The sequence below is a fragment of the Glycine soja genome, chromosome 20, assembly GCF_004193775.1.
Source record: "Glycine soja cultivar W05 chromosome 20, ASM419377v2, whole genome shotgun sequence".
In the NCBI taxonomy this organism is placed as follows: Eukaryota; Viridiplantae; Streptophyta; class Magnoliopsida; order Fabales; family Fabaceae; genus Glycine; species Glycine soja.
In genome coordinates, this window is record NC_041021.1 from 39,687,300 (window position 1) to 39,813,049 (window position 125,750).

Sequence of the window (125,750 nt, forward strand, 5' to 3'; positions counted from 1 at the left end):
GTTTCATGCTAATGATCTAATTTTCCTCATGCAGTAGACAATGATAAAAACACTGATCCCAAAGCTCAGGCCTTGAAGACAGCTATGGCTGTTAAATCAGGTGGCCAAGTGTTTAAGAAAAAAGCTAAACAGACTAGGACATTACTGTGACATCAGTTACATGTCACCGACCAAAGACATTGCTGTAAATTTTGAAACTGTTTGGGATATTGCACGTGTGATTCTGAAACTGTTTTTGACTGATATTGCCGTAAATTTCGGCATTTGAGAAAAAAAAATTGTTGCAGCAACTGTTTGTTGATTCTGAAATATTGTTGATATTGGTGTAAATTCTTAAACTGTGTTGTGGCTTGTTTGTTTTATGTGATAATGAGGTTTGAGAAAAAAATATTGAATCAAAGAAATTTGCCAATACATGCCAAAAGCAATTGCAAATGCAATATATCTGGGTAAGATCATGGTTTAATAACCACCATGTTAGTAAATACGTAAATGGCAGGGACTAGAACACACTAAATTTGTTTTGTCCAAGGATTAAATCTCATAAGTTTTATGTATAGGGTCAAAATACTAAAATACATTCTAATCAGGTTGAAAGACAAAGACGTTTATCAGTAAGTTGTTTATAAATGAGATCAATTTTCTTTGAGCAAGCACTAAGGTTTGAGTTTGTTGATGAAAAAAATGTTAAAAGAATAAATCTTAATAAAAGTGATTATTCAAATTTTCATGTGAATTAATCACTCACAAAATTAATAAATACTGTATTTTGCTCCTATATATAATATGTTAACCCAAAACATCCAGAGACTAGCTAAAACTTGTAACTAAACCTTGTGTAAACTAAAATTTAACTTTTTGAACTTCTTTTTAAATCTTTTCTGCCCAAGGAGAATTCAAGCTACGCATGCATTTAACAGCAGCAGTCACAACTGCCCGGTAAATATTAGAATTGAGTGAGAACAATTGGGGTCACGAAAGCTGAGATTATTGAAAATTAAGGCACCAGTCAAACTCTTGAAGATTTCAATTTTTGCATTCATTCATTAAGATATCCCTCGGGAAGGAAGCATGAAAGATATTGAGAAAAACCATGTGTATATTATCTCATTGAAACTGAAGCTGCAGTTAAATGCATTGGAAAATTTTCCTCGTCAGTGTCGTCACATGCATGAGTTCAAGTATTCCGTTGGAAATAACGGGAGAATTTTAACTACTACTATTGAACAGAGCTTTACTATTTCTCTTCTATAAATAGCGAACAAACTAAGATTGTTTTGACATCCGTTTCTCAAAATTAATTTCCTATCTAGTACTAGTATTTCAGTAACTTTTGTAAGTGTCTGTTGTGATTATTTGAAACATGGGTGGAAACCGCGGTAGCAGTGGTGGTGGGAAAGGTGGCGGTGGAGGAAATTCTAGCAAAGGCGGTGGCGGTGGCGGTGGAGGAAATTCTAGCAAAGGCGGTGGCGGTGGTGGTGGTGGTGGTTCAGGGGGATATATGAAAGCCCCTGGTGGTGATGGAGCTTACATTTCAAGGGGAACATTTGAAAACAACCCTCAGGGGTATTTCAGTGGCTTGCATGCTGGAGAAAAGGGCAACAAGTAGTGCCATTAATTTGCATTGTTCTAGTGTTTTAAGCTGCATGTTCTCATAATTATGTAACTCTCGATCGTGTTTATCTATGTCACTATATATCAATATATATAAATAAATGCAGCTATTATATATTGTTATGAATTACTATAGTCTGTGTTTTCTCTCCTTGTCAAAGACATCATTTTCGAAGATATATTATTCTTATATATTTTTAATTTTCTGACTTTCTTTACTTGAAAAAGACGTATTAAATCTTTATTGATTTAAGGGAAGTTATGTAAACACATTTTAAGAAATTGAAGTTCTCTTTGCAGTTTGCATCTAATTCTTTGTTAACAAAATTAAACATGCATGAGATCTTACTTAATCAAAACTAAACCCTTAATCACAAATCATATATTATTTGTTTATGATTTACTAGTAAATATTGATAATACAATACAATAATAGTTAGTTAATATTAAAAAAGAAGTATCATTTTCAGTTATAACAAGATCGTACTTATAATTTTTAATTTCTATAATTGTCAATGAGTATTTTGGTACAATTTTTAAATAAATTCATATCACTGTAAATAAATTGATTATTAATATATGTAAAATAATATCGAGTTCTGTTAAATCCACGAGTTATTAAAATTAACGAGTCTATTTCATGTGAGAAAGCTTAATATATATAAAACATTTTTTTAAATAAATACATATCACTGGAAAAGATATGAAGCTGGCTTAAGCTTTTGCCTCTAGTAATTAGCCTAAGCTACATTTATTAGCTTAACTTAGTTTGTGTTTTCATTTCCTTTTTGCTTTCATGTTGATTAATTAAATGACTGAGTTGAGTTTTATATTAAAAGTATGTTATTAAGTAGATTTTCTTAAAAGTGGTTTAAATTTAAAACAAAAATTAAAAGTTTAATTAAGTATAATTATAAATATACACTCATTTTCTCTTTCTTATACTAATTCTATTTTATTTTCTATCTTCCATCAATACATTGGATCCCTCCTTTTTTTTTCGTGGGCAACATCGGATCTTTTATTAATCACTTTAAAAGAAGAAATAATGAATTTATTTAGTTTAATTAGAGGCGTTAAATTTGTCCATGCATGATTTATTCATTTATTTATAATTACTCCTAAAGTCACGAGACTCTTCTTTCTCTTAATATATTTTTCACCTTGTTAATTAATGTATCTCCATTTAAATAATGTCTTTTTGCATTCCATAGGAAGAGACAAAGTGCGAATAAGAAAGGCATTTTAAATTTATAAAAAAAAAGGCATTTTAATGATTTTTTCCTATTTTCATCCAAAGAAATTAATTTACAACATTTATTATTACTAATTAGAAAAAATGTTTGAGTATTTAAGTATATTTGTATAATGAAAAAATTAATATTCTAAATAGATAATTAAGAGGGATTCTTAATAAACTTCCTAAAATGTTCCATTCAGAAAATTAAGGGAATAAACTGAGTAGGGTATATAAGGATTATTAGAAAAATATGTTAACATTCAGTTTCAAGGAAATATAGAGTTATCAGACAAGAAATTTGACATGAGACCCAATAAAAAAACTCAGCATATATTAAAGTGATACTAAAATACGTAGTACAATATCTTCATGATAAAGTTATTTAATATTATCATGAATTTTGATTGGCATGTGCCTAACTATATATAAACATTGTGCATGATACATTAATTGCTTGGATCTCACACACACACACACACATAAAGTTTGAAATAAATAAAAAATCAATGTTTTTTTGTTGAAAAATTTAGGAGATTATATTCCACTTCAAGACCGAAAAAGCCTGGGATTAAAACACCATCCCGTCCCCCTCAATTTTTTAACACAAAAAAAAGGCATTGATTATTTTTTGAATCAATGTATTTTAAATGGTGAATCAGTGATCTACTAACAGTATAATATAATTTATACTATATAATCATAAATTATTATTTATATTACTTTTTAAATATTTATATAAATGGTTTACATTTGTAAATAAAAATTCTCTTAATTATTAAATAAAAATTATAAATATATTTTATATTTTTAAGATAAAAATATATATTTTATTTATTTATAACTTTCTCTTGAGAAAATTATTCTTAAAAATATTTTGAGAGTATATATTATTAGTTCTTTAATTTGAAACAAACTAGTACTCCGTTACATATATACATTCAACAACTTCGGTCATTTATGCATGCTTAGTTTATATCCCTTGGGAAGCATGAAAGATAGTATTGAGAAAACCATGCGTATAGGTCATTTCAAATATTGAAACTGAAAGCTACAGTTAAATGCATATTTGAAAATTTTCCTGGTCACATGCATGCATGAATTCAAGCATTCGTTGGGAACAAAAGAAGAATTTTAATTAATTCTATCATAATTAAGAGTAAGAAATTTACCTGTAAACATTAATTACTATGTACAGAGAGCTTTACCATTTCTCTTCTGTAAATAGCGAACCAACTAAAATTATTTTCACATCCAATTCTTAAAAAATTCCTATAATCAGTTACTGTGGAGCAATTTCCTGTTGTAATAATTTGAAACAATGAGTGATAAAGGCGGTAACAATGGTGGTGGTAAAGGTGATAATGATAATGGTGGTAAAGGTGGCAGAAGCAGCAGCGATGTTAGCGGTAAAAGTGGTGGTGGCGGTGGTTCTGGGGGATATATGAAAGCCCCTGGTGGTGATGGAGGTTACATTTCAAGGGGAACATTTGAGAGCAACCCTGAGGGATACTTCAGTGGTCTGCATGGTGTGGAAAAAGGAAACAAGTAGTGTACTTTAATCGATCTAGTGGTTAAGCTGTTCTCATAAATATGTAACTCACGTGTTGGTTATCTGCTTCGATATTATACTTATCCTATAAATAAAAGCACGTGTTTCTCCACTTTGTTTTGTTTTGTGTGTGTTTATACCAATACCATAATTAAGAAAAAAAAATAACTATTATATACTACTATTTTTCTAAATTAATTTTGTTATCCCTTCGGCTAAGACATCATTTTCCAAGATATTATTATTATATTTTTATTTTTTTGACACTCTTTATATGTGAAAGACAGTTATTAAATCTTTTTTATTCAAAATCAAGTTTGGTAAACACACTCAAAGAAGTGAGATTGTCTTAATTACTAACATCTACAGTACTAACTTCTTTGTATTTACCCAATTGAACATGAGGATGTTCCTTAAGCAAAACTAAGCCACTAATCACAAACATATTTTTATGACTTATTACACTTACTTTTATATCGTATGGCAAATATATATATTTTATCGATGCAATATGAGTATTAAAAAATATTTTATTAATTTTAATCTTATTCTTTCATTAGGAGATCTAAACTTAAAGGTTGATCTTGGTGAAAAATGAAGGAAAAAGGAAGAAAAAAAGTTGAAGATGATTCGATTTCCTCCATCGGACAATTCAAATCACAAACATTTATTGATGAAAAAGAAAATTCTTACTCAATCCATTTTTGAATTTGTTCCTATTGTCAGATCATTGGGAGTCTAAACAATTTAACGGTTCATATTTTTTAGAGATTAATTTTATTTTTTTAAATTAGCAAAAAATATTTTTTAATACATTAATCTAAAAATTATTTCATTCAACTATTGATTTTGAACTATGTAAAAACCTCAGCTTATTTTAACTTTTTCTGTTCTTTTCTTGTTAATGCTTTTGAAAAAATCATCGAGAATCATTGTATCAAATATAGTATAATCTACCCTCAAATCCAAATAATCTATAAGCTATTTGACTGGATATATATGGTTTTAATAGTTATCATGTGCACATATACACATAAAGGAGGGACAGAAAATTGCAACGCATGCCAAACCTATAATCTCATTCTCAGCAGATTCTGATATCATAGAATCTCGATCTCTTGTATCATGTAACTCTGCTTATAATTCCATTCCACCCACGTGTATGCATTAGCCTCTCTCTCTTTCTCACTTTTTGAATGCTTATACTCAGTTATTAAAACAAAAAAATTATTCATATGCTGTGTATTTGGCTTGATAGGATTGGTTTACGCCTGTCTGCCAGCTAAGGTAGGTACATGTCATTTTTTACTTATGAGTTATCAACAATTTGCAAAGCATTTCTTTATTGCGGTATAATAACCCATCAAGGTTGTAATTATAAGTGCGCATCCTTTGCCCTAATTAGACCTTAATCACCAGTATGGCGGCGACTAATTAATTTAGAAATATAAAATAGTTTGATGTTCCCTTAGAGCCTTTAATTGAATTTTAAGTTTCATAAAACAAATTGTATTTCTTAAGTTACTTCTACGTACAATTAAACAACGGTTGTAAAACTTGATTTCTTAGAGAGAAGTGTGAGAAGGCAGGTAAATTTTAGAAAATTTATTATTTACTCAAACAACTGCTGCTTAATTATGGGAAAGGTGAGCTAGCTAGCTTGTATTTGAAGATATTAACGACAAAAATAACTGGGTTATTCTTAAAAAGGAAAAATACAACAAAAGTCAGGCCTAGAGTGGAGAACTACTTATATATTATTCGTGGTTCAGACCATGCGAAACAAGAGTATAACTTTTTTAGAACATCTCAAATTGTATCAAGTTTTGGGCTTAACTTCAAACCACATATCGACTATTCGGATAATTTTTTTAATAAATGTTTATATATTGGAAAAAAAAATAGGCTTAGTCTCTAGAGTTTGATGATTATGTAATTTTCGTCTAATCTCAACAAATTTTATTACACATTAGGTCCCGCATGTTTAAAAAAAATAGCAAATTTAACCATCATTAATCTATTATCAATTTTTTTAACAAAAATTGTTAACATGACATATTAGTGATGATTAGAGCTAATGAAATGAAAAAAATTGTCCTTATCCACTAGATCAAGTGTGATATATGGATTGGATGGGATCATTCTATATTCTATATGAGTTTTATTTTTTTAAGTCCATCCAAGCCTACTAATGGCATATCGGTCTTATTAATTTACATTAACAATTAGACATCAACTAATGATAGATTAAAATTGTTAAATTTTTAAAAAGTGAAAGATTAAATGTGTAATAAAAAATTTAATAGACAAAATACTACAATCATAAAATTTTAGGAATCAAAAATAAATTTAAACAAAACAAAAAAGAAGGTAAAATTATATATATTAATTTTGATATAAAGTAAAATTAATTTATGTACCTTATAAGATTTTTAAAGAAATTAAATGAAAACAACTTTTATAAAAATTAAATGCATAAATTGATTTGAGGTTATGTGAAAATCTTAACTTTCTTTTTCTTAAAAATATATTTACGAAGAAAGTTATCAAATCATTGTATCAACTCTAGGTTATCAATTTAAATTCTTATTGTATATTCTACCCTTGAATCCAAATAATCTAGAAGCTATTGACGAGATATATGGTTCTTAGAGATATCATAATATCATATGCATACAAGGAGGGACAGAAGGAAGATGCTAAGAGAACAAAAGATAAAGACAAGCCCAATTACACCGCATGACAAACCTATAATCTCTGCAGATTGTGATATCATAGAATCTCTCTTGTACTTATGGTCATAACTATGCTTATAATTCCACCCTCGTGTATGTATGAGACTCTCTCTCTTTCTCACTTGTTGAATTCTTTCCCTTAGGATGCTCAGGTTTGCATCAACAATGTTTGCTCGCTTCCCTGCCAAAACAATAATCCATCCGAGAAAATTAGTCAAAAAGTATAATAATTATTGTAACAACCATGTTTTTGGATAGTGAGAAGGCTAAAACCAGAAAGATAAGAATATTTGTTGAGAAAAAAAAAAGTTAATTAGAGGATTGTCTTGTGCAAGAAAGTCAAGAAATTAAGCTATTCCTCAGTACATTAAAGTCATCTTCTAGTGCACACTTATTGTTCTTAATATCCATTAGACTATATATTACCATTGTCATGATCACTAAAGCTTTGGAATCTTATTTTGGGGTATTTGATGCTGTTATGCCTGCAAAAAGCTTGGTTTAAGGTGCAGAAAGATGATAGAGAGCAAGCCATGATGTCGAATGGTGTTTCTCTTTTGATTTATAAAGGGTCATCTGCTACCTGCCTCGAAAAAAAACCTGATTAGCACTAATATTTAGTAGTGAATGTAGCCACATTGAATATTAATTTATATGAACATGTATGATTCTCTTTCAGCTACCAGCATGACGTGCCTTTGATTAAAGATTATAATAAGAAATCAAGAAGGAAAAGAAGAAAGTAGTAGGACATGTGTATTGTTTGGAGGACTTACACTTGGCAACCCTGTTGACCCATGTTATATTACAGCCTAAGATCTTGCACAGAAACAGATCACTGAGATGATGATGAGATCTGATATAGTATCACATGATCAAGAGTATTAATGTGTTTGATGCGTGCTACATGTCAATGCTGCTTTTGTTTAGGTAATGCAAAAAATATATAATAACATGCATGTGTGTAGGGCTAATTATTTTATTTGTCATGTCATCTGAGTTTAAAATTTAAATTATAATTTGAAACTTTGATTCATTAGCACTTTATTCTCAAGTTTTTCTTTCACTTGAAAAATGAATTAAGTTATTGTTTATTGTAAGAAAAATAAACAAAATTTAAACATCACTTATTAAATTTTCAACGGTTAATTATTCCATCATTACTGTCTAATCATCCATGCATTACCACCATTAATGTGCCTAATCCTTTTCTCTTTAAGTCTTGACTCAAGAATAATTTCATATTTTCACATATGAAGCCTTTTTTTTCATAGAGTATTTGTATTTTTTAGCTAAGATAGATAATTTTGTCAGAATCCGATAAAATTATTATCAATAATAAAAAATAGTCCTAGTGTTCCACTTTGCCATCTATTTTTAAAAAATGTACTGAATGTTAGATATAACTCTAGTTACACTCACACTGGTATAATTTTTTTTATCGTTGTTACACTCATACAATGAAGAAGATACACGCAGACACAAACCTACAACCAGTTTTGAATATGTTATTTATTTATTTATTACTTGTATTTAATGCAACGCAGACACAAACATAATGAAGAAGATACGCGCAGACACCAATACGATCGAGTTTATTTGAGTGCTACTTCTCTACTTTGTGAACGTGTCCAAATTAATTATCATGTACAAGTTCGAAAGTAAAGTCCACATAATTACTCAATTTATGAAATGTTAATTATAATCATATAAATATAATAATTTAACTTGTATTGCTCCCTTTCTTATAATATAGACAAAGGAGTCGGACAAAAATTTGAAAACATTTTATTTAAATTTTTACTAGTTATACGAAAATAGTGTCTAAATTGTACATAAAAAATATTAAAAATGTTTAATTGAGAGAATGAGAAAAGTGAAAGTCTCATTCTTAAAACTCTAACTTATATTACAAGAGTAACTTTAGCTAATTTTCTAATTTTTTTTTTAACTTATCAATTATTTTAATCAAACACAATGTTTGGGAATTATGTCATCCAAATGATCAACTTTTCTTTTGAGCCTAGTTTTCAATTTATGTTAATTAATTATTTTTTTAGATAACGCTTACTGGGTGCTATTTAAATAGCCTAGCTGGCTACCATGCAATCGTTGCCCGTAATCGTGGCAATTAATAGAGTTGGCCATGGCATCAAAATTTTCCATTAGAGATACGAAGTTAAAATTGGAAAATTTGCACTGGTGACACGAACCACTAACCATGCCGATGCCATTAGAGCAAGGCACAATCCTCCTATAAGATTCAGTTTAAGTCTGATTAGTTGGCACAACACAAGAGCACCTAGAGTCACCAAAATGTCCATCTCAGGTAGATTCCTTGACAAATTCACAATCGTATCTTATCCTTTAATGTATCAAAGTGGTAGGGACTTAATCATGGAAACAGAAGAAAAAGGCAAAAGGAAAATAAAGATAAAAGAACCCTTGTTATTTTCAAATGATTATGTAAAAGGTGACAAAAACATATATCTTAGTTAAATATTCTTTGCTTTTTTCCCCCTCCACTTAAGCTAATTAGGCTGAACGACACGTATACCACCATTAATGGAACTTTTTTCTTCATATCAACAAATGTAACTAAACGAGTAAACCAATATTAAATCGATAAAATATAAAATGTTTATACTTTGATTAATAATTGTTTCATAAACAGACAGTTATTAAAACAGATAAATTAGAAAGATTTGAGACGAAATGATGAGAAGGCTAATTTCTGGTGCTGGTTATTTTATCACTCGACTATATCAAAGTGGTACTTAGCAATATGTTTCTTCAGTATATAAAAGACTTATAGGGAAAACAGTTCTGTACCTCAAAATAAAAGGCAATTTCTATTTACACCTCTATTCTTACTAAGTACACCCCATACCCCTCTCTATCTCTCAGTTACCCATTATAACCTTTTTCTTAAAGAAATACACCCTTTACTTTTCATAAATATATTTTTGAAATTACATATATTTATTTTGAAAATGTATCTCTAAAACTAAGATTCATAATTCTAGAGATATACTTCCGAAATAGATATATATTTTTCAATAAAATATCACGTAAGAATTAAAATGATTAATAAAAAAAATGATAAACATTTATTTTATACTCATATTTGTTACTCTTATTTTTATCCTATCATTATGTTCTTTAAATCCTATCTAAAATCTTAATTTCACTTATCTTTATTATTTTTTAAACTCAAATTTAAACTATCTTCATCATATATTCATTATATAATACTATATTTTTATTATTATTATACAATATTTTATATTTTCTTTCATGTAACAATTCATTTTAAGGTACATTCATCACTAACTTCATGTGACACTAAACCATTGATGTAGACTTGAATTAGAAAATGAATGAACACACTTAAAGGAAAGATACCATTGTTAAAAGCTTTGCTTTGTAATTAAGGTATATAATATATAAAATTAGTGATAAACATATCTTAAAAACGCAATGTGATATAAAGAAAAACACAAAATATTATATAACAATGATGAAAATACAATATATGATATAGATAGTTTAAAATTAGGATTTAAAAAAAATAGATGAAAATAAGATTTTAAATAAAACGTAAAGAACATGAATGATAAGATTAAATGTAACTTCACAGATACATTTCCAAAAGGCAAAAGAGGTGTACTTGTTTAACAAAAAGGGTATAATGGGTAATTGAAGGCAAAAAGAGAATACATTGGTGTACTTAAAAAAATGAGGGTGTAAAGAGCAAGAGTTAAATAAAATACGCGGCTCACACCATTTCATCATTTGTTTTTTCCTGCTCCCTGTCACCATTTTCTTTGGCATTCATATGAGAAAACTGAATCAAAAAAGCATGGCCGGATTTTAAATACATTACGATATTAAACCATTAAATAATCTGGGGGGAGGATAAACTTCAAAATTTTGTTTCCTCCGAGTTGCAAAAGTGGCATATAAACAACGTGAAAAAAGCCTAGCTCTAAGGAAATCCATAGTCTTGCCTTTAGTCGGGCATCAAAGATGCTAGAAATGTAACTATTGATCAATAAATTCTGTGTGGCTCGGGGCACCCTTGCCTTAACCCTCCGGAAACAAAATTACGGAGGAAAAGAAGCATCATTTTCAGATGAATGTAACAATACTCTACCAATTTCAAATATGTTTTTTGATAATATTACACCAGAGGTGTGTCCTAACAGTCGAGTATGATACAGAATCCAAACCTACGATGTGCATAGGAGGAAGATACAGATGTTAAATCTACTATATTGATACGGATCGGATACATATGCTATATCTACGACTCAGGCCACACTGAAACGGTCTTTGATATACAGAACTACGCATCTGAAACCATCTTATATTACAGAACTACACATGGGAGGATCAGAAGTCTTCATATGCTAACTAATCGAGGTAGAAGCGACTCATATATCCATGTCAGCAAATATCTCTTCATCGTACTCATTGTGTATATCATCAATAAGCAGTCCGTCAGCAATCAAGTTACTGCCACAAATAGCATCGTGCTAGGGATGAATATAGATGCAACCAAGAAGTAGATTAAGAAAAAGAGATTATGAAATTTCCAACTCACCTAAAACAACTGAATCGAAAAGATACAATCCGCTTAAGCTTTCTATTGTAAAACAAGAAATTAAAGGACCATCTGTAGCAAATAGAAAAGACAGTTATTGGAATAACCTATAATAGGAAAAATGATGTTCATAACAATTTTAACTTTTATGTTTATGTGATAAAGATAACTTTACATTGTTCCTCCACTCTCTAGTAATGGATCTGCTTCAAAATCAGGGACATAACCGTAAATATCACAATCCACTAACTTCACCACCTGCACCACAAGGTATCACAGAAGTGCATCTTGATATCTCTAATATAATTCACATTTTAAGGAAACCATACCTCATCAAGGGCCTTGAACAAGGTGTCCAGCAAAGAAGCACCCCCAACAGTTTCAGCCCATTCCTGCATAGACAAGTCAGCCAAAACCTTGGTTAAGAAACTCGCTGCAGGAAAACTGATCATTATTATCAAGTAACATATACTAATTTTTGGCAACAAAAGAGCCACAGACAGAATGAGATATGTAGAATATCGTTTCACATTACTGTCAATGTCAAACATCTCAATTACTCTCAATATGTTTTCATTGTAGGGGGATACATTATGCCTTTTTCAATCCGTGAGAATCTTAAGATACCTGGTGATGGAGAAGTTCTACTTCTACTATAGTCTGAGTAGTAAACCACTCAGGTAAGAACATAACATGTGCAACAGCATAACCATATATAAGATGTTGGATTTGAAGAAAAATTTATAAAATTAAATGTGGACAGTTACAACTTACAAAAACTCCAGAGTGTTTGAGAGTATGTTTGAAATTCTCCTAAGGATAATCTCTTAAAATTCGTTCCATATGTCAACATTTGTTTCCTGATTTGATTAAGATTAGGAATCTAGTATTAATAAGAATAAGGATTATCTTTTTTATGTGCCTTATTGTGTATCAAACACACCCTTAGTTGTGGTCTCCACATTTCGTTATAATTCATGCTTTGTTTCCTTATTTAATTTAATTAGAAATTTAGGATTAAGTGTCTAGAAATAATATAAATAGGGTTCGGTCAGTGTTTGTATTTTATTTCACTTTCTATATACAATATCATAATAATATTATTCAGAGTCTTTTTCTCTTTCTTCTCCTTCCCTACCTAAACCCTACAAGTAATGTTAGAAATTGAAAATGCATGAGACTATTAAGTCCAATCATGCCTGGGAATCATACCAAATATGGGACTCCGAAGTAGTTAATACCAACAAATTATATACCCAAATAATCTTATGCCAAGACATCCAAGATGCCTATGAGATTTCAGCATATCAAACACCTAAGGGGCAAATGGATAATGCAAACAATAAAAAAAATTCTTAAAACAAGACATAGACAATAGTAGCACCTTGGAAGCTTCATGCATGTAGGTATCAAAAATCTGCTTAAAGCTGTCCCGTGATTCCTCTGTGAAAAACTGGTGAGCCTTAACTGCACTAAAAACCATTACACGTGTATGGTATTATAGGGAAAAAAAACATAAGCATATTCCAGCATAATCACAAAGTTAAAGCAAAACTGTTCAAACACTTAAATGACAAGAAAACTTGGGAAATGGAGAGACTTGAACTCTCAGCTTCTAGAGCAACAGTTTTCTGAACTGTCTGTCAAGCCTTTTTGACAACACTCCCAACACAACAAAAAAAGGATTATATAGTGGGTTGCCATGTCGCCAACAAAGCTGACAGTAGCATTACCCATAATCCTCCTTTTTTATAATATTATAATATAGATAATAATAGAGAAATATCTATGATGCAACATAAGATACTGAGGTACCTGAAGTCATAATCGGGATACATGTGATACAGGGTTAGAACCAGGTAAACCAATGTCTTTCGGCTGGAATGAAAGAACAAAAAAATGAAAACATTTAAAAGAGACTTCAGGGCTGATTTTCACTTTCCTGAACCTATCTAGATAGTAAAGGCCACCTGGTTCTGGTTAAGAAGGTTTGATCTGGTGAGGAGGAATCAGTGTCGGATGATTTCCCAAGATAATCAAGAATCTGAAATTGAAAAGGTTCAAATAATAATTAATCAATTGGAGGGCTTATTCCATGATCAAGTATAGAAAAGTTTAAATAAATAAATTGTGGCTTCGTGCATCAATTGTTTTTTTCTTTTCACATGATGCGTGTGATATTTTCTGGCAATTAACGGATGTGAGAAGGGAACTTTTGCTTAACTAGGAAGACATGTTATTAGAACAAAAAGAAAAAAAAAAGTCTAAAAGATTGTGAATTAATTATATACTTAATTCTACTTCTAAAATACAAAAAAAAAGCTTGTAGAGCAAAGTTTACAGTGAAGTGAGAGATGCAATATATATTTGCATCAATCTACCTCTGTCTCCAAACTGATGGAGAGTTTTTTATCCGATCCAGCATGTTTGCCTATAGAAAGAAAAAAAAAAAGACACTAGAATTTGTTAATTACTACCCCAACCAAAACCAACATAAAAAAAAAAAAAAAGCAATTCACTTGTTCCTCCTTACAACTATAAGCTTCAAGGCATCCTTTGATAGTACGTTCTCCCAGATTCAAATTACCCAAGAAATCATTAAGCCTGAAAACGTTTTTACGAGACTATCATATACCCAAATTATTCAACATAATTCAATTCAACTTCGCTTGAAATTAAAAATACCGATCTAAAGCAGAACACTCCAGGAACTTCATGACAAATTGATCCGACGATTCCAATTTGACCGATTAGAATTGCAGCGAAAACCCTTGTTTCCCGTCAAAGCGACTCTCCCTACAAGATTATAGCGCTATCAGAAATTGCGAACAGTCCGAAACAATTCAAGACGTTCAAGCATTGGCTATACGTGAAAGAGCGTCACAAAAACCATTAAATTCGTACAACGGGTCAAAGTCAAAATTAGGAATCCAAAGCATGTTAAAAAGAAAGAAAATCCGAACAGGAATGGGAACAAGACAGAAAAAGGAAAGTACCGGAGACAGATATGACGAAAAATTGTTTGGTATGATGACGATTAGGAAAGATCATCAGCGAAATTGGGATTTTAGGGTTTGAAAATTTTCTGGCGATAAAGAAAGGGTTTCGAAGCGGTGAAATTCGAATATTCGATTTTTGATTTGAGATTTTGAGATGTGGATGAGATTGAAATTGAGGTTGGTGGACGTTCGAGAATAAAATCTTGAGGTAGGCATGATGTTAGCTGAGACTTTAGAGAAGTAGCAGTAAATGGGCCAACATGGGGAAAGCCCAGCCCAATTCATCGGATGATCATAAGTCCAACAAATGGACTTTTAGGCGTGGACCACTTCATATAGGGCAACCCCCCAGCGGCAACTAGCCTATCTAAACCAATCATGATTCTTTTTAATTTAATTAAAATACACTTAGAGTAAAGAATTTTTATATGGTTAAATTATTCTATAGGTCATAAACAAAAAAATTCTACCTTCACAAAAAAGAAAAACAAAAAAACTCTATGGGTCCTTAAACTATTTAAAATCTTTTTATTAGGTCCTTGAGTTATTATTTTTATCAATTGATTCTTTAAATTTCTATTTGTTTTTCTTAATGAAAATCAAAATCCATTATAAATATTGAACTGAGGTAGGGGCCAAAATTATTGACGGAGGAACTAAAATTACATAATTAGAATATTTGAAGGACCTAATTCACACTAATGAAATTTAGGAGGCCAAAATTCTATAATTAAAATAACTAATAAACTAAAAATGTCATTAAGCTTAACCATTTCAATACAATTTGCCTCAAATTTGATTGTAAGTTCGAAATAGTATTAAAATTCTTAAAGTCAGTTCTAGGATTGTAATTCTGTAATAAATGGTGGAGAAGGTGTTAGAAGGCAAACTAGTCAAATGTTTAATCTAGACGTTACAAAATATAGTTAATATCGGAGGGTTCTTACACCAAATACACAATTATACATACATAACTATGGCACTCCATAACATAAAAGATGCTTACGCCAATACACTTAATGATGAGTCGAATAAAAACTAAAGAGGAAAATGGTTATTTTACTAAATAATCAACAAATAAAAGGTAAATTTTAAGAATCTTTCAACGAGTTATAAAAGAAATAGGGAAAGGAAAGGAAATCAAATGTGCAATCTATTTGTCACAATTGTTCTTTCTTAGTTGAGGGTATGTTTGGATGGAAGTTTTTCTATAAACACCTTTATAAAAAAATAAGAATAAAAAAATAAAATGAGTTTTTTTATAGGCTAAAATTAGTTAACAAAGTTTTTTATTAGTTAATTTGTAAAAATCAGTTTATATAGTTTGTTTAAAAGATGAAAAGATATCTATAAATTGATTAATGGAAAGTTAATTTCAGCTAATTAAAAAGTTAATTTCATTTTTTTACTTATTTTTTTCTTTTAGAAGTGTTTTTAGATAATGTTGGACACCCAATTGAAGAAAAATGATAAGGAAATATTTGATAGATGATATGTTTGTTCACACTCAAAAAACATGATTTATGAGAAAATCAATTTTAGAAATTATGATTTGTGTGAACGAATAAAATACTTTTAATTGATCTTAATATGTTTTATGAGAATTAAAAATTTATATAAAATACGTGACTAAAACTTTTTATTTCACTCGAAAAAGTTGTATTCTCGATCTTTTTCTTGAAAGTATTTTTGGGAAAAAGTAAACTAAAATTGATTATCAGAAATCATAATTTTTGACAATCTTTTCTTATTAATTACATACTAAACATAATAATCATAATTTTTCACATTAAAATTCTTAAGAAATTAAAAACTTTTTGCCTACCCAACACTAAATAGTTTTGTTTAAATTTTGAAGGAGTGGGGGAGTGAAACAATGTTGTGCACACAAGAGAAGAGTTAATAATAAGGAAAGTTTTATTTAAGCAAAAACAAAGTTCTTACTACTACCCTTATTCAACATCTTATCTCATCTAACTCAATTTTTATTTTATTGGAGAGCAGAAGATTGTGTAAGGAGAGTTTTTGATAACTTAGACGTCTTGGTTATGTATTTTTAATGTAAAAAAATATTATTAATTAATATTAAAACTTATTATATATGTTGATTTATGGTCGGATGAATATTATCTGAATTGAAAGAATTTTTTAAGTAAAAAATATTTTAAAATATCAAAGTATATCTTGTCTTTTTTTTTTTTGAGAAAGTATATTGTCCTGTACTTAGATTGAAAAATTGAAGAGGAATAATTATATTTTCTATTCAAAGAAGAGCTAGGTATAATTAAAAATCAATACTTTTTTACTCTTCGAAGCTTCAAGAAAAATAATAATAAAATATTTATTATAGAATGACGTTAACATTTTTATATTTTAATTAAGTTTATATTATTATTTTTTAAAAATATTTGATGTTTGATGGGGAAAAAAAAAAAAAACATAGGCGACAGAGGAAAGAGGGAGTGATTCAAGGTTTGGTGTCGAGAGATGTGTTTCCGCCATCTCCGATCCGAAGCAAAGCTTATGCAAACGTAATTCTCACCCTTTTCTGGTTCACCTTTCCCTTCCCAACAACACCCATCAAATCCAATCTCATATGCACACACAGCTACTTGCAGTTTCAACTAAACCCCTCTATCTCTCCCAATAAACTAAAGAAAAAAAGAAAACTGTAAGTAACAGATCCATTTCTCTCTCCACCTCACTTTCAAAAATCTCGCTTCTCTTCAATTTTCGGCCAATATCCTTCAAAACCCTAATCCTCTATCCCCTTTGATCCGCCCCGTTTTCCATTTCTGGGATGATGTATTTACATTTGGGTCTCTTTCTGTGCATTCTTTCTGTGTGCTGCTCTGCTACTTTGTCGTCTTCTTCCTTCGCGTCGCGCCGTTCGATCCTTCGAGAGGTTAGCGACAATGGCAAAAGTGGTGGCGATCATCCCGATTATGCCGTTGAGCTGAACGCCACGAATTTCGATGCCGTTCTTAAAGAGACCCCTGCTACTTTCGCCGTCGTTGAATTCTTTGCCCATTGGTTAGTTCTAATGATTTCTGCAAAGTTGTTGTATTTTATGTGTTTCGAGTCGTCGAATTGTTTGAACTCTCTTCCGGGTGTTATAAAGTTCGGGTTTTTATTGATTTTACTTAGAGGGTAGTTTTTATTTATTTAGTTTTTTGTTTTGGGTGATTTGACGAAAGATGGAATGCCCTTTGATCTGCAAATTGGATCTGCAGTAATAGTAGTGAGACCAGTTAAGGTAAGTGGAGCTGTAGGGAAAAACAGTCAGGGGAGCTAATGGTTTGTTTTTGCAATTGATGCTATGAGCAGTAAAGGGTTAAAAAAAGCATAATACAGTGTGTGGTATAGTATCAAGACTTCACTTGAAAATGGCATTTTTTTGTTCCATTCACTTTGTTTCTTCCTCTTTCACACCTCTGCTAGTTAATTTGAATAAACTTCTTAACAAGCACTTGTAGGAGAAGAAATGGCAATAAAATAAAGTATGGGATTATTTCTCTGAAATTAAATTAATCTATGCACCTCAACTTTTTCAGAAACTTTCTCCATTAATTTTTCTATAGGTATGTGTTAACTTAAGACAGCTCGGTTTCTTGCCTTAGGAAAATCTTAATGGTAGGGCTGTCATGAATGAAGCCTGGTTATGATGAAATAGTTACAAAGTCTAAAATATGACAGATTGACAGAAAAGGACGCTCTGCGAAACCTGCATAGAATTTTTTTAATTGATCAAATACATTATGTTTTTATGTTTGCTAAATTACTTATATTCTTGCAGCACTCTTCTGAAGTAATGTTGGCATGATATATTTTGAATAAAGCCATTTTTAATTATAGTTTTAAATATATCTTCTTATAGTCAGATAATTGGATTATTTTAAACATGTGGATTAATTTTTGTTATTTTTTTTATTCCTTCTCATTCATCTTTAAGAATGAAATGAGTATAAGAAATTCTCATTTCTGTTGTGACCCTTTCTTCTCTTTCAGGTGCCCTGCGTGCAGGAATTATAAGGTATTATTTACTAAAATGTATAATTATTTTTTTTGTTTTCAATGAACATTTCAACTCCTCATTACTATCTCACTGAAATTTTAATGCAGCCTCACTACGAAAAGGTTGCTAGATTGTTTAATGGGCCTGATGCAGTGCATCCAGGAATCATATTAATGACAAGGGTAGATTGTGCATCAAAGGTGCGTGCATCTTATCTTAGTTTCTTAATAAGGATAAGGACTTATGGTGAGGTTTAATGCTTATACTTTATACTGAACATGCCCTGATGATTGGTACCTTTCTGTTCAATTTTTTGGCAGCACAGATAAATACTAAGCTATGTGATAAGTTTTCTGTTGGTCATTATCCTATGCTTTTTTGGGGCCCTCCTTCAAAATTTGTTGGTGCTGGTTGGGAACCTAAACAAGAGAAAAGTGATATGCGTGTGATTGATGATGCACGCACAGCTGATCGGTTGCTTAATTGGATCAACAAGCAATTAGGCAGGTATGAGGTATAAAATTCATTGTTGATACATTTATGAAATGGTAGGTGAATATTTTATTTAAACCAGATGATGTATATGTATATGTATATGTATTCGGGTTATCAACATTGTAGGCACATAATGGACTAAAACTAGGCAATAGGTACTATGGAAAAATTAAAGTTCCAAGTGCAATAGTCTAGAATTATGAGGAAGCATTTCAGTTGCCTCTTATGAAACCTGAAAATTGCCATCATATATTTTTGCTTAAATCTGATGGAAATTGTGTGCAACTTATAATGTTCATATGTTGCAGTTCATTTGGCCTGGATGATCAGAAATTTCAAAATGAGCTTCTTTCATCCAATGTATCAGACCCCGGACAGGTCCTTTTCTTCACATCCCCACATATTTGATTTCCTTTCATTTTATATTTGAAGGTACTGACATATATGGTATGCATGACTTGGATAGATTGCAAGAGCTATCTATGATGTCGAAGAGGCAACTTCTACAGCTTTTGACATTATCCTAGAGCACAAGGTAGATTATTTATTTTCCCTGACTTGTCTTTGGTGATCATTGTTTTGGATGATAGTACAAATACTTTCTGTTTGGCAGATGATAAAACCAGGAACTCGTGCTTCACTTATAAAGTTTCTTCAGCTTTTAGCAGCCCATCATCCTTCTAGGAGGTAAGATCAACTTTTTACTGATTGGTCTGATCCTTTCTTCTCTGCCCTGTATTTAGTGTCATTTTTTTCTGTCGTATGCTTTTTTTTCAGATGCCGGAAGGGTACTGCTGAATTTCTTGTGAGCTTTGATGACTTGTACCCAACAGATTTTTGGTCAACTAATAAGCAGGAAGATGACAAGAGTTCAGTTAGGAACCTAAAGATTTGTGGAAAAGATGTGCCTCGAGGATACTGGGTAGGATCTCAATACTTGTATTAAACATTTCAGACATTTCTGTAATGTACTTCTGTTAGCTTTTGTATTTATACTACCTAATGTCTAACATCTATAATATAGTTAACACTCAAATTTTGTGCACTTTTTTCCGCCTGCTACTGTTATCAGATGAATCTTTGAAAGGTCTATTCTCAGTAACCTGAAGTTATGAATAGTCTATTCTTTTATGGAAGTTCGCACTTTATGTTATAGCTGAATTGTTACTGAGAGTTGGATCTCATATCATTACTTGTTAGTTGTTATGAAACATTTGCAAGCAGACCTCCTATTTTTGTGAAAATAAATAATTTTTAATGTCAATGAACCATTCTATTTTGTATACTTGTGTGTATGTCATGATTTGTCCCCAAGGATTTCCTATGAGAGGTAGGCAATCCTTTGGGTAGTTGTGGGTGGCTGTTGCCACATGCAGAGAACTTTTCCTTCTCTGATTTGCTTTCTATACTTTTTGCATCTTGTGATCAGAGCACTGTTCTCTGAGTATTTCCTCTGTTAATCTAAAGTAAATTAAGTTCCTATCATCATCCGATCCTGGTCAGCACACAGAGAGGGAGAGAGAAGAAGATGAAAGTTTGTCTAAGGTCTCCTAAAAAGAAAAGGAGAGCAGTGAGCCAAAGTAGGTGAAAAATACAACCAAAGTGTCCAATTTCTTTGCATTTCAGTCGCAAAAATTCCCTTGAAAAAATCTTGAGAAGGCCAAAACATTTTCATATCATGTAACAAATGTAAGGGACAAACCTGGAAAACATGGGGTATCCCTCCCCAACTACACCATAGGGCTGCATATGATGCTTTTATGTGGAAAACTTTCACCTTTTTTTTGTGTGTGTAACAAATGTAAGGAAAAACCCTGGAAAATATAGGCATTCATCTCCACATATACTATATAACTGTAAAATGAATGCATATGCTTCTATGTCAAACTTCCCCATCTGTAAGATTCTGTTGTTAACTGCTCATTTCTTGTAAATGAACAAACTGCATTCCAGCTTGGCAATTACCCCCTACAAAGAATCATATAATTGTCGATAATGTAGTCATCTTGTAATCATTAAGAAAAATAAAATTGGCCTAGTTGTATTCTCTTTTTCTAATCTTATGTTGCCTACATTCAATAAAATTTGAATTTTCTTAGTGTGAGAACATTCCTGATTGTTTTTTATTTATTTTGACTTTTCTTTTGCAGATGTTTTGTCGTGGCAGTAAGAATGAAACCAGAGGCTTTAGGTAATACTTTACCTTCCATGTTCTGTCTTGTTCCATATCCAATAAACTCATTCAACTTCCTCATATCAACTACCCTTGTTTTCATTTTAAAATTAAGTTGGTATCCCACTGAGTAGTTTCCCTCCTATCACATACGAATATTCTGATTTGTGACTATTTTTGTATGCAAAGAAATGTGTATATACAAAGGATGAAGACCCACCTAAGTAAACCTTAGATTGTGCATTGACTGCAAATCATTATTGCAAAATGGATTGGACCAGCTGATTCAACCGAAAAACCGGTGAATTTGTCAGGTGTTTTGTCCATTTAATCAAAATTTGTTAATTTGACCAGTCATGAACTTGTTTGAACTGTATATTTTTAATTCAACTAGAACTATTGTTTGTCATATACAATCCCAAGTACCAAGGGGTCTACCTCAATTTGTTGAAGCAGTGTCAGTAAACTCCCTAGTACCTGAGCTCAGTTCCTACTAATCAAAAATTAAAATTAAAATGCCATGTTACGGAGGTCCTTGTATATGATGTTTACTTATGGGTTGATATTCTTTAGCTTCTTATTGATTTTGTTTATCTTATAGGCCATATAATATGGTTATTTCATGCTAATTTAACATTTTACCTAACTTTATTTTTTATGGTTGTGTTGTTTATAACATAATATATTATATAATATTAAAAATATATATAGTTACTGGCCCTGATCAATCTGATTTTAAAACATTTCTACAAACCATCTCCATGACATATCTTAACTGGATACCCTGTCTTATCTCTGTTATTCCAGTTGTGGTTTATGGGTTCTTCTGCATTCACTCTCTGTGAGGATTGATGATGGAGAGAGTCAGTTTACATTTAATGCAATATGTGATTTTGTTCACAACTTCTTCATCTGTGAGGAATGCCGACAACATTTCTACAAGATGTGTTCAAGGTAAGGGAATTGATAATTACTAGTGCCAACATCATTCAAGGTCCTTTTCTTTTGACTCTTCTAATTTTGAATTCAATTTTCAGCGTTTCTAGTCCTTTCAACAAAGCCCGTGACTTTGCTCTCTGGTTGTGGAGTTCCCATAACAAGGTAAACGAAAGATTGATGAAAGAAGAAGCATCCCTAGGCACTGCTGACCCCAAATTCCCAAAGACAATTTGGCCACCGAAGCAGCTTTGCTCTTCCTGTTACCTAAGTGTTGACCAGAGGAACAACAAAATTGAATGGAACCAAGATGAGGTCTTTAAGTTCTTGGCTGATTACTACAGTAAAACACTAGCGTCTCTGTATAAGGACAAGAGTATTGTCGGAAATGACGGAAGTGAAGGAGCTGTTGAAGATTTAATAGTAGCAACTAATGCAATTGTGGTGCCTGTGGGAGCTGCTTTGGCTATTGCTGTTGCTAGCTGTGCTTTTGGAGCACTTGCTTGCTACTGGCGTTCGCAGCAAAAGAGTCGGAAGTATTTTCACCACCTACACTCTTTAAAGAACATTTGATAATTAGGAGGGTAATGAACTCTTTCAAAATTAACTAATGACTGGGTCCTGAAGAATTAAAAGGGGGGGGTAAAAGGAGAGAGAGATTGTGTTCTTGAGCTGTTGAGAGACTCTTCTTATTAATAACTTATTTTTGTTTTGTTTTGTTTGCATAATGTTTCAGGCCTAGAAGAACGTGGAAGTAGGAATTGGAGACAAGTACACTTCAAGGCATGAGGTGCATAGCAGCTTTCATAGGCAACCAATTATTATGGTCTCACTCCAAAGAGCCTTGCCAAAGTTCCTTTTTGAATCTATCCTGAATAGAAAAATGTACAGAATACAATTCTTGATTTGGAGACCATTACTGATCTGTGCTATTTTCTTTCACTTTTTTGGCGTTGAGTTCGCATCTACTATACAGCCTAGGAATTTGGGGGAAAGGAGGACATGGCATGTAACATTTTTGTTTTGTAATTTGGGATTATTTTTTCAATATCAAAGTAACTGTATAAGCTAAAAGATTTTTATTTGATGGGTCTCAATGGTTCGGTTGAGTTTTCTAAAAGATTCATGCGGTTTAATTTAATTAAATTTTATTAGTTCCATCATCCATGCTAGTTATTGAATTACTTCAAATCGGCAACACGTAATGGTCTGTAAATGATTTTTAATAAGACAAAAACTTCGATGCACATATTTAGGTTTTTGTGGCAATATTTTTAAATTGAAATTGAAATTTTATTTCAATAATATGCATAATAAAAAATGCATTATATTTTCAGTATAAGTTACTGAGATGAAACTTCAAATTTAATTAGAAACTAACACCAAAAATACTTGGAAGAATTATAATGTCCTAAATGTCAGCCAATAGCGAATTTTAAAAATATCATACTAAACCCGTTAAATTTTTTTTTTAAGTATAGTCCTATTGAGAAAATAAAAATCAATGGAATTATCATAAGGATTGAAAGAATAAAATATCATTTTGAACTTTGGTTCAACAGTGGCAGTTTTTGGGTGCTGTAACTTGACTTGAGTGGTGGTAGAAGTGGTCATTCCTTTGGCTGGGAGAATCGTATAGTGAAGTGGAGGATAGCAGAATTTGATAACGAATGACTGAAGAGAAAAATGAAAACAGACCAAGGTAACGACAATGACACAGAATAGGGGCACTTAAATGCAACGATGAGGAAGAAATCAAGAGATTACCGAGTGTCTATTGACTATTGACTATTGTCTATATATCAATTGGAGGGTTATTCTAGAGTTGAAAAAAGAGTGAGACATGCAATCATGCATATCTAGACCCTGGATCATGAGTTTCAACTAGTGACTGACAAGGATGCCAAGAGAATATCACTGCATATACAATGTCCCTTTCTATGGCTTTTCATTAATTAATGACCTGGCCATACAAGTAATACGAAACTCAAAAGAAGATAGAAGAAGCATCCTATAGTGAAATTAATGCCCCAAAAGTACCCTACCTAACTTTCATTGCAATATATACAAGTCATCCATTTTTTATATCTACCCATGTAATTTTCTCTATATAAATATAAATTTCTATCTATACATCTGAACAATTTCAATTAGTAAGCAGAAACAGAAATGTAAATGTATAACTTGCTGCTGCCAAGACTTCCCGAAGAGTAGCTACAGCAGAGGGACTTGGTAACACAAGTGTCATGCAATGCTTCTTCTTATGAGAGCTACAACAACTGTTGCACATCTGAATTTCAGTGTTCCCATCCCTTAGCAAACTCGAGGTTCTCAGGGAAGTTGTCCCCATCTAATATACATAAAAAATCAGAAGACAAAGTGCAGCATCTCAAGGCAAGAGCTTTTCATAATTCATTTACTTCAGGTGGCTACTGGCTACTGTATTTTTACAGTACACGTATGACATGAGGCTGAGGCTGAGGCTGCAAATCTGCTTGCTCGCTTTCATCGTCAGACGAACTGGCCGAGGCATTAAGATGCTCCTAACAGTTACAAATGGCCAAGCAAAAATACAAGAGACTTCATTATATGAAATTAGATGATTCATATGATATAGTGAATCTGAATCATGGGAAAGAGAGAAAGGGTTAACCCATTACTTGATGTTGTCTCCGATGCCGCTGGATTAATGCCACTGCTCTAACCATGAAGTATATAGGAAGAACAACTCCCGCAATCCGAAATAACAACAGCTATCAAAGCTCCATTAAATTGATTAAACCTTGGTAAGTAAGAGTACGATCTATGTGCTTGCTAAAATTATAAGTTGAATTATGCAAAACGTACCAAAAAGAGTGGGAAAGAATACTCCTTATTTCCACTGATTACAAGGGGAAGTGTATGTCTTAAAATCAGAAGAACCATGAACTGCACAAAAGCAATGAAGATTTGGAAATTGTCATGACCAGTAGGTGTAAAGGCATAGTGGCATACATGCATAAGAGAAGAGAGGTTACAATGACAGCAATTGAACGACAGCAAATCAAACTTCCAGTAGCAGAGGCTGAATACTGATCATAGTTAGAAGTGGTAAGGTTCTGATCAGTGGGGACCATGCTAACCAAATGAGTACTATTCAAGTCTCTTCTTGAAATCTCCCAATTTCCCCTGAAATCAGTGGGGGCACATTGGAAAATGGAAAGATAAAAACAAGGTTCACAAAATAACCTATGGGGAAAAAATAAGAATATTGCATGGAAGTAACCTAAAACTCATTGGAATACGTCCAAACTGAAATAGTGGTGGAGGAGCAGTATAACCAGGCTTGAATTGCTGAAATTTACAATATAGAAAAATCATCAATTATAAACAATTCAGCTGAAAAACAATATGACAAATATAACGACTACCCAGAGCCGTATAATCATTAATCAGGCTTGAATTGCTGAAATTTACAATATAGGTGAAAAGATAAAATATAAATGATACTCAAAAACCCAAATAATCCAGATGCCACCAGGTATGCAGAAAGAGTATGAGAATTAGGGATGAAGTCAAATTTAAGTTTACCTGGTGGCATATCTCACAGGTGGTGTCTCCCTTCTCATTACACCATCGTTGTATACATCTGCGGTGGGCGTACTGCAAAAAAATCAGTAAAAGCTGTGAAGTAGCGGACACATGTCAGACACGCATTTAAGAAAAACCTTCGACACGATTCTGGACATAGGAACAGCAGACACAACATGATTTTTGTTATTTTCTTTTTAAAATAAAATATTAGATTTTAAATTATAATAATAGATTAAATTTTTTATTATTTCCTCCTCATATCGTTTACACTTCCTATTTTTTTTATAAAAAAATCTTAAAGATAAATCATTGTATTTTAAATTATAATAACAAATTAGAATTTAGATTAAATCAAATTAGAATATCAGTGTTTCGGGCAGAAGATTTATTTGTTTATAGTAATCTTCGTCTTCTTTCAAAAAATTTCTCAAAATATCATCAAGAAGAAATTAAAATGTAGGACATTCCCAAAAATGAGTTTGAATCACTTGATGAGAATGAAATTCCTGAATTTGCTAATTTATCCCTTGATAAACCAGAATTAGAAATTGTGTTTTTCAATGACGATAGAAGGAAGAGAAAAAACTTAGATAGATTAGGATTAACATTTTTTTATTTTTTTTCAATTATGATGATTTATCTTTGTATTTTTTTTTTGTGAGACCCTTTATTAAATATATTAACAAGTTTGTTTTTAGATTATTTTTTAAAGAGACATTTTTTGTCTTGTGAAATTTTCTTTTAAATGATAATGGTGTTACTTAATATAATTTTTTGTCTTGTGTCTTGTTTTAAAATTTAGCTGTATGGTGGTGTTGGTGTCGTGTGTCAGAATTCGTGCTTCATTGAGTAAAAGTGAACAAAGTTTAAGCCTTAACTTTGGCACATAAAATAAAAAATTGATCAAGATATTCGGCAATTACTCCTTAAAAAGTTATATCAAAACAATCAAACACGGCATGTTCTAATCAAAAGATCTTTGTTTCCTGGCATTTCATCAAAATCCTTTGGTTTTATCTTGGGTGGAAGTGGAAGGGAGGTCTTCTATGTGTAGGTTGGTAACTGACAAGTTAAAATGGTAATTGTTCCCACCTCTACAAATGCAACCATATAACTGAACTACAAACACAAATAGTTTTTGTTGTTATAAATAAGAAACCAGTTGAAATCACTAAATTTGTGTCCATCACAACAGAATTGGTTTTCCATTAAATTTTAAAACGCAGATACCATGGATTCATGTTAGAAATAAAACAACACAAATTAAAAGGCTTAATCACTTTTACAAATCACAAATCAAAACATACGATTATGAATATACCAGGGAAAGAACTAACCTTCAAACTACCACAACAAGAGCAGGGTGTCTCCATATTGGAATCTTGATCATCATCATGACATATCCTGCATTCTACCACCTTCCCTAGAAATTTGATATCATCCACTCCCATCTTCATCAAGTTGAGATCAATTTTTGCATCATTCACCGCAGAGGATGCAGCCAGTATTGACCTATTTCTGCTCTCAAGTGCAGCTTCTAATGTGGACTCAGTAAGCAATCGATCAACCAGCAACTCAAAGTGATCCCCCATCTTTAAATACCACAATTCACTACCACACTTCAAGGAAATTCTAGATTCTCTGTCTCTAAACGAACCTCTAGACTAAGTAAATAACCTTCAGAAATTCTGGAAATGAAAGCCACATGCAAGTGAAGAAACAAAAAAAGCATGTTAGCTACATCGAGAAGCATATTTAGAAAAAAGTCAATTTTTCCATTTGGGTGCTCATAAAATTGGCGAATTTTTATCTTCATGCAGATATTCCCAGTTAGCTAGACCCCACATAATGCTTGTTGAAATGGGAGGGGGTCAATATCATAAACACAAAGGTTCAAAAGTGAAACAAACACACACCCCCATCCACAACAACAACATTGTTTTTTAAAAAGCTAATTGATTCTCAGAAACTGTTGCAAACACCCACAAAACTGACAAATTAAAAACTGAATCAATTAATTTCAAAATTCTGTCAGAAAATGAGGAATTTGTATAATTTATAGTGAAAAACAAAGCAACTTAAAAAAAAAAAAGGTACACCCTCAGCAAGTCCAAAGACATTAGAGAGAAAAGGAAGTACCCAGAAAAGGTTAAAGGGGGAAGAGGGGACATACCCAGATGAAAAAAACGGAACAAGAGAACAAAAAGCGAGCACCTTTAGTCACAGAATGACTTAAAAAGAGAAAATAAGCATCGGAATTGAAAAAGAAGGGGTGGAAAGGAAGTGGGAATCTTACAAGAAGGGGATCGCATTTTGTTGAAGCTAAGAAAGGCTTTTTATCTTCCTCTTTTGGAAGTGATGATGATAAAAAAGGTTAGCTTTGTAGAAACTTGAGGGGAATAAGAGGTTTGGGAATGAAGCAAGAGATTGAGTGTGGTTGATGATGTGCAAAGGCAAATACAATGATAGATGCGAATTTCCCTCGTATCGTCTCGTTGTGTTGTGTTTATATATAAGAATGAATGTTGTTGATTGTGAGAGAAGAGGATGGGACCGCCATGGTTGTGGTTGTGCCCATGAATATGATTCAACTCTGTTAAAATGTTAATTGTTATTTAACCTTGCGTTTGCTTCGTCTGTTTTCTACCCCCAAACTCTCTCCTTTGTCCTTTCTCTAACTACCTCGTCCATGGGCTTAGTGTGCCATCAACGTGTCCTAACTGAATAACAATAGTTGTCACAATATATAATCTTCAAAAAATAAACATATTTCTTTTAAAAAAATAGAATAAACAGATATTAATTATTTTTTTGAAATAAAAAATAAAAAGATACTAAATTTAAGTCTAATATTTTTTAAGAGAAAGTAAGATATTTATAGTACTTTTTTCTATGAAAATTGACCACAACAAATAATTTTTATATTATCCTTCAATTATAAATTACCATAGATATAAAAGTGATTGTATATAATATTTATAATATTTATAAAAATTATTTTAAAAATTTTTATTAACAATAAATTTTATAGAATGTCATAACTAAGTTCTATTTTAAATAACTTAAATATGTTCTAATTGACAATAACTATGACTATCGAATTTTGAATCCTTGTAAAAAAATTATTAGTTTTAAATCACTAATATTTTTCTTATTATTATTATTTTTAAATTTTTATCATTATTTCTAGTTAATTGAATGCTCACATATTTTAAAAAATAAAAATATTAATTAAAATAATGAAAATATTTTATATAAATAAGATAATTACATGCAATTTAATTCTATAATTTATTTTTAATTTCAGTATATTATGAACAATTTTTTTGTTAGTTTTAATATTTTTTTATATTTAAATTCACTAATTTAGTCCTAATATTGTATTTTTAAAATATATATGTATATATAATTTATTTAGGCATTTATAAAAAAAATACAATACAATAAATATTTTTTTTCTATTATCGATGTAATGTATTTTAAATAATGTTTTTTAGTCTTTTAACAAACATACATAGTATATACTATATTAGCTATACATTTGCTAAATATAATATTCACTTAACTTTAATAATATTATTAAATATTAAACTTCACGAGATAATATAATATATTTAAAAATATGTGATTTTTAGTATATATTTATGTTCTTACTAGATTTTTGCATAATCTTATTACTATGTTTGTTTATCAGTTTATCTGCTAAGATACCCTTACGACGTTCAAGTTAAAGGTATGTAGATAAGAAACAAGTATTAACAGTATGCTGGAATTGAATTAATTACTTGGAATCCTTTTGACCCTTTATAGCGATGAAATTTGATCCATGCGTATAATTTTTCTACTTAGACAATGTTAATAAGGTAAGATCGAATTTAATCTTACATTATTTTATTTGATAATTTTGTGTTAGATCTTACCTTAATGTTTCATGATTTATCTCAGTTTCACTCAATGCATATGCACTTAAATTTATTAAATAAAAATAATTATCACAAAATATATTTAATACTAAATATACATATAATAAAATATTCAGTAAAAAAAATTATCATGTTATAATTGTTGAAAATATCGTTCATAAAACTTATCTTAAAATAGAAAGACATAAATATATATTAATACATATATAATAAAGTGTTTTCTTACTAAATTGCTTCAATGAATTACAATATTTAGTATATTTTTGAATTATAAACTAATTGAAAATATAATTAATATTAAATTAATCTTAATAAAATGCATATAAAAATGATAGGTAAATTTTAGGGACGACATTTTATGTTTGTTTTCACTCTTCTCTTATCTTTCTCTATGTTAGGCTTGGTAGGAATGGATTCTTCATTCTTTCACTTTCAGCATAAAGAAAACAATTAGCCGCTTCTATTTCGACTTTCGAGGACGAAAAACAGACATTCGTCTTTTTCAATCTTTGGTGAAGTAAAAGCTTTGTACATGAAGCTGGTAGAAGGCATTTATTCGTTCAGGTTTCATCAAAGCGTCACTCTATTGTATTACTATTACTCTATTACCGACACATAACTTCATCCTAATTCTCTTATTATACTTTTAGGAATGTGAGGGGTAATTTGTCTAATTATTTTTCATGATAAAAAAATAAAACTTGTTTTTTAATATATATATGTAGAACTAATGATATTAAATGAAATTGTTTTTTAAATATATATATATATATATATATATATATATATATATATATATATATGTTTAAAGGATTTCCTGGACAGACATGACAATTGCTCTAACATAAAATTGCACAAAAATTTTTTTTTTTTTTTTGGAAACAAAATCTTATTCTTAAGTTTAAGAACACGACAACTTTACTCTAAATAAATAATATGCACTTAAATTTATCATTTTGATAAATTATTCATTTTATCTTTAGTTTGATGATTCTTACATTTTTAATCTTATAGTTTGAAAGTAATTTTTTTAATTTATATTTTAATGTTTTTTTAGTCTATGTAGTTTAAAAGTATTTTTTTAGTCCTTATAATTTGTATTTTAATTTTGTTTTAGTCTCTATAGTTTGAAAATGATATTTTTAGTCCCTATAATTGGTATTTTAATTATCTTTTAATTCTTACTAAAAAAATATAAAAATAATTAACTACAAATTAGTTATAAATTATCAATTTTTTATTACAAATTATCTTATTATAAATTAATTACAAATTATTTGCTAATATTTTTATAGTTAATTGTAATTGATAATATTACTCATATTTTGATGATAAGAACTAAAATAAAATTAAAATATAAAGTATAAGAATTAAAAAGATCACTTTCAAACTATAAGGACTAAAAGAAAATTAAAATATATATTATAAAGACTAAAAAAATCACATTCAAAACGATAAGGACTAAAAAAAATTAAAATATAAATTATAAAAACTATAAAAAAAAACACTTTCAGATTATAAAAGGGACCAACAAAGTAAGAATAGTGAAATTATAAAAATCACATGAGTAATTTAAAGTTTATCAATTTATGTTATCTTTGTTGTGTTTTTATTCTTAGCACATCTTGTGCTAGGCTTAGAATGTTGTTAATAAATCAATTTTGCTTATTTTTATTTAAAAAAAGAAATAAGTTTTGCATATAAAAAAATTATGATAAATTAACTAGTAACTTTTATAATGTATCAATTTTAAAAATCATACTAAAAATAATGTTTAATAAATTGATAATTTTTAGAATGAGACTTTATTAAATTCAAATCATGTAATCATGGCCAGACAAAAATTGAATAGATCAGTTCCAAACAAAAGGAAACTAGACACTTGTTGACACATACGATGCAAGACAATAAATTTCCTTTGACTTACGACTTTTCCATTTTATATATGATTTCCATGATATCATTTTCCTCCATCACCAACCCCATTAAGTAAAAACAATAAAAATGTAAATAATTTTCTCTCATTATAATCATGCTAATATATGTAAAGCTTTATGCTAAAGTGAAAGATAAAGTATCAGTTGTCATATAAGATAAAAGTAAAACATAACACGGTGAAGTATCGTGTCAGTAAATAAATAAAAAAAGGGAAAGTTTGAAGACTGATTCCTTTAAAATATCTTTGAATAAATTTTCTCCCTTTTTTAATTTCCAACTGCACTAATTTTTGCTTATAAAAAAAATGCAACACGTGGCTTAATTTTTAGTTTACTGATGCAGGGAGTTAAACGATATCATAAATACGGCTCATATTGGATTTCCATATAATGTTTTTGTTCCTTTCCTCATCCCCCTTAGTCTTGAGCCTTCCTCTTAAAAGAAAATTCACTTTAAAAAAACATTAAGTCTTAACTTTAAGTTCCATTAAACAACATTAACTGAATATAAGAGGATTTTAATTAGACCATTACATGCAACCCAAGATGCTAATAAATGAAAACATGAGCCTAGTAGTTGAATCAAATGACAGTTAGCGTCATTGATTCTTAAATTCAAGAACTTTACGTCATATTATATATATATATATATATATATATATATATATATATATATATAAGAACGTCATTATAATTAGTAGTATCACAAGAACATAAGCATTAGGTTAACCCACGCCAATTATGATGTTTGACTGGTTAGGTTGGGCAAAGTCGAAGGATGTTGTGGACTTTACTCATGCATAATGTCAATATATCCCATTTAATATATGATCCCAATTCTCACTTTCTCTTGATTTATAAGTATATATATTTTGATTATTCGATCTTGCTCCTGCTCCATTCAAATCATGGATGAGAGGGCTATGTAAATCTTGTGGGTACGAATAATCAATCAGATTCGAATTATTGTGTACGTGCTTATTGCATTATTGTAAGTTAGAGTTAGTAGATTTGTTAATTTGGTTTATAAATTCAAACTTTCCTGTCGACATTATTATTGGAAAAAAAAAACTAAAAATGACTTGTTAAATTTAGAGTTATTCTTTTAAAAGTTGAAATCATTCATGAGCTGCACAAAGCTATCCAATATACTGACTTTTGGACAGATGTAAGCAACAAAAGATGTTGATATTTGCATATCAATATCAATCATGGTAGTTATTTCTTGTTGCTGCAGCCTGCAGCACTGCCTTTTACCTTATTGTGTTCTAAAATGCTTCCTTATAGATGAAACCATAGATAGAACAATCGCTAACGATTATGAATAAGATGAAATCCCCACTCTAGATTATATTTTTGGATTTAATTAGAAAAAAAAGTTGTTTCTCGTAAATTTCACGTACTCTATTTTTGGATTGACAATGGTAAGCCCAATAGCTCTCTCTAGAGGGTCAATCCATTATCTATTTCAGCCCAATGGCCGAACATATCTAAGTCTAACTACTTGGGTGTTGCTAGGTGCACCCAGCATTTTATTAAAATGCCAATTTTGTCCATCCCTTTTTTTTCTTTAAATTGGTCGCGCTATGTGTATTATTTTACGTTTCAAGCTTTGTTTCTTTCATTCTTGTCCGATTTTTGCCGTTCGTGGTGGTTTTTGCAAGTGTTGAAAGAGTTAACGGTTCAGTGAAGGTGAAACTCTTACCGGGTGGTGTTTTTTTTCGACGAAGGTACACATTTTATGACTTTTCTAGGTATCTTGTATTTTAGTATATCTAATTGTAAGATGTAACATACAGAAGAAGTTATTCCATTAGATTTTTACGGAAGAACTTCTTCCATAAGTGTAAAATGCTTCTTACGAAAGAAGATCTTCCATAAAAAGCTTACGGAATAAGTTCTTTCGTAAGTTTTTTACGGAAGACCTTCTTTCGTAACTGTAAAATGCTTCTTACGGAAGAAGGTCTTCCGTAAGCTTCTTAGTTTAATTTTTTTTTTTAGTTTTTGTGTTAAATTTTTTTAGTTTTTGTTTTAGATTTGTGAAAAAATTAATATTTATGAATATTATATAATTGAAGTATAATAATTTGTATTTGTGGATAATTGGTTTAATTATGTATAATAATTTAGATATAATATTAAATAATTTAGGTATAATAATTGTATTTTGTTGTAGTAGTAAAATGTTTAATTAGTTGTTAGTTATAGTTGTATATATTTTAGTTGTTTATTAGGGTGCAAATTTTGTATTTGTTTGAAGTATTTTTTTGTGAAATTAGATGTTTCGTAAAATTTATTATTATTGTATTTTTGTAGTACGTATTGGGTAATTTGTTGTAGAAATTTAAAATTAGTTAGTTATTACAAATTTAATATATGATAAGTCAAAATTGAAATTATTTAGGTCCAAAATTTGTATTTAGTTTAAGTAAATTATTTAGTTATAAATTTTGAATGTAGTTGTATTAGTTGGTAATATATGTATGTAGTTATTATTTAGTCTATTTTTAGTTTTGCTAATATGGTAATTCATATGTAGTTGTAAATTTTGAATGTATTTGTGTATGATGTGTAATTTATTTATTTGTCGTTAAGATGGACGAAGATCAATGGACGTATGACAATACGATGTCCCAAAAAGTTGATATGGATTATGAAAATGAACAAGAATGTGGTGTGAATGAAACACCACATGTTGATTATTCGGATACTTTTAATATTCTCAAGTAATGATGTTCATTAGTTTGAGTTATTTGGTTGAATGTATGTTTTGTATAAAAATTAATATGTCGGAGTTACGTTGTAAGTCTTTCGTATGAGTTCCGTAAGACTCATACGAAAGAACTTCTTCCGTAAGTATAACGTCTTCCGTGTGAGACAAACGGAAGAAGTTATACTTACGGAAGAAGTTTTTCTGTACGTATAACATTACAAATTTTGAAGCCATTAACGGAACAACTTCTCCTAACCTACGTTCTCTAAGAAAAGTCCTCTACCCTAATGTTACAGGCCATTAACGGAGGGGAGGCTGAAACTTACCTCAACAGCGGAGAAGAAGCAAAAAAAACCAGCTCCAAACGGCCACGAACGGAGAAGATGAAGACTCGCGAAGGAGCACGACGGAACAATATGTATGGGGCAAAAATCACCCCGTTTAAGGTACACTCTCCTTTAATTTTCTCAATCTCTTTATTTCTGTTTCCACTAAGTTGAAAATCGAGATTCTGGTTCCACAGCTGCAAATCTTTGAAAGACGAAAAAGTACCACCTAGAACCTACCTTTACATAGCTTCATGCCATTGGTCTTGTGTAGAACAATTTCAAAAGTCAATAACAACTAACAGGACAATCAATAATTTGATTTATGCATTTTAACTGCATTCAAAATTGAAGTTAGACCTATAGAATTTAAATATATAATACTCCGTTAAATTATTTTACACTATAATCAAATCTTATCATAGATAATAAGTTAATTTGTTCTTATAATTCACAGTCACATTAAGAATAATTTCTTATTAGTTAATTATGTAAAAATATTTACACTAAAAATACACACCTATTAAACACTAGAAGATATAAAATACATGATAAAATAATCGGTTGATTCCTAAACTATTTGAGAATTCTCAAGTAGTACGGCCTAAACTATTTTTTATTTGAGTTTCTAAACCGAGAGAGTAGGTCTCAGAATTAGTTTATGACTTTTGAAATTGTTAGAAAATGATAATTTATTTGCCGTTTTTAAAACCTAAGACAGGTTCAATTTTTTAAAAATGACCAAGGACTCAGTTTAAAAACCTACTTAAAATTCTCATATTCAAGAGTTCATTGAGAATTTAACCAAAAATTTAAGATAATATGCAACAAATATGCAAGAAAAAAATCATCACTATTTCCTTTTCTATTCATTTCTTTCATTATTAATTTTTTTAAAAATAAATAAAATAGAGATTAATATTTTCTCTCTCTTAAAAGCTTAATAATAAATCAACAGGTTGTTGGTCCGAATAATCTAGACTCAATCCCATTAAAAAAAATCTAGAATGAAAAAAAAAAATAACTTGAGAGAAGAAATTCTATTAAAGATGATCAATTAAATTTTTTAGTATAATCAGTAAATTAGTGAATAATTCACACAAATATCGTGATTAAACAAAAGTTTAATAATGAAAAAAAAAATCTTATTCCATTAAATATGTAATTTTTTTTATGTTTTAAAAGAAAATTGAGAGTAGTCTCAACAAGAGGTGTCTATTAGCATGGGAGTGTCAAGATCTTTTATTCTCGTTGTTGATAGTAACAGTAGCAAGCCCAAGTACTTAATTGGAAAAAGGCGCGTTTTCAGTCATTTTCAAAGGACACGAATAACGGTCTCTGTAACTACTTGCTCGTACCATCCAATACAAGAACGCCACGTTCAAATCCCGCCAAATCTCGAGAGCTTCATCAATGGCGTCCTCACTCCCGCTCCTCCTCCTCCTCCTCCCCTTCGGCCTCTTCTCTTTCGGCCGCGCTCTTCCTCGCGAAGCCATTTTCGACGCCTCCGACGTTCTCTCCGATTCAGGGTACGTTTCCATGGCACTGACGCTCGAAATTGTTGCCGAAACCCTTCTTGAGCAGTCCCCTTCCGCCACCGTCTTCGCCCCCTCCGACTCTGCCTTCAAGAAATCCGGCCAGCCCTCCCTCGACCTCCTCCGCTTCCACCTCGCCCCGCTCCCTCTCCCTCCGGCGAGCCTCCGTCTCCTCACCGCCGGCTCCAGGATCCGGACGATGCTCCCTGGCCAGACTCTCACCGTCACCACCTCCTCCTCCGACGGCGTAACCTCATTCAACAACATCAAGCTCACCGGATCTCCCATCTACGACGACGGTATTCTCTTAGTCTACGGAATCGATACGTTCTTCGACCCTAACTTTCAGTTTAACATTCAAGGACCTAGTGATAAGTCCGATTCCTCTTGTTCCGCGAAGAACCACACCGCGACTGCCTCCGATTCCTTCGACCAAGCCATCCAAACCCTAAAAACCGGGGGATACTCCGCCGTGGCCTCGTTTCTCGGAATGCAGCTCTCCGGCGTGGCGGACCAGAGCGGGATCACGGTGTTCGCTCCGGCGGACGACATGGTGATGAACCGCATCGGCGATTTCGGCGAGTATCCTTCGTTCTTTCGCCGCCACGTCGTGCCGTGCAGGCTCCTGTGGAACGATCTGGTGGATTTCGGCGACGGATCGGAGCTGCCTACGTTCTTGGAGGGATTCGCAATCAACATCACCAGATCTGACGGCGTTTTGATTCTCAACGGAGTTCGGGTTTTCTTCCCCGACGTGTTCTTCAACGACAGGGTGGTTGTTCACGGCGTTAGTGATGTTCTGGCTGCACAGGACAACGCGCTTCGCATTGATGTTGATGATGAAGAAATCCTGTTTGACCCTTCTGAATTTTGAGGCTATGTAAATTTTTAGTTCTTGTAGATTCGGATTTCGTTTTCCGTGTGTGTGATTTTCGAACAGGGATTTGGTTTATTCACATTATCTTCATGAGATACCGTCTTGTTTTCAACTTCTTTTCTTTTTTCTTATTTACTTCTCTAGTGAATAAAGATTGACCAAATAATTTCAACCGATGCTAGCTAGCAGTTAGGGAGCATTACACTTATTCTATGATGCATATGATCGTATCCTCCTAGTACAATGATTGATTAACTCATCCTAGGGAAATAGGCAATTAGGCAGAATAAGTTCTGGAGATTTTCTCTTATTGGAAGTTGGAACGTATTTGTACAAATTATTCGATTGATATTGTTTTTTAATCAGCCCCTGAAATTACTTTACCATCATTTTTAACGAATCTTTACTTTCTAACATGATATGTTTGACAATAGTAAATTCTTATTCGGATCAACTCAATAGATAGTTAATGAAAAAAAAAACAAAATAAATAAAACTTCTCTTGTAAATTAAAATCAACTTATATATTTCAACTTTAATAACAATTCTCTCATATATAATTTCTTTAAAAATTTAAGTGCACCATGAAAAAATTTGAATTCATTTTACTTCTTATTTTCTTCTTTTTTATATATATATATATATATATATATATATATATATATAAAATATATATTAAAAATTTAAAATGGCTCAAGTTACAAGTGTGGTACCAGTCAAAGAAAATATCTGGGCATGAATCAAAAGCTAAAAACAATTTAAAATGCTCTTTCTTTATATGGAAAAAAGTTGTAGTACACTAGCTTTGGCTATTCTCTTCAAACTCAAAGATGCAGCTTCGCTCCACCTTTGTTTCTTCCCGTAATATAGTAGGGAATTGTAAAACAATAAGGAACTCTACTTTATCAACTATTTTTTTTATTGTACAATCTATATTTCACTATTTGCATTTGACAACGGTAAATTTGTGGTGGTTTCTGGTAAGGATGACTTCTCAAACACTTCCCTCCTTCGGGGGCGGTTTGCATAGAGTATCCAGAGAACAAGGCAGAGTAGAACACCAACTGAAATGAGGCCGAGTCCTACATTGATAATCTTGAGGTAATGGTTTAATGGAGGACAGTAGCTTGAAGTGATTTTTGTAAACGCATCCCTGACAAAATTGCAATTCTGAAGGCTAAGTAAAGGTGGAGTGTAATGTTCTAATGCATAGCTTTCATTCACCGCAGCTACTATCTGCAAGTAAATCTCGGGGGTCACCCTGCCAACTGTGGTGCAAATGCCAGATTCAGATACCTCACATTCATAGTTCTTCCAAACCTGGAAAGTTTAAACAACGGGCTTAATGAGATTGTGTATATTGTTACCAGAAATATACTGGAACATGATACCAAACATTTAGAACAATACAGCAGTAAAACTTAGAGATACTTCTTTTTATCCAATTTCCCTGTGGCAAATACTCAAAATAGTGACAAGTTATCTAATATGTTTCCATTTATAGGCAATGGCCATTTAGTGTAGTACGCATGTCCAGCATGTATGCCGAAACATCAATAATCCTAGGTTTCAAATGCTAGAAGATCATCTCCAACACCAAAAAAATATAAGAAATTTAGAGCCTAACCTCCAGGCTTCATCAAGGTTGGCTGGTTAAATACAATACTTAAACCCTTTTCTAAAAGGGAAGGAAGACCATATTTGCACCCCAATCAACTACCCATTAAAAATTATATACAGAAGTAGATTTTCAGAATAATTTCAAATTTCCATAAGAATATAGAGTATGTATTTTCCTACAAATTATGCAATACACACAAATGTAGTTCATAGCAGTCTAATTTTGCTACTTTAAGCATTCATCGGAGTATTTAAAGATTAAAAGAACTAAGATTTCTCTGCCACAAGCATGCTTGAATTTTTTAATGGAGGACAGGGGCGAAAGAAAGCTAGCAAAAGCCAGCAAGTGGCAAAGCTGAATAACCAAGTGATGAAGAAAATTACCATTGAAGCATTGGCAGAAGAAACTTCTTGATCTGTACATTGACGCTCTTGAAATTGAGAGTCAAAAGGGTAGCATAAAGTCGGCATTCTAGGCCCAGACTGATTGTAAGAGCCAGGACTACCTTGTGTTACATTTATGTTTGCAGTGGCATAGATGAACGTATTGACAACATTTGCAATATTGTTGATCACTTGTTTACTCTGAAAGAGTGTTTTGTTTGTGGTTCTCTGATCAACACATGGGAGGACATTACTTAGTGCAGATTCAGTGTGTGGATTTGCTACCCATTCTCCCATAGCCACACAGGTATCAGAAATTGCGCTGTAATAGAAATAATTTACTCATGTCAGGTTTGGTTGTTATTGTCAGCATTTGAACAGATGGAAACTCCTATAACATAAAAATAATCGGATTTCCTTCTGCTATTATCAGCTCAGGAGATCTTGTAATGGATTATGTTACAACTTTGAATTGAAGGTCAAGGAGAGGGGATCAAATCCAATGAATGCCCAGAGGGAAACAAGAAAGTAAATAGTTCCCACTAATTACCGCTAATAGGTTAAACTGAAATCTATTAGATATAATGGCTTACTTATTAAGAATTATGAATACTCCACAAAGAACGAATGTGGTTGCAACCAGTAACCATCCGGTGATAACAAATCTGCAAAACATTTTAAAAAATCAGATAGAAGAACATAACAAGCAAGCATCCTTCATGTATATATATGGGGGGCATGATAAACAAAGGTAATATCAATAGACCATAAACATAACTTACATGAGGATTGCATGTTGATATCCAAGGACAGACAGGACTGCAAAAAATAAGAGTCAGTTATAACCAAGAGTTCAGGAACATAAGTATAAAATTAGTTAAATTTATTCAAGATTTTATGATCAACCCATACCAAGTCCAACAAGAGCCAGAAGAAGCATCACAGCTGCCACAACATACAGAGCTAGACGCCTACACAATGGACATGGTTTAGCATCATGCATGGATAAAATATCAAGTTCTAGAATGAAGGGCTTTCAGATTTATGATTGCGTACACATCATTGAATACTCTTCGAATTTTAACTGAATTTTCATTTGTCTTCTCGGAAAGTGTGTCTGCTGCAGAATTTAGATCCACATTCAGCTTGTCAATACCATCCATGACATCAGATGGAAGAAGAATCCGGGTGACATTGATAGTTTTTGCAAGGGAGAGATACTCTGTGACATTTCTTAGAGTCTGCACAGTATAATCAGACTGATTGACAAAATAATGGAGGGTATCCAAGGCTTGACCATGGAATTTATCCTGCCCAACAGAAAGGAGGATACATCCAGTCCTGTGAGATTAAGAAAACAGGGATGTTAGTATCCACACTTGAATTCGTGATGAATAAAACTTAGAGCTAGCAGTATACAGAAATTTCACATGTATTGTGCAAAAACCAATTCTCAAAATTTCACAGCAATGGAATGACATTCTTACCAAACTATCGTCCCCATTGGAATTTTTTCACTGAAAAACTATAATAAAACATCCATGGCACATGATTTTGAATTATAAATACAGAAGAATATCTGGTAACCAATCATGAAAAAACTTATTAAAGAACAATGTTTCCATATGTATGACAGAGGGGGAAGAACAAGGGAAATTGTGAGGAAATACAGCATCCCATGAAGAAATTAACAAAGGGAACATGAAAATAGAGTCTTACGCAGCAGCAAAAGTGAATGATATAAGCAGTATAAGACAAATCCTTTGTGAATGATTTGATCCTTTGCCCTTGATGTTAATTCCCCATCCAAAGCATAGATGAATCATGAGCGCCAAGCCAAATGAGATAAACCACAGGACAGCAAGAATGAAACCAGCTGCACCAGTGAATCCAACTGACTGCAGATATAATGGTCAATTGAAGTTAGAAGAGAAGAATCTCCCGAAGGTAGAACAAACAGAATAACTGAACAATAGACTCCAAACTTCAAAGAAACTTAATTTCAAAGAGCCCAAGAAAGCCAGGTGAAATGAAAATTAAAGCTCAAGATAAAAAGCCAGATTAGGTATAGACGTACATCTCCCGCTGATTATTATACTGCAGTGGCCAATGGCCATCATGACTTCAATATGCAAACAATTATAATGGTGGTAAGTGGGCATATAGTAAGGGTGTATTTGGATAAACAATTTAATTATGTGCTTATTTAATCATCTCTTGTTACACGAGAGATTTTGTCATAAATTTGACAAGTTACACCAAGAAACTTGTTGTAATAAGCTAAAAAGAACTCGTAGGAGTCAGTGTTAAAAGTCATTTTCATAAGTCCAAATAAGCTACTTAAAAACTTCCAAATGCTCCCTAAGATTAGGATTAAAGAAAATATCACTTATTCATCCCACCATTTGAGTTTCAAAAGTTGCCTTAGATACCAGATATCAAGTATTATCTGAATTCACTTCAAATTTCCTAATGATACTTAATATAGATAGATATATAAGCAGGTACAGTTGAAATGTTTAGAACAACAGTGTTCTCCATTTCAATCAAATACACCAAAGATCCAGGATGTTCAATAAGAATTATAAGGCAACATGCAATAACTTCATTTCACAATATGGAATTGGCACCGAACATCGAATGAATCATCCATCCATTTTAAAACACGATGGTCAAGGAAGTAACCGTGGCACTTACAGCCCAATAATGCTGATCTGCAATATCCCAACCACCTCGATAACGTCGGAATCCTCGCAGAATGTCAGGCCTATTGGTCTTGTTTGCCGCCAGAATAAGAACATCGTCACCTTTAGGCCCTGGTGCTGGAGCCACTTGTGTGAATTCACTCTTCCATGAACCCAAATTCTCCTCTTCTTCTCCTGCAAAATGGAAACAGTAAAAAAAAGTACTAATTAACCACACTTGCAAGCAAAGCAAAACAAAACAAATGAAACCAAACCCACCCACAACCCAGTATGCAAACACAAGGCATCCCAAATTTCCATTTATCCAATCCTCACAATCAAAAATTGGGGAACCCAACAAGATGAAATGAAGCAAAAGCCGTGACACCAAGTTTTGATCTTTTATTTCAAGTCCTAAACTTTCCACGATCCACACAAAACCCATCACCATATTCAGAAATCACAACGAATGAGAAACACGAACCTATGATAAACTTGACGGGATGCCGAATCGACCCAGTTGGAGAAAAAGCTGAAACCGAGCTCAGAAACAATAAAATCCAAACCCCACTGAAGGAAAAGGCCTTCATTATTGTATGTTTGAAAAAGAAAAAAAAAAGACTAGACAACACAAACTCAGACTGCAAAGTAGGTGCCTCACTTCAACTCAACTCACCCCAGCACCGCCATTTTGGACTCTAAGTCCAACCAAAAAGAAGGAGTCAACAGTACCACAAATCACAACATTCATTGAGACGGTCGGAATCTGTTAACCCTCGTGCTGAGGTTGCATCTAATTAAAGAACTCTGCTTGATTGCTTTGGAGATTTAGCGGAACAAAACACAGAGAAACTATGATTGATGAAGGAAGGGGCAGAGAGTCACATGGGATGGGGTGGTGTGCAGTGTGTACACAACACATTGATGAATGTTGTTGACGTGAGTGTAACCAACAAGGCGGGTGCGGTTTTAATCATTTTAATCAGCGTAAATTATGCTTAGTTCCGTATAATTTGGCTAAAAGCAGTTTCGCCTAACATATTTATAAAATTTCACATTTTTAGTTAAATCCCCCCTCTCTCCTTCATTTTACTCGCCATTACTATTTTTGACAAAATTGTTTGCTTTGTTTTTTTAGTTTAGAATGTAAAAAAAGTACATTAATTATTCCCCCTAAAAATATCCTTTTGCTGAATATATATATATATATATATATATATATATATATATATATATATATATATATATATAAATAGGTTTAGTTATACAATGTCATAGCAAAGACCATCATTACCATTAGATACGTCAATCAATTTGTATAAGATTATTTCAAAAAAAGTTATGATATGCAACTGCATTATAGTCATTAAATTCATATTAATAAGTAGAATTGAATTTACATGTATTTATACTTTGGATCAATTAGAAATCATTTTTATAAAATTTAATAGATTTATTATACATAATAATTTATAATTTTGATTAAAAGACAATATAAAAAGACTTTCACATTGTCAATATGTATATTATTTATTATAATACATATATACTAATATAATTAATTATTTACAAAATGAGAATATTTTATTATAAAAAATGATATAATCAATAGTTTTCTAAAAATATGCATTATGTTAAAGTTGATATAAAGTTAGAAGGAGTGAGAAGTTAAATTAGGAGATGATTCTTGACCCCTTTTATTTTTATTTATTTATAAAGGCAAATAATCCGCTTTCCTAAAATACAACGAGTGAATTTCCTTAACCGACACTCACTAAAGTCACTTGTTTTGGTGGTGGTGGCGCGCACTTGACAGTGACCGATTCGTTCAGCGGACGCGGATTCACTTTTCTTTTTTTCTTTTGTCCATTTCCTAATCTCATAATGTTACAACCCTTACTTTATTTATTTTTCATTTCTAACCTCATTAAATAAAAGCTGTTAGTTGAAGACTTGAAGTGATGTTACTGGAGTATTTGCAAATTACAACTCATCTCCATCCAATGCTTCAAATCTTTCTCATTTTTCTAACATTGAATGATACCCCATCATTCAACACAGGGTAACTATCATTTTGTGTGGGTGTGGTTTAACTATTTTAAGTGCAAATAATAAAACCACAGCTCTGAATGAAAACAGTAGGAGTGCAACATGGCATGGGGCACAATGTAGCTGTCAGTGAACGCAAATGAAACCAACAAACAACCATTATTTCTCCTGAAAAGATTTTTATGCATTTTTTCAATATTTTTTATATCTATTTTTTTCTCAAAAGTATGTTCTGGAGATAATTTTATTGGAAATAGAACCTGATATTAAATGTAAATATTCTTTTAGCGAAAATTCAAATCTTAATTTATGATATTATGAAAACTAACTCTTTTTTCACTATATCCAATCTTGTTGATTTAAAAAAGTAAAAACAAATACTCAGCTTAAAAAGCATAATAAAACATTACCTAATATGATTATTAGGTTTACAGTAGCATGCTGATATGCTTCTTTAGGATTAGTATACTTATTAAGCCCAAACATAATCAATGTAGGATAACAATTAAAAATTTAATAAGAAAACATTATCTACTATGATTAGGTTCACCATATATAGCATCATTCTGTTAAGCTAGTAGCTTAAGATTTGGTGAGAAAAGAATCAGATTAGTTGAAGGTGGGTCCCTGAGAAATATGGCAATGGTAGAAAATTGGCGTGGCTTTCGGCTTTGCGTGTGAGTGAGCCAAGGCACGTGACCACTGACAAAGGGCATGTGGGGCCGTTATGCTTTTTCACATGGGATTCGATGGGCCCATAACCCTACAACAGTATTTCATTTCATTTCAAGCCTTTGTTCATTGGGTTTAAGACTTGAAGAAGAGATAACGATATCCAATTTCCATCATCTTCTCTTTCAGTCGGACATTGCTCGATAAATGGTAGCTTTTTTAGCCTTTAAGTTCCCACTAACAATCTTTTTAGCACACACACTGTTTTATAATTAATTTTTATCTAAAGTTAATAAAATACATGGTGCACAATGTTCAATAACTTTTATGCTCTGACCAGCTTTTCTAGGATTTGTTTAAAAATAAAGGATTCATTGGAAAAGAATGAAAAAAACTTATTGATTGAAAATCTTATTTCTATCTTTAATGTAATAATGTAGGAAAAGATCTTATTTATCATTGTTTAATATTTTTTTAAAATAAAATTATTAATTACTTTCAATATTTATTTTTAAATTTTCACTTTAATTATTTTTACCTTCTATTTTAGAATTTCATTTTTTTAGTGTTAAATTTTTTGTTTAAATTTTAGCAAATTATATTTTGAAATTCATTTTTCAATTTTTTTAAAAATCTATACTATTTTTTCACTTAAATTAAAAATAAGTATGTAATGTATGCAAATTTAAGTATGGTGCATATCAATTTAGTGTAGGAGTGTAATTGGGTCAGGTGGGATTGATCTATTTTAAGACCCAAGTCAATAAAAAATAATAAAACAAAGTTGGGTTGGCCTTGATTTTGGTAAGGGTTATTGCTAAATGCACCTCCTATTTACTAGATGCATCTCTCGTATGTAATTTTGGATTTTTTTCCCTCAAAATCACTCCAGGTCAAAAACTATATATTATGGGAAATATTTAACACTTTTGAAAAATATTTTCTAAAAAGTTTTATAACACTTTTGGAAAATAGTTTTCAAAAAACATTATAATACTTCCAAAAAATAGTTTTAAGTGTTATAACACTTTCGAGAAGTAGTTTTCAAAAGTGTTAAAATTTAAAAACTTTATAAATTTTTGTTTCTAAGCATAACATCAAATTAGACAGTTAATTTTGGAGGATTGGTTTAGTAGTATGGAGTCATAATTCACATGGTAAACTGAGCAATTTTTATTGGTTTCAGACACGGTTCTTGTGTCAAAAAACTATGATCATGTAAAGCAAATAGTGTGAACACAGTTTGAGGTAAAGAAAACCCTGCACTAGTTGCTACAGAGTCACTAGTAGGAAAAAAAAACAGAAAAACCAACGGTTAAGAGCCAGAATAACCCAGAGTATATTGTATGGTTATGCATAAAGTGGTTTTGATATATAAACCGGTTTTAAATTAAACCCAACTTTAAACCGGTTTCAAAAAAGTCCAATCCAATTTTATCCATCCATATCCATTTGAATTGGATACGGATTGATTTTTCAAAATCCAACCCACCCTACAGCTATGCAATATGGGTCGAAAACTTCATTGCTAAGCTATCTAGTAATTCATGTACCTCACAAACACTAAGCACAAACAACGGTCCACGTAAAAGCATCCTTTTAGTAAAAATGAAAAGAAAAAAATTACTAACAGCTCGCTAGAGTCAACTTAATTGATTCACCTTCAGGATTCAAGGAATTTGCTAGCCGCACCTTATCTTCACAGAAATGGATAGTCTTGACGGTCTCCTAGCTTATAAATTTTTTTTTTCTTAAAAAGTTATCATACAGCTGCCACATAATATATCTGTTCTGTTTACACTTTCAAAGATATTCTGCATTGTTATCCAAACAAAATGCATTTTCCTAAACATTTAACATATCATTTCCAAACACATTAACTTTTTCCAACTCAATTCTTTCAAAATTAACTACCAAAACTTAAAATAATTAATTATGTTATCTAATCTGAACACTAATAATAAAAGCAAAACACCAAAGTAATTGTAAAAAAACATAAAGTTTGCATTACTCTCTAAATTATATTATTGTATGCAGTGACAAATCTAGGACCTGAGTCAAGGTGAACAATTTATTTAAAAAAATAATTTATAATTATTTTCATGAAATTAAAGAGGCAGGGATTCAAATATATAAAATTAGGGGGATAAAATATTCACATTCAAGATATTTATAGGTAACTTTTAAAAGTTGAGGGGTTGCATCCTCAAATAAGGGTGGATCCGCCATTGATTGTACGCTAATAATACTTGCAACATCTAGTCTAATTTACATTACTACTTTTGACCAATCCCCATACATCACTTCTTTCTACTCACTCGGGGAATCGAATGAAAGGTATTCAGTGCTCTCAGAACCACTATATGCAGGACACTCAAACAAAATCACAGTACCTCTGTCCATGCCAAAACTCAAGACAACTCTGGATTTGACTTTTTATCCAAACATCATCATATGCAACTTTTTCTTCAACCAGCATTGAATGATCTCTCTGAGATTTATATATCAACACTAGCTGATCATGAGAAGGTGATAGTATCTTGCATGTATTTTGGTAACAAATCACCACATCATCAAGGGTCACTGCTGAGATTCCAAAGTCATCAGCAAATGCTGCTCGTAGATCTTCACAAAGAGCATGTTGAGGATTTAACTCAATAATCAAAAAACTGTTTAGATGGGAAATCATGATTAGCATGAGCAACCAAACTGTCCCACAAGTACTTGTAACACATTAATTGAATCCTTCCATCTCTTTTCTGTGGTTCTGAAGGAACTGCATCTTGGAAACAAGTCTTTATTTCAACCAGTATCGGATTATGATAATTTTCTGCCTTAGGCATCCGAACCTCATCAATCTTTCCCACCATCCATATGCCTTGTGCAAAATCAAAGCTCACAATTGGAAGCTCACGTGTTAATCCTTCAGTGTGCAATTGATTCATGCCATTTATGAAATTAACAAGCTTCGCTGCCATGACTTCTTCAAGGGACTTCACTTTCACTGGCGATAGAACCTCTCGTTGAAGTTGAACGTGTCGATCTATACCAGCTTTGATAGCTTCATTTTTCCTCCTTCCTCCTCTAAAAGAAATATCCGAATCAATTTTCCTTTGGCTGCACCATTCTTCACCAGGCTTAGTTTCATCATTCTTGAATTCTTTGAAGGAAAGAGAAAACTCCATTTGCTTGTCGCACCATTCTGTCTTGGAAACATCAGTGACAGACAAGCCCCTCCTGCTCCTAAACTGGTGTAGCAATTTGCCATAATCTTCTATGTCTGGTTCAGCATACATGAATAACCTTCTCTTGGTTTGAGCTGAATCTAACTGAACGGATATGGCATTTCCCTGCAACTGAGAGGCTGGAGTGTGTGATTGTATTGCAGGGATAGCAGCAGCAGTAACAGGAGAACTAGCTGCAAAAGCTAAAGCAGCTTCAGTCAGTTCAGTGGAAACAATCCCTTCATCACTTCTGATCTCAGTTGGGATGTTGGAGGATGTTCTGGCCATTACCGTCACTAACCCAGCAAGTCTGTGAATTGTGGTTGGAGTGAAGTACTACTTGTGCTTTAGTTCACGTTTTAAGAGTTAGTTCTAGTAATGTGAGACTTGGGAACTCCCGTAATTATAGTAAGTATTGAAACCTTATTGAAAGGGAGCTAGTAAGAATTGGAATTCTTAACCAGCAAGATAGGTAAAATCATTGAAAACAAAAGCATAAAAAAAGTATGGAATCTTAGTACCGAGTTTCAAGGAAAGTAGACAAATAAAAGAAAAGGCATAAAAATTAGAAAAGCAATCCCTGGATGGAGACTTTTAGAAAAGCATTCTAGTGCACAGTTTTGATCAAATATATGCGGTTTATTCATGTGTTGAGTATGCTCAAAACACAGATACATACTTGCACAGAGGTGTCTAAACCAAAAATCAAATGATTAATAGTCAAAGGTCTTATTATCAAAGCAAGTTATCTGAAGACAAAAACTTGTAGATATTACCTCATACAATATACATGAGTCTAAATGGATACATGATTATCTTCAACCATAGCGTTAGTTAGGATAGAAGGGTTGTTTGGAAGAATAAAGGGAAGACCAAAGAAAAGTTAGTATTGGCAGTTAGAGAAGTTAGAGGGGATTATTAGATAAATAAATAGGGAACTGTACGTGTAGAGAGATCATTCAGTTTTAGTATTAGTTTTGGAGAACAGAGCATTAGCACAGTTGTGAACAGAGCAACCCTTACTGAAGGGGAAACCTTCAGAAGGAGAATTCCTCCTATGCTTTTGTTAGTAATTCAATCACCAATAACAGCTGCATTTTAGTCTTTCTCCCTTCTCTGTTTTCTAAGTTACCTCCCCCAAAACATCATATAATCTGTTTATGGGCTCCTACCACATAGTAGAATAAAATTGAATATATAGCACAGAAATAGAAACATTTCATAGTTGTTCTGCAATGTACGTTAGCAGCAAGCCAATATGAGAAACAAGCTTACAGGAATTGAGAAAACACAAACCTGAAGTAATCCCATTCTGTCTTGTATGGAAGTCTGAGAATTTCCCATTTTCCAAAATACTGACCCAAAGATAATTGCCAAGGCAATTAACATCCTTGCTCAAACTTTTTTTGTTGGTGGTGGTGCATCACAGGAAGCCTAGTCAGCCAGAGAATCTTGAATCCATTGAATGAGAAATAAATTTCATTCTCCTTGTGTTGTTTATCAGACTTGGAGGATACAATAATTTAACTCTTAGGGGCAACTTTTCAGTTTTCAATCTGTCTCCAAATAAACCACAACAATAATTTTGGCAACTGCCAGTAGTTTGTCTAACAGCACTAGCTCAAAACAAAATCCACATACTTCAGTAATTGGATAACCATGAATTAATAAGATGCAGTATAATATTATACATTTACACAAAAAGTATATTATGTCACAGGAACTGTATAAATTTAAGAAATCACAGAACAGAGGCCACGTGGTTCCTTAGAATCTTCCAGCAGAAAAGTGGACTAAAAGAAAAAAGACCAGCTCTCAAACCAGTTCAAGTTTGCCTTGGATCCTTTCAATACTTACAAAGAATGTCTGATTTATCTCATTATGGGAGCAACCCGATACTAAAAGCCAAAGCACTAACTAAATTCCATTTTCATCAGACATCATTGCATTACTTTATGGTTGGCACATTAGCCTTTTCAAATAATATGTATTCCAGATTCAAGATATTCATGATGGAATTTTTAATTCATCTACCTATGGCAAATGGAGGAAAACGAATATGTAAGCATTGTTTCTAGTATGGAAAATATCATCGTATGCAAAATAACAACTAGCTTCCATCCTAATGATGTTTCTCTGATAAAATAACAAGTATAATCAATCATTGGAGAATTAGGTCCTGTAAATAGAACTATTGCTAGTTATTAACACAGTTAGTCGGATCAAAATGTGAAGCTATGTATACAGTTCAACTCTTTTTTCATGGGGGGCAAAATCAATGCCATTTGAAAGAACAATGAATGGATAACTACATTTCTCTTTAGCACATTAACCCCAGCAACTGACCACTACACAAGTGACAAGCTATGAAAAAGACAAATAAAACATGAATCCTTGTTAACAAGAGTACCTCCAGTCAGGTAAGATACAGACTTTTAGTATTAATCAGGTTATTTAAGTCTATGCAACTGGCTAAAAACAATTTCTAAATTGAGAATTTGAGAACACATTAACAACAAAAGTGAAAATAGTTGTGCAACTATACAACAACTAAGTGTGTGCTTGTATTTCTCTCGATTTCAACGTAACACCAATCAAGCCCTCCCCTCCTATGTTTCTGACATCGGAAACAGGAGTATAGCAGCTTTCCGAAAACAGCCGAAGTGCCCACTTGGCTATCATGTATCACCCATAACCAATTTCCTCTCACTGTGACATGCGTTCCAATCAAAATGAATTCTACCTAACATTTTGCCAAAAATACATGCAAAAACAATTAACATTTTCTTCAAGATGACACACTTATGAAGCTACATGACTAGCATGATTGGAAATTCATTGAGAATGGAGGAATCAGGTTTGTCGTTTGAGATGTGGAAGCTATTAGCTTGTGAAAATTACATCCGAAACGTGAAACCAAACTTGCTAGACATCAACTGAAACATGCTACAAAACAAATACACTAACCCTGCGCTTGGTACAGTGTTCACAGGGACATGTTTTGCCAAAATGCATCAAATGTCTATAAAAGATTGATTGATGCAGAAGCAACAAATATTTGCTTCAGGCCGACACACATATGAAGCTACATAACACCAATCCAAACACGCTATAAAACAAATCAAATCGGACAATTCAATAACAGCAAATCATAGGGGAAGGCTACGAAAAATTGAATTAGATAGATAAATTCAATATGTTAAAACACAGTCAATTCAACAACATATTGTGCGGACAACCGATTCAGTACCACACAACAGCCATTGCATGAGATCAATACTCATTTCTCCATTTTGCTTTCTGCTTGCTCAAACTAAATCCCCCCGTCCCTAAAACAAAACAAAACTACCGGAGAATTTAGAAACTTTCTCCAACATTTGTATTGAATAACAAAAGGATTTCATCAAAATCCCCCCCACCCCTTTTTCCCCCCTGAATTAAAACCTTTGCTACTAAACCATACAAATGGGTTAGAACTTAGAAGCCCCATGTCAACCTTGACCAATTAACCTACCTTCATTCTCCTAACCACCAAGAACAACTACTTGTTCTTCACCGTCAGCCCTAGCTCCCCTGCAACAATAACAGTGGTAGCCATATCAAGAAACATGCCATGCTCCACAACTCCAGCAAGCTGCAAAATTGCATCACTGGCAGCCTTCAAATCCCCAATACTCCTCTCGAAATACAAATCCACAATAAAGTTCCCATTATCCGTGACATAAGGTTCATCCTTCTCCGCGAAAGTCCTAAGCTTGGCAACGCACCCAGCCTCCTGAAAAAGCTTCTGCAACCTCGCCGCGGTGAACCTCCAACAGAACTGAATAACCTCAACGGGCATGGCCAAGCCGCTACCCCCCAAATAGTTAACGAGCTTGGACTCGTCGACGATGACGATGAACTTCTTGCAGGCGCCCTCGACCATCTTTTCTCGAAGGAGGGAGCCGCCGCGGCCCTTGACGAGGTTGAGGAAGGGATCGACCTCGTCGGCGCCGTCGATGGCGAGATCGACGGTGGGGTGGGAGTCGAGATCGGAGAGGGGGATGCCGAGGGAGAGGGCCTGGTCGTGGGTTTTGGTGGAGGTGGGGATTCCGACGATGTCTTTGAGTTTTCCTTGGCGGAGGAGCTCGCCGATGCGGTCGACGGCGTGCTTGGCAGTGGAGCCGGTGCCGAGGCCGAGGACCATGCCGGACTCGACGTACTCGACGGCCTTGTAGGCGGCGATTTTCTTGAGGTCGTCTTGGGTGAGGATGACGGAGGAGGGGGAGGAGGGGTGGAGGAGGCCGGCGTCCATGGCGGCTTTCTCGGTGGCGATGAAATGGGGGTAGGGAATGGCCATGTTAATGTTAATGGGTGCTGGAAAAAGGTTGAAACTTGCCACGCCCTGAGGTTTAAATTGAATGGAATCAAGACAAGAGAGAAGATAGGGTTAGAGAAGAGGGAATGGGGATTGTTTGGCTGAGAAGGGGGGGTATATATAGAGATGCTTCAAACACTGCGTTTTGTTTGTGTGTTTGAAGGGGAATTTACGTGTTTCGCGCGGTCCTGGCCTGGGAAAGAGACACAGAGTCAGAGAGAGAGAGAGAGAGATTCCACCAACACAACGCCAAGGAAGAAACGCAGCCACCAAAGGCATGCAGGTTCCGACTTTTTTTCTCCACACAAACCTAAAAACATTATAATGTATTTATACAAGTTAACTTGTCACATGTGAATGTGATTCTTCGAAGAAGGAGGGATCAATTTTATTAAAGCTTATTTTTTTATATACTATTACTATTTTAAAAAATAAAAAATAAGTATAGAGATTTATAATAACAGTCGATTAAACTACATTCTCATGGTTAGTATTACTTTTTTTTATCTCTTTTTCTCTCTCTATTTTATATATATACACCTTTTTTATGGGTTAGAGTCATTTATTCTTTTTTATACCAAAACTCATTTATTGTTCTTATATATAAATTTTTTGGGTATGAGAAATATTGTTTTATTGTTTAAAATTGGTTAAGTAACAGTGGCATGTCATTTGTTTCAATGATAAAGAATGTTAAACAATGTTTTTTTAAGGTAAATAATTCGTATAAGTAACTATGGAGCACATAAATTAACTAATGTTAAATTATTTCATTTCATTTTAATTAATGATTTTCATTTCAAGTTTTTATGAAAAAAAAAAAAAGTGTCTCATTCATATGAAGTTGGCTTTTAACAATCATGGTGTAGAACAATACACTTGATTAATTGTTATTTGGCATACTAGTATTATAAAACTGTTGGCACGATTTTAACATGGGCCACGGAATCATTGGAGCACCGGTGCGGTGATCCATTCAATAGCATCCATTGACGGTTGCTAAAAATATACTTTTCAAAAATTTGTGAGGTGCCTACAAGCATCGAGTCCCTGCTCCGCCGCCACCAACCATGGCGGAGCATCACTGTTACTTTTGCTGCCTCCACCAGCCACAAATAAGAAAGGGAGGAGGAGGAGTGGATGAGAAGAAACAACACTTCAACGGAAGCTAAGGGAAACGATACATACATTATATACTTAAAAAGGACTATTTCATAAATAAATTATTATTTTTCAGTCAAAAACGAAAAAAAAAATATTTTCATGATTAGAGATAACAAATAAATAAAACGTATAATTAATATTCCTTGACCACTACTCATCAATCAACAGATTATTATCATGTTAATCCTTATCTTCACCGTAATACTCGCCAATATGTACATTTAATCTATCATTGCAGGTGTATTGTATTTTATTTTCAGTTAAAAAATAAAAACTAAACATCTATATTTATTATTATTATTCTTATTATTTTTAGCACAAAAGTTATATTAATTTTTTTAAAAAAGTTAATAGATTAAAATAATAAGAATTGAAATTTCACCATTAATAAAAAATTTAAATTCTCTCCTCTACACGTTAACCCTTCATTCTCTCTCTCTGTCATTCGAAATTTTATTAATAAGATCTTCACATCATAATAGGAATTAAACCCCGTCCTTTTGAAATATGAATTTATTTTTATGAACTGAATCATGTTTGGTATTATTATTATTATTATTTATTTCCATAAAAAAAAACATTTATCGGCGTCGGTCCAACATAGTTTGTGTTAAATACCGTCCAGTAAAATGTTAAAGTCAAAGAAGAATTTCTTTTCTAAATTCTCCCGTTTTCTGCGTTTGAATGAATGGACCACAGCCTGTGAATAGGAATTGTTTGGACTTTGGACTCGACAGGAATAGGATTATGCTAAATTCCTAGAAAGTTATTTTTAAATTTTATATAACAACGTCTAACTATATGAAATCAAAATTCTTTTTTTGTTATAAATAATAGATAGATGTATTTTTTATGATGAATTGATTGATAATCTTATATTTTTTAAGTATATGATTAAAAAAATTATTTTTGAGCCTGTATATTCAGAAAATTACTAATTGTGAACAAAAATCAATATTAATAGAGTTATGATAAATGCACAATAATTTATATAATATTGTATTTTATTTGTATTTCTTTCTATCTTATCATTTATTATATTTAAAATTCAAATTTTTCTCCTTTTTTTTCTCGTTTACTTATATATTTTGTTATGCAATTTATTATATAAATATCATTTATCATATTAATATTTCAAAAAATTAGTGTTTAATTCTCGGGATATTCAGAATTAAAAAGGATATAAAAAAATTACTTTTATATTTTGGCAATGATGTAGTGATAAACTAGGCGTGAAGCTTGCTTTTCTTACGAATCTTCGCATATCCTTAGTCAACGAATATTTTTCACTTACGCCATATGCCGTCTGTTTCTGTTTTTCAAAAGAAAATATTTTCAATTTTTAAATAAAAAAAATGATTTTATAAAGTTTTGAGTTTTCTATGCATTTTTTCAAAATATCAGTTTATTTAAATTAAAAAGGATACCTGTGATATTAAAAAAAAATTAAATGTATCCAAAGAAGTTTAATCTCCGGTTAGTGTTATAACTTTATTCTTGTAAAAGCTTTTTATTCCTCTCTTTCTCTTTCTCTCTTTTATTTGGAACAGATTCTTTGCATTCTTAGGCTATGGTGGCTAGAGGGAGGTCCAAGGGCACTTTGCTTGTTTCACTTTGATAATGACGTGAGGCGTGCAATTTGGCTCGTTCATTTAAAAGGAGCATTTTTTTTTTATAATATACTTTATTTTTCAGGGCATCTTCTTAGGATTGGTCAATGATTTGGGCCCTCAGCTTTGATCTCATCTTCAGCCAGTGGGGTGTGACAATCCAAATCTTCTTTTATCTGCATTTTCTATTTCACCAAAAATAAGAAGAAAAAAAGAGTTTATCTGCAATCTGCAATCTGCATTTTCTAAGGTGCAGAAATAATCAGGGTTTGATATTTGGCAATTCGGAGTTGGATTGGATGTAAATGCAAAAATAAGATTTTAGTAAGAGACTATAAAGCATACTTTTTTGTGAAAATGTCCTAAGGCCAAACAAACAAGCTAGCCATCTAACATGAGCAGTAATGGCAGCATCCACAGAAAAAGGAATCCGAAGAAAATCAGGTGAAAACAAAAAAACCTAAAGCAGAACTTAACTTATAATTATAATATATATATATATATATATATATATAAACTTAACTAAAGCATCTACGGCAGAATATGCTGGTTTTTTTTACCAAAAGGGATATTTTTAATAGTTATTTTTCAATTGGAGATAAGTTTTAAAAAATTACTTAAAGGGATAAGTCATAATAGTGTTACAATTTTTTTTTAACTAAATTTATAAAATTATTTACGATTTCAGTTAAATTTTATTTTTTTTATGACTTCAAAGTCGTAAGGAACTTTTTTTTTTGTTTTACGACTTCAAAATCATAAAACTTTTTTTTTACGAGGTCGGAAACCACTTTTTTTTAATGTTTAAGGTTTTTTTCTTTTATGGGTTTTTTCTTATTTTTTTAAAAATTATTTAAATGTATAATAAAAATATTAATTTGACTTATTAATAGTATATATTTTTATGGTTTTATTTTATATGTTATTCATTTATTTTATTATTTTATTATTTAAAATATGTTATATATTTTTAATATTATTTTATTTAAATATTTTTATTTGTTTAAAATTTAGATAATATATTAATAAAAATACATGATAAAATTAAAAATAACATAATTAATACATTAATATAAAATGCACAATACAAATGAAAGAAAAACATAAAAAGTACAAGCTATATTAGTCATGTACTTGTTTGTATATACAGTTAGTATGATCATATCCTTCACTTTTATATAATGAGCAATTCTTATACCTATTTGAAATTGGTTCGTCCATCTTATCATGTATTCAAGTAATAGCTGGCCTGATGTCTATCGTCATTTCGAAGGATCAGACATAAAATGTGGATTGAGGTCATGTGTCTTCACTTTCAAGGAAATGAGAGTGATACTGATAAACTTTGAAAATATTTTTCAACTTGTATACAGGATCAACAAAGTCATCACAATTTAAATTCCAAAAAACACACGATGCAATTGCATGCGAGTTAGGTAGTCGAAGTGTCTATAATCACATGACCATTCATTCAATTTGACAATGTGTGTCATTACTCGTTGACCAAATCGCATATTTGCAATTTATTGAACCTCAAACTCCTCTATTTCTCGAGCATACATGCGAACATAATGCGAGATAGCAATGTGTTGATTTTCTTGCATCATAACATATACGTCTTCAAAGTACCTATGTCTTGCATTTATCATATTCATGATTTTGATGCCATTAGTAACAAATGAATCATTTATTTTATTAAATGTTTCATTGACTAAGGGAGTAATTGGTCATACCATTTTCCTTCATTGTAGACTCGAGTCCATTTACTCTTAAGAATTTGATCCAACCAATTTGTTGTTTGTTCATGGTGAAATAGTCCAAGATCTTTTGAATGAAAATTCAGAATACACGCAATAGTATATACGTTAAACTAGACGATATATATCGCGTGAAGGAGCACTATCTACTTAGATTGTAAATCTACTTTACAATTTAAAAAAATTATTAATATTATTATTTGTAACTTTGTAAATTTGAATCATAGTATTATCCTGGTCATCACCAACATCAATCATATGCAGAACCCAATGTACCTCCCGTGCATGTTCTTGGATTTATGTTCCAACATCATCCATCACAAGCATAACATCAATTAGCAACCTTCTCTCATACGCGTCTCAAGGATGTCAACAAAGTTTTCTACAAGTAGAGTTCTCATTATATATGCCTCAACACTCATTTTTAAGTCCCTTCTACCTCAAATGTTTTTATGGCCCCTCACAAATGTCCACCACTTTCAACACTCCACCATCTACGTATAATCTACCACCATAAACTTTTTGTTATCGTCCGTCATTACCTACTCAAATGCATGACATGGGTCATGAAAATGAGGAGGAGGAGGATAACAACAATAACGATGATGATGATGACAATGGGATGATCATGTTCCTCAACAACAACACACAATTACACGTGAGCATCCTAGAACACAAGAGGAGATAGAGGTCGTAGACCAAGAGGATAACAAACACAATAAATCCAACAAGATGAGAGACCGGGACACATATCTAGACGAACTTATTGTGGAATATCATCTCATTATTAGTTTAAAAAAATGTGTAATTTTGATTTAAATGTCATCAATTTTAAAATTAAAGTGTTTCAAATTTTTAGCATCTCCTTTTAATTTTATCATGTAGTTTTATTAATAGATTATCTAAATTTCAAATAAACAAAAACATTTTAATAAAATAATATAAAAAATATAATAACATATTTTAAATAATAAAACATTAAAATAAATTAATAACATATAAAATAAAACCATAAAAAATATTCTATTAATAAGTGAAATAAATATTATTCATTATAAATTTATTTTTTTAAAAAAATTAAACCGTAAAATAATTATAAATCTGAAAAAAAAACTTAAACATTTAAAAAAAGTGATTTACGACTTCAAAGTTATAAACTAAAAAAAAAAAAGATTTTACGACTTCAAAGTTGTAAAACAAAAAAAAAATTCCTTATAACTTTGAAGTCGTAAAAAATAATTAACTGAGTTGTAAAATTACAACTTCAATTAAAAAAAATAGAAAGTCATAACAAGTGTTACGACTTTTAACTGTCCTAACACCTCTTAGGACTTATCTCATTTAAGATAATTTTTTAAAATTTATCCCGATTGAGAAATAACACTTAAAAATATTCCTTTTGGTGAAAAAGCCGAATTTGCCTCCCAGGCGCAGAACTAAAGCATTTTTGTTTATGTGAAGAGGGTATAAGTTATATCAATTTTATGTGATGAATAATTGTAAATAAAACTTAGTTTTTATAAATTCATCAGCAAAATTATAATTATATATTACTATTTTAATTCAAATATATATATATATATATTATCTTCAAAATTTAAATATGCCTAACATACATATGATATATTATTTTAAACTTTTAATATTAACTAAATGTTTTAATTTAATTTCTTACTTTTTTTATCTATCATTTCCAACCATTTTAGTTTTAATTGAAATTTGAATATTTTTTAAAAAAATATTAATAATTAAAAATAATAATGTATCACGACACGAATTATTTATCATAAATCTAAAATGAAAAGTAAACTCTACATTAATAATATAAAATAATTTTATATTATAATTTAATCAAAAATCACTGTTTATGTTAAGTTACTTAACTTTTATAATAACTATTATCTTCATTCTTAATTATAGAGCATAGTTGACTAATTTATGTTTATTCAAAAATTTAGTTAATTTGGTTAGCATTAAACCGGCCTATAATTATAATATTTTTAAAAAATTTATCCTTAAATTGAAAATTTACTCATATTTTTCGATCTCCATGGGAGAGAAATAAAAGAAAAAAAAATTATTGACTATGTCTTACAAATAAGGATGAGAATTAAAAGTCATACTAACTATTATTAGTGATTGAATTATGATATAAAAGTATTTTATTTTACATTATCAATACATATTAATTAAATTCATTTAAAATATAATTTATATGTTAGGAATGTTTTTTATTACTTATTTTAATTATAATTTAATTTATATATTTAATAACATTTATTTATATTAATTATAAATTTTAGTCGTAGAAAATAAATATTTATTTTGTATAATGCACGTGCTAAAATATTAGTATTATATAATTTTAACTATTTTTTAATGCACTATTATTTTTTATTAGTCACCATGATTTTAATCGAAAAATATTTATTACTGTATATGAGCCATTCTGTAGCATATTGTTCTTGCACTAGTTTTAGAGGCTTTTATAGTGATGTCGGTGAATTCATCATAGGCTTTTATAGTCATGTCGGGGCCTGCTCTCCAATAGAAGCCCAACTTCAGAGTTAGAACGGGCTCTAGTTTTGGTCAAACTTAGGCTTTACTCGAGGGTGTTGCTAGGTGCACCAGCGTTATTGCTTGTGCACCCAGAAATTTTATATAATTCCCTAAATATCTCTTGCACTTTTTTCTTCCTTTATAACTTGGTTTTTAATGCTTTTTCATTTACGCTCTGATTTCTTGTTCGCTTTCTTCGTTTGGTATTGGTTTTTCATTGTTGAGAGAGGTGTCGCTTCAAAGGTGAAAGTGTTATGGAGGTTCCTCGGTGGTGGTTGATTTGATTGTTAACGGATGTCAATCGAAGGTACACCGTAAAATCAATGTTTGCATGATATACAGATTACATAATCCGTAAGTTTTATTATGTAATCCGTAAGTTAAATTAAAACAGGATTATCTAATTTGTATAAATCATATGGATTAGATAATTTGTATAAATCATACGGATTACATAGGGTTTAACATGTTGAAATACCTCTTCAGCTGTGTCATCCCTTTGAGGAGCATCCTTAGCAACAGCGACAACTTCCCGTTGCCTACGTGCGGATGTTGCGGGCCTTCGCCGATAGGAAACATCATCTAAATCACAATTATCCTCTCTCCCTAAGACTCTTCCTATAACTCTGCCCAAGGCTCGCCATAAACCTACAGTTCTAACCACAATCGGCAAATTTCCACATACATCAATTTTTTGGTCAAAATTCAAACAATACTTAAATCAATTACAATACAATCATTCCTAAATAAAAAAAAATATTTTATAGTTAAAAGAAAAACAAATTCATTATATTTACAATTAAAATAAATAACTATTTAAAAACATAATACAAAAATAAACAATTTTATTTATTTATCTAATAGACAATAACTATTTACAAACAAATAATAAAATAATATATTTATGTTTCATACAAAAAAACTATTTAAAACAAATACAAAATTAACATATTTACAATTAAAATAAATAAATATTTCAAAACATAATTCAAAATAAACTAATTTTATTTAAAACACAAAAAATACCTATTTTTGAAACAAAATTCAAATTTACATATTTACAATTACAAAAAAAAACAACCATTTCAAATCATAATACAAAATACAATATTTTTTTAACATAAAAAATAACTATTTACAAACAAAAAAGAAAATAATATATTTTTATTTAAAAAAACCATTAAATAAAAAAAACAAAATAATACTTTTTATAGAAAAAAACTTTTACTATTAAACAATATAAATAACTTAAAAACAACATACAAATCATTTAATTCGTATGAGTTATACGGATCAGATGATCCATATGTTGCATAACATTAAACCACAACATCCATTAAAGAAGGAAAATGGAGCTTACCTCGATGGTGGAACTAGAGAATGAAGGTGCAGGTCCTCAATGCCGACAAGGGAAGCAGCCAATGGTGGCGGCGTCGAAAAAGAACCAACAAGAAGACGAAGGCGCAGGGACTAGAAAACAAATGAAGAAGACGAACGCGCAGGGAAGGAGAAGGAAAGGAAGCAACGACGAATGGAATGTGAACAATAACACTATACAAGTACGTTATTTAAAATTTAAGTGAAGGATATTTTCGTTACTTCACTTAAATTGTTGGGTGCACCTAGCAACACCCTTTACTCGAGTAACAATTAATACCAGGGCCCAAAATAATCATACTTTTTTATATCAATAGCCCAAACCAACAAAAAGTGACAAATCACAAATGCAAAAATGTCATGATCTGATATCCAAAACTGACTGCGACGAATGATATTGATGCATGAATTATGGAAAATGCTCACACCACTTTCAATCAGAGAAGCATACTATACATATTCCTCTCATTTTCATCCCGAGCTAAAGTAAGGCCTATCTTAAAATGACCATTAGTTCATGATTGAAAGTATTATACTCCCTTTTATCTGTGTATAAAAAAAACGGTCTTATATGTTACACTTAAATGTAAATAAATTTAACTAATTTTGTTATATTTAATGTTATTATTTTTAATTTTTTTTATTTGAGTTTAATTGTATTTTTAATAATTCAATTTATTTATGATAACATATTCCAATGAAGGATATTTTAAAAATAACCTTATTTTTTAGTTAAGATTAAAAAATCAAATGATATCAACTTACTTTTTTAATTAATATAAAATTAATAATGTGTACTTATATATGAGTCCAAATAAAATACATAATATCTTGAGTATCTTCCAATCAAGTATTCCAGAAGGAATAGGATCTCGAGAGAAGGCATTGTGTTGAGTAATGATACATAAACATTCATTTACTTTAAATACTTCACTAATATTTATTATTTCTTTCTATTTTTGTTTTCTATTTCATCAGCAATCCGTATAGCTCATACAGATTGTCAATCCGTATAGATTTTTTTTTTAAAAAAAAAATTGTTAGTGAAATGTTTTGTTTCTGCCATACGGATGAGCCATACAGATCATCAATCTGTATGGTCCATACAGATTGTCAATCCATATGAGTTTTATTTTTTTTAAAAAAAATATTTCTATTATAAAAAAATAGGAAAAACAAAAAATATTTATATTGATTTTAGTTTGTTTGTTATTGATTTTATGAATGATTTATTTTTTATTCAGTTTATCTAAGAAATGTTAGTAGGATTAGATTATATTAGATTTTTAAAACAAACATTAGATTTGAGAAAGAAAAATTAGATTAGAAACATGAAAATGTTAGTAGAACAAAAATACTAAAAAATTATTTTGTCAAATATATTTCAGAATGTCATGTTCTTGTCCCTCGTCATCACGTTGGACTAACAACGAGGAACTGGAGCAGCTTCTTGCGAATGTGCCCAGTAAGAATTAACATATAGTTACTTGAATGTTAACTCGTTTAATTGCTTGAATGTTTGTTAATTGCTTGAATGTTAATTATGCCAGAATTAACAATTGAAGAGCACATAGAATGGAGGGAAATGACAAACATGATGCAGAATGTCGCGGCTCCACCAAAGATTTTTTTCTAGACTGTTCACGCCAGGGACCAGGTCATGTTCATTTTGATTTAATGAACATATGATTTTTCTGTTATTTTGTGTAACTAACTAATCTTATTTTGTGATATAAATTGTAGATTTTTGGTGAAGTTAGTAAGGTATAAACTATCAGGTGGAAGGACGTACTTGACGGCGTATGACATTTGGTTGACAAAGACGAAAATTATCATAATATTGTCTACAACAAATATTTGGACCAACCAGTCATTGTAGCAGGGTGGACAACACTACGAGATTTTTATAGCTGACCGGAGGTCATCTAGTATCCTTAACTCATTATGGTAAGAGTGCATTTTTTATTACCATATTCAAGACCAGTTGTCTGCCCAGATCATTTCCAAGATGACTCTTTATACCATCAAGTGTCAAGTTCTATCACCTTCAAGGTTTATCTCACTGAGCAGAAAGTTACATGTAGCAGTCTGATAAGCAACTTCATAATTTAGTTGTCAACATTTCTTTATTTTTCAAGTTTTAAATTTCACTACATAAATTGTTGACATAACACTATTCTTAATATCAGGACGTTCCAAGTAACATGTATTATTTTCTTAAAGACAAAGGCTAGACTTATTTGCACTTGGAGAACGTTGCAGAATGTCGGCTTGTGTTCAATCATTGGAGGAAGACACTTAAAATTGGAGTTGGATGAAAACATTTATGCGAAACCTTGTCCTTGAAAGGTGACATGGAAATCATTTTTGAATTCATTGATCCCACCCTTAATTGTGTGCTTTATTGACCATGTTTATAAACATTTTAGGATTTCAAACATTTTAATTACTATGAACATTTTAATTACTTCTGAACAATTTATTTATATAATAGTTGTCTTATAATAATTGTTTTATCATGTGTTGATCTAAATTTGTTGTAACTTATATATAATAGTTTTTTGTAATGTCTAATATTATCCCATTATTTTTTGAAAAAAATTGGTCATGTTTTTGAAATAAATTATTTTTAATTAATGACTAAATTAAATTTTATCATTACTAAATTTAACCAATTAGTAAATTAAAATTAATAATTAAATTTAAGCAATAACTGAATTAAAATTAATCCTTAAAATATTATGTGAATTCATTTGTTTTATCATTGCAAAATTTTTGTTATTTTTGGTTTTTTTTATTAAAAAAAATTGTAATCCGTACGTACGTCAACTTTTTTTTTGACACTCCTTTCATTTTCCGACAACGAAAATCGATTAAAAATCATTGTATACTAAAAAAAAATCACCTACACCATCGGAGATCAAATACGCTTCCAAACCATCCTTAACGAAAACAACTTACACTAAGTTATGGAAAATTTGGAAAAGAAAAATGACGCTGCAGAAATGGAAAAATGTAGCTGCTATTTGTAACCGAAAATACTATAAGGATCTTTTTCGATATTTTGAAAAGTTGCTGGGTGCCCCAACAAAAATATTGGGTGTCCCAAGCAACTCCCTAACAATTAGTAGCCATCTAGTCCCAAAATAATCAAACTTTTTTATATCAGTAGCCCAAACCAATAAGAAGTGACAAATCACAAATGCGAAAATGCCATGATTTGATATCCAAAATTGACTATGATGAATGATATTGATGCATGAAGTATGGAAAATGCTCTCACCACTTTCAACGAGAGAAGCATACTATATATATTCCTCTCACTTTCATCCCAAGCTAAAGTAAGGCTTATCTTAAAATGACCATTAGTTCATGATTGAAAGGATCACACTCCCTTTTATCTGTGTATAAACAAAAAACGATCTTATATGTTAGACTTAAATATAAATAAATTTATTATATTTAATATTATTATTTTTTAAATATTTTTTATTTGATTTTAATTATATTTTTAATGATTCATTTTATTTATGATAACGTATTCCAATAAAGAATATTTTAAAAATAACCTTATTTTTTAGTTAAGATTAAAAAAATCAAATGATATCAATTAACTTTTTTAATTAATATAAAATTAATAATGTGTACTTATATATGAGTCCAAAGAAAATATATAATATCTTAAGTATCTTCCAATCAAGTATTTGGGTTTGAGAAGGAATGAGATCTCCACAAAAAAACATTATGTTGAGTAATGATACATAAACATTCATTTATTTTAAATACTTCACTAATATTTATTATTTCTTTCTATTTTTCTTTTTCTATTACATCATAAATCATATTATATTTATATTTTTTTCTGTTTTTCTATCTCTAAATATCTTATAAGATAATGGATGTCTCTTAAACATTTTCCAATTATATTTAATCAAAGCAATAATATTGGTGAATAAAATTGATCATATGTTCATTACGTCAAGGTCTGACCTAGACATACAAGCAGCTAACCCTAGTTATACTAGGGCACCATCCACCGTTCCAGGTTCTTCATTTTCTGATACAAGAAACTTCTAGAATAATCGAATTCACAACAAGGAAGCGTAATTCCTAAAGAGGGACTAAGTTTAATTTAAGACAGTTAGTCGTAGTCCTTTATCCTAATAGGCTCCCATGTGACTCTTCTGGGCCTGTTTGTTGTTACATCATGGGCTTCTGGGCCTGTTTGGTCAAGTGGTCTATCAATTCATCATGGATATTGTCCTATATCCGAATATTATAATAGATTGTAAAGGATTTTTACGTATATTTCCTAATAAAAAATTATTAATACACATATGCTGTTAAGAGTTTTTATCTATGATTTTTTATTATACTAAAGCAAACTACTTTTTTATTTCATGGTTTTGACCTTGAATTTTATTAGACATGTATTGTAACTTTTAACGGTCAAGCTATGGTGAAATCGCTTAAGTTAGTTTCGGTGGATTTTATAATGTCACATGAGATTTTAGAATTTCAAAAAAATCCCTTTAGTGGTACAATCTTTTTTAAAAGGATTTAATGGTATAACCCCCAAGAACTAATTAAAATGAGTCTTATAATTGCCTCACAATTCTTGAAAAAAAGTTTATTTTTTATTAGGTTATGTTTGGTAAGAAACTTATAAGCTAGTTGAAAGCTTATAAGCAATAAAATTTAACAAAAAGTTTATATACTAGTTGATTTAATTGAAAGTGATTAATAAAATTAATTAATAAATGTCAAATGATGTAGAATGACATATTTAATATTTCTGTAGAGTTGAATTTATTTTTAATAACTTATATTCTTTAAAAGTAGGGTAATGATTTTTAGATTTTGTATTATAAGAAAATAATGAATATTTGGTGATTTTACTCATATTGTTTAAACTCAATTTTTTTTTATTTTTTTCAGAAAATAAAATAAAATGAAATAAAATTAATTAGAGTTATAATTCTTAAAAACATTTTTTCATATTTAAATACTCTATTAATAACATTATTTTAAAACAAAAATTAAAAAGTGCTTTTTCCTTTATAATTTTCTTGATTATTTATATTTCTATTTATACAGAATATATTGGATGTATAAGTGTTTCGCTTGTATAATTATGAAACATGATATAAATAAGACATTTTATTCAAAACTAATCATATATATTTGAAATTTCATTTAAATTGGGTCAGATAATCAATAAAAAATAAAAAAATAGTTGAATAAATAATTATAAAGTTGATATGATTTAAATAATTTATATGCTTGAGGAATAATATGACGATAAGAGTTAATTATCATGTGCATATAAAATTGATAAGATAAGAGAAGTTTTTCAAACAGTAAAAAAAATTTAAAGAGTTCTAAAATTAAATAAAAGGGTAAAACATAGTTTGAAAAAAAAATATAAAATTGAAAAAAAAAGTTAGTAATTTTTAAGCTAATTTATTTTCTATAAACTAGTTTATCATTTTTTATAAGCTACCTCAAGCAACTTATTTTAATAAATTACTTGAGATAGCTGATGAAAAATAAATTACTACGTATATCAAATAAACTTATTTTGATAAAAATAACTTATAAATTATTCAATCACTCTAATAATTCCTTTAGAGATATAATAGTATTTTACAACAAACATGCTATTAAAATTACTTTTAACATGTAAAAATCGTCTTTGTTTGTTCGAATTATTAGAGTTTCATAGCATGTTTGTATATCTTTTAAAATTATGATAATTACTTCCAAATCACAATATTATTATGATTTTTTCAAAACAATTATATTTATTTTATACTTATTATGATTTCATAATTGATTTAGGCTGATCTTTACCATCAGGCCAAACATGTTATTATATACATACATAATCACGCTTTCAATTTCAATTATTACATTTAAAAGATTGACTACCTATCAAATGAATGTCACACAGTTTTTAACATATAACTAACATGAAGATTAACCTAATCGTGAGTTGGTCGTTCATATTGCCATAAAAGTAAGAGAAAAAATACCTCGAAAGATAGAGGAAAAATAAGAAAGGAAGCGAGTAAAAAGACAAGACGTGTGCACAAAAAAGATTCCCTTGATTTCTTAATTCAATCAGTCATAAGTCCAGGCCATGAGACTGTGAGTGAGACTACCTGATAAGTCTTCTGAGACATCAATGGCTATACCACCAACAAAGTTTCCCAACTTGACAAAAAAGTACCCAGCTCTTTTCTTCATTAAAGGGTATCAGCCAAATAAATTTGGGCTTTTAAATTTTTCTTTTCATATTAACTTTTAAAGTCTAATAAATTTGCACATACTATATACTCTGCAGTACCCTTCCATGATGTAACTACTCAATAATGCAGTGAGCGCCACTGCCCACGAAATTAAATAATAATAAAAAAGCTACCCATGAGATTAAAAATAAATTCTGATTTCATGTGTGATTCCATCATGGAACAATAGGTTGTATGAGGCATAGCCGCATAGCTGTAAAAAAGACTCACCTTAAGTGGTGCAAAGAAAAATAATGAGTTTGGTTATTAATTTATAGCTGTTATGGTAAAATAATTAAGAGTATTTTAATAAAAATAATAATTAATACTTGTCACATATTATGAGAAAAAATTATATATTTATTGTATAAAATATTTTTACGTTATCATTTAATAAAAAAATTAGTATTTATAATAAGTTCATTGATTTTATCAAAATTATTCTATCAACTAAAATTTGTGGCAGAATGATCATCATTGAATTATTTTATTTTACACTGTAATATCCGATTATTATTAAACTTATATTCTATTTGCAATCATTTGCTGGGCCAATAAAATCTTGATGCAAATCTGTGATCCATTAATACACTCTAGCATTTTGTTCACATAGCACTTTCTTAACAATATTGATGACGAAAGGGGGTTGAAATTTCACCTTACAAAGAGAAAGGTGGTCCTCTTATTTGCTTCTTTGTAAGTTGCAACTAGCTACGTGACGAGTTGACGAGGCCCTTCTTCTCTAATAATAGTACTTTGCAAACCCAGCCACGAGCCACCTTCTTTCAGCTTAATTTCAGATTATCATTTTTTTTAGCTAGGAGATAACAATTACAGTGTTTTATTTTCTTTTCCTGTTTTTTTTCCCTCTTTTCTCCGGATAACAGGCAAGGAAAAGATAGCAGCGAGGGCACCAGGAGTTGAAACTCTCGATGCAGTTTGTAACGCACAATAACATCTAGTTGCAGCAATACCAATTATTTGTATGTTTGGATGGAGGTTACTAAAATAGATTTCGAATAAAATTGATTTTATAAATTTAATTTTAATTAAAATTAATTTTAAAATGACGTAATTTATGTTTGAATGTTTTAATAAAATTTAATACAAAATTTTAACGTCCAGAATTAGTTTGAAATTTAAAATCAATTTTAAATTCTTCTCTAATATAAAACTAAACATAACAAAATATATTTAAAATTAACTTTAAACTCAAAATCAATTCCTCAGCGTCAAATTAAACACCCACAATATTAAGAATCTCGTGCGGGTGGTGTTGTCAACGGAAAGATGCTTGATAATTTGTATGTATAGATTTCTGTAAGTAATTGCCAACACTCTATCCTTTTATTTTGAAAGTTTTAAATCTAAAAATGAAAATGCAGCTAGCATATATATCACTGATCTAACATCACAATTGAATAAGTTGTAATATCGTATTAATTAAAAATGAAACAGAACTAACTTAATCATAAAACTTAGTTCAAGAAAAAACCTATTTAATACGAAACATCCTATCTCACTGCATAGTGCAGACACTTCCCTAACATACTGCAAATTAGTTACATTAAGAATGTGAACATTGTAATGCTTCAAATAGACACTGATATTTATGAGTTAAATTAAATTAAAATCCACATATATATGCAAACTCATTGACAAAGCTTAAGTAGTATATTAGTGGTATTTATCGTTCCAGTATTCTTCTTATACATATTCTTATGAATAATTAAATCGAGGATATAAAAGTACAATGCATAGTTGGCTAGGGTTACCAAGAAATCATAGGGTCTGAAGAACCCACCCACTAGTATAGCAAAGACCTGGCAGGCAGACTAGTAGTGCAAGGGCAATTAAGACAGCTGTGCAATGCCACAAATAATGCTAAGCCATCCAGCTGTTTGATTAGATATAACCAAGTGTACGATACCAAGAGAGATTTTGTCTTCTTGAATTGAAAAGGCCTCACTTCAACACTATTATCATTCAATGCCTGATCCAAAATCTCCACCTCAGGCTGCTTTTAGATTTGCATGTCCCAAAATATCCCATGCCTTTTGTTATTTAATATTTAAACATCCCCCCCTCCCTTTCCTCGTACTGTCTAAACATGCCTATCCTCCTCCATCTTTCTCCCTTTCAGACACAATTCTAACTCAAAAGCCCTAGCTATCTTTGTTTTCTTTTTAAAAAAAATTGCCCTAGCTATCTATACAGCTTTCTTGTTCAAATAACCTAGACAGGAATTGCTTTCTCCACAAGATATTTATGCCACTAGGGCTAGGTTGCTTGTCGATGGGTGACTATACTATGCCACTATGCTTCATGTGATGGATCAATAATTAAGATCTATATTATACTTCTTCCTTGCTTGTTTGTGTTTGAGTGTTGTAATGCTTCAGATACAAGCATGGCCTACAATAATAGCCTTGCGAAAGATAGTAATTAGTTGTTTCTTGGATAATTAGAGTAGGGTTGTGTTCGAGGATTGGTGGAAGATATGGAAGGGGCTCACTTCAGTCCAGTCCGAGTCGGTGAAAAATGACTGAAACTCAGCTGCTGACTCGTTGGCTCGAGAGTTCACCATTAAGATAGATTGATGTTCGGCACTCACGCCATGTAATTAAGGTGGTGTGCTTCTGATCCAACGATGCGGGAGCTGCATTCAGTCGTGACTGTCACGTCTTGGACTGAAGGGGCCTCTTCGTCTCCTACATCCTTCACTCATACATACTTGCTTTTCTTCAGGATATTGTTTTCTTTTTAATAGCTTAGTTAATGTTATTGTAGTGTACGCAGTTTTTGTGTGAAATTTTCTAACATAGATACTAAGAGCCGAGCTATATATTTACAGAAAAGTTCAATTGATTAATTTTTGCATTGTAGAAGAGCTGAATGTTACATTATCTCCCTATGTGAAATTGAGGTGCACTTATTATATATAGTTTTCCCTTTTTTAATAGTGGTACATTTTACACGAAATAGAAGACTCATCTTGTATACTTATTTGCAGAAAACCTGGGTGGTCCAAAGTTTAAGATTGGAACCTACTATTGTAAAGGAGCAATATCTCCAACGGCTGATGGGAGAAGTGGAGGCAAAGTCGAACTTTCTAGTGCAAGATCTGCTTAATGTAGGACAATGTCAAAGTGGTACTTTTGAGATTCTTCAAACACAAATCCCCAGCTGTTGAACAAGACCTGAATTGAAAGCAGATTGCATCACGAGAATTAATGTCAACCATGTTATAATTCCATACAGATTAAATTAATGTTAGCTATACTCTTTGGGGGTGGTTACTGGTCAGTGTATAATTGCTTGATCGGAAATGTTCAGTGAATCCAATTTGTTTATATATAATTAATTTGTCATTGCTCTACTGAACTCAAGTTGTTGAGTTAACTGCAAACATGAAAATCTAATATGTTTGGTAGCATTTTATTTCTTCTTGTGACTAAAAGAGGTCTAATAAAAGACCATAAGATTGTAGTAGGTGAAGCCTTGACTTCAGTTTTGCTTGCCTGCAAGTAAGTTGAAGGGAACTGCTGAAGGAAACCATCAGTTCTAAGGAGTAGCCAGGAGAAGCAGGAGCTTAACCTCTGCAAGCCCTTTTTTTTTCTTTCTTTGTCTACAATCAATCAAAAGAACTTGATGATTTCTTTGCTTCCTCTTTTTTTTTTTCTCTCATTCAAACATACCATTAATGTGTATCCCTTAGCTTTTTCTGAGACCCATTGATAGCTGTGACCAGCGGTTCACTGCCTGTTTCTCCAATGCGCCCGGTTCTAGGTTGGTTTCGACTTTCGACGGGATAAGATTTTGAAAAAATTTAAATGATTTTTGAGGTAGAGTTTGTACTGTTCACAGTTATTTTAACCTAATTCAATGTGTTATATTTTTTTTCCAAGTCTAAAATTTTCAGAACCTGATATTACTTTTAAAAGGTTAAATCATATTTTGTTCCATTATTTTAAAGATTTTTTTTAATCTTTTAATATAATTATCTTGGATTTTAATCTTTTAAATTAGGTTCTTTTTTTTAAAGGTAACTGTTTTTAATTTGTTTTTGGTGAATTCACTATTTTCAATTTAAACTATTTTTTTACTTATTCAAGAAGTATTTTTTTTCATTAGATTCAATATTTTTATAAAAAATTCAACTGTTATTTCAAATTAAAAAATTTTAAACGTAATAAAAGTCTCGAAAAAAATAAGTCAAATGAAAAAAAAGAAAAAAATATATATAAGATTTCAATTTTTTTTTCTTATTCTCACAATTTCTGTCGTGTTTATGTTTGCTTTTTAGTCGAACATTAATTTGATTTTATAATTTTTATGTAAGTCAATCAAATGATATAAGTTTTATGCTTTGAATCAATTAAAATTAAAAGTGTACTCAAAATTTTCTCAAAATCAAAAACAAATATTTTTCAAATGGATTAATTTGACCTTAAAAAAGGATAAGAAAGCAAAATAAACTTTTAAAGATAAATTACTAAAATGATGATAAAAATAAAATTAAGAATCAAAAGTATCAATTTAACCCAATTATAATATTATTATTTATTTTAAAATAATTTTATATAATATATCTTAATATAAATTATATATAATTTAGTTGATTAAAATATTATTTTAATTTACTAAATATTTTTTAGAAGGGTTAGAAATATTTTTTTTATCACACTTTTTTAAACTTAATATTTTTAATTGATTAAAATTTATTAAAAATTATAAAATTAGAAAAGAGAGAATTATTATGATGTTATGATGTGTGACTCATCAAATTTTATTATTTTAAAAGAATTTGATAGTATTTATGTTGAATATATTGTTTTCAAACACATAACTCTGATAAACTTTTGGTTGAATAAGAAAAATTAATTGTGTCCTAATCATTCGACACTCATCCCTAATTGGGATATTAATATTGGGCAAAGTTCTTTCGTTAAGTAAAATGTCTCTAAATTTCTAATCCGTGACGTGCAACATAAACTTTGCTAAATTGAATTGGGTTTTGTGATCTCTTTCGTTGAGTAGTACCTGTTTGTTCAACGTAAAAATAAATAATTATATGAGAGTTAAAAATTAATTGTTTTTATTAAATTAGCTATAACCTGTACACCTCCAATAAGAACAAGTCGTTGATAGGAACCATCCAATAAAAATAGAGAAAGTCCAACTTATCATGGATTCATTTCATCGTGATATATATATTTATTTTAGGAATAAATTAAGTGATAAATGATAACATAACAGTAAATTGAATAAAAATTACAATATATTATTTTGAGATTTATTAAAGGTATTTACATTTAATGTGAAAAATATGTAATTTTTAATGAAATCATGTATTTAATTTTTTTTTATAAAATATATATTTATATTTTTAAATACTTAAATATAAAAAGGATCCAAATTATTTTTTTATGGGTCCATGAAATAAAATTTTAAGATTGATTCTAATTGATTCTAGTGATATTGGATTTAATAAAGTCTTTGAATTTTAAATCTTATGAATAGAAAAATATGATTAGGTAAAAATAATTCTACTAAAAATAATAATTCAACTAAAGATATGTGGCAGAGGTTCGGCCTTCAAAAAAAACTAACATGCTTATTTTGCAATCTTGTTGAAAAGACCGCTAGGTATAATTAACAGTACAATCAATATCATTATATTTTCTTATATTTGTACACTAATTCTTCGTTATTTTGTAATTATTATCTTTTTGGCTATACAATCTTAAGACTATAATATCTTCTTGTATTTTAAACGTGTTGCAATACTATCTATATAGTTTCAATGTGACATCGTAGTGTCTCTATCGAGAATAATTTTATAGGATTTCATTAATACTTACGCTTTTTTTTTTTTTTAAAGATTATGGAGGGACGGGTGCGGGAAGAAAGAAAAGACTAAAAGAAACTAATCTTCCTTCATTTGGTTGAGATAGTGGAAAGAGGGTCTCCTCCTAAGTTTCATTGTAGTTTTAAGTTTTGTCTATATTTAGCCAGAAAACAAAATATAATAGTGTCTTCTTTTAAAGAAAGAAAAATACATTTTTTTAGGTGGCCGGAATGAAAAAAAATACATGTACTTATATCATATTTCATTCTTTATTAAAGATATTTATATTATTTTACATATATATGATTTTTTCCCCTTTCACTATCTATTCAATCAAACAAGTAATAAGAAAAAAAAATTATTTTACCAAATGATCCAAAAACTAGTTGTCTCACTTCCTACTATTTTTCTTTCTCTTTCACTTTCTTTCCTTAAAAAAATGCCCTAAATATATCTTCCATATAATTTCAATGACCTCATAGTATCTATATTGATATTAGTTTCTCTCTTTAATTGCGTCAAATACTTAAATTCACAGAACACGTTACCACTGAATTCATATGTTATGTTTTTTTTTTAATTCTCTTTCACTATTTTAATTTAAAATTCAGTATGCAAAACTGTTGAGACTTGAGACAAGATTAAAATATTTAATAGATAAATTGTTAAAATTTAATATATGTTGATATAAATATAAAGAAAAAATTTAAACGAAATAATTCGGTTCAAAAATATTTCTCAAAGTAAAGAAACATTCAAATAAATGTACACTAGTGAACACATTAGCTGATGTAAGAGGGTATGATAGAAACACATGTGAGCATAGAGGACTATTGGAGGCAATTTGTTGCGGCGTAGTGCACCACACAAGCTGTTCAGTGATGACAACACCACTCGTAGGAGTTTAATCTATGCATCAAAAAGAGACTATTTTGGGCACCATTATAATGGCAAGTTGGTGGATGAGAGCATGATCCATCTTATTAGAATGCGAATTCGTGAGATTGAGATGGTGGAAATGAAGGGTAAGGCACCTTCGGACTGGACTGACTGGGAGAAGTATTTTGAGAATTATGGTTCGGATGTATGTGAAGCAGTTGGATTGTTGCGAAGAATATTAATGAACCACTAGACCTTCTTTTGCACTGGCCATGGTAGCTTTGGTTATGTTAAGCATGTCCTTGTCAATGTTGCAACTTTTGTTTCATTTAGTAGAATTTGCCAAAGGAATCATATGGTATCTCTAGCTTTTGCATCAATCTGAGATTAATTTGAAGCTATCATTATTATAAAAGGTCTTTTAAAGTTAGTTATTTGATAATTTTTACTAAGCTTTTCAATCTTCTTTAAATTTATTATCATGAAAAATATAAACTTTTCATATGATAATTTTTAAATCGTCTTAAAATTTAATATCTATATCGATTTTTTTAAAAACTGTCTTAAAATTTTTAACTTTTTATTTAAATAATATTAAAAAAATTAATACTGACGGTTTTTTAGAAATGAATGTTATTCAAAAAAATTTAATATTTATTTTGCTTTACGGTTAATCATTTTAAAAACATTACAATTTTGTATTATTGGTCACTTCCACGCAAAGAAAATAACTTTTTAGATATTTGTTAAATGTAGCAAAAGTTGGCAAAGAAAAAAAAAACTCAAAGCTACAAGAAACAATAACCATAGATCAACTAATTTTCTTAATAGATTACACTAAATTCAACTATCATTATAATGAAGTCTTCCTCTCTTTTCCTAGTGGCTAATATACAAAATTCTAGGGCGTTCTGTCTAAAACCCCATTCCCAAAGATTGGTTTATCTAACCTATTTGAACATGGATACAAGATATAATAAAGAATGATCTTCAAGGAAAATTGGAAGCGGGAAGAACTTCGAATATGTTACAGACAGTGCTATTCAGGTATCTGATACTGAAGCAGTCCATCTTGCAAAGGGCGGCTCCACATCTATATTTTATTGAAATTTTCATGCTAATTATAGTTTATTGAAATTTGGTTGATATATAGAATATTTTATTGTTTTAATTAGACATTTCACTTCATTAATAATGTTTGATTGATAATAATTGATTTATCAAAATAAATTTAAATTCAAAATTTATTTAATAAAAGCCATGCTATCATTTTTTTAGGGTAATTAAATCAAACCAGTTTTTTTTTTATCATTCTACTTGTTATTTTTTCTCCTTTTTTTAAATTTTCATTTTTAATTACTTTCCAACAAAAATTATCTAAAGAAAATTTGGTAGAATTATATAAAAAATTAAAAAAATTACCATGAGTATATATTTTGTTTAATTAAATTGTTAAATCTTATGTGAATTTTTATTTTATACCTTAGTTAGTTTATTAATTTTCTAGAAAAAAATTTATAATTACAATAATACACTGTCATGTGATCAAAATAATAATAAAACATTTTATTTATTAATTGTGATATATGTAAAACGTTGAAACTATGCAACTACATGTGTAAAATGTAAAAGCATGCCTGCAAATCATAATAAATATGTTTAATTAATAAGACAAAATTCTACTGTAATTAAATAATTTCACTCAATTTTAATTATCCCAAATCAAACGTATAAAAAAAACAATGAACTAAATCAATTTTTTTTTAAGAAAGACAAAATGGATCATGCAAAATATTAAAGTTAAGAGAATCATGCCTAGAGAACACTCTCAATAATAATAATTTTTTTTATATAAAAATATATTCAAATATTTATTAACATATCTACTAATATAGATTTATTAAAATTTAAACTAAGTAATTAAAAATATATTGAAAAAATTCCAATAATATAAAAAAATTACTCCTATAAAATATAAAATATGAATTTAATATCAAGACACGAAAAACTAAACTATTTTGATTAAATAAGAATGTTAATAATTTTGGAGAGGTAATAAACAATTCCCTTAAATAAATCCGAGGCTCGTTTAATAATATTTTCTTAAAAATCAAATATAGTGCCATATGTATTTCCTTGGGTTTTTATCTTTTCTTTTTTAAATAGCAAGGACATCCTTTTCACTCCCTTGTTTTTCAAAATCGTAGTTTTCCTAATTCGAATAATATATCTAGAATTTAATTATTACAGAACTACCGTTTAAGACATAAATTATATTTGGAGATATAAGATGTAAATCTCATTCCCATAACAAAAATAAACTAATTATAATAACATGTATGGGGCTGATCAGCAATTAATTGCTGATGTATGAGCTGGTATCATCTTGGATCCCCTTGTGATTAATGTAATCAGTTGTTCTAGGGAAAGAAACACCCTTTTTTTTTCTAAGAAAAAATATTAGTCTCTCTCCTTAATTATAGAATTTTAAAAAAAAATTATTTGTTTCTTTTTATAAGATTTTTAAAAAAAATTTAGATGTATTAATTATTTTTTTCTTATATATTTTTATTTAATTATTTGTTTTAAACATTAATGAAAAACAATTAAATGAATAAAAAATAAAGAAAAATAATTTTAAAATGATAATATAATTATTTGATAAATTTAAATGATTAACTAAATTAATTATTCTTAAAAAAAATTAATTGAAAGAATTTTAAAATTAGAAACCGAGATCATAGTAAAATCAAGTGACAATTATCCTTCATCATATCCTTTTTCAAGAATTTTTAATTTCTAATGACTGCATTATTTGGGAATCCGATGACAACATATTCTTCAAGTAAAAGCAACTCATTATATAAAGTGGGTCAAATCATAGCATTTAATTACATGAGTTGTATGGGTCACAAATGTCAAACAATTGCACTACTTATGAATAAACTTATCTATCCCCATCCATCCTCAAATCTAACAGATCAGATAGTGGTTCCAAATTCCAATCAATTAAAATTCTATATGCTCTATGTATAATTCAAAAGAATTGAATGGTTTTTCCAAATACCAAACCAAATTCAAAGCATCTAATGAACAATATTCTAGTCTAGCTAGCCAAGATGAGCCCCAGCCAAAACAACCTTGGCCAATTCAACCAAATGAAACAAAAGCACAGCAGAAGAAGTTGGAACACTGATTGCAACCAAAGCCATGGCCCCAAGAGCCAAACTTGGCCTGGTGTTCATCAATTGGGACTGCAAAACTCCCACTGCTTCACATATGATGGAGTCATACTTGTTATAATAGCGCTTCTCCCAATCCATCCAATCTGAAGGAGGCTCATAGTTCCTCTCTATCATGTTCATCTCATGGATCCTCTTCCTCAGTATTATCATGCTCTCATCCACCAACCTTCCACTGAAGTTCTGATCCGCTGATCCTCTCATGGAAGCCTTAGTTGGAGCAAACGAATTCATTTTCTTGCCATTAGAACATGGCCTAGATGGTGAAAATGGATGGAATAATATTGGTGAGGAATTGAACAAAGAAATGGATTGCATGTTAATTTTTGTGAGTAGGGGAATCGATAATTGAATTGGAAAATTGTCTAGTGTGTTGTTGTTGATTTGGTGATGGGAATGGGAGAGGAATCATGTTATATTTATAGGCATTGGGGGTAGGTTCTTTTTGTTGGGCTTATTAACGGTAGGACCTTACACAAGAAGTTATGCGGCGAAACCGTGTTTATTTTAATGGACAGTTAATACTCTTAGTATCGTAAAAACGCGTTTTTTGCTAGAGTGTGCAGTTGGGTTCGGGGAAGATGCCACATGTCGACTCACAAAAGCGTGACGCGTGTCTGTGGAAAATAGAGTAATCATAAAGTTCCTCGAAATTCTCTCGAGATTAATGGGATTCACGGTCTTTGACTTGCACAGTACTGTAGTATTTTAAAGCACAACTCCATGCGTTCCCAACTACAAGTTGATGTTTAACATATGTTGTGTTTATATATTCACAAGAAATTTGAGTTAGTTTTAATTTTTTTTATTAACCAAAAATAATGTTTTTTAAAAATTGGCTTTGAGTTTTACACAAACTTAATCAATTTTGATCCATTATATTTTATAATTATTTCGCTTTGATGCATTAAGCTTTTAAAGTTTTATTCTAATATTTTATATTTTTTAAATATATTATTTTGATCATATTTTTAATTTTTTATTAAAAACGTTAGTATTTTATTAACCTTTAAAAAATATCAAAATGATATATTTCAAAAATACAAAAGACTAAGACAAATTTTTTAAAATTTAATATACAAAACAAAACAACTGTAAAATATAATTAAGCCTTTTAAAAGTGACATTAAACCTTTTAAAAATAATTAACTTTACATGTTTACCATTAAAAACCTCCATTATCTTTATTTTAATTTTAAAAAATAAGAAACTAAAAAATCATCATCTTTTTCTAACCTCTTTCTAGATCTGAAAAAGTTAAAAAATATAACATCATACGAATCGAATGACATCAACACATAATCTCGCTGGAATTATAGAAAAACCAAAACTTTTCTTACAATTATGCTCTTGGAAATGAAATAAAGGGAGATAGTTATCTTTGACCAAAGACAAAAACATGACTCTAACTCACCAATTAACCCAAATCCAAACAAGAAAGTCACAATGTGATTCTTGGCGAGCAAGACCTCCATTGTTGTGCATGATTGCGTTGGGCAAGTAGAAGATTTTCCATTTGACATCTACAATTGAGTTTGGCTAAGATGAGTAGTGCAAAGAGGGGTTCAACGATGCGTTTCATTGGAAAATTATTTTGACTAGCCTAATTGATCAAATCTTATCTACAATTGGGCATTGTCGGTGGCACAAATGAGAAGATTGTTGTCGTTGGGTGATGGAAATGGGGGTAGGTCAACAATCTTTTTTGGTTGATGACGAAAGACAAAGCGACTGAAGGAGAAAAGTTCCTTACCCATTGTGTCTGAAAACAATTGATGAATGAAATTATTATCATTATTAAATGATCAAATTGAATAATAATAAGAAAAAGAAGAAGAAGAAGAACAACAATCACAGACAACATGAGAGTGAAGGATGTTGTTGTTGTTTGTGGTTTTAGATTCATTTTTTCTTCATTTACTTAGTGATTTTTAATTTTTTGAATAAAAAAGATAATGACGATTTTTAGTTATCACTATATTAACTTAACTATTTTTAAATTTAAAACACTAATAGATACTAAGATTTCTAACAAAAAATTAAATAAATGATCAAAATAATATATTTTAAAAATATAAAGGATCATGATAAAACTTTTAAAACATATGAAAGTAAAACAATTATGGAATATAATGGATCAAAAGTGAGATAATTGAGTAAAAAATTTTAGCCTGTGTTAAAAAAAACGTTTAAAGAGTACTATTAACTCTCACTATTAAAAAAAGTATAAAAGGAGGGCGACGGCATTTTATACTTTTTATATTTATTTTTTAAAAAAGGACGGCATTTTATTATTGTATTGTTAATGTCAACTTTCAGTTTCAGCTTCAGGTACTCTGCATCTTATCTGTGTACTAATTTATTAATTAGTGTGGGTGTGGGTGTTGAGTATGGTTCATGATGATTGATAAAGTTTCCTATTTCCGGAACGGTGAGAATATTAATGGCAAACACCCAGTTACAAAATTTTGGCCCAAGACAAGAATGAATGGGTATGTTTGAGATAGCGGTAAAAATTAGATTATTTTAATAATTAATTATATTATATATATAATTGCTTATAATTAGAATTCATTTTTATTTAGATAAACTTGTTGAAAAATTATTTTTTAGATTAAAAAATAGTTTTTTCTTAGAATTCTTTTTACAAAATTCAACCGATGTCATTAATATCCAACATATTTTATAACCAACATTTTTTCATTGAAAACAACTGAGAAATGAGAGAAAACAATCTTTCCTAAATATGCTCGATGTTCGTTTACATGTGATCCGAGAATCTTCCAATGGACATAAACTCTTCCACCGAGCCTGCATAATTTTGAAGTTTGAATTACTCTGGCCGATATTATTAATTATTATCCATATTGGAGTATGTACGAAGTTCTTGATAAAGAAATATTATCTACGTGAAGTTAAGAAAGTTAATTTTTGTTAAAAAAATATATTTTTAGGAAATTAAATTTAGTTTTACTTGAACTATCTACTTATTGATATTCGTTTGACCATCTACGATCGATGTTGATTTATTTCTCTTATTAAAAAACAAGAAAAAAAATAAAGTTTATAGAAATAATGTCTTTTAACTTTTTTAAATGATAAATAGTTTTTAAATTTCTGTCCAAAAAAGTGGTTTTTAAATTATAAAAATTATTAGACGAGTCATTTAGAAGGCAAAGTTAATCAAAAGTACGCAATATATAGTGTTAACGGAAATATTGTATTTTTGTTGTTTAATTTTTAAGAAAAATAAAAATCTAATTATATTTTTTTACCTTAATAAATTAATTTGATACATTTTATTTCTAACTTTTTTAAAAACTTATGAATTTTATCTTTTGGTGACATCACATGCCGACAAAAATGTAAAAGTTAAAAGTAAATTTTGTTAAAAAAAATGGGGATAAAATCTGTCAATATATAAAAAAGTTAAGAATAAAATTTGTAAAAAAATTCAAATTTAAATGAAAAGTATAATTAAGTCAAAAATAATTTTTTTTCGACTAAGATAGTTTTGTAAACTTTTGAGACACCCCGCTATATTAAAATAACTATTCTTGAATATCTTTTTTTTCCTGTCTGAATGCAGTTATGAATCTCATCTAGGATGGTAAAATATATATATATAAAAGGAGGATCAAATTATAACTATTATATTATTTTTATAGTTTGATATAAAATATAATTTTTATTATTTTTATAGTTTGATATAAAATATGATTTTTATTGATCTAATCATTTAATTGTATTTACATATCATCAAAAAAATTTATGTCAAATTTCATGAATAACAACAATAAGATAAGTTAATGATCCGTATTTTAATATATTTTTAAATGTTTATGTTACTTTAATTTTAATATATATAAATGAAGTAATAAATGATTTTTTATTAATATAAAATTTTATATATATAATATCTGTGAAATGAAATTTTAATTTAAAGATGAATTTTAAGAAAATATTATTCAATTAAAAATTACAATATGATATAATAGTTATCAAGATTACATTGATATAATTTGATCTCTCATTTATATATATATATATGTCAATTTTAATTGGTATACAAATTAAATAGGAGACTTTTTTCTATTTTTTATTTGGAAAATAATTACTTGCGAATTCATAATTTTGATAATCATTTATTACGTTTCTAGAGTATTTTTTCTATCTACAGTTGGTTAAGAAAAAGTAAATTAAACTTCAAAATTTTGTAAATGCATAAACATAAGTTTACACATATCGGAGCAAGTAATTTGAAAAATTGATTTTAATTAGACTAATATCTGCATAACTAAAAAAATGTTTTAAAGTCACACTTCAATGTATAAATAAGTAAAAATCGCATTACCTCATAAGGCAAAATAAATATTTAAGCCATAAAATTACTACTTGAAGTAAAAAAGTTTACGTATAATTGTGTTGTAAATTTTTGTCTATAAAAGACATATATATATATATATATATATATATATATATATATATATATATATATATATATATATATATATATATATATATATTGGGAGATATATTAAATGAGATTGTAAAACTGAGTTAAATTTATAAAATATTTAGTCTTCTCATAAATTTAGATAAAAGTTTTATGTTTAATATATACAAAAAAGTTACGTACATATAAAATAATGAAAATTATATATATATATATATATATATATATATATATATATATATATATATGTATGTATGTATGAATTTGTATGAGAGAGTGAAGAAAATTAATTTCTATCATATAATTATATAAAATTAATCACAGTTAAAAATTATTTAATAATCACGTGAACACTTAAAATATCCCCCTATTTCATCCCAATTTTTTCAACGATTACGTGTTAAGAACATAAAACTTCATTGTAAACTGTTCAACAACAACAAAGAGTATAATAAGTTATGTATGGTGCGAATATAATTTAATTAGGCCAAGTTAACTTTTATCCATATACAAGAGGAAAGATTGAACCTGAAAAAAAAGGGTGGATATATCAGTTTAGGTTCTTGTTAACATTTTATAAAATAAATTTGACCTTATTTAGGTAAATTTTTCCATCTCTATTAATAAGTATTGGTGATATATTTTTAATTAATTAAAAATATAAAAAACTCAAACCAAAATCTTTATCCTATATTTGTTAGAAGAGAAAGTGGAAGGAAAAAAATAGAGAAACAAAATGAATAATGAAATATATTTTTTTGTTTGATTGAAGAGAAAGTAAAGGAAATAGAGAGAATAAAGTTGACCTATAAAAACAGAAGTTTATTTTTTTTTCTTTCCATTTTAAATTTTAAATGGTTTTTTCCTTCTTATTTTTCCTCCACTCAATCAAACGGACCTAAAAAAAAAGTATTACTACAAAACTAAAGTCAGACATGTTGACTTCTGAGTAATTATATGATTATATCCAATCAACATTAATTATCTCCAGTGGACAGGTCATTCGGGTTCAAGGTATTGCAGGAAAATAATTCCTGCAAAATTAAAACGTGTAGAAGAAATTGTCAAGGTGATCAATGCAAGGGCTGATAATTAAAACGAGTATTAGCTAGCTACGTAATATTTGCAAAGGACAATATCACATGCATGCTATTTAGCGAAATTAAATTGAGTTTCTTTATCAAATTAACTATTTCTTTAAATATTTTTTTATTCTTTATAATTTAATATTTTTACTTTTTATTCTTATAAATTTATTTTCTTTAGTCATTATAAATTAATTTATTTTATTTTTCATTCTTATAACGTTTAAAATAATACTTTTTTACTGCTTAAATTATTATCTAAAATATTTTAAGTACTAAAAAAATATTTAAATTTGACTGATAACATTCAAATGTTAAGCTGCGTGCCCAAAGTTTTGAGTTTATTGCACTAGTAGACCTTAATTAATAATTAAGGTGAGCAATTTAAGAATCAAATATGTCTATATAAAATAAATTTAGAAGATCCGCGTGCCAAATTTGTACAATGCAATTATAGCATCTTATTTTTTTAATTCATTTTTAAGATTGAGTATCAATTTTTTTGTCCTTGTAGTGATCTTATTTTAAATCATGATTATTACAAAAATTGTTTCATTACATTACTAATTTAATAGGTATATAATACTACCTTTGGATATTTTTATAAGAAATAGGTTATAATGTAAAATACATTATTACTTACTTGTTTCTTATAAAAAAAATACCGGAGATAGTACCAATTTAACAAAATCCAAATTTTATACCAAATTAGAAAATGCAAATTAAACATAATTTATTTGAGGATTTGGTTAAGGAGAATGCTAGCAAGATACTATTTGTCATGCTTCTGACAACATGCGAAATGATCGTTTAGGGGAATTTTTTTTCTAAATTGTCAAATGAGAATAAATTTTAAATAAATAACCAAAAATAGATAAGTAAGAGGATATCCATGATTTTCAAAGTCGTAAATTATTTTATGACTTTTTTGACTGAAGTCGTAAAAAAATTTACGACTTATTATTTTTTTAATACAATTTTAAAGTCATATTTTTTTTATATTTTTGATAGAGTTTACGAATTCAAAGTCCTATATATTTTGTATTTAATTTTTAATAATTTTGTATATTATTTTATTTAATGTTTTCATACTTTTGCATATAATTTTTTATTTAATATTTTCTATATTTTTATATTATTTTATTTAATATATTTTCTATAAATAAAACTCTAATAAAATGAAGCTAAGGTCGTGACTATATGTATGACTTTAAAGTTGAATTCGTTGGAATGCACTACAATTAAAAAAAATTCTTAACATAAGAAAAAAAAGAAGAAAATATTAACAAAAATAATATAAAAAGGAAAAATAAATAAATAAAACAATATAAAAAAATATTATATAAACAATATATACAAAAATATAAAAATATTAAATAAAACAACATACAAAATATAGAAAATATTAAATAAAGCTAAAACTAAAAATATTAATTTAAATAAAATTATTTATCACTTTGAAGTGGTAGATAATTTATGACTTTTATAAAAAATATATATAAAAAAATTTGCGACTTCAAAGCCGTATTAAGAAAAAAAAAATTATAAAATTATAAAATTTTTTATGACCTCGGTAGAAAAGAAAAAAAAGTAAAAGTTATAAAATGATTTATGACTTTGAATTCAAAAGTCGTGAAATATCCTACTATTTATTATTTTTTGGATATTTATTTAAAATTTATTCCTATTTGATAATTTAGAAATAAATTTAGCCCTAAAAAGATCATGCCGTCTCTCACACCATACTCTTTTAATTTATTGTTAAACAAATTATAAATGTTAGAAAAATACTTGTAGGCATACTCTTTTTTTTGTCAAGCCTTTATTGTGTGAAAATAAATATAAGAACCACTAAAAATTATTTGATCACGAATTGAGAGTTGTTTGGGACACCCAACATTTTTGGAGGGGCACCCAACAACTTACCAAAATGCCGAAAATACCCTTGTGGTATTTTTGATTACAAATAACAGCTACATTTTTTATTTCTGTAGCGTCATTTTTTTTCCTGTAAATTTTTCGTAACTTAGTGTAAGTTGCTTTCGTTAAGGGTGCTTTGAAAGCGTATTTAGTCTCCGGTGGTGTACGTGAATTTTTTAGGAGTATACGGTGATTTTTGGTCGATTTTTGTTGTCGAAAAATGAGACGAGTGCCAAAAAAAGTTGACGTAAGTACAGATTGGCAATCCGTATGACCATACGAATTGTCAATCCGTACGAACGTCAACTTTTTTTTTTATACCGGCCTTTTTTTATACGGATTACAAAAATAAAAAAAAAATTGCAATGATAAAACGAATTAATTCACATAATATTTTAATGATTAATTTTAATTCAGTTATTGCTTAAATTTAGTTATCAATTTTAATTTACTAATTGGTTAAATTTAGCAATGATAAAATTTAATTTAGTCATTAATTAAAAAAAATATTTAAAAAACATGACCAAATTTTTTCAAAAATAATGGGATAATATTAGACATTACAAAAAACTATTATATATAAGTTACAACAAATTTAGAATCAACACATAATAAAACAAAAATTATAAGACAACTATTATATAAATAAACAAATTTAGAATCAACACATGATAAAACAAATATTATAAGACAACTATTATATAAATAAATTATTCAAAAGTAATTTAAATGTTCATAATAATTTAAATGTTCATAGTAATTAAAATGTTCCAAATCCTAAAATGTTTATAAACATAGCCAATAAAGCACACGATTAAGGGTGGGATCAATGAATTCAAAAACGATTTTCATGTCAGCTTTCAAGGACAACGTTTCGCAGAAATGTTTCCATCCAGCTTCAATTTTAAGTGTCTTCCTCCAATGATTGAACACAAGCCGACATTCAGCAACGTTCTCCAAGTGCAAATGAGTCCAGCTTTTGTCTTTAAGAAAATAATACATACTGCTTGGAACGTCCTGATATTAAGAATAGTATTATGTTAGCAATTTATGTAATGAAATTTAAAACTTGAAAAATAAAGAAATGAAATTAGGAAGTTGCTTACCAGACTGCTATAGGAAACTTTATGCTTAGTGAGTTAAACCTTGAAGGTCACATAACCTGACACTTGATGATATAAAGATTGTCATCTTGGGAATGATCTGGACAGACAACTGGTCTTGAATATAGTAAGAAAAAATACACTCTTACCATAATGATGCAAGGATACTAGATGATCTCCGGTTAGCTAGTAAAAATCGTGTAGTGCTGTCCACCCTGCTATAATGACTGGACGGTCCAAATCCTTGTTGTACACAACGTTACGATAATTTTCGTCTTTGTCAACCAAATGTCATACACTGTCCATTACGTCCTTCCACTTGACATCATATACCTTACCAACTTCACCAAAAATCTACATGTCATATCACAAAATAAGATTGGTTAGTTACATGAAATAACAGAAAAATCAAATGTTATTTAAATCAAAATGAACATGACCTAGTCCCTGGCGCTAACAGTCTAAAAAAAGCCTCTGGTGGAGCCGCGACATCCTGCATCATGTTTGCCAATTCCTTCCATTCCCCATGCTCTTCAATTGTTAATTCTTACATGATTAACATTAAGCAATTAACATGCATTCAAGCACAAAACAAAATTAACATTCAAGCAACTATATGCTAATTCTTTTTGGGCACATTCGCAATAAGCTATTCAAGTTCCTCATTCACGTTGGTCCAACGTGATGACGATGCACGAGAACGTGACATTCTAAAATATATTTGACAAAAGAATATTTTATTATTTTTGTTCTACTTTTCCTGTTTCTATTGCCAATCCGTATGACTATTTTACTTAAAATAAAACATTTAAAAAAAAGTCATACGGATTGACAATTCGTATGACTGTTTCAATAAAAGAAAAACATTTTTTAAAAAAGCCATACGGATTGGCAATCCGTATGACTTAAAACAGTTTTAAAAAAAATCCATATACATTTGCTATTTTACTTAAAATAAAACATTAAAAAAAAACCATATGGATTTGCAATCTGTATGACTGTTTCAGTAAAACAAAAACACTTTTCTTTTAAAAAAAAGCTTAAAACAGTTTTAAAAAAAAATCCTTATGGCTATTTCAATAAAAGAAAAACCAGTTTTTAAAAAAAGCCATATGGATGGGCAATCCATACGGCCTTTTCACAAAATAAGCACGGAGCAGACAAAGAGGAAGCATGGCAGGTTGCGACCTCTTCTTTGCTGCCTCCTCTTCATTTCCTTGTCTTGTTCTCCTGTCGAGGTTAGTGAATCTTCTTCCTTCTGTGGTTCTTGTTCTTCCTTACCTGTCATGCTTTGGTTTGCATTACAAGCAGCAATAATGCAAACCAAAGCATGGAAGGTAAGGAAGAACAAGAACCACAGAAGGAAGAAGATTCACTAACCTTGACGGAAGAACAAGACAAGGAAATGAAGAGGAGGCAGCCAAGAAGAGGTCGCAACCAACAGTGGAGAGGCCGCCGAAGAGGAGAGGAGGAGGCAGATGAAATTTTGGAGGAAGAAGACGCATTCTCTCGGAGGAAGAAGAAGACGCATTCTCGAGGTAGGAAGAAGAAGAAATTTCGAAAATGTACAATGACTCGTACGGACGAGTCACCGTGTTGCTTTTATATGAAAGGGTGAAGGACATTTTCCTCCTTTCATCCAGGTTACTGAGTGCCCCAAGCAACTGCCTCACGAATTTGATCAACCTAACAAACTTAGTATAGTTGTACATATTGAGCTCAACACATAGGCTTATAAGCTAGTTCTAGTTGTTATTGAACTTGCATTTTGAGGAGGAAATCAACTTTGATTAAAAAGCTGCGTACAATTACAGTCGTGCATGTTGCCCAACAGTCTAGAAAGATTGACCTTCTCTACAGTTGTAACAAACATGAAGCAAACGGCAGGTAACAATGGCTAAGGACTGATGTTTCTTCTTCTCTGGTAGGAAACTCACCATTCTAGAATACATGTACTTTTTTTATATGTTTGGAGGTGCGATGATAATTACAATATATCATATTTTCTATAAAAAAAAAATATTGATCTAAGTTTTTATTTCTTCTTATTTTTTAAAATAGTTATCATTCCCTAAAAATTACATTTATGAAATTTTAAAAGATTAATTATGTTTTTAATACATAAACTTTATCAAGTTTTTTACTTTTAGTTTCTTGATCAATTTTAATCTGTCAATTCTTTTAGTCTTTATCATTTAATTTTGTTATTAATTTTATTATTATTTAATTACATTTTGCAACGATTAATAATTTATAGATCAGTGCCTGCTTGGGTGTTTAAAACATGTTAAACAATTTTGAGTGATTTTTAACCGTAATAGATTGTTTCTCACCTTTCAATCCATTCCAGGTGGATAACAAACTTGTGTTAAGTTCGAATCACTATTTATGATAAATCTATTAATTTTTATAATAACGATTATCTTTGTTCTTAATTATAGGACATAGTTAATTAATTTATGTTAATTAAAAAAATTAGTTAATTTAAGGAGTATTAAATCTGTCTATAATTATAATATTTTTTTAAATTTATCCTTAATCTTTTAATCCGTTCCGGGTAAGTGGATAACACAAATCAATTTCAAATGTAAAATTAATCTAACAAGCTTGCTTTTAAATGTAAAGTTAAAGACACGCATTCATCTTTCAAAATAAGAGGAAAAGGTACAGTATAACCGTGCATTATTTCTCCTTTTGGAGATTACGAAATCTATTTATTATGGTGTGATTATTATAAGAGCAAAGTTAGGAAAAACATGAAGTTATGGAGCAATCCTCAACGGATATAGCCCATAGGTTGCCATTTTTGCAACTTCAATATCTCAATCGGAGTGCAATTGCGATTAGGGACTAGACGCTCATCTCCGCCGCGAACTTCCTCGTCACAGCACTCCCTGATCCCTCGAGATCAAAACATGTTAATGTAATATATTGTAATCATAATACTTATATCAACAATTTATTATTACTAAACGAATGCTATAGTTATGAATACAATCACAACGTTTATTTTTTTATTCGTTGATAAATGATTTTTTTAATATGAAGAATTGGCTAAAATATGTAAGTATGAAAATATTACAGATTGGTTCCTACAAAATTTTCAGTATATTTTTTTTATAAAATTAAAATGTGTCAATTTTTTAGTTTAAAACAAAATTTGGAGATGGCAGCTTATGTGTATATATATATATATATATATTTTATAGATTGGTTATATACTTGGTCGATGATAAAAATGTAACATTTACATAAGTTATAAATAACGATCCTTCTTGAATTTATTTTTCATTGAGATGACATCTTTATTTAATAAAATTTAAATAAAAAATTGTATAAGAACTAAATACGTGATTCATAAATTAAACGACTAAAATGAAAAAATTAAAAGAAATAAAGGCATTGATAAATTGAGCTTGTGATTTGACATGACATCTTTATTTAATAAAATTTAAATAGAAAATACTATAAGAACAAAATACGTGATTCATAAATTAAACGACTACGATGAAAAAATTAAAAGAAATGAAGACAAGTTGATAAATTGAGCTTGTGATAACAGGCAATCCAAGTCGGTCGACGATGACAAAGTTCACACCTTTTGGACAAGAAACAGCAAAGCTACGTATTAACGTACAACGGTCTGTTTAGTTCAATGGAAAATAAAAGAAAAGGACAAAGAAGAACATCAAAAGAAAACCAGAAATCCCTTATTTGATATGTAATGAAAAAGAAAAAAAATAACTTTCTTTATACCTTAAAATAGACAAATAAAATTATTGCATATATATATTCAAAGTACAAATAGTTTAATCATTATAAATTTTGACAATAATATATGATTAATGATAATAAAATAATTTTATGTTATTCAATTATAAATTGTCACATATGGTTATTAATATTTACAATAAAAAACTTAAAACTTACACTGATATTACATAAAAGTTAAACTCAAAATTTGTACACTTTCAATTGTCCAAAGATAAATCTTTTATATAATTTTCTCATTTGAGTTTTAAAAAATTAAAGTAAAAAAATAAAGAAACAAAAATCTATTTCATTTTAGCCTTATTCGATGTTAGAGAGATTTAAATGTAAAAAGTAAATTATCATTTTTTTTATAAAAAATTTAAGAGGCAATGATAGCACAGACCAAGGCAGAAAAACTTCCGAACTCAAATATCATTTACGTTCACTTCACCCTAAAGAGAGATAAATCATAAATGCAAATACCTCTTTGAACCCATGGGCTAAAGTATGTTAACTAAATTACTCTCCTTTCCTTTTAACTACATTAAACAAAGGATTTTTTTTTATATTTTTTTTTCACTCACCTCTCCTCCCATTAAAATAGCTATTATCCATTTATCTCCTTTAATCCTATCAGTAAAGAGAGATATTTTGACTCCCATATTTTTTTCTTGTCTTAATTTTTTATTCGCAACACAGATTTTTCATTCATTTTCTTCCACCCAAATATCATATTGGGAATTGGGATATAATAATAATAATAACAATTGGGAAGTAATCCCACATCTTACGTAGGAAGAGATAATCCATTAGGCCAATGTAATTCATTACGAAGTTCACAGAAAGGAAACCTGTGACCAACCTCTAGAAAAACCCATCTCAGGGATGATTTCCACATAATCTCATCATTTAATGAAAATAGACACTATAATCAAATGAATCAACATGAGACAGTCCAAGATTATCCACCATGACTGTTTATTATTACATCTAACAATCTGTAATTCGACCAAAAAGCTAACAACCTGTAAGCATAAGCTGATGTTTTCGTTGTCCAATCACATTGTGTTTGTTGTCCTGTTCTATAAGAAACGGTTGTCTCAGTATTTGTTGGTCATCCTTTGCAAAGGTATCTTTCTATTTAGCACCTGTATTAGATAAATCAATAAATAGATGAATATCTTCTTTTTTTTTTGTACAATGCCAGCAATGGGGATCGAACATAAGTCCTCATGCATCTACCCCCAACCACACCACTAGGTCGACCCTAGTGGTTTTAAATAGATGAATATCTGATAAGAACAGCAGTAGGCCCAGCTGATTACAAACCTTCGAGGACAAAAGAGCCAACAAGATCTACTTCAGGTGACTCAAGGGGCTGTTTGGAATCAACTTGACTAACTGGCAGAGCTTCAATTGTCTGATCAACTTGTTCAGAATTGAGCTCAAGTTTTAAATGAGGTTTGTTGTGGTCAATCGGGCTTTCAAGTTGCTGGTATTTGGGCTTGTTTTTCTCGAGGAGAAGATAGGTGGTGCAATACCAAAATAGCAGTATTCTATTTTGTGCTATCACCGTATCCCTAATCCTACTTTTTCCAAAGGAAATACGCTCTAGTGCCTGTAAAAAAAGGGAGGGGAAATACCAAAGTGAGCTGCATCCGCATTCAAGAAAGCACATATATTCTGACAGTGGAAAAGCAGATAGGTATTTTGTATAATTGTGTGATATTATCTATTCTAGAAACAGTTATCCAAGAAGAGACGACAGCGGATCACAAGTTAATTTCAACTTAAACAGAAATTGTTGAATGAGAGCATATTATAAGTCCAGGTTAATATTCTAAAATTACCATTTATATAATGAAGAGAGAATAAAACCATTACTACTCAAGCAACAAATATCTTTCAGTAATATTATAACATACAAGTTGATTCAAAACTGATGGTGATTAGTCTATTCTGTAAGGCCAGCTTATAGGATTGCAGGGTTTTTTTTCCTCCCTCACTTGTGCCCCTTGTCAAAAACCCAAAAGGAACCATTTTTGCCAGCTTGTTTTTCCTTTTTAAGATTTTTTTTTATACTTCATAAAATTTCTCTGAACTTTTGGTGTCCAGTGGTCACAATATATCCCTTTTTTTCCAATTCTATCAAACTTGATATTCCAATTGAAATGAAAAGATTGATGTCTCTACTCTCACCTGTTCTCCAGTTTGAATATCAAATGAATGTTGATGGTCAAATTGAAGACCACTAAATTCATTGATAGAAAGTCCCTGAAAAGCCCTGAAAGTGTGCATAGATCAATTTGTTATTCATTAGTATTAGAGCAAGGGAAACCATAATTAAACTCTGCAAGGATATCAATACAGTTCTGTTTCCTAGTACATGCTATATAGTTGAAGTTAACTCCTCTTGCTCACTCATAAATCAGAACTGTGCTTACCATCTAATCAGAGAAACATTAGGAATCCAGCGGAAGATGATTGGAGTATTCTCAGGATTGACATAGTAGCCTCCAAATACAATAAAAACTGTCATGAGAGAGGGGCCTACTGCCATTGCTGCTTCAGTGGTTGGAACCATAGCACCAACAGTAAGACCCATAGCAGATGCAGCAAAAGATTCCATAGTGACAATGCCACAGAATTTCCCAAATCTAGAATGTCAAATTAATAAGTCAATTATAAGAGATGGGAAGAATTAACAGGAATAAAGCTCTCAAGAGAATAAAGGCAGAAAGGAGGAGAGAGAAGAGATGGTGACATAAGGGATAGATTCCATAAGATCAAAGGAAAATATTTAATGTTATTTTTTATCTACAGAATATTCATTGGTCACCACCTATGTATGTATACCCCTACAGCCTTTGGGATTGGCCAATATAAATAATCCTCAGAAATGAAACAATGACAATAATGGATTGTGAAGGACGTTTAGAAAATCATGCATATTTCTCGGTCCTCATCATATAAAGAATTACAGAAAATTTCAATCAACTACTACCCCAACAAAAAGTTAAATATGAAAGAAAATTGCAATTTGATTCAAACTATAGCACCTTTGCAAAGTAGGATGCAGACGTGCCATTGGATACAAAACAGCACCAAACATTAATGGAAATGCTGCTCCAATGGGGATCTCAGCCAACAATTTTGAGAACAGATAGGGGCCTGAGGAGTATGAGCCTTTAGCACGTTCTCTATCTACAATTGCCCATTCCTTTGGAAACACACCAACAGTCTTTGTGAGAGCAGCCATAGCTGTGTTTATTGCAGTAACCTGTGAGGCTCACCATGTAATTAAGGAAAGCAAACTTAGCCAAGTGAATTTGTCATTTTGATAACATCACAAGATTTGGGTTTAAAGCTTTTCAAAGCGATTGTCAAGACAATTACACAATAAAAGATGAAACTCAAATAGTCAAGTGTACTAGATTTTGGATAACACTATCCCTGCACAATTAATTGGTTGTCCCCATAAGATTTTTATTTTATGTCAATAAGCAAAAATCTCACTATTATTTTAGGAATTTGACCTTACAAAATCAACTAAAGTACTAAACTAATAAGACAAATAAATAAAATAGGTGGTGATGAGTGAACATTTTATGACAGAAAAATCAAATTAGATAGTTTCCATTCTCCTTGGAACTTATTTGTCTACATCATGAAAAAATGATCAATCATGAAAACATGATTAGTGTATAATTACTATCTTCTTATGCTCAATTTTTTGTGTCTAACTATTTGATACTAATAAAGTAATAATTAACCCCTCAAGTATCTAATCATATAATAATTGGATAACATAGGATCACTAGCATAGCATTCTAGTGCACAGTTTTGATCAGATATATGTGGTTTATTCACGTGAGCAGAAGGTGTCTATACCAAAAATCAAAGGATTAATAGTCAAAGGTCTAATTATCAAAGCAAGTTGTCTGAAGACAAAAACTTGTAGATATTACCTCAGAAGATCATTCTAATATGCATAATTAATTCCACAACAGCCAATATACATGAATTTAAATGTATACATGATTTTCTTCAACATTAGTGTTAGATAGGATAGGAGGTTTGCTTGGAAGTTGGAAGAATAAAGGGATGACAAAGGAAAAGTTAGTATTCACCGTTAGAGGGGATTATTAGATAAATAAATAGGGAAATGTAAGTGTAGAGAGATCATTCAGTTTTATTAGTTTTGGAGAACAGAGCATTAGCACAGCTGTGAACAGGACAACCCTTAGTGAAGGAAAAACCTTCAGAAGGAGAAATCCTCCTATTTTATGTTTGTATTTCAATCACCAATAACAAAAGCATTCTTTTCCTCCCTTCTCTGTTTTCTAAGTTACCTCTCAGAAAAATCATATTCTGTTTATGGGTTACAACCACGTAGTAGAATAAAATTGAATATGTAGAATAGAAACATTTCATAGTTGTTCTGCAGTGTTAGCAGCAAGCCAATATGAGAAACAAGCATGCAGGAATCAAGAACATCACAAACCTGAAGTAATCCCATTCTGTCTTGTATTGAAGTCTGAGAATTTCCCATTCTCCAAAATACTGACCCAAAGATAATTGCCGACGCAATTGACATCCTTGCCCGAACTTTGTTTGTTGGTGCATCACGGGAAGCCTAGTTAGCCAGACAATCACCAATCCAATGAATGAGAAATAAGTTTTCTCCTAATACTGGGTATAAGAAATACATGATCCTTTATTATCTTCCAAAACTACATATAATATCTAGTGATCAGAATAAAAAATTAAAGATAACAGGTGATTATGTTGAGTCTGTAATGTAATATGGAGAAAATAAATATTTAACTGCACAACATACAAGATGTGAAAACAATAAATAGCAATCCACTTTTGTGATTATATCTTGCCAAATGACTTAAGGAAACCTCATAGTCTTAAGATACTTAAAATTTGTTCAAGAAGGAAAACTTTATATGGGTCCTATCATGCAATTTATCCAAATCCTTCCATCCTATGAGCAGACAATCAACAAATTAAAAAAGGCAGACCTGCATCCATGCTCTTTTAAGGAGCAACCAAAATTGCTTCCACCAAACTCCTTTCTTCTTTACTACAGCCCTCTGGCTGATTTTTTTTCTACTGTTCGACAGATCATTTATAGTAATTGGAGTTGCATATATAACTGCAGATTGTCTTTGTGAGAATGACTCAACAAGACCATCAATCCTTTTTTGAGAGGTATAGACACTATCAGCAGAACTGTAGTCTATGGATATTAGATCAGCCAAAAATTCAGCAGGATTTATATGATCTGGACACTGGTACCTGTTACATGGACAAGTATCAACCAATTATTCAAAACAAACAGTAAAGAAGTCACAGATAAAAGAATAAATAATATATACACAGACAATGTTAAGGATTTTTACACCATCCAATCACAAACCGCCATATGTGATATGCTTGTTAACTTTTATAACAATTACCTTAAAGGTCATACTAAGGATGTTTTTGATTGAATGACAGTCTAAAAACTTTTACAATAACAATGCATGCCTATTAAACTCTAGATAAAATTTAAAGTAATGTAAAATAATTTCAATCCACTATTTCTTACTCCTATAGTCCTATTCAGATATTTGCAACAAACAAACACTAGGAAGAAAGGGACTATCGCAGAATATATTCAATGAAGAAAAGGTTAAAAGACTATCGCAGAATATATTCACTTAACATCTCAACTTGAAGCCAAAACAGAAATATCTACCAACTGCATAAAAATTGGAAACTAGGCAAATATCAAGGTTCAGAAAGATGATGAAAGAAACCTTCCTCTCAGAGAGTTAGTTATATATATATATAAAAACCAATTATGCGAGTAAGGATTCAATTCATACACTACTTAATATCATTATGACTTTGCTAGAAAATCCTTAGACATGTGATAAAGACCCTAATTCATATTAACTCAGTCTGGTTTTGAAAGTAAACAAGTACAGTAACAATAGAAGCATAATATTACTCCAAGAATATTGCTTATCACAATGTTGCTACCAATAACAAGCAAAGACTTGATTAAATCGTAAAAAATGTAAATATTATATTTGAAATTTTGGCAAGCTTCTAATCTGGATTTCTTGGATTTTCGAGAAGTATACCTTTTCAAATTAAGATTGTCAAATAATAGACAGAAAAGGTTGTGTTATCAACTGAATATAAAGAAGTCAGTTAAAATGAAAAAGGTTGTTCAGTAGAATATGAAACTAACTGCGCCATAATTCTTAAATAATATAATATTGAGACTTGAGAGAATTCCCAGTGTGGAGAACGTATAATGGCTTAATATAAATAAGGTTAAGATGATAACCCAAATTTTGAGAAGTATGCCAGTGGTTCATCACGAGCAGGACCAGCATAAACAAGTGAACCCTCTGTTAGCAAGATGATGTCATCAAATTTACTATACACTGAACCTCTTGGCTGATGTATCGAACAAATTACAGTATGACCATCTTGTGCAAGTTGTTGGAGAGTTTCCATGACTTTCTCAGCCTGGAAGGCATCAAGTCCTGAAAACACAGAAAACAACTTCATGACAAAATATGTGGAGAGAGAGGTTATGATTGTCTGTACAAATTGACTGCATTTGGAAGCAGCTACTGGCTGGGAAAATCCATTTACATGATATTACATCAAAGATTTAAAAAAGAAAGCATGACTTTTGTGATAAAAAAAAATCATCAAAGGTGAAAAATTATATTTGTGCACATTATTATGCTATTGTTATATAGACTAAAATGCAAGGAACTCCTTCTGAAGTATATGCTAATGTTAGAAAAAACACTTGTGGTTCAAAAGTTATCTCCCTAAACTATTTCTTAGTTTTTATTTTAAGCATGCATACAAGGAATATACTTTCTGTATGCAAGGTTATATTATTGTTTTATCAGCCATATACTTACACTATATCATACGCAAAGTTCAAGTTCAATTCAAAGCAAGTTCTGCAAGTGCATGATTACCTGTTGTGGGTTCATCAGAAAATATAACAGATGGGCTTGCAAGTAGTTCACATGCCATGGATAAGCGTTTCTTTTCACCACCACTAATTCCACGAACTTTTGCATCACCAACATTGGTATCAGCACAGCTAACCTTTTGAAGAAAAAGCATACAGATGCCAAAGGGAGTATCAGTAACATAGGACTATCCAACAAGAGCAACACATTTTCAATCATAAATTTGAAAGAGGAAAGCTGAAAGTAATTATGTACAATACAAATTGCAGTTGCAGTTGATCAGAATGGATGAATTGAAATTGATTCTTCAAGGAAGATATAAAGGATTGTAGTAACTGTTCCTATATTCCAACATACTAGCAGTAACTACTTTGCCACTAACACAAGTTCTGGTATACGACTCACCAACCCTAGTTTGAAAAGGAGATTGTTCACGAATTCATCCCTCTCTTCCGCAGCAGATATGTTAGGAAGCTGGAGTTCTGTAGCAAGAGACAACGTCTCCCGTACTGTGAGCTGCGAGAAAAAGAGATCCTCCTGTCTCACATATGCAAACCTACACCAATAAACAATGGCATTTTAATTGATCTCCTTAGCAACTGAAAAAAGAAATATATATATATATATATATAAACTACAGCAAATACAGTTCTGATTCACAAACAAACGAGCATACTTGTAAGCATTCTTGGAACCAGGGTTTCCATTGAACTCCAAAACGCCACTCAAATGCAGCCGAGGAGATGCCGTGAGCTGACCCGCAAGAACATTAAGCAACGTCGTTTCCCTGAACCTGAAGGTCCCATTATGGCTAATAACCTTCCAGGCTTAGCTTCTCCACTCACATTTTTAAGCAGAAACCTCACCTGTTTTTTACATCACCTACCAATCATCACCAGAATTAAAAATAAAGAATAATCTATAAATCCCTATCAAACCAAGCAACTTACAAGGTTGAACCAAAATGTGCAGTGTATGTAACGAAATAATTAACAAATTAATTGCGACAAATAGCCAAATTTTAATTAACAGGATTTTAACTAGCATTCACGAGAAGAAGGAAACAGGAACTCACGGACTTGGAGGATTTATCGGAAAGGGAGCAATTGATGTTTCTCCACCGGATTGTGACCGGCGTGACCTTGCCGGCGGTCGGAGCTTCGACGTCGTCGGAATCGTTCTCCGGCACGTGGTCTGCGTCGTTCACCGGAGAGAGGGCGGGGCCGGGAGCGGAGAAGACGCGGGCGAGGAAGGAGACGGCGACAGCGATGACGACCTGGCCGAGGCCACTGCCTCCGAAACCGACGACCATTTGGTACACCTTTTTCCCGCCAAAACCCGCCATTATTGTCTCTTCTCTTTCGTCTGAAGTGTGCACTGTGAAACCGAGTGTGAAGTGCGTGCTGCGAACGTTAGAGGTGAAATATCCCAACGGAACGACGACGTTTTGGTCCCGGAAGTAAAGAGCATGGGTGACATGTGTCAGCGATTAGATAAGGTGCGTAGGAAAAGACGAAGCAGGTACTATTTTTTCTACTTATGAAATGAAGTGAATAGAAAATAATTAGATGCGTTTTTTGGTTTTCTCTCGTGGATATGAAATGAAAGCGATTTCCTTATCTCTAGCAAAGACCCTTGCCATGCTTCAATTCAAGCATCCCATAGCGTAACGAAACGAGAGCGATCATCTCTTATAAACTTGTAGTAGTAACATATACTAGGATTTTCTTTTAGATAGTAATAAAAGAAGAAAATGGTTTTAAGTTCTAAAAAAGTCCAAACAAAATTATAAATTAAACAAGTGTTAAAAATTTATTGTCACTTTAATGAATGAAAATAAAATGTAAGATTACTAATTATTTTTAATTCAATAAAAACTTATTTAACTCTCCTACCACCGCCATTATAGCTTGCTGGTGATGAGTCAATGGTCTTGCTTTGAGCTGGGTATGGCTATGCAGATGAGAGATCGTGCACCACCTATGGTGGTTATTCAGTGAAAATCACATTACATGTGTTGATATGTGAAAATAGTCATCAAGGCTTAAAGATGAGGTGTAGAGATGGTGCTTATGCATGGACTAAATTTGTTACTTAGAAAAAAAAATGAGGTGGACGTTGGGCTCATGATGAACCCAACTAATTCAAACATAATCAATATTTGATTTGCTGAGGGTTCGGTTTGTTGTGGTGAGGAGAGTCTTCGTTTGTGTGTTTTAGAAAGAAAGGAAAAGAGTCAGCAGAAATAGGTAGTGTAAATCTAGTGAAAGAGATGGGAGGTTTTGAGGTAAGGACGTGACTGTTTGTTTTTTATATGTATTGTTTTCCCTCCAGGAGAATGCAAGAGAGAAAAATGAGGGGAAGTCTCGTGGCTTAGGTTTTTTAAGGAGTTGTCGGATCGGTCAGATAGATCTAATAAATATTTGATAGCATAATTGGATTGATATTGTTATTGGATTGATTATACATGTAAATTGGAATGATTCGATGAAACTCAATCTATTTTGAAGTAATCCAATGGAACACTTTTACTATCATACTGTTTTAATGTTTTATTATTATCATTTATTATTTTAAATTTTAAAATATAAATATTTTTTTTAATTAAATAATATTAATTATATAATTTTAAAATTTTAATATATATTAAGATAAATCGAATTAATTATTGATCCAATTATTAGAACACCGAGCCACTATTTGACCGGTCAATTACGGAACCCTAAGTTAAAAATAATGAGTAGATAGCATAACAATGGTTAATTTCCCAAACTCTCTCGGTCTTATTTCCAGAGACGAGGAAAACAAAAACCGATGACTGAACCCTAAGGGGAAAATTGCCGATGCGGCACCGTAATACCATTTCCCAATTCTAGCACTGGTACATGTTTTTGGCTCTATTACTAATATTATTGCTCTGTGATTGATGTCTTACAATCCATATTTTTAACAATTATTGAATTGAAACTTGAAAGTAAAGTTGTAAGTTGAGTGATGTGATAATCCTGATTATTGAATGAACTTTGTTGTTCTGATGATGTAGTTATCGCGAAGGTTTATTTGTTTTATTGATAAGATTGTCTTGATGATGCCGAGGAAAAAGGGTCCAAATGTTTGGGCAATATTCGGATATTTAAAAAGAGTGGAATGTAGATGAAATAAAGTTGTCATAGCATTGTTTGGATACTGTAATGGAAGTGAAAAAAAAATCGGTTCCATCCTGTATCTTCAGAATTGGAGGGAAGAAAATGAGGAGCATTAGATGTAATAGCAATGTTAAAAAACCTTACTGTCTGGCTCATCTGTTGAATAGCTAAACATCAATCTACTGATCTGAGTAGGGGTGTGCGAAAAAACCAAATGAACCAAACCACTCCAAAAACTACACCTGAAATAAGCGGACCATTTTTAAAATGGTTTTAACTAGACTTGATTTGTATATTTTAATGGATTCTGATGCACCCTTTATTAATAAGTTAGGAGCACTGAAAGTCCACTCCATTTCATGTCTCAGCACTCAGCTCAAATAAAAACATCTTGCCTCTCAAGTCCTAACCTTAATTCCATCCCAGCTTTTCCCAGTCAAGGCAAACAAAACCCCTGATTCTTCTTCACAAACCCTAATTCACTCATCCCATTCCAAATCTCAATCATCTTTTCGGATTCAATCATTCTCTCTCTCCCTAATCTCTTTGTTTGTGTTAATCTTTGTAAGTATGTGATTCTGATTCTCTTTTCCTGCACCCATGTTATTTTACTTATTTTTGTCTATTCATTTATCTGTTTCCAAACATATCCATATCTTTTGCTTTTATGTATTTGTTTTCTCATTCTGTTTCAGAGATTTTTTGTGTGTTTCGGATTTTGCTCAGTTTTTATTTAATACAAGAGTTTTTTTATTTTTACTTCTTTTCTAACTTTTTTTTATTCATTTATCATAATCTTTTAATATTACCATGTATCTTATGTTGTTTGAGTAAATATTTACTTGTTTTTTATTCATTTATCATAATCTTTTAATTTTACCGTGCATCTTATGCTTGAGTAGATATTTTATACGGAAGATCAATGCAAAATAGTGAAATATTTTACTGTTTTCTGTTTCTAATGTTAATTCCTTTCTTTCATAAGGCATGTGCTTTTCAGTGCCTCTCGCCTCAAGGCATTAAAACTTTAAATTCCCTAGCACCTTAAGGGCGCTTTTTGCCTAATACCTATAATGACAAGACATTTACCATTATTTTCAATTTTTTATCCACTGAAATACTTGTGGTTTTTATTTTTTATTTTTTCCTGATAATTGAGCATATTTTTTGTTTTAATGTAATGATGCTGATTATTGATTCGTATAGTGAGATTTGGGTTGATATTTGGGTTTGTGAAATTTCTTAGTTGGCTGGGGCAAATTCCTCACCCAAAACGACACATGTTTGGGGGGCCATTTTGATTTGAGGTGCGTTGAGACAGAAAACATTAGGCCACCATAGTTCTCTTCTCTCTCGCAATTTCCATCTGGTCTCAATTTTTCTCGTGATTCCATCTCCATTCCGGTGTAGGCTCCTTTGATTTGACCATCTTCTCTTCCGCCATCATCCATTGAAGGTTTGTTCTCTGTTTCTCATCGCAATTCTCGCTGTCTGTCTTCCATTCTCACGGTTGCCTAATTTCTCTGTGTTTGGTCTCTCCTTGTTCAAGCAGAGCAGCAACTAGGAGCTGCAAACCACATACAAGCCTGATTTTCGCCCCTCTCTACTATAAGGTGTTATTTGTCTTGACCTGAAGTATATTTTCATGTCTGCAAAAATGCCGAAATATTGGGAGTATTAATTTCAGCATTTAAAATTTTGGGAATTGACAGTATATGTATATGTCAGAGTAATCTTGTAAAGTTTACAGTATAGTTTTGGGATTTAGGAGTATATTTAAGGTATTTTAATATAATTATGCCTCTATGATTTTACATGAACTCTTGAGTTTAGTTGGACAACCTTTGGTATATGTTCTATTGATTTGTCGATCTAAGCCAATAAATAAAAATGTAATGGAAATTGATTCCTATGCTCTTTATATGTTGCCAATAATAGAAGTCTTGTTTATTGATTTAAATGTGTCTTTTTGAATGAATTCAATAAAAAAGATTGTTCCAAACTGGCTGTCTCAGGTTTCTGAACTTTTCTTCCACCATGGCTAACAAATCTCAAGAAGAGCCCAAGACTGCTCCTGAGCCTGATCGGTGGTACAATCTCACCCTTGGACCTTCCTTCAAAGATGATTCCTCTAATAAATACTGCACCCTACGATGTAAGTTACCAAATACAAAAGTCATTTCTAATATTTTTCCTTTTCTGGTGGGTCAGTATTTGTTTTCCTCTTAGTTTCTAGCAATCAGACATGGAATGTCATACTTGATTCTGCAATGATTATATTTTTATGCTTTTGACATTTTTTTTATTCTTTTTCCTTATTTGTGTTGAATTTTAGTCTTTGAAATCTTGAAATCTGTACAGATGAATTTAAGCCAGCTTCAGTTGATAAGACTAAGCCAGGATTGCTACGCAAGACCAAAGAGAACAGGGTTTCTGTGGAATTTCAGAACAACCAAATAGGAAAGCCCAAGGTGACATTTGAGGGGAATAGTGAGGAATACAAGGAAAATGATGCTGTATTGTTCTTTGATGGTGAGACACTTCGATTGGAGCGGCTTCATAGGGCTGTTAAGCAACTGCGGCATCTACGAATGCCTGGTGAATCTGCAGGTGCTGCATCTACAGTTGTGGCTGCTCCATCTGGACCAGCTTTAGATCCTCGATCATCCCCTGTTGGGAAGTCTGTAAAACCAGCACCTCTTGGCAGGAGCTCATTTCCGGCTGTGCCAGTAAGTGCTCACTAACTATTTATAGCATAGTTGTTTGTGTAATAGTTAAGTCCATTGCATCTTAAAAATGTATGCAGTTGGAAACGTTCCATTATGAATATGGTTATTTTTGCAATACATTTTAGATTTTTACTGTTATTTATGCAAGTTAAAAACTTATTGTGTGTGGTACTTTGTGTATGATTATCATAATGCATATCCTCTTGATATCATAATGATACAGAGCTAAGAGATAGGGGGGGGGGGGGGGGGGGGGCAGGGTGGGAGTTTTATTGGAGAGGGCAGGAGGGCTATTATAAACATGGTTGTTTATCATCGTGGAGGTACTTCTCATTTGATGACATGGCCAATCTTTGTATCCTTCTAATTACTCAGTAAGCTATTTTTCGTTTTTTATCAACATAATTGAAGTACTTGTTAATTGAGGGGGGAAAAGAGGATTATAAAAGGAAATGAAGGCTGCCATTTTACATTTTTGGAGATTGGCAGTTGGAGTATATGGTTTTCTAAATGAACCATAAATACCCTGCAAATCTCTTTCCCAAGTTGTTGACCATATTTTCTCTTTTGGTCTGAGTCATTGCTTTTGGTAATGGAAGGAAAGCAAATAGTTTGTTTCTTGTACTTTTTCTTATCTCTTTTACTCAAATACCCTTAATGGTATTTATGTTGATTCTGCAGGTTGAAGTGGAACGCATTGATATTGGTGAACCCGAGAATACTGGTATGCATCATATAGTTTGAAGGTTTATGTAATTGCATGTCTGGACTGTGCTGAGTTTTTAAAGGTTTTTCAAAGTAAACAGGCTCTAAGTTTTTCATTTTCATCATTTTATGTGATGCTGTTGAGTATAATCTGTTGATAACTTGATATACTTCAATCTGTGAGAGGTCATTTATCATATCGACGTTTGTGTAAAAGTCTTCTATCCATGCTTTCCAACTTGATGATTTTTGTGTTTTCTTTGCTTATTACAAATTTCCATTGTCTTACACACACTGACCGAAGACTTTTTTGTTGGATGTGTGCTCTGTTGATTCCAGATGTGGTGCATTCAGAATTGATGAAATAGTTTGCAGTGGCTTTTCTATTTATTTATTTATGAACTGAGATTAATTTAATATTGTGCGTGATTACTTGCAATATGGCAGGAATCAAATCTGGTTCTAAGAGGTCATTTGATCATCTAAATGAACTGCCCATTAATACCTCACCAGATGCTAAAAATGAAGTCGAGGAACATCAAGATATAGATATTCATGACCTTTTTGGCAGCGAAACACCTGAGGATGACCATAATGTTGAAGAAAAAGATAATGTTGGATTTGACATGAATGTTCCACACACTGATGATGAGATCGCCGACGTGGATGATAGTGGTGATGAGGTGGACAAAGGACCCAATGCTGCAGAAGCTCTCGAAGACCAGGTGAATGCACTGGGGAGGGATGAGCAGACATCTACTTCTAGCAGCAGTAGTGGTAGTAGCAGTAGTGAAAGCGGAAGTGAAAGTGGTAGTGGGAGTAGCAGCAATAGTGATAGTGAAGGCAGTGATGAGGACTCGGTTCACTCAATCTGAAGTTATACAACCGTGATTTCTTTCTTTTCCTTTTCTCATTGGTCGTTACTTTTTGCAAAACAATCCAACACATGATGAATTGAATGTGTTTGTCCGTCCTGGCTTAGAAGAATTTTATAAGCCATCCTCAGTGTGCTGAGGGTTATAAATAATGTGCTATATTTTGTATGTATATTAATCGGATTTAAATAGTTTTGCTTTTTCATTAAAGCATGTGAAGCAATTTTTAACTAGCCCAACTTTTCATGGGTGAAAAACTTGCTAGCTGGAGGTTCATCTTTAGGAGACAAAATGGATTTGAATTCTTTAATGTTATTGTTAAGTGGACAAAATTTAGATGTCCTATATTTTAAGTAGTTCTAGTGTTGTTTTTTAATCAAAATTAAAATTGTCTTAATAATTTATCTAATAAAGTTTTGCATTAGAGGTTGATGATAGTATGTAAATTTCTAATTTGAATCCTTTAGAATCATGTTAAAATGTCAGTGAATTTAAATAAATTGTTATGTGTTTGATTTTACGTTAAAGAATTGATTGTGTTTAAAATTGATTCTGAATTAAGTTGTATCAATTTTATATAATTATTTCCATTAAAAATTGTCCACCCTAATATAGTCAATCTGATGTTATTTCTAAAATAATTTTAACCAAAAATCAATTCCAAGTGCTCACTGCAACAAATAGGAGTACACACAAAAACAGAAGCATAGTTTTTTAATATTTTTTGTCACATAGCGATGAGTGTTCACCTCACCAGTTTATCGACATTTGCACATTAACCCAATTTATTTTTGAAGGAACATTAACCCAAATTTTAAATCCCCATTTTTTTTTAGAATAAAACTATATCAGATTCGTTTTGGGACACGCCCCTTTTGTTTGATGTCTGAAGCATATTATTTGTCAATGCTACGTTACGTTCCTGTTCTGTCTCCCAATGTTATGTTATGAAAATCGATTGGGTTATTGATTTGGTCAAGATAGTGAATTAGTGATTTAATTGGTGGATTAATAGTTGGTTCAGTTTGATCTGATATATATTAAAAATTTAAAATTATATATATATTTATTATATATAAATATATAACTAACATTATTTGATTAACAATTTTTTTTTCATACTCTAAAATTTAAAATAATAATTGATAATAATAAGACATCAAAATGATTTCATAGAGATGATCCATTTTTTTTGTGTGCATAGCCTAATCCAGGGTTATAAAACTGGTTTGATTGTCAGGTTCTCAAAATCGATTGAATTTAGTCGAGTCATCCCGGATCACATGCATGAATGGTCTATCAAGGAAACTAGTCTAACTAGGTTATCTTGAACTGATTAGATCCGTTGGGCTAAATCGATTTTTATAACATTAGTGTCTATGCTCTCACATAAGCCCACTTTGTGATTTCCATACATTATGTCAAACTTTTGGATTTATACAGTTACCTAATTGTTATTTTTTTAATCATGATATTAATATGAAATATTTATTAATTTTATTAATGACTAATATTTATTGAAAAATTTAATCGATTAAACCTAAATTCAATATCTTATTTAAGATGATTGAGTTTCGTCACCTAGTTATGATATTTCAAATGCATCAACTGCTAATTCTTTGAAAATAATTCATACTTAAATGTTTTTAAACTTATTTTACCATTATTGATTTAGAAAAAAAAAATCTGTTTTTAAAGGAGCAGCCTTTACATATTCAATTTTTTCCAATACGAATGTTTTTATCAACTTGGAAAAAAAAACGTTCAAGAAACTAATGTCATCCCACTTTCTAGAAGGGTGCGTATACAACACTTTCATCCTGATCTTGATGACGAGAGCGGTGACGCTGGCGCTGCTTCTGATAAAAATTCAAACACGCGCTTGCTTGGCTCGTGGAGATAACAGTCAACTATTTCCGCTCAAGTAAAGTATAATCTCATCACAGTATCATACTTGTTCACCTTTTACCGAAAATTTATATATGTGCATACTTGTAGACTGTGCCCGAATTTTGTCTTTATTTATTCATTTATGTAATAATTTGCTCATTTTGTTGGGTTGCTTGAAAATTAAAATAAACTTGAATCTTAACATCATCATTCAATAGAGAGAAAAGAGAAAGAGAAGAAATCCGTGATCTCCATTTTCTTCCTTAGCACCTAACAAAACAACCAATCTAACTTGCAAGAAACCCTAGCCCTCTCTCTCTCTCTCTTTTTAATCCCACTGAACTTCTTCACAACTTTGGGATTTGAATTAACGAGAGCCAACAAAACTGGAGAAAGGTTTTGGAACTTTCTGATCCGGGTTTTGCATCTTTCCATCATCGCCACCATTTACTTCCATTATATGTTACTTTCACTTTATTTTATTTTATATGCATCTTAGGGTAGTTAGTTTTAATACTAGCTTCCATGCCAATCATCACCAAACCAGGTAAAGCCAAGATCTTCAACGACCCATTGCCGAGAAGAGTCTCAAAACCCAGACTCTAGCCAGACCCAGTTATCAGAATCGCTTCTTTCTCTTAAACAAGACACGCCCATATTGTATCATATGCCCCAACACCAAATTAGAGAGAACAGTAGTGGGTATGGGAGCTGAGAGGAAATGGCTTTTCACTCTATTCAGTGCAGTATTCCTATCTCTCATGCTTCTTTTGATGTCCTCTTTCTCTGCCTTTAGTACCCCAAAGGTTTTCCCTTCACTTGTTCATCACGGTTCTCACTACCCTCCAGCTTTTGCATACTTTATCTCTGGTGGTAACCAAGACAAAGACCGGATCTTGCGTTTGTTGTTGGCAGTTTACCATCCTAGGAATAGGTACCTCCTCCATCTTGGGAGGGATGCCAGGGATGAGGAGAGGCAGGCTCTGGTTGCTGCCGTGAGGGCGGTGCCGGTGATTCGCACTTTCGGGAATGTGGATGTGGTTGGCAAGGCTGATTATGTCACCTACTTGGGATCCTCCAATGTTGCCATCACTCTCCGGGCTGCCGCCATTATGCTCAAATTGGATAGTGGGTGGAATTGGTTCATCACCTTGAGTGCACGGGATTATCCTCTCATAACTCAGGATGGTATGCCTATTTGGTCTTTTCTATTTGCATCTTGAATTTGTGACCGTGTTTTGATGAATCAATACCTAGATTGATGCTGTATTAGTTAGAAATTTGAAGGTGTAGGATTCATATTCAAATCAAATTACCCTCTAAAAGGAAAAATCAATGGGCTTTGTAGTTGGTAATTCTGTATTTGTGAATTTGATTTTTGAGTGATCTATTATTAAGTAGTAGTGTCTTGGTACTCATTGGAAAGTTTCTGCAATTTGAGTGGTCCAAAAATTCACTTTTTGTTCCTTTAGATCACCCTTTTCTTTTAGCTCCCTTTTTTTTAGTGTATGCTTGGGGTGGAGTTTTGGAGGGAAAGGAAAGGGAGAGCTAATAGTTTAGTTTTGAATTAAGACATGAAGTTTATGCTAAACTGTCTTTTTATTTGTTTCATTTTAAATTTGATCAAATTAGAGAATATATTTATTAAAAATGAAAATTTGCCCTCCCTTCCATTTCCCTCCAGAATCCAACTCCCAAACATATTCAGTATTTATTGGAAACTTGATGTGGTGTTTAGAATTAATTTTCAAATCAACGAGCTTGCCCTTAGATGCATGCTTACTCATTTCATTTATCCCGGATTATTTGAAAATGGTGTCTTATCATTAAATCTTTAATATGATCAGCTTGAATTTATGTATGTCAGTATAAATATTCATATATGTTTTTCTTTTTAAAATTTCTCTAGTTGTCTTAAATCTTAATTTTACTTCCTTGTTTTGGAATTTCATGAGTTCTGTTTGATTAGTTCTAAAAGACTTTTGCATTGAGGTCCATGTAATTTGCTTTTATGTGAATAAATGATACTTTCTTTAAGTTCTCATTTTGAGATTTCTTTTTGCATTGATATTTTTTGGTTCAAATACTGATGTTTAAGGTTTGTACTTTTAAAACAATACTGAAATGTCTTCACATTGGATTGGTCGTTACAGGTTAATTAAACTGAGGTCCGTCCATGTGTTACTTTGAATTCTAATTTTCATTTTCTAAATACATTTTAAATTCTACCTAGAGTTGACCATGATTTAGGATATAGTATTGAATGTGGAGGACACTAAGTTGAAAAGACAGGTTTTCCAAATGATTAGTTTTTTCATGCATAAGGAATGTCTGGTAAAACCCAGGAGGTGAAGCCAAGACATAAATTGAGAGGGGCTGCAAAAGGGAAAGAGGGTATTGAGGATCGCTGCTGTGGAGACAGGAGTGAGGAGGTAGAGATGGTAGAAGGGTATTTATGGGCGACAGGTCAGGGGGAACTTGCTCTTGGCTTCGCCTTTGGTGGTTACAGCCAAAAGACAGAAGTTATGGTTCTTAACTTCTTATCTTAACCAAATAACAAATTCTGAGCTAGAGATTCTTCAAACTCATCTGTGAATAGTCAAGTCTGAAGAAACTCCACCAAAAATCTGGTTCAGTTTGCTAGTGAATGAGTTTAGGTCATCTTATGAATTTGAAGTTACTTTATTTGCTTACCTTGTTTTGTTCAACCTGTTTGTGAATGCATTTCACACTCCTGCCAAAGTATAGCTTGAGAATTTTTGACAAACTGCTTTGGCGTTGCATACTAATTTCCAAATGGAAGAGATTGATTCTAAGCTGGGGATTGTATTTTATGTGATAGAAGGTTGAATATCTTCAGTGCTTAATATTGCAAAATCTGACAAGGGACCAAGTCAATTCTTCTGATTGCATGGGATTACATGTGATTATTGTTATTTGCTCATGAATTGATAAGTTGAAATACTGATCTTGTTATACAGATCTTATAAGACTGGAGCATGGGCTTCTAATTGGAGGGAATTTTTTAAGCATCCTTACAAAGTGGAGTAGCAAGTTGTGGAATGAAATTGTTAATGATGAATTAACAGATAGTCTGACTGATATGTGCCCAGAAGATGTTATTTAGCATGCTCAAATGTCAAATAGTTTTGAGCAAAAAGCTTGTAAAAAATAGCTTGTAGATACTAAAATGTTTTAAGGGGAATGGACAGCTGCAGCTGTTTAATTATTAGTTTCAGCACTTCAATTATGCTTTTGGATTTAACAAGGACAATTGGGTATGTTTCACTCTGGTATACACCTGCTACAGGAAGTAAGCATAATCAGGAGCAACAGACATGTAGTTCAAACTTTCATTATGATTATGATGAAGGGGGGGGGGGACATTGCACACTGATATACACCTACTATTGCATACTGTTAGTTGTAGATGGAAATCTTGAGATGTCGGTCCATCTTGAAAACACTTAATCATTTGAGGGCTACATGGATGGAGTCAGAGATATCACTAATGGCACTTGTTAGTTGTAGATGAAAATCTTGAGATGTCAGTCCATCTTGAAAACACTTAATCATTTGAGGGCTACATGGATGGAGTCAGAGATATCACTAATGGCACTTGTTAGTTGTAGATGAAAATCTTGAGATGTCAGTCCATCTTGAAAACACTTAATCATTTGAGGGCTACATGGATGGAGTCAGAGATATCACTAATGGCACTTGTCCAAGGCCAACAGTAAAGAAAACACATGTTTGTATGTTGGTAACCACAGAGATGGGCTTTTGATGCCCCAATATGTGAGTCACTTGTGAGGCATTCAACCAGACACATTGTTTTTACTAGAATCTCCTAAGGCATTTCATGTTTTGCAAGTGAACCCTTAGAACCCTGTACAGCCAATGGAGCTCGCTGGTCCAAAAATTTTGAGTTTGGCTATAAATTATCATTAACCTCTAGATTGGCAAGTGGCAACACTCTATTCTGCTTCGGTTCTCGTAGACCCTAGTCGTGTCATGGCCTTGTTGATTAAAAATAAACATTGGGGTTCCTCTGATACCAGTAGAGCCGGACATCTTTATCGGTTTTGCTATATATTATTTTAGTTGCAGTACAAGATCATTTATATTCACTATTTTATTTATTTATTTTAAGTGAAGAAATACTCATTATTCTAAACTTCATTCACTGAATTCTGCTTGTTTGAAGGTCAATAGAGTTCTTTGTTTTTTGTTCATATTCTCATCTCAGCTTGATGTTTGCCTTCTTTCCATACTTTTCTAAGTTACTGATCCAACTCTATTATCTTTATCAGATCTGTCCCATGTTTTCTCTTCTGTTAGTAGAGACCTCAATTTCATTGATCACACTGGTGACCTTGGATGGAAAGAGTATGAAACTACTACTAATTCTAGCTGCTAATTTTTGGCACTTATTCAGTTAGTCCTGTATCATTTATTTATTATGTGTTTATTTTGTCATGCAGGAGTGATAGGTTCCAGCCAATTGTAGTTGACCCGGGACTATATTTAGCAAGGAAAAGTCAAATTTTTCAAGCTACAGAAAAGAGGCCAACGCCTGACGCGTTCAAACTCTTTACAGGCAAATCTTTTCTCTCATGCCATTTGTGTAACACAATCTAAGCCTGGGACTTTGCTATTCCCCCCCTAAATGTTTAATTATTTTCTTGCCATGCAGGTTCACCATGGGTCATCTTGAGCCGGCCCTTTCTGGAGTTCTGCATTTTTGGTTGGGACAATTTACCTCGGACCCTACTGATGTATTTTACAAATGTGAAATTATCTCAAGAAGGGTATTTTCACTCAGTTGTTTGCAATGTGCCAGAATTTAAGAACACGACAGTAAATGGTGACTTACGATATATGATCTGGGACAATCCTCCAAAGATGGAACCTCACTTCCTTAACGCCTCTGTTTACAATCAGATGGCAGAAAGTGGGGCTGCTTTTGCTAGACAGTTTCAACTTAATAATCCTGTGCTGGACATGATTGATGAAAAGATCCTCCAACGTGGTCGCCATCGAGTTACTCCAGGAGCGTGGTGCACCGGACGGAGGAGCTGGTGGGTGGATCCATGCTCCCAATGGGGTGATGTCAACACTGTGAAACCAGGTCCTCAGGCTAAGAAGCTTGAAGGGTCTGTTTCTAACCTTCTTGATGACCAGAACTCACAGACCAATCAGTGCCAGTGAATATACACGAGAATAAAAGCATTTTAGGAAGTTGTGCAATCTAAGCACCACGATTCATCGACCAGTAGAAGTTGCCTTTTGCTGAAATCACATTCTTTGGTAACCAAAATGTAATATCAATCTTGGAGTCATAGCAGTGTTTGTGAGTGTTGATAGCCACACATCAGAGTTGCAGTGGGGAAGGGGATATATATTTAAGCTTTGAAGGCTTGATATTTGTAGTGGATCCTCCAATACCTTCAATCAGTGGGAGGATATTCCCTCCTGCTTCCATTTTCGTCATGTATGTTCTGTATGTGTCCTCATTACCTAGGGATTCTGAATGATCAGAGCAGAAAGTTCATTCTTTTTAGAAATGATTGTCATTTTCCATTCTCCCATAATTGCACTTTTTATCGTAATTATATACTATATTGTATGATTGCTGGATCAACAGATTTCCACGTGCCATGTGTTACTGTCTAGCATATTTTGAAATGGAAGAGGTTAGATCAGTGGTCCCTCAACTTCATTGGTGCTGATTGCTGAATCTGGAAAGTGGAACTGTGACTGGTCAGTCTAATCTCACTGCTCCCTATTACCAGTCAACCAACTGATTCTAGTTTGTTTGGTTCAACTGCTTATCTCTTACTCTTAGCATTCACTGAAAAAGATAATAAACCTTCATATAGATTGAATGTGTGGTTCTATTAATTGAAATAGTAGTAAAACATGCTTCCTTTGGAGGCTTATGTGAAGTTCTCAACGATAATTTTTTTAAAAAAAAGAAGAAAAATGATTTTGGTCATTTAAAATGTCATCAAATTTGATTTTAGTCCCTGTAAAAACTTAATACGCTAACAATCTTTAAGAAGTGTTGGCAATTCCTTGGTAGTAATCACTATAGATATAATATATATTTAATATAGGAAAATAAATAAAAATAACACATTTTGTTACCAAATCATGTTAGTGTGTGAACTTTCTTTGTGATAATTCAATCACTTCTATTTTCTATTTTTTTGTAAAAATTACAAATTAGAGACAATTCAATGTTACATATAAAATAATAATTTGTCTTCTAATCTCAACTATTATTGGCAAGGAATTAATGAATTAGACTAAATTTAATCTTCTTATAACATTTCAAAGGTTATCTAGTGTTGGCAATTTAGAATTGTCAACCAACTTTCTCATTGTAACATTTGAAAGGTTATCTTGTGTTAACAATTTAGAATTGTTAATTGACCGGCAATATATATGGTAATATCAAATGAGTGTCACGAAAGATAATTTTGTCACTTAAATTAACAGGTGAAAAATATTTACTTGATGCAATTTTAATAACTAAAGAATTTAATTGGAGTATTTAAAAATTTAGGAATCAAAGGGATGCATTTTAAATAATTTGAGAAACAAATTAATAATTAGGCCTACTATTTAAGTGATAGCTATCCTTTAAAATAAAATCTATTCAATTATTATTACAATAATAGGTTAATAGCATGTTTGGGGTAGCAATCACGTGAGCCAAAATCAATTATGAAAGTGAATATGAAATAACATTTAGTTGTTTTAGAAAAATCATGGTGATAACATGAGTTTGAGGTAATCATCATAATTTTAAAGGCAATTCAAACATGTTATATGTATCTGTCACTTGTATATCATAAAAATAAAAATAATAGGGTAAGTTGCAAATTTTATTGTCTAGAATTCAATTTTATAATTTAATTCATGAATTTAGTCTTTCATTTATTTTTTTTCAATCCCGTTATGTTAATCTTCCGAAATTGATCGTTGAAAAAATTAAGAAATTAAATTAGTGAATTAAATTATAGGAAAAATAAAATTAAATTATGAGACAAATAGAAAATCAAATTTGTAATTTAGCCAAAATAATAATAATATTTAAAGACTTTCACTCGTAGCAAGTGTCACTTCCATGGCATTTTTGTGGTCATCCAAAAGATTCACCACCCCCAACCTCCTTTCCCTCCCAAAATATTCATCAGCATCCCTTCCACCTTCAATTTTCGACCACCATCACTCCATACCCACCCAAATCCCCAATGGGCCTTCAGAAACCCACAAGTTTGCCTTCCACACGGCCCAACCTCGACCAACCCCCGACGCCGAAGCAATCTGCAGAATCCTATCCACGACCCGCGGTTTCACCGTCGACGCCTCTCTCGCCGCCGTTTCGGCGAAGCCCTCGCCGGAGCTCGTCCTCGAGGTCCTTAACAGACTCAGCAACGCCGGCGTCCTGGCGCTGTCGTTCTTCCGTTGGGCCGAGAAGCAAAGCGAGTTCAAATACACCACTGAAGCCTTCCACGCCTTGATCGAAGGACTGGGTAAGATCAGACAGTTCAAGATGATTTGGACTCTGGTCAACGGCATGAAGCAACGAAAGTTGCTTACTTCTGAGACTTTTGCCCTCGTTGCTCGACGATACGCGAGAGCACGGAAGGCCAAGGAAGCAATCGAGACGTTCGAGAAAATGGAACAGTATGGTTTGAAGCCGCACGCGTCGGATTTCAATAGGTTGGTCGATGTTTTATGCAAATCCAAGTGTGTGGAGGAGGCACACGAGGTGTTTGATAAAATGCGGCACTTAAGGTTGGACCCTGATATCAAGTCCTACACCATTTTATTAGAAGGGTGGAGTCAGCAGCAGAACTTGATTAAAGTCAATGAGGTGTGTAGGGAGATGGAGGATAAAGGGTTTCAGCTTGATGTTGTTGCGTATGGGATAATCATGAATGCGTATTGCAAGGCTAAGAAATTTGATGATGCCATTGGATTGTACCATGAGATGAAAGCTAAGGGTTTGAGGCCTAGTCCCCATGTGTATTGCACTTTGATTAAAGGTTTGGGTTCTCATAAGAGATTGGACGAAGCTCTTGAGTTTTTTGAAGTATCAAAAGCTAGTGGTTTTGCACCGGAGGCTCCCACTTACAATGCTGTTGTTGGGGCTTATTGCTGGTCTTTAAGGATGGATGATGCGTATAGGATGGTTGGTGAGATGAAGAAGTGTGGGATTGGTCCGAATTCTCGAACGTTTGATATTATACTTCACCATCTTATAGAGGGTCGTAGGGTTGAAGAGGCTTGCTCGGTTTTCCAGAGGATGAGTGGCGAGTTTGGGTGTAAGGCGAGTGTGACCACGTATGAGATCATGGTGAGGATGTTATGCAATGAAGAGCGGTTGGATATGGCGGTGGCAGTTTGGGATGAGATGAAAGGGAAGGGAATTCTTCCTGGAATGCATTTGTTCTCCACGTTGGTCTGTGCCTTGTGCCATGAAAGTAAGTTGGATGAAGCGTGTAAGTACTTCCAAGAAATGTTGGATGTTGGCATTCGGCCTCCTGCCAAAATGTTTAGTACCTTGAAGGAAGCTCTAGTTGATGCTAGGATGGAGCATATTGCCATGCATTTCGCTATGAAAATTGATAAACTCAGGAAATCTCCATTAGTTGCTTGACACAAAGGAGTGGATGGTGTGAAATTTTCATGTGATCGTGCAATATTTGGGTCTACCTGTATCTTGGTAAACGTTCACAGGAGATGGATATGAAGTTCTTACACGCCAACGTGTGTGAAGATTCTGTTCATGTTTCTTGGAGACATTCATATATGACTAATATGAGATGGGGTTATGCTTATTTAACCTCTTAAGAAGGAATTTTGCATCACATTGTCGTGTGAAAATTTCAAGTGAGTACATCTATTCCCGTGATATATCTCAAGGGTAATTCATAGGGATACCTATGGCTACGATCAGCTAGCCACCTGCAAAATTTATCTAAATGATTTGTTGACTCTTTAATAGGATGCCTATTTATAGGCCGAGACAACTTTAGAGTGCATTTACTCTTTTTTTAATTAATCAAATGATTGAGTACAAGAGGTTGAGGCTAATGTGTTGAAGTTAAGATTAAATTGTTTAGATAATATCCGAATTTAATCCTTGACGGAAATAATTCTTAGATAGGTTTTACTTGTTCCCGACCACTCCGAATTAGTTAAAATCATTTTTTCCTAATGAATCGAAAGATTAAGACTAAAAACAAAAACTCTTTCTAATTTCTATAGCTTACAAGAAGGATAAGGTTACTCATGCACATGAAGCGAGTTTAATAAGATGGAATGTTTGTGTTGTTTTCTCTACATTAGCCCTACTATCTTAGCCTTCTTTATCTTAGGCTCCAGTGGCCCTTCAAGTGGGATCCATCATGAGTTTCTTTCTCTTCAATTTTGTCAAGCCAGTAGCCTTCTTTATCTTGGCCTTTTTTGAAGAAGAAGAAGAAGAACGAGAATGACGGCAAGTGAGTGAGTGAGTGTGGAAGTGATTGCACCTTGCAACTTGCGAGAGTGAACACTGTGAAGTGTGTGCAGTGTTTTTTCTTTTTTTATTTTCTCTTTGGTCATGTTTTGTTTTTTTAGAGGAGAGGCTGTGTTCTTGTGTGGTGAAGTGTACCGTGTTTACTGTGGAATCGTTTTTTTTTTGTACATTGCTACTATGGAGTTTAATCTAATCATTAAATTTAAATCTATATCATTAAATGCCTGTTATATTTGATGCATAGGTGAGAAGGTGCCATTATTTTATGATTATATTTGAATTATTTTAAAGTAAATATTTTAGGAAAATAAGAAAGTTTAACTATTGATAAATAGGTTTTGATTAGTGTCTTTCAAAAAAAAAAAGTTCTGATTAGTGAGTAATTTTAACTCATGTTATGTAGGAAAAACTTTAGTAAAATAAAATACGATTATAAATTTTTAAGTTGTTTGTTTTATTTCACAAAATATGTAAATAGAGTACATGTTCACTTTTTAGAAAATAATAAATTAAAATATATAGATGAAAAGATAAAATATTTTAATATTATAATTGTATAATAAAAAGAACAACTCAAAGGTAAATAACAATAAGATATATAAATATCTCACTCATTAATTTATGAAGAATAAAGACGGTACTCGTAATTTATATTATTTTTTTTTCCACAAACCACATTTATTTCTTATGTCAGGCAAGATAGATTGCAAAACCTTTTTAAATATTTAATACAATTATTTAACTATATATTTAAAACTTGAACTTAAAATCACTAATTAACATAAAATAATTTTCTTCCAATTGATTCATATACCCAATAGTACTCATAATTTATAACTAATATTGAAATAAAAAAATATAATTAGTTGAGAATGACAATAGGATGAGATGAAAGATACATGTTTTATATTTTATAAATTTTAATGATAAAAATTTAGAAAGACAATAGGATAAAAAATTTACACACAGTAGACTTCCATCAATTGTATCTACATCTTTGGATGCTACAAATATTTTATTATAAAGAGAAAATTATAAATAAGTGATTACTCAATTCATAACCCTATTGGAAAGAAAATACAATTAAACCTATAAATAATAATTAATAGTAATTAATGTAAATAATTTTTATAAATAATGGAAATAGTATTGTTATATATAATTATTATAAGAGATTAAAAATTATTGTGGTTATCTATAATTGTTATAAATAATTAAAATCATGACTATAATAGTCATTTTTATTTTTTTACCCTAAGGCGCCTTAAAAAAATCATATATTTCACAAAAAGATATTTGACTAAAGATATATTATCTAAATCTTCTTTGATCATAAGAATTCAAACTGTGACACTTTCTCTCTCTAAATTTTAAGAACTTTTTAAAAAAAATTATAAATTTAAAAATTCATCAAACTAATCATGTTAATTCTTTGAGTGTATTTCATATTGTAAAATTTTCTCTTTACTTTGGAACAATACTATTTTCAAACTATTCCCATTAACAAAAAAAATACAGATTTAGTTAATAATAAATCGATATTGATTTGCTCTTGATAAATTTGTTTGAATGGTGTCATTATAATATTTGTCAATTACCAATTCAAACTGGTATAAAAAAGGGAAGGCGCCTTTTGAAATCTTAAAGTCTTAAAGGAACTTACTCATTAAATAATCAATCATAATTAACTCTGATTTTTGGCGGCAAATTTTAAAATTTCTCTTTCAATATAACAGGATCAATTGAAATCAAGAAAACCACAGAAGAAAGAAGAAAAAGAAAATCAAGAAAACCACAGGAAAAAAGAAAAAGAAAAGAATGTCTCACAAAGAAAACAAGAATGCCATTGAGTTCCTTGATGAACAAGCTTTCTATTATGACGAGGAAGATGAGCAATGGTTTAAGGAAAAAGATGATCAGTGGACAAAGAACATACCATGCTACAAAGAAGACGCGGCAAAAGTAGTCTTGAATTCAATCGACTTCGATTTTGACATGCAAGATTTAGATGAGTTCTTGAAGGTTCTTGGCACTGAAGATTCTTCCCCTGAGAGAGTTCCTGATCCTGTTGTTCCTGTTACTCCTCCTATTTCTGGACGGGTTCAGGTTCCTTCCCCTCCGAGAGTTCATGCTCCTACACCTCAAAGGATTTATACTTTTGTCGATTTGGTTTCTGCTACATTTGCCCCTACAGCTCGGGTTCTTGCGTCTCAGGAGTCACCGGAGGAGACATTCAATGGCATTGCATTTGGTCAGGTCCATGCACCGATCAGCCACCAACACCACTTGCTTCCTCAGAATATGGAGTCCAGTCGTGTCATGTTAGCCGATGACTCATCCCGATCGGTTCCTTGCAAGAAATACACACATTGGACCAGAGAAGAACACATTTCGTTTCTCCTTGGACTTGAGAATGTTGGAAAGAAAAGTTGGACATATATTTCACAGAAATTTGTTCCATCAAAAAATCCATTTCAAGTTGCAAGTCATGCTTAAAAATACTTCAAACGCAAGAATACCCCAAAGAAAGAGAGAAAAAGGAAAAGCATTCATGACATAACCTTAGATGACATTAACACAATTGTTACTCCCTGCATTGATCAACATAATTGGGTTCCTCCTCCACCAAATTTTGCAATGCAACCACATGAAATACAACATGCACAACCTATGCAACAGTTCAACCTACATAATCCGTTTCATCAAATGCAGCAATTCAACCTACATAATCTGTTTCATCAAATGCAGCAGTTTCAGCACAATATGCCTAGTCAAATAAACATACATGGATATTCTAATAATTGGCCTCACGACATTGAACACGACAATTGATCTTTGTTGGGATGCTGTTCCCTTTTTTTGCTCTCTTCATTATGCCTGTAAATTTTAGGGGTCTCTTTCTTGTAGGATAATTTGCCTTGACATGTATTTTTGTCTAGTTTCCCATGATGTTTTGTTATTGGTCTTTTGGAAATAAAATTAGTTGAGTTATTGACCGAATATTTTCATCCTTGTTTTCGAGAGTACAAAACTAAAATAGCAAAATATCTTTTCTTAATCAATTTAGAATTTATTCTTCATAAAAGTATTTTATTGTATTTTATTTTAATATTGACTTTGATGGGGAGAGTTTGCATAATGCTTCAAGTGCGTGCCATAAAGGTACAAGAGTGGGAAGATTCTAATCCTAAGAGAAGGATTCTAATAAATTTAGTATTCATCCTTGTTTCCAAGGACTAAAATAGCAAAAAAATAAATTAAAAAATTTAAAATTTTCATCACAAGACTGCTAGCTTTTTAATGTATTGCTGATCACACATATGTTTGATGTTTTCTGGCAATGCAAGAAAGGCCACTTTGGTGCTGCTTTACATCGCCAAATAGCTTTACATGAATCTGTGATGATATCTCTCCCTTTAAGCCTGGGATAATAATGTTGTCTATCATGTGCTGTCACAAGTTTTTGCATTGCTCATTTTGGATGAGATCAAAATCATGTTTCTTTTTATTTATTCATTGAATAATTGAAATGTTTTGTATTTCTGAAAAAGCATAACTATTCACCACATTTTCTTTTTCATTTTAATTTTTGTATTGACTTCTTGAGAAAGTTAAAGAAGGTAAAGAAAAGTAATGAGCAAATGTTAAGAATTGTCCTTTATTTATATATTTTAATTTGGCCATGTTGGATGTAAGGTTTCCAATAGATAAAATGGAAAAAAATAAAAATAGAAGCTGACATGAGTCCTAGCTTAGGACATTATTTTACGCAATAGTAAATAGATTCATGGCATCATGAATTTTAAAATTATGCTTTTAGCCTTTTCTAAAAAAAAATAAAAAATGTACATCATTATGTCTTAAGTTTTTTAAAAAATTATTATTGAGTTTTATTTATTATTTTTCATTATATTTGTCTTGATCTTTTATCTATATGAATATTTTGTTTATTTGTTTGTTTTATAAAATAAAATCAAAAGGTATCCTTCAAAATAAGAGTTTAACAATCCATTAGGTATTATATTTTATTGGAGTCAATTTTATCTGGATAAGATTTTTAAGAGGGATAAAAATCTCTTTCTTTCTATATATTTCACATAGGAATAAAATTGTTGTTACTTGTAGTATTTTTATCCAACTTATTGTTTTTACTGGATTATGTCTAGTATGTAAAAAATTAAGTTTGTTATTAGAAAATTGTCTTGAGGATCATTAAAAATATGTTTTATTTTTATAAATATTAAATTAATATAAAAAAATTTATGAGAACTAAATTAATATTTTTTAAATTTTAAAACACCTAAAACATATTTTACCCTATGTTGTTTTTACCCCGTCGGGCAGTTGGCAGATCTGGGCCTTATGAAGCCCAACCCATACAGACCCACCCATGATTTGAGCCCATGTCTCTGCATTCGTCTCGTGGAATAGTTTCAGAAGTGACAACCCTTTTTTCATCCACAACAAGGTTTTCTCCACAGTAAGGTTTTTTTCTCTACAATTCTTCCTTTTTGCTTCTTCTTCCACATTATTTTCGTGCTCTTGCGCTTCCCTTCTTCTTCTTTCCCCCCTTTTTTTCTCTTTGTAGCGCCGCTACCTATACTTTGTTTATTGGCTCCATGTTCTTCTTCCCTCACTGATTTATCTTTTGTCAGATTCGATTTGTTTCATTTGGTTTGCAGAAGAATCTGGTAAACAAGATATTTATGCTTTTGTTTTTTCTTACCACCTCTAGATTTGAACAACGGAACTATGAAACAGTGTTGGCTATTGTTTCTTCTTCTAATTTTTGTTTTGTTTTCATTGCAGGGGCAAGAAGCTGGTGTGGTGTTTCTTTCATTTCACTTTATATGAGTACATAGAAGTTTGAAGGGTTTTAGGGATTTGCATCATGTTAGGCTCATTACCTATATTGCCACTCCCTGCTCCTCCCTCTGATGGAAATCTAGGTCCTCTCCCTGAGTCTCAAGTGATTGAGGAGGAGCAGAACAAATCAAATTCTGCTTCTGTTCCGGCGCCGGCAACAGTTGTCACTCACACCAGAACGATTGGAATTATACATCCGCCTCCGGATATTAGGACCATTGTTGATAAAACCTCCCAGTTCGTGGCTAAGAATGGTCCAGAATTTGAAAAGAGGATTATTGCAAATAACACAGGAAATGTCAAGTTCAATTTCTTGAACTCATCAGATCCTTATCATGCATATTATCAACACCGTTTGTCTGAATTTCGTGCTCAGAATCAGTCTTCAGGGCAGCAACCTCCTCCCCAGCCTGCAGACTCGGCTGTTCCTGAATCGGCCCCAGATAGCAACAACGGCGTAGCAGCAGCAGAAAAGCCCGATGTTTCTGCCCAGTTTAAACCTGTCAGGAAAGTACTTGACCCCCCTGAAGCTGAACAGTATACAGTTCGTCTTCCTGAAGGAATCACAGGGGAAGAGCTGGATATTATAAAGCTTACAGCACAATTTGTGGCTCGTAATGGGAAATCTTTTTTGACAGGGTTGACAAGTAGGGAAGTTAATAATCCCCAGTTCCATTTTCTTAAACCGACCCACAGCATGTTTACGTTTTTCACTTCCCTTGCCGATGCATATTCAAAGGTTTTGATGCCACCGAAGGGTTTGACGGAGAAGCTAAAGAAGAGCGTCTCTGATATGACTACTGTCCTTGAAAGGTGTGTGAATAGGCTGGAGTGGGAGCGTTCGCAAGAGCAAGCTAGGCAAAAGGCTGAGGATGAGATAGAACAGGAAAGAATACAAATGGCTATGATTGATTGGCATGATTTCGTGGTGGTTGAAACAATAGATTTTGCTGATGATGAGGATGAAGAGTTACCTCCTCCAATGACTATTGAGGAGGTTATAAGGAGAAGCAAGGTGACAGCCATGGAAGAAGACATTGTTGAGCCAGGAAAGGAGGTCGAAATGGAAATGGATGTGGAAGAGGCCCAGCTTGTTGAGGAGGGTATGAGAGCTGCTAGTTTGGAAGACCGTGATGATGGAAAGCAGAATGAAGTCAGGGTTACCGAAGACCCTGAACCACCGATGAGAATTGTTAAGAACTGGAAGAGACCAGAGGAGAGGATTTCTGCAGAAAGAGATTCAACCAAGTTTGTTGTTTCTCCCATCACTGGTGAGTTAATTCCTATTAGCGAAATGTCAGAACATATGCGGATTTCTCTCATTGATCCCAAGTACAAAGAACAAAAAGAAAGAATGTTTGCCAAAATTCGAGAGACAACTCTGGCTGCGGATGATGAAATTTCAAGAAACATTGTTGGACTTGCTCGGACCCGTCCTGATATTTTCGGTACTACAGAAGAAGAGGTCTCCAATGCTGTCAAAGCAGAGATTGAGAAGATAAATGATGAGCAACCAAAGCAGGTTATATGGGATGGCCACACTGGTAGTATTGGGCGTACTGCAAACCAAGCCATGTCACAAAATATTGGAAGCGAGGATCAAAATGATGCTTCTAACAATGAAGCCAAGAACCTTCTGGGTCCTGCTGCACCTCCTCCAAGACCTGGTATGCCTTCAGTTCGTCCTCTGCCACTACCACCCGGACTGGCATTGAATCTTCCTCGTGTTCCTGTCCAATATTCTGCTCCTCATAGTGGTGCCCTTCCAATGCCTCCACCTAGATCCATGATGCCATCTATTCGGCCTGCTCTTCCTCCTCCAATGCCAATGAATACTGGACAGCAGTCAATTATAGCTGGCCAACCACCCCCAATGCATCCATCAATTCCTATGAATAACCATGGAATTCCCATACCCCCACCACCAGGATCTCAGTTCACTCCTGTTCCAGTTCCGCGACCTTATGTTCCTCTTTCTGTTCCACCATCAGTTATGCCTATGATGCATCCACCACCTTTGCCTCAAGGATTGCCACCGCCACCGCCACCAGAGGAGGCTCCTCCTCCACTCCCAGAAGAACCAGAACCAAAGAGGCAGAAACTTGATGATTCTGCTCTGATCCCTGAAGATCAATTTCTGGCTCAACATCCTGTATGGACCAATCTAGTTAACAATCATTATTTTGTTAAATGTATATAGCATTATATTTATAGTAAGTGCTATTTAATCCATCCTAACTGGCATTTTGTTTTCATGACTGTAGGGCCCTGTCCGCATCAGTGTATCTGTTCCTAATGTTGATGAAGGAAATCTTAAGGGACAAGTTCTGGAAATTACAGTGCAATCTTTGTCTGAAACTGTTGGTAGTCTGAAGGAAAAAATTGCTGGGGAGATCCAACTCCCTGCTAATAAGCAGAAATTGAGTGGAAAGCCTGGCTTTCTCAAGGATAATATGTCACTTGCCCATTACAATGTTGGTGGAGGTGAAACACTTACCCTCACCTTAAGAGAACGTGGTGGTAGAAAGAGATGAGCATATTGCTTGTATTTCCGTTCAAGAAGGTTGTTGTAATCTTCAGCTTATTACAGGGCATATGGATTCTTATAGTATTGATAGACTGCATTATGTTATTTCCTGAATTTTATGCTGAATACATAAGATTTATTGTACTGTGAGACATCTTGACGTATTTACTGCTGTCATGAAGACTGATGTTAATTCTCGAATACAGATTTTGGCACCTTGGCGCTTGTCTCTCGAGGGGAATGGGAAGTAGTGGTTCCTTTATCTAAACTGATCAATTCAAATTATTTTCATCACTGATTAATGCTTTCTTTTGAATTTCAGTTGATTTAATGCGAAGTTACTGGTGTGTTTTTAATTGGAGGTCCTTTGCTGTCAGGGAGGGATCATTTACATATCAATTTATTTGTTTTTTTCATTTTGTTCTTGCAATAATCAATGTTGAGTGGTGATTTAGGGTTTTTTTTTCCTAGTGTTTAGGTTTTGTCTTATGTTGGATATGTTCGTACAAGAACACAGTTGGACAGTTGGTTAGAAGGCCGGTTGTTGATGAGCATATGTACTTTTACCCAGTGTATCTTGTTTGGGTTTTAGTCACAAGGTTGTTTTATTTTGTTGTTATTTATGTCCTTAACCTAGATTATTTCTGGTAATGGTTGGGATGGTTGTTGTTTTTGATTTTGCTGTTTTGTCACAACAGAAATTCTACTTGGACTTGTGGGAAGGGCTTTGCAGCTTAGCCTGATGGGTTTTTGAATGGAACGAGCAGGTAGAATGGTCAATGATATTTTCTGCGATGTTATTATCCCTATATTGAGATCTTTCACTTTTTATCTTTTAAAATTTGTGCTGATGGCAGTTTGTGCCTGAAAGTTTGTTGCAGAATGGACCAGGTTTTGGTATTTTAGAGAAGGCACTGGTTCTCCTGTTCATCTTTTTGGGGATATCTTATGAAACTTTCTGTTTAACTTCATTTGCAGCTGATCTTGTTATGTTATGTCCTATTCTGCTATAGCTGATTTGACTGAGCTTTTATTTCATCTGTGCCTTTGTTCTTCCCTCTTTTTTATCCCCATTGGCCTGAATCTTTGTGCTTTTTTTCCTTGCCGTGTGTCTGTGAGATTGTTAGTATGACTTATTGGAGCCCTTTGTTAGACTCTCGACAGATTCACAAGTTTGAGATTGTTTAGTTTGCAAGCTTCAATGGTTCATTATTTCATTTTTGTTCATTAGGTTACCTTGTGTTAACAGGGGACATCAACATTGATGGCTGAAGATATTGAATGACAGTTGTTTCAATTAACTGTTAGAATTATGGTCTTTTTTAAATAAGCTATTTTGCACCTTATCGGTTGCCTTACCAGATTTTGACGAAGATTAATAAGAGGGCCCCATTGTTAATTATAATCGGGCATTTATTTTAGATTAATTGCTGCGTCTTGGGGGAAAACCCCTTAATTTAGTCCTTTAAAGATTAGAGAGTTCCACATTCTAATCTTTAAAAAGACCTAATGTCAACAGAGTTCAAAATTTAGCTCTTGCAAAGTTGCAATCCTTCATGATCCACGAGCTCATTCTCTGAACATTGTCAATAAAGTTTTACAATGTTCTGTTGGTGAACCTCCTGATTTGTATATTCTCAAATTGGGGCGGGAACATCAACATTGCATTTTATATTAAATTAATTTTTTTAAACACCACTTCAAACCTGTCTTTTGTACTGATTTTCTTTTATCTGTTTTTGGATCAGTCTGGTTGATTCTTGACCAGTTCACAACAACTCTGAAATGTGGGTTTTTAGAATTAAAAGACTGGTTCATCTGGGAACCATTGGTCCGATCTTGAAAACTATGATTAGAAATACTAAATCCAAATTTTAAAGTACATGAAATTAATTGGCATGTGAAATGATGCTGTCTCAATGTAATTGGTTTAATTTCTTCATGTAATAGGGCGCGTCGCGACAACCCAACTTTTTATACTCTTATCGAATTTTATCTCTCTTTGCACTTATTCTTTTTAAACCCGTGCGTTCCATTTATTTATATTTGATATTTTTTAAATATATGTAAATAAATAAATAAATATCAATTTTTAAAATATTTAATAACATATTAAATATACTTTATTATGATTTATTATTTTTTTAAATAACGATAGTGATTTAGTACTTTATAAAAAATGTAAATTATTATTATTATTATTGTAACTTCGTTCTTTGATTTTAATCTCATAACTTGGTACTTTTATAAATAGTTTATCTATAAGAATTATTATACATTTTAGAATCTATATCATTTAATTATATAAGAAATATCATTTATATGTAGTTTTTAATTTTTTTTAATACCATTACATTTTAATTTTTATACGTTACTATTATTTTCACTTTTAAAGAATTTAGAAAGACAATGTTATAATAATAATAATAATAATATTCTTCATACTGATCGATTTTAAGATATTATGATTTTTTATTGTTTTAAATTTAGATATAGCTTAAAGAATAATAAATATTCATCATGTATGTTAAATAATAATAATAATATTGTCTTAACTGTATATTATTTATATACTAAATTTAATTAGTGTGGTGAATTATGTACTATTTAACAAAATTTTCTATAAAATACGTGTCAGGCTTTTTCATAAATCTTATTGTTATTTTTTGAAGTGTTATGTATATGGAGAAAATAATTAGGAAACACACTTAAGTGAACCTATTACTATTTTACTACTACTCTAAATATCATCTATAATACTATAAAGTAAAAGTCAAATTAGTTATTGATTTTTTTGTTGTTGAAATGAAAAAGGATACAAATGTATACATTGTTTATTTATAATATAGCAGGAATAAATATAAAAACATATATAAAATAGTTGAACGCTAATGATAAAAACATAAAATAACAAAATTGTAAAATGAGAAACGATAAGAAAAAATGTATACAATTACATATGTGGAGAGAGTAAATAAATAAATAATAATAATAATAATAATAATAGACATAAATTAATTGTTAATTATGTGATTTGTTTTTTCTAATCTTCCATTTCCATGCTTCATTAAATTCATTGGATGATGAACTTTCATCTCTTATGTGTATAAAAGTGTTATCATTGCAAGCTAATTAAGTAGGATATGTTGAACCAGATTCTCATTTTTTCAAACTGCAATAACAAAATGAGATAA

General features: G+C 31.3%; 12 protein-coding genes, 1 long non-coding RNA gene and 2 pseudogenes across 27 annotated transcripts; 8 read left to right on the forward strand and 7 right to left on the reverse strand.

The window, feature by feature from the left end:
- The first annotated feature begins 1,308 nt into the window (after positions 1–1,308).
- On the forward strand, positions 1,309–1,744 carry LOC114401750 (glycine-rich RNA-binding protein GRP1A-like). Its single transcript, XM_028364328.1, has one exon. The coding sequence runs from the start codon at positions 1,364–1,366 to the stop codon at positions 1,607–1,609; it is 246 nt and encodes an 81-aa protein (XP_028220129.1). The 5' UTR covers positions 1,309–1,363; the 3' UTR covers positions 1,610–1,744.
- A 9,500-nt stretch (positions 1,745–11,244) lies between these two features.
- Positions 11,245–14,939, reverse strand: LOC114403926 (repressor of RNA polymerase III transcription MAF1 homolog). The gene is made up of 11 exons (XM_028367158.1): positions 14,741–14,939; positions 14,430–14,540; positions 14,278–14,348; positions 14,126–14,175; positions 13,715–13,788; positions 13,560–13,622; positions 13,129–13,216; positions 12,074–12,136; positions 11,920–12,002; positions 11,745–11,816; positions 11,245–11,656 (listed from the first exon to the last, which is right to left on the reverse strand). Exons 2-11 carry the CDS (start codon positions 14,459–14,461, stop codon positions 11,575–11,577), a joined length of 678 nt encoding a protein of 225 aa, XP_028222959.1. The 5' UTR covers positions 14,462–14,540; positions 14,741–14,939; the 3' UTR covers positions 11,245–11,574.
- A 2,219-nt stretch (positions 14,940–17,158) lies between these two features.
- LOC114403190 (sulfhydryl oxidase 2-like) lies at positions 17,159–23,482 on the forward strand. 2 transcript variants are annotated; one of them, XM_028365985.1, is made up of 12 exons: positions 17,159–17,776; positions 18,752–18,776; positions 18,866–18,958; positions 19,084–19,265; positions 19,562–19,631; positions 19,720–19,788; positions 19,867–19,940; positions 20,031–20,175; positions 21,404–21,444; positions 22,234–22,380; positions 22,464–22,946; positions 23,099–23,482. In XM_028365985.1, the coding sequence occupies exons 1-11, from the start codon at positions 17,544–17,546 to the stop codon at positions 22,933–22,935; spliced, it is 1,551 nt and encodes a 516-aa protein (XP_028221786.1). In that variant the 5' UTR covers positions 17,159–17,543; the 3' UTR covers positions 22,936–22,946; positions 23,099–23,482. The 2 variants fall into 2 exon arrangements, with proteins under 2 accessions (XP_028221786.1, XP_028221787.1); XM_028365986.1 differs by having other exon boundaries at positions 22,464–22,898.
- A 705-nt stretch (positions 23,483–24,187) lies between these two features.
- Positions 24,188–28,558, reverse strand: LOC114401714. Of its 4 annotated transcripts, none has more exons than XM_028364289.1 (8): positions 28,232–28,553; positions 27,273–27,623; positions 25,933–26,025; positions 25,628–25,695; positions 25,380–25,530; positions 25,210–25,290; positions 25,023–25,115; positions 24,188–24,905 (listed from the first exon to the last, which is right to left on the reverse strand). In XM_028364289.1, exons 2-8 carry the CDS (start codon positions 27,525–27,527, stop codon positions 24,810–24,812), a joined length of 837 nt encoding a protein of 278 aa, XP_028220090.1. In that variant the 5' UTR covers positions 27,528–27,623; positions 28,232–28,553; the 3' UTR covers positions 24,188–24,809. The 4 variants fall into 4 exon arrangements, with proteins under 4 accessions (XP_028220090.1, XP_028220091.1, XP_028220092.1 ...); XM_028364290.1 differs by having other exon boundaries at positions 28,109–28,553; XM_028364291.1 differs by having other exon boundaries at positions 24,277–24,905; positions 25,933–26,004; positions 28,232–28,551.
- A 7,602-nt stretch (positions 28,559–36,160) lies between these two features.
- Positions 36,161–37,418, forward strand: LOC114402962 (putative fasciclin-like arabinogalactan protein 20). Its single transcript, XM_028365674.1, has one exon. The coding sequence runs from the start codon at positions 36,248–36,250 to the stop codon at positions 37,241–37,243; it is 996 nt and encodes a 331-aa protein (XP_028221475.1). The 5' UTR covers positions 36,161–36,247; the 3' UTR covers positions 37,244–37,418.
- Positions 37,419–37,988: 570 nt separating this feature from the next.
- Positions 37,989–42,918, reverse strand: LOC114403421. 2 transcript variants are annotated; one of them, XM_028366384.1, is made up of 10 exons: positions 42,611–42,918; positions 42,419–42,504; positions 41,948–42,129; positions 40,970–41,148; positions 40,307–40,591; positions 40,163–40,221; positions 40,033–40,069; positions 39,844–39,915; positions 39,251–39,572; positions 37,989–38,566 (listed from the first exon to the last, which is right to left on the reverse strand). In XM_028366384.1, the coding sequence occupies exons 1-10, from the start codon at positions 42,622–42,624 to the stop codon at positions 38,177–38,179; spliced, it is 1,626 nt and encodes a 541-aa protein (XP_028222185.1). In that variant the 5' UTR covers positions 42,625–42,918; the 3' UTR covers positions 37,989–38,176. The 2 variants fall into 2 exon arrangements, with proteins under 2 accessions (XP_028222185.1, XP_028222184.1); XM_028366383.1 differs by having other exon boundaries at positions 42,419–42,918.
- A 3,834-nt stretch (positions 42,919–46,752) lies between these two features.
- Positions 46,753–50,912, reverse strand: LOC114403041 (annotated as a pseudogene).
- A 126-nt stretch (positions 50,913–51,038) lies between these two features.
- On the reverse strand, positions 51,039–52,555 carry LOC114403042 (probable ribose-5-phosphate isomerase 2). The gene has a single exon (XM_028365754.1). It carries the CDS (start codon positions 52,216–52,218, stop codon positions 51,421–51,423), a length of 798 nt encoding a protein of 265 aa, XP_028221555.1. The 5' UTR covers positions 52,219–52,555; the 3' UTR covers positions 51,039–51,420.
- A 16,428-nt stretch (positions 52,556–68,983) lies between these two features.
- LOC114402963 lies at positions 68,984–70,652 on the forward strand. The gene is made up of 2 exons (XR_003664558.1): positions 68,984–69,919; positions 70,007–70,652. It is a non-coding gene; the product is annotated as an uncharacterized LOC114402963 (long non-coding RNA).
- A 5,908-nt stretch (positions 70,653–76,560) lies between these two features.
- LOC114402268 lies at positions 76,561–77,376 on the reverse strand. The gene has a single exon (XM_028364778.1). The coding sequence runs from the start codon at positions 77,281–77,283 to the stop codon at positions 76,834–76,836; it is 450 nt and encodes a 149-aa protein (XP_028220579.1). The 5' UTR covers positions 77,284–77,376; the 3' UTR covers positions 76,561–76,833.
- A 12,693-nt stretch (positions 77,377–90,069) lies between these two features.
- Positions 90,070–97,818, reverse strand: LOC114401208 (annotated as a pseudogene).
- A 1,191-nt stretch (positions 97,819–99,009) lies between these two features.
- Positions 99,010–103,971, forward strand: LOC114403330 (ELL-associated factor 2-like). Of its 3 annotated transcripts, XM_028366225.1 has the most exons (8): positions 99,010–99,164; positions 100,676–100,736; positions 100,840–100,885; positions 100,982–101,042; positions 101,445–101,584; positions 101,791–102,158; positions 102,840–102,882; positions 103,311–103,971. In XM_028366225.1, exons 5-8 carry the CDS (start codon positions 101,467–101,469, stop codon positions 103,736–103,738), a joined length of 957 nt encoding a protein of 318 aa, XP_028222026.1. In that variant the 5' UTR covers positions 99,010–99,164; positions 100,676–100,736; positions 100,840–100,885; positions 100,982–101,042; positions 101,445–101,466; the 3' UTR covers positions 103,739–103,971. The 3 variants fall into 3 exon arrangements, with proteins under 3 accessions (XP_028222026.1, XP_028222025.1, XP_028222027.1); XM_028366224.1 differs by having other exon boundaries at positions 100,676–100,885; XM_028366226.1 differs by lacking the exons at positions 100,676–100,736; positions 100,840–100,885; positions 100,982–101,042 and having other exon boundaries at positions 99,011–99,164.
- A 1,714-nt stretch (positions 103,972–105,685) lies between these two features.
- LOC114403257 (beta-glucuronosyltransferase GlcAT14A-like) lies at positions 105,686–111,272 on the forward strand. Its single transcript, XM_028366093.1, has 4 exons — positions 105,686–106,816; positions 109,942–110,017; positions 110,113–110,228; positions 110,325–111,272. The coding sequence occupies exons 1-4, from the start codon at positions 106,333–106,335 to the stop codon at positions 110,837–110,839; spliced, it is 1,191 nt and encodes a 396-aa protein (XP_028221894.1). The 5' UTR covers positions 105,686–106,332; the 3' UTR covers positions 110,840–111,272.
- Positions 111,273–112,742: 1,470 nt separating this feature from the next.
- Positions 112,743–114,753, forward strand: LOC114402221 (pentatricopeptide repeat-containing protein At1g71060, mitochondrial-like). Its single transcript, XM_028364714.1, has one exon. It carries the CDS (start codon positions 112,764–112,766, stop codon positions 114,300–114,302), a length of 1,539 nt encoding a protein of 512 aa, XP_028220515.1. The 5' UTR covers positions 112,743–112,763; the 3' UTR covers positions 114,303–114,753.
- Positions 114,754–119,565: 4,812 nt separating this feature from the next.
- On the forward strand, positions 119,566–123,955 carry LOC114402397 (probable splicing factor 3A subunit 1). 8 transcript variants are annotated; one of them, XM_028364955.1, is made up of 5 exons: positions 119,658–119,854; positions 119,973–122,181; positions 122,294–123,155; positions 123,255–123,323; positions 123,806–123,955. In XM_028364955.1, exons 2-3 carry the CDS (start codon positions 120,055–120,057, stop codon positions 122,561–122,563), a joined length of 2,397 nt encoding a protein of 798 aa, XP_028220756.1. In that variant the 5' UTR covers positions 119,658–119,854; positions 119,973–120,054; the 3' UTR covers positions 122,564–123,155; positions 123,255–123,323; positions 123,806–123,955. The 8 variants fall into 8 exon arrangements, with proteins under 8 accessions (XP_028220751.1, XP_028220750.1, XP_028220756.1 ...); XM_028364948.1 differs by having other exon boundaries at positions 122,294–122,592; positions 122,763–123,155; positions 123,255–123,866; XM_028364951.1 differs by having other exon boundaries at positions 123,414–123,863.
- Positions 123,956–125,750: the final 1,795 nt, after the last annotated feature.

Excerpts from the sequence above, each read along its gene's own strand:
- LOC114401750 (XM_028364328.1), top strand. The coding sequence starts at position 1,364 with ATGGGTGGAAACCGCGGTAGCAGTGGTGGTGGGAAAGGTGGCGGTGGA.
- LOC114403926 (XM_028367158.1), bottom strand. The coding sequence starts at position 14,461 with ATGAAGTTCCTGGAGTGTTCTGCTTTAGATCG. Across the intron at positions 14,349-14,429 it reads GAGTGTTCTGCTTTAGATCG|GCTTAATGATTTCTTGGGTA; the intron begins GTATTTTTAATT and ends AAACGTTTTCAG. Across the intron at positions 13,623-13,714 it reads ACCTTCTTAACCAGAACCAG|CCGAAAGACATTGGTTTACC; the intron begins GTGGCCTTTACT and ends CTTTCATTCCAG.
- LOC114403190 (XM_028365985.1), top strand. The coding sequence starts at position 17,544 with ATGATGTATTTACATTTGGGTCTCTTTCTGTGCATTCTTTCTGTGTGC. Across the intron at positions 19,789-19,866 it reads ACATTATCCTAGAGCACAAG|ATGATAAAACCAGGAACTCG; the intron begins GTAGATTATTTA and ends TCTGTTTGGCAG. Across the intron at positions 21,445-22,233 it reads AATGAAACCAGAGGCTTTAG|TTGTGGTTTATGGGTTCTTC; the intron begins GTAATACTTTAC and ends CTGTTATTCCAG.
- LOC114401714 (XM_028364289.1), bottom strand. The coding sequence starts at position 27,527 with ATGGGGGATCACTTTGAGTTGCTGGTTGATCGATTGCTTACTGAGTCC. Across the intron at positions 25,531-25,627 it reads CGTATTCCAATGAGTTTTAG|GGGAAATTGGGAGATTTCAA; the intron begins GTTACTTCCATG and ends CACTGATTTCAG. Across the intron at positions 24,906-25,022 it reads GGCATCGGAGACAACATCAA|GAGCATCTTAATGCCTCGGC; the intron begins GTAATGGGTTAA and ends TGTAACTGTTAG.
- LOC114402962 (XM_028365674.1), top strand. The coding sequence starts at position 36,248 with ATGGCGTCCTCACTCCCGCTCCTCCTCCTCCTCCTCCCCTTCGGCCTC.
- LOC114403421 (XM_028366383.1), bottom strand. The coding sequence starts at position 42,524 with ATGAAGGCCTTTTCCTTCAGTGGGGTTTGGATTTTATTGTTTCTGAGC. Across the intron at positions 42,130-42,418 it reads TCCCGTCAAGTTTATCATAG|GAGAAGAAGAGGAGAATTTG; the intron begins GTTCGTGTTTCT and ends TCCATTTTGCAG. Across the intron at positions 40,070-40,162 it reads TCTGGCTCTTGTTGGACTTG|TCCTGTCTGTCCTTGGATAT; the intron begins GTATGGGTTGAT and ends TATTTTTTGCAG.
- LOC114403042 (XM_028365754.1), bottom strand. The coding sequence starts at position 52,218 with ATGGCCATTCCCTACCCCCATTTCATCGCCACCGAGAAAGCCGCCATG.
- LOC114402268 (XM_028364778.1), bottom strand. The coding sequence starts at position 77,283 with ATGCAATCCATTTCTTTGTTCAATTCCTCACCAATATTATTCCATCCA.
- LOC114403330 (XM_028366224.1), top strand. The coding sequence starts at position 101,467 with ATGGCTAACAAATCTCAAGAAGAGCCCAAGACTGCTCCTGAGCCTGAT. Across the intron at positions 102,159-102,839 it reads GCTCATTTCCGGCTGTGCCA|GTTGAAGTGGAACGCATTGA; the intron begins GTAAGTGCTCAC and ends TTGATTCTGCAG. Across the intron at positions 102,883-103,310 it reads TGGTGAACCCGAGAATACTG|GAATCAAATCTGGTTCTAAG; the intron begins GTATGCATCATA and ends GCAATATGGCAG.
- LOC114403257 (XM_028366093.1), top strand. The coding sequence starts at position 106,333 with ATGGGAGCTGAGAGGAAATGGCTTTTCACTCTATTCAGTGCAGTATTC. Across the intron at positions 106,817-109,941 it reads TCCTCTCATAACTCAGGATG|ATCTGTCCCATGTTTTCTCT; the intron begins GTATGCCTATTT and ends TATCTTTATCAG. Across the intron at positions 110,229-110,324 it reads CGCGTTCAAACTCTTTACAG|GTTCACCATGGGTCATCTTG; the intron begins GCAAATCTTTTC and ends CTTGCCATGCAG.
- LOC114402221 (XM_028364714.1), top strand. The coding sequence starts at position 112,764 with ATGGCATTTTTGTGGTCATCCAAAAGATTCACCACCCCCAACCTCCTT.
- LOC114402397 (XM_028364950.1), top strand. The coding sequence starts at position 120,055 with ATGTTAGGCTCATTACCTATATTGCCACTCCCTGCTCCTCCCTCTGAT. Across the intron at positions 122,182-122,293 it reads AATTTCTGGCTCAACATCCT|GGCCCTGTCCGCATCAGTGT; the intron begins GTATGGACCAAT and ends TCATGACTGTAG.